At 45.9% G+C, this 144,179-nt stretch overlaps 2 protein-coding genes and 1 long non-coding RNA gene across 8 annotated transcripts in view; 1 reads left to right on the top strand and 2 right to left on the bottom strand.

Annotated features, from left to right (window-relative positions):
• The window catches only part of LOC103352148 (putative guanylate cyclase soluble subunit beta-2), a 25,058-nt gene extending 17,746 nt beyond the window's left edge, over positions 1–7,312 (top strand). The window contains 3 exon segments of the mRNA XM_089303305.1: positions 3,574–3,675; positions 4,383–4,516; positions 7,100–7,312. Coding sequence (XP_089159431.1) covers positions 3,574–3,675; positions 4,383–4,516; positions 7,100–7,312 — 449 coding nt within the window.
• Positions 7,313–33,819: 26,507 nt separating this feature from the next.
• Positions 33,820–39,332, bottom strand: LOC149124604 (uncharacterized). 2 transcript variants are annotated; one of them, XR_016213307.1, is made up of 5 exons: positions 36,110–39,332; positions 35,667–35,874; positions 35,357–35,537; positions 35,163–35,244; positions 33,820–34,066 (listed from the first exon to the last, which is right to left on the bottom strand). It is a non-coding gene; the product is annotated as an uncharacterized LOC149124604 (long non-coding RNA). The 2 variants fall into 2 exon arrangements; XR_016213306.1 differs by lacking the exon at positions 35,357–35,537 and having other exon boundaries at positions 36,110–39,242.
• Positions 39,333–39,766: 434 nt separating this feature from the next.
• On the bottom strand, positions 39,767–130,300 carry RNASEH2B (ribonuclease H2 subunit B). Of its 5 annotated transcripts, XM_017350301.4 has the most exons (11): positions 129,858–130,252; positions 103,893–103,964; positions 101,781–101,888; positions 95,412–95,488; positions 90,500–90,614; positions 80,210–80,274; positions 77,516–77,621; positions 74,911–74,992; positions 72,139–72,181; positions 59,934–60,014; positions 57,209–57,643 (listed from the first exon to the last, which is right to left on the bottom strand). In XM_017350301.4, the coding sequence occupies exons 1-11, from the start codon at positions 129,952–129,954 to the stop codon at positions 57,536–57,538; spliced, it is 954 nt and encodes a 317-aa protein (XP_017205790.3). In that variant the 5' UTR covers positions 129,955–130,252; the 3' UTR covers positions 57,209–57,535. The 5 variants fall into 5 exon arrangements, 4 of the variants coding, with proteins under 4 accessions (XP_089160321.1, XP_017205792.3, XP_017205790.3 ...); XM_089304195.1 differs by lacking the exons at positions 57,209–57,643; positions 59,934–60,014 and adding an exon at positions 39,767–44,057 and having other exon boundaries at positions 129,858–130,257; XM_017350303.4 differs by lacking the exons at positions 57,209–57,643; positions 59,934–60,014 and adding an exon at positions 44,594–45,166 and having other exon boundaries at positions 129,858–130,257.
• Positions 130,301–144,179: the final 13,879 nt, after the last annotated feature.

The raw sequence follows: 144,179 nt of genomic DNA, 5'->3' as shown, positions 1-144,179 counted from the left end.
AAAATCTTCCATGCTCATGGATTGGAAGAATCAATATCATCAAAATGTCCATTCTCCTAAAAGCAATTTATAGATTCAATGCAATACCAATCAAGATACCAAAGACCTTCTTCTCAGATCTGGAAAAAATGGTGCTGAAATTTATATGGAGGCACAAGAGACCTCGAATAGCTAAAGCAATCTTGTACAACAAAAACAAAGCCGGAGGCATCACAATACCAGATTTCAGGACATACTACAGGGCAGTTGTAATCAAAACAGCATGGTACTGGTACAGAAACAGATGGATAGACCAATGGAACAGAATTGAAACACCAGAAATCAACCCAAACATCTACAGCCAACTTATATTTGATCAAGGATCTAAAACCAATTCCTGGAGCAAGGACAGTCTATTCAATAAATGGTGCTGGGAAAACTGGATTTCCACGTGCAGAAGCATGAAGCAAGACCCCTACCTTACACCTTACACAAAAATCCACTCAACATGGATTAAAGACCTAAATCTACGACCTGACACCTTCAAGTTACTAGAGAACATTAGAGAAACCTTTCAAGATATTGGCACAGGCAAAGAATTTCTGGAAAAGACCCAGGAGGCACAGGCAGTCAAAGCCAAAATCAACTATTGGGATTGCATCAAATTGAGAAGTTTCTGTACTGCAAAAGAAACAGTGAGGAGAGTGAAGAGACAACCGACAGAATGGGAAAAAATATTTGCAAACTATGCAACAGATAAAGGGTTAATAACCAGAATCTGCAAAGAGATCAAGAAACTCCACAAAAACAAAACAAACAACCCACTTAAGAGATGGGCCAAGGACCTCAATAGACATTTTTCAGAAGAGGAAATCCAAATGGCCAACAGGCACATGAAAAAATGTTCAAGGTCACTAGCAATCAGGGAAATGCAAATCAAAACCACAATGAGGTTTCACCTCACCCCGGTTAGAATGGCTCACATACAGAAATCTACCAACAACAGATGCTGGCGAGGATGTGGGGAAAAAGGGACACTAACCCACTGTTGGTGGGAATGCAAACTGGTCAAGCCACTATGGAAGTCAGTCTGGAGATTCCTCAGAAACCTGAATACCCTACCGTTTGACCCAGCCATCCCACTCCTTGGAATTTACCCAAAGGAAATGAAATTGGCAAACAAAAAAGTGGTCTGCACCCTAATGTTTATTGCAGCACAATTCACAATAGCCAAGACCTGGAACCAACCTAAATGCCCATCAACGGTAGACTGGATAAAGAAATTATGGGATATGTACTCTTTAGAATACTATACCGCAGTAAGAAACAATGAAATCCAGTCATTTGCAACAAAATGGAGGAATCTGGAACACATAATGCTGAGTGAAATAAGCCAGTCCCAAAGGGACAAATACCATATGTTCTCCCTGATCGGTGACAACTGACTGAACACCAAAAAGGAAACCTGTTGAAGTGAAATGGACACTATAAAGTACACTTAACCAGAGGTGGTTATCTGAAGAACTTTTAAAATTGTTTTCATGGTGTTTGCATTTTTGCTATCAGCTCACCTTATCATTCCTGTGAGCTGTGGTTGCTTTTGGCTGCATTTCTCTGATGGAGACACAGAGATAGAAATATCCAAGGAGAAAACTTACAAATAAGTTTGGCAAATGAAGACCAGGGGCAACCATCCGTAGAGCTCATGCACTGATATCACGCCCCACCTCCCACCAGTATGCACCGCACCAGGGGCTTCTAGAGAGGGGGAGCCAACTTGTTCTCCTTTTCTCTTCGCTGCTGTCAGAGTTGGACAACGTGGGCAAGGAGCGTTATTGCACCCCGCGCTGCGGGAGAGGAAGCAGGGCTGCAGGCATTCATGCCAGGGCAAGGCAGAGCTGCTCTCAGAAGCTGTGTGGAGTTCAGACCCCGCAGAGCTCTCTCCCTTCCCCCCACAAGGAGTTCCCAAGCTTCCTAGTTTGGAAGGAGCCTTCTACAGCACGACGTTGGCTGATAGAATGTAACCCACCCTGGGGAGAAACAACCCAGAGTGAAAGATGAGTTAGAGTGCCTCCACCCAGGGCAGGCATTTAGCCTAGCAGTTAAGACACTCATGTCCCATAGCAGAGATCCTGGCTCCTGACTCCAGTTTCCTGCTGATGCAGACTTGAGGAAGTAGCAGTAATGGCTCGAGTTATTGGGTCTCTGCCACCCATGGGGGAGGCCTTAACTGAGTCTTGGTTTGAGCTTCCAGCCCAGCCCAGCCCTGGCCATGGTGGGCATTTGGGAAGTGAACCAGAAGATGAGAGTTTTCGCTCTCTCTCTCTATCTGCCTCTCAAGTCAATCAATCAACCAACTGATCAATAATAAAATACTATGTTTTTGTATTTCTTACAAAAGAAAGACTGCATCAACTGGAAGACCCTAGTATGGAGCCTGAGAAAGCGGGGAAAGAGGGCCTGGGGCGGTGTGTAGTGCCTCCATCCTGTAGTGTCTCTGAAAATTAGGAAAAGGAACTCTAGGGGTAGGCAGTTCATGGCCCCCAGACATGGCTTATAATAGAGAAAAAAGGCATCCCTCCCTCTGGGCTGCTGCCAGCCCCACCCCCCTGCACTCCCTTAGACAGGGGCCTCCCGTAAAGAAGGGGCACAGCCCTACCTGTGGCGCCAAGAGGGGAGGATCTCAGCCCCTGTCTTTTCCTGCTCCTGGGACAGCTTATCCCTTGGCACAGCATCCTTGGGTTTCCTGTTGTGAGCTCTGAGCCTCAGCCATCAGGCTGTCTGTGTGCACCTGCTCTTCATCTTCCCTGCTCCCAGAGGAGCAGGGGGTCAGGCACTCTCAGGGGAGACCCTGTGCAGATGCTGCTTCCACAGGGACCTTGTCAACCTCTGTGGGTCAAGATGGACCTCCCCAGTGACCATTGCCCTCTCCGTGCGGCAACACGGGGTCTGTCAAAGCCAGAGATGGAGGAGGGCCCCTGAAGACACCATTGGATGTGCCTATCCTCCTCCAGGTTGGCCTCTTCCCTCAGACTCTGCCCCATGGGATACGCACACGCGCGCGCGCACACACACACACACACACACTGGACCTTTGGGTGACCTGAAGAGGAGCAGAGCGTAGGGCAGAAGATAAATGTCAGGTGGTTCTAAGGTGTCGCCAGCATCAAAGACCGTTTTAGAGCAAAGCTGTGCACAGGGATAGATCTTTGGGTTTCTTTCCTATGCCCTCACGGGCAGCAGCCCCCACCCCTTCGCTGGTATGATGAGTTGCAGAAGGAAACGGGAACAAGAAAGAATGGCATCCAGGAGAGCTCTCCCTCAACCCATCCTCCCTTTCTCCCCTTTCTTGTCAGAAGCAGGTGCACTGGCTCATTCTTGCAGGCGATGAGTGTATTAAATATGTTTCATGCTCCTCAGCCTTGTAGACAGACATTTGACCATCGGAATCCCTGTCCCGTGCTGCACACCACAGGAACCTGAAGGAAAGCTTAAGGGACTGCCTATGGTCGGAGACATCAGAGAAAGTCTCCCTCCCCCCTGGGCTGGTGTGATGCCTGCCAAGCTACTCACTTTCCCTCCCGCTTCCTGCAGAAGTGAGCTCCCCGGGAAACCAAGCCAGGAAACCTGTTGCTACCATGAGGTACGAGGATAGTCAGCAGCTGCCCCCCACCCCGAACAGTGACACAACGGATGGTGAGTACCCAGACGCTGGCTTCAGACACCCCCAGGCCTGTGTTGCAGGGAAAGACAATGGGCAGGTTCAGGGGTGCACCTCATGGGGGATGGGCAATACACAATCAGGGAGGCAGGTGTTTGGTGCAGTGAAGGCGCCGCCTGAGGCGCCCACATCCAGTTCCCTGCTAATGTGTCTGGGAAGCAGCAGGTGATAGCTCAAGGACGTGGGTCTCTACCACCCACATGGGGGACCTGTAGAATCCCAGGCTCCTGATTTTGGTCTGATTCAGTCCTGGCTGTTCTGGGTATTTGAGGAGTGAACCAGGGAATGGAAGATCAATTGCTATCTCTATCTCTCTAGTTTTCAGACACATAAAAATAAGTAGACAGAACCTTAAGAGAAGAGCCAGAGTTGGGAAAGGTGGCATTTGGGGGTCTGGGCAGGAAGTTTCTGTTGTGATCTCACCCATCCCCTGCAAATGTTCCAGGGGACCCTCATTCTGGAAGAAACCCCTGAATTCCCTCCAAAAGGATCTGTAGTACCCAGCACAACTTACTGGTCTCCATACACCCATCAAACTATGCTTCCCAGGGCCTCTGGGCTGTCCATAAGGAGTGCTGTCCACACCCCTACCCCCATAATATGGAGCTTTTTAGAGGTGCCAGTGCTGGACAAGACCCTGGAGTGTAGCCCCAGGGATGCTTGCCTCTTTTCCACCTCTCAGGGTGGTGGCATGGGCTTGCTCCTCACTTCTCCCTTCCTTGGCAGTCATTCCGCACCTGGGAGCTGTTCTCAGACCTGCCTCTGCTGGGTTTCGAGTGTGGGGGTCACAAAGGAGTGATGAGGACCCTGGGATGGGTGAGCAGAAGGCAGTGCAGCCACCCTCTCCCTTTCTGGGAACTCCATGCTAGGCGATCCTAGAGTTGAGCTCTGAAGCCAGGCAGCAGGTGTGACTGTTACAGAGGATTGCATCCAATGCCTGTCTCAAAAATCGCCCTGGTCACTGAGACGGATGAGACGGTCCAGGTGGAGAGTTAGGAGAACAAAAATTCACGGAAGGAGGAGTTTGGCTGTTACTGTATTTATCAGACAATGTCTTGCCAAAGTCCTATGAGCCCTGATGCCTGTAGATGTCCCTCTAGTTTGATCCCATTTCCTAAGGATGAGGGAGTGATCTGCACTCTTGTGTTGAGTTCAGGTGACAGGAGACAGAGCACAGCTGCCCTCTCTCCCATCCAGGGGCAGATGGAAGTGGGGACTCTGGACCTGAGAAGCTCAAAGCAGACTTTCGGCCATTCCCTGGGGACCTCTCCTCACTACTCCCTGCCTTGATAGAGTTGCATGTTTTGGCAATGCTCAATGGTTGGCCAACCTCTTACAAGGGCAGAATCTAACAGTCATGGATTCATTCAGTGATATTTCTTGAAAGCTATAGTGAGTTCAGGAGTGGGCTGAACCACTTTCCTGAGATCTGGCGATGCTTGCTAAATACCTGGGCTCCTTGTTTTCCTATAGCTTGTGTTTTAGTAGAGGGAGACAGACAGGTGACATGTTCCAAAATCAGTAAGGTCATTTCAAGCAGCGATGAATGTTACGAAGAAAATTAAGCTGAGAGATGGGGAAGAGGGTTATGGAGGGCTTCCTGTAGGGGGCAGCATTCTTGGGACTTGGCTGCAGGGGAAGGGTTGCTATGTGGCTACCTGGGTAGCTTCTGGAGCACCGTGCCCTAAGGCACACACAAGCTTAGGAAGTTCAAAGGAGACAAGACAGCCAGTGTGTACGGAGAGGGATAGAAGAGGAAGGGAACCAATGGCCAGAGAGGTAAGGAGGGGCCTCGGACAGTTTTGACCTTGACCTTGACCTTGACCTTTTATCTATATGCATACAGGTATCTAGGGTGAGAGGAGGAGCTGCTGGGGCTCCCTGGGAGCCTTCAATAAATTCCTAAATGACTGCTCCATAAACTGCTCACAGGGAAAGGTCTCAGAACTCCTTATGCTCCAGGAAAATGAGCAAATATATTTTGCAAACATTTGCTACATAGAGGAGTCCTGCCACAAGGGACCAACAGGGCTGGACAGGACAGGGCTGGGCTGGGCATCTTGTTTGGAGGCAGGAATCAGATCCAGTGTATCTTCTAAATGTGGCTTTCCTGGACAAAATCCAACACCAGAGATTAGAGAAGAAGAAACTGAGGCCACCTAATTTGGGAGAGAAAATCAGAAGATAGAGAACTATTTTTTGGCAATTTCTTTGTGCCAACTCACCTGAGCTCTTCATACAACAGTCACATGACACAGCAGTCACAGTAACACCCCCTCAAGAGAGGTAAGAAACTTGGAGATCAAAAGGGTGATGTGATTTATGTGAGACTGCACAACCAGTAAGTGGAAGGAGTAGGATTCGATCTTTAGGCTTGTTTGTCTTGGGGGGCCTATGTCGCTCCCCCTCTTCGTGGAGGAACGACACCAAATCTTGCCTAGGCTTCATATCCGAGTCACGGCACCATTATGTCGCTCCCCGTCTTCGTGGAGGAACTACACAGGACCCTGCGCTGTTCTTCTATCTGCTCGGCCCTCCCCGGGTTTGCTGCTGGTTCTTCCCGGGTTGGCTACTGGTCCTTCCCGGGTTGGCTGCTGGTCCTTCCCGGGTTGGCTACCATCCCTTCCACCTCCGTGGAAGGGCGGTTCCCCCTGCCACATTCCCCACTTCCACGGGGGAGCGGCACACCACCGGCCGGCTCTCTCGGGGGCTGCACAGGTGTTCCCCTTAGATGTTCCTCTTAGATGTTCCTGGTGCATGCCGTCTCTCTCCTCCTTTATAGTTCTTCCACCAATCCCATCTCTGCTACCCATACGCCGAGTACACTGCTCTCCTCCAATCAGGAGCAGGTCCCACAGTTTATTGGTTGAACTGGAGGCAGCTGTGTAGAAGCTGTTTCCCTTCTCAGCGCCATATTGTGGGAAAGCAGATGCATAGAATAAGTCTTAATTCCAGTAACTTAGTCTAGTCCGAGTTGCTCCCCACAGCCTAGGTCTGTGGAATGATGTCATGGGTTCCCTCAGCGGAAAGACACTGCACTTGGATATGTTGGCTTCATGGACCCTCCAAGCCCATCTGGACAGATTTCTGATGGTTTGATGTGATTAGCAGGTGCATTAATGAAGACTAGCTCACATACTGTGTGTGTGTGTGTGTGAATGTGAATAATAAACTGGTGTGCACCAGAGGTTTCCAGAAGTGGACACACAGCAAGCTGGGACAAAGGTCCCAAAGCTATCTAAACCCAGAGCTACTAAGCCAGAACTTGCCTGTTCATGGTGCTCTCACACACCTTGACCTTGAGGTACTGCCGGCTGGTGCGTCTTCCTTTCTTCTCTCTGATGGTTGGCAGCAGATGTAGAACTTCAGCTTTTTAGGATCTGTGCTTCCTTTTCCCAGAACCTACCTTTCCCACTGGGCTTGGGTGCCAGTTCTCCCCAGTTTGCTGGCCCCAGGCTTAGCTCTGAGGTAGAGGAGCAGGCTGTCAGAGGGTCTCTAGAGGAGTGCCTGGCCTCACCAACTGCCCCAGGAGGATCTCCCCAGTGGGACATGTTTCCAACTAGCAGCCTGGTGGGGCTCCGAAGAGGAGGCTGTGAGATCCGCTACCCCTGAGATCTGCCTGCTCCCCAGTCTCACAGTTGTGCTGACATTCAAGACTCATATCACTGATCGCATCTGCCACCAGCCCCCTTGGGGTCGTCACTTGGCCACTAAACATGATGGCACTTGGGCAGCTTTGTCTTTTGTGTCTCACCTGACTTGGCTCTCAGGTGTGTGAGTGCAGGCAATCCCCTGCTCCCTCCTGCCACCCATGCAGACACCTCCTGATGGAACTCCTCAAAGCCTTGACAGTCGGGCGGTACAGCTGCGAGGGGGACATCCTCAGAGCCAGTTGAGGTGTGTCACTCGCCCTCCTTGGAGCCCTACTGCCTCCGTGTGAGGTCCAGCACCTCCTGCCATGGCAGTTGCAAGCACTGGCAGGACCCAGGCCAGCCTGGCCTGCTACACCCAGAGCCTCATTTCCACGTCAACATGCAAATGTATCAGTGGGGACACTCCCCAGCACAATTAGCCAGGAGCAGTGAGCCGGAGAGAGATCAGCGTGTGTTGACTTGGTCACTCAAGCAACTGCCCTTCAGTATGGACTCCAAAACTGCCCATCCAGCTGTCCTTGCTGGCAGTCTCGGGCTTCTCATCAGGCCCCTGTTCATGTGTTTTAAAAATTTCAGCTTGCTTTAGCTTGTCTCCCAGCTGATTGTCCCGGCCATGACAGTAATGGTTTCCAGGTGGACTGGCTCACGCGCTTTGGCAAGTAGCCCGGGTCCCTCTCTGGAGGCGACCCCTCCTTGGAAATCACGGGCACGGGGTGTCAGCTTGCTAAGGTTGTGGCGGGTTAAGTCAGCTTGGGGGACTTCTCTAAGCAACTCCTGATTGCTCTGGAGAACTTCAGTGGCGAGTCCTCTCTCCCGGGTGAGGCTAGGGCTTGGTGGGCTGCTGGCAGCTGGCTGTTGGCAGGGGGTTGCTGGCTCTCACTCTTCCTGCCAGGAAGAACTTTCCCACCTTCACAACCCCCGTCAGGTGATTCTAGGATTGGTTTATGGTCACTTAATTGCCAGGGTCCTCGCCCCTCAATTTACAGAGTCCCCACCATCAAAGTGCCTTTACCGACATGCCCGGTTAGCTGGGGTCCGTCTGGCTCAGAGCCAGCTGTGGAGGAAGGCCAGATCCCTCCTTTCAGCTCAGAGGTTTCCAGAAGGTTTCCATCCTGAACAGGGTTGCTACACTTTCCTGGCCTTTCCTACCTGGGGCTAAGGAGCCATGGATGCACCTGCATTTAACCTTGGCCCTTCTAGAAGCTGATGTTAACCCAGAAGGGTCCTGTAGGAGCATGATCCCGGGAGGCGAAATGAGTTCTTCACAAACAAGGAGGCTATTACTGCATAAACCTGAGATGCTCAGTGTTAGAGCTGCCCTCTAAGGTCACATGTCACCTGTGGTATCACAGACCGGAAGTCACACCGTCAGAGCAAGGGAGGCCATGGGAGGGGTGGGAGCCACGTAGCGGGTCTAGAGGTGAATCTGCAACTCCACTTTGTCAAGCTGCTTTGCAGGGGATTCTGATGAGCCAGCAGGTTTGGGAACCACCACCATGACAGACAAGCATTAAACGGCAATCAGAATCCCCAGGGCTGCATTCAAGTCCTGGCACTTGGTGACCAGCTGTGTCCCATGAGGCAAGACCTCGTCAAGTCATTTTCCTCATCCTGAATGCAGGGGGGAGAGGAAGACGTCTTCACAGGGTTGCCACGGGAGTGTGCTTATTGCCTGAAGACGCCAGTGTGGCTGCGCCAGCTGCTTCATCACTTGAGGCTTAACAAACGTCTGGGTCTGGGTGCACGGCTGTAAGAGGCACCCCGGATATTCAAACAGAAGATATAGCACAGATGAGGAACATTAAACGACTGGGACCGGAGAAGCCAGTGCAGTAGCTTCCTGCCAGGGGTTCAGTGCCAACAGTGAGCACGAGTGATGCTGGCAGGCACCCTGAGGATTTGGAAAGCCTCTTAGAGGACGAACAGTGGATGGCAGATCAGGCACAGGCAAGGATCTGCTCTGATCTCTGGAGAACTGGGGGCTTCCGGAAGCTGGAGAGCTATTTCCTCCATGGCATGGCTTCTTACGCCCACGGATAGAAACAGGAAGCAACTGGGGGCGATTCCAAAATGGCAGCCCCTCCCCACATCCTGGAGACTCCCTGCAGCCCTTGTGTCACTAGGACAGACTTCCACTTCCACTGGCAGGGATTCCCTCCCAAAATCTCAGTTCTGGAATGAGGTTCGTGGCTCCTTTCCCTCTCCCAGAACCTGTAAATGCCTTGGAAAAGAATGGAGATGGAAGCAAGTGGGGGTGGGGGAGGGGAGGAGTGGAGCCATGCAGCGTAAAGTCAGGACGGGGCAGGGTAGACTGGGGCCCGCCAGCACGGGGGTGGGGGCGGGCCTTCCGGTGGTGGTGCAGCGCCTCCAGACCACAAAGAAGACCCGGCTGACTTCATGCTCCTGCCAAACCCTCAGCCTCAGTCGCAGAGACTCAGAGTTTAAACCAAGATGTGGTCCTTCAAGGTTGTGGGTTTTTTTTTTTTTTTCCATTTATTTTTATTTGAAAGGCAGAGTTAGAGTTAGAGAGAGAGAGAGAGAGAGAGAGAGGAAGAGACAGAGAGAGAAATCTCCCACCCGCTGGTTCACTTCCCAAATGGCCACAACAGCCACAGCTGGGCCAGGCCAAAGTCAGGAGCCTGGAGCTTCTTCTGGGTCTTCCACCTGGGTGCAGGGACCCATGAACTTGGGTCATCCTCTGCTACTTTTCCCAGGTGTATTAGCAGGGAGCTGGATCGGAAGTGGAGCAGCTGGGACTCGAACCTGCGCCTATATGGGATGTTGGCATCCCAGGTGGCAGCTTAACCTGATACACCATAACACAGGCCCACATAACATTTATTTTAAGGGGCTGGTGCTGTGGCGTAGTGGGTAAAGCTGCATCCCGCAGTGCTGACATCCTATTTGGGAGCTGGTTCAAGTCCTGGCTGCTCCACTTCCAATCCAGATCCCTGCTAATGCTCCTGGAAAAGCAGTGGAAGATGGTCCACATCCTTGGACCCCTGCACCTACATGGGAGAACTGGAAGAAGCTTCTGACTCTTGGCTTCGTATTGACTAAGCTCCTGCCGTTGCAGTCATTTGGGGAGTGAACAAGTGGATGGAAGATCTCTCTCTGCTTCTGCCTCTCTGTAATTCTGCCTTTCAAATAAATAAATATTTAAAAAGTAAAATTGATACTTTTTAAAAAATTTATTTTAAAATCCTTCCTTAGAAATGTTTTTCTAGAAATTCTCACTTTCTTATATATAGTGACTTTACCCACCGTACCACAATGCTGGCCCCTTAAACAGACTTTAAAACAGAGGGGGGAGGTTTTACATGACATCAGGTGGTTGACACAGTGCTCTTCTTTTCTATGTGACTTGTGCTATTACATACCCCCCAAAAGAAAATCACAATTACATTGTACCAAACAGAAATCCCAGTTATCCCTGACATCTGCTCATCACAGCACATCTGTCATGATCCCAACACTACGTGAGTCCTGATGTTTCCTCTGAGTTTTCCAAGAAAGATGACACTGGTTCAACTTAGCTTTGGAGTTTAGATTGTCCCAGGTGCCATGATGTCAGAAATCCATGGCTGATGTACACTGGCATTCTCAGTTAATCGGAAAATGTAATGAACCAGACTGCTACATCTCCCAGCTGTGCCTAATAGTGAGCACTGATGCGCCTGACGGGCAGTCCTTGGGGATCATGAGCAGCATGATCGAGGGGTGATGGATATGATGGATGAGAATTCATCTCAGGCAAACGAGACCCCTCTGCCATCTGGATGGTGCAGTTAGATCGAGTGAAAGGTCAAACATCCACGTGTGGGAATTCTGAGACTCTCACAACTCTGTGCTGAGCAAGTCTTGTCTGACATTGTGAGCACAGGCTCACGATGATGGAGTCATGTTTGGCCTGTTCCCCTCTTCATGTAGTATCTCCGTTCTTTTAGCTACTACAACCCTACTTGGTCATGTTTCTTCCCCTGTTGATCAGGAAATGTTTTTTCATGGAGAGAAAAGAAGAATGAGGCGAGCCAGTTTAAGGGAGATGAGAGTGGAAATGAGGAGATGAGACCCCGGGAGGCACAAGTGAGAAACTGACGGTGGGCAGGCTTGAGGAAAGGATGAATCAAGAACAGTTCAGTTTAACATTTTTTTTTTTTGACAGGCAGAGTAGACAGTGAGAGAGACAGAGAGAAAGGTCTTCCTTTGCCGTTGGTCCACCCCCCAGTGGCCGCTCTAGCGGTGCGCTGCAGCTGGCGCATCGTGCTGATCCGAAGCCAGGAGCCAGGTACTTCTCCTGGTCTCCCATGGGGTGCAGGGCCCAAGCACTTGGGCCATCCTCCACTGCACTCCCGGACCACAGCAGAGAGCTGGCCTGGAAGAGGGGCAACCGGAACAGAATCCGGAGCCCCGACTGGGACTAGAACCCGGTGCACCGGCGCCTTAGGCGGAGGATTAGCCTAGTGAACCACAGCGCCGGCCAAGTTTAACATTTTTTGCAGAGAGAAATCAGAAGGAAAAAAGAACTCCAGGAAAGACTGTGGAATAGAGTGATTGCTAAGAGTTCTGTGGAATATCATTGTTAGCATTACAGTCCTTCCAAATTCCTCGTGAGAATTTCAGCCGGAAAACAGATTCCTCACCTGGTTCCAAAGAAATCTGCTCTCTGGAAGCGGGGGGCACCCGGCTGCTCCCAGGTGGAGACGATTAGTTACAGACTTCCCTGTGTCCCCCCTCGGCTTCAGCAGTTCCAGCTCCGACTAGCTCCATTTCCGTTTTCACTCGGATCAACCCCAGCTCTAGGGAAAATGATAAAGGCACGAAACAAGTTTTGTGACCACAGTGCTATTTCATGGAGATTTTTCTCTCACTGACTTGGCACCATTTCTACAAGTTGAGCGGGAGACAGATGTGCTGTTTGGTATCCTTTGACAACCAGAGAAACTGAGGCACAACAGACATTAGATGTTTGAGCTCCATCTTTACTGAGACGAGCAGTAATGGATGTAGAGGCAGGTGGCCAGGTTTTCTCCACAGAAAAACTGCACTTTGGCCGGCGCCGCAGCTCACTAGGCTAATCCTCCGCCTAGCGGCGCCGGCACACCGGGTTCTAGTCCCGGTCGGGGCGCCGGATTCTGTCCCGGTTGCCCCTCTTCCAGGCCAGCCCTCTGCTGTGGCCAGGGAGTGCAGTGGAGGATGGCCCAGGTGCTTGGGCCCTGCACCCCATGGGAGACCAGGAAAAGCACCTGGCTCCTGGCTCCTGCCATCGGATCAGCGCGGTGCACCGGCTGCAGCGCGCCAGCCGCGGCGGCCATTGGAGGGTGAACCAACGGCAAAGGAAGACCTTTCTCTCTGTCTCTCTCTCTCACTGTCCACTCTGCCTGTCAAAAAAAAAACCAAAAAAACCAAAAAAACAAAAAACTGCACTTTATCGGTAGTCAACTGCTTTTCCTTTGTTCTCTGTGACACGAAACCCAAACCGAGCCCAAACCTTTCAGACACACTATCTTTATCATTTAAGCTGTGTGTTTCTGCTTTTGGAAATTGTCATTCCTTTTAAAATTGTAAGAATGCTTATATCTAAAAGAAATCAAATACTGAAGTAAACTACAGTTCAAAACGAAAGGGAGGAGGGTTACGGAAAGTAATAAAATTAGTAGAGAATTAACGAAAAACAAAACCCCTCATATCTGAATAAGTAACAATGTCCAGAACGCATAAAATATTGCTGAACATGATCCCATGTTTTGTGAAAGGGACACAGAATGAGGCTGGGCCATGGCAATGGAATGAATCTGTAACCAATGACTTCTGTACTCAGCCAACTGTGGTTTGGCCCCACCCACCAAAATGCTTCATTTGAGTTTTCTGAATCTCGACTCTGCGTTAGATTAGCTCCACTTATGCATGAGCTGCACACCCCACATGAACTTGCTCCAGGTCCTGGTTGCCCCCCGCCCAGAAACTTCCAGCCCTCCTTCTGCGCTCCAGAACCCTCTCTGTTGTCCTGAGATGCAGGTGAGAGCCAGGGACAGCGGTCCACGTGCATCACAAGTGGCATCACCTGTGTTCCTTAACGAGCGGCATGTAAGCAAGTGAGCCGGTCTCAGTCTACCTGGCTCTGCAGAAGACTACCCATAGCTCTCAGGATCTTAAAGCAAAACCAGTAACTGGTTGTGGGTGAGAAGAAACGTGAGGTGCTAACAGCCCCTAATGGTGAAAGAAGCCATCCATTCCCTGGGGAGCAGAGCTGAAGACAGGCCCTCAAGACTTCTGCTTTCTAGAGCACTAGATAGATGTGTGTGTGTGTGTGTGTGTGTGTGTGTGTGTGTCTCAGCTCTAAAACACGAGCTTCTTGCAACTTGAGTGTCTCTGGAATAATGATTTGAAGATAAGGCAAGCGGAGTGATAGATGGCTTCAAAGCTCAGACAGCGACCTTTCCAAGCCAGACGGCAGGCAGAGCACGGGGAGGTGGGGCTGGCCTCCATCCGCCTTTCTTTCTACTCCCCCTCCTGTCTGGGCTCACCGTCCCAGAGGTGGTTTCTTTTCCAGGCCTTCTCCCTGGCCTCCCTCCCACCCTTGGAAATCCTAATCGGCACATCCGAGTCGAGGCTTGGTGTGGGGCGTGGAGTCAGCCCCCTTGACAGAGAATTTAAGGATCAGACGAACTCTGGGAGGTAGCTATGATTGTTCATCCCTGAATCTGCAGAGGAGGAGACGGGAGGCTCAGGGAGATGAAGCAATGCCTTCATGGCCACGTGATGAGCAGTAGCAGCGCGGGGTCTGAACGCCAACCTGCATGACGTCACTGCTCTGAACTCCCAGGCAGCCCCAGGCCTGCAAGGTGGGGGCAGTAGCACGACGAGGTGAGTCAGGTCTGTGGCGTGACTGGTGATGACGAGATGACGCGGTGTGGAGCCTCACAAGGCAGGGGCCGGCATGGGCGTCCTTGGCCTTGGCGGCGAAGGCAGCCTTCCCGGGCTGGGAAGGAGAGGACACCTGGGGGGTCAGCACTCTGTTCCCTGGGGCCTGGCTCAGATGGAACCGTCTGAGAGGAGAGTCTTGTCCATGCCTGCAGCTTGTGCTCTCCCTCTGCCTTGTTGCAGCGTCAGATGGGCTCACACCTGCTGCCAATCCAGTGGGATTAGATCTCCCGCCTCGCCCCCCCCCCCTTAATTCTATGGTGACAAGGAAAAATAGCTTCAGTCCTCAACTCAGAACATTTTCAGCTGTGTCTCTGCTTCATCGTCCCTTTGAGAATCTAGAAACACAATCCTGATAAGTTTGGAAAATGTGCTTTTCTGCTCTTGGTTCAAAGCCAGCCCCTGAACTTCGAGCCTTGGGTTGTATTTGTTCCCTAGGTGGCAGCCTGGCCGTGGGACCTGTCTCTGTTTTCCTCTATCGAGAAGGAAGGCTTCCTGCTCTCACGGGGACACTTCCTCTAAACCTTCCCTTAGGAACAAGAGCCCCAGGGGCTGACTTCAGAGGACACCTTGGCTTTGGAAGCTTGTGTGAATTTTCTCATTTTACCTGGTTGTGAGAGGGAGAGAGAGGAAAAGGGAGAGAGGAGGAGGAGGAGGAGATGGGGGAGGAGGGACCCAGACTCTGTAGTTTAAACATCAGCTCACAACACAGAGATTTTTTGTGAAAGCACTCAGCCAGGGGTTGGGAAAGGAAGTCATTTTCATTCCCAGCTCTGGGAATTCTGTAAAGCAACAGAACAAAACCTGCATTCCCCAGAGAGTTCCTGAAAGTAAAATGGAGGGGAAAATGTGAAAATCAGTGGAAGGCCAGAGCTCGGACAGATACGGAGACAGGGCTGTGTGCAGCCAGACACCCGGGCCCTGGGCCGGCTCCTCTTCTGCTCCGGCACAGAAATGCCCTGTGCCACTGGGGACGTCCTCAGGGGCCCTTGCACTGGGAGGAGGGTGGAAGTCGTCTCTGGGTCATGTTTCTGCATTTGTTGATGGGGAGAAAATAAACCTTCGATCATCGAGAAAATCTTCAGAGCACACATAAGGTGCCTTTCTGGTCCCAAGAGAGATGAACTCCCTTTCAGCGGTTCCAGGGGACATGGACCTGACCCTGTCCCCAGCCCATCCCAGGTCCAAGTCGGGTAGAGGAGGTGACGGGAGTTGAATTCCTTGCTCCAGTCTTCCTAGATGGCGCCCTCCCTGCTGTGTCTAGCAATGGGCAGATGGGGGCGCTGTGCAGCAGGGCACGGTAAGCTCAGGTTATGCTGACCCCAACATACAGAGGCAAGAAAACACATCCCGGCTCCACCACGTGATGTCTCAGCATCTCAACTTCACCAGCTACGGGTGGGTTAGGAGGCCCGTGCTGTGGCGCAACGGTTAAGCTGCCACTTCGGATGGCAGCACCCCAAGTCGGAGTCCCAGCTGCTCTGCTTCCGACCCAGCTGTCTGAAAGGCCTGGCAAAGCAGTGGATGATGGCTCAAGGTCTTCGGGGGACTCCTAGGCTGCTGGCTCTGGCCTGACCCAGCCCTGGCTATTGCAGCCACTTCGGGAGTGAATCAGTGGATGGAAACTCTCAGGCAGCTCTTCTAGTCCCTGGTTGAAAGCGACGAGGTGGGAACTCACAGAGGTTCACACTGCCAGTGAGTAGCTGAGGCAGGCTGCCTGGCGCCCAGTCTCGTCACACCAGCAGGAGAGGCAGGGCAGCTTGGAGGTGTGGCCATGGGAGCCAGGCCCAGCTCTACCCCTTACCAGCTATGTGTCATTCACAAAGTCGCTAGACCCGTGTGTGTGCCGGGCTCCTTTGTGTAAAATAGGGATAGCAGAGATCCTGCCCCCTAGAGTTGTCATGAGGAGTTACTGACGCTTGCAAAAACTCTTTGCTTTCACTTTTTATTTTTTTAAAGATTTATTTTTACTTGTTTGAAAGGTACAGTTACGGAGGAGGGGGAGGCAGAGACAGAGAAAGAGATCTTTCATTTACTGGTTCTCCCCCGATGTGTCCACAACAACTGGTTGGGCTGGACCTGACCAAAGCCAGGAGCCAGGAGCTTCATCTGGGTCTCCCTGTGGGTGTAGGGGCCCAAGCACTTGGGCCATTTTCTGTTGCTTTTATAGGCCACAAGGAGAAACCTGGATTGAAAGTGGAGCAGCCGGGACTTGAACCGGCACCCATATGGATGCTGGCATTGCAGGCAGCAGCTTAATCCACTGTGCTGCATCTCTGGCCTATACTTGGTGAAATAAGAAGACAGATATTATGTTTTCCCTGAGCCAAGGTAACTATTATAGTACCTGAAACGTAATGTATTGGAGTGAAATGGACATTTTGAGATTTGATGAGTGTTTACATCCCTTGTCTCTTCCATTGAGAAACAGTGATTTTTTTCACACTATTTGTTGAACTGTTTTACTTAGTGTAGAGTTAACTTTATGATCATTAAGTAAACTGAAAATAGATCTTTGTAAAAATTAAGAGTGAGAATGGGAGAGGGAGGAGGAAGAAGGGTTAGAGTATGGATGTGGGGGAGGGAAGGGAAGTGTCACTATGTTCCTAAATTTGTGTATATGAAATACATGGAACTTCTATAACAAATAAAATTTAAAATAAAATAAAACAAAATAAAAAGTTGGAGCTGGTGCTGTGGTGTAGTGGGTAAAGCTGCTGCCTGCAGTACCAGCATCTCATATGGGCATTGGTTCAAATCCCAGCTGCTCCACTTCCATCTAGCTGTCTGCTATGGCCTGAGAAAACAGTGGAGAATGGCCCAAGTCCTTGGGCCCCTGCACCCGTGTGGGAGACCTGGAAGAAGCTCTAGGCTCCTGGCTTTGGATCAGCACAGCTCCAGACTTTGTGGCTATTTGGGGAGTGAACCAGTGGATGGAAGACCTCTCTCTCTCTCTGCCTCTGCCTCTGCCTCTGTAACTTCGCCTTGCCTTTCAAATAAATAAATCTTTTTTGAAAAGGATTTATTTATTGATTTGAAAGCCAAGGCGAGAGAGAGAGAGAGAGAGAGAGGAGAGAGAGAGAGAGATCTCATCTACTAATTCACTCCCCAAATACCCGCAATGATACAGGACTAGGCCAGGCTGAAGCCAGGGGCCAGGAACTTCATCTGGGTCTCCCATATGGGTGGTAAGGACACACGTACATGGGCCATCACCAGCTACCTCCCAGGTGCATTGGCAGGAAGCTGGACTGGAAGTGTGGAGTAGCCGGGGACTTGAACCAGGCACTCTGATACGGAGTACAGGCTTCCCGAGTGGCGGCTTAACCTGCTACACCCCCGCACCCACCCCTGCTTTACTTTTGGAAGGAGAAACGCGGAGCCTGTGGTCTCTGCTCCCAGCTGGCAGCTTGCTTCGCTTCCTTGGCCCTGTCAGAACCTGCCAGCTTCGTGCTCAGTTCTACCTAAGATGCCAGAATTTGGGGAGCAGGTGTCCCGATTCTGCCTGGAAACGGAGAGGACTTTGCTCCGTGTTTGTTGTGATTTTAATAATCATTTCCAGCTGTCTCTGAATAACCGCATCTCCCTGGATTTGGGAGCCTGCTATTTATTCTTTAGAGTAAACACTGCTGGAGGCAGATTGCCTGTGCCCGGGGAAACCTAGCCAGGCAGAGGCAGTGCTCCGTGAGCCCACAGCAACCCAAGAGTGCTTTCATTTTTTCCTTGGAGCTGCTTCTCTGGGTTGGGGGCCGTGGCGGTGTTGTGCTAAGCTGGGGGTGTGTGAGCATGGCCAGGAGGCTGCTGTGTGGGATGCCCACTCCTCTGCACACATGTGCAAATGTTGTGCTGGCCATCAGCATCCTCCGGTCTGCCCGATGACCAGCAGCGGAACGGCTGGCTGTCACTCCAGATAATAAACTCATTCATGAGCAGCAAATGCTTTCCCAAGCACGGCAGGCAGTGTGAGTGCAGGCTGACCGTCCTCAGCCTTCGCACCCTGTAGGAAAGAAGCACTCCCACACTCACAACCTGCTAGGTGCCTGTTACCTGTGAGAGTGCTTCTCTCCAAACTCCCCACCGTCCACTCCAGCTCCTTCCCCTCAGGGCACCTGTCTGGGGCATGGCAGATATGTATCCAAGCAGATGGCTGGTTCACAGGCCAAACACTGACAAATCCACTGGCCTCCAGCCCATGGAGGGAGGCGGGCTCACTCATTAGTGAGATCTTGAAGATGATGCCCACCGTCCCTCCACATGTGGGCCCTGAGCTTAACCCCAGGGCGTCTCCAAGCAGCCCTGCCCTTCCTCTTGACCTTTTACACACCAAGTCCTTTGGGAAAGTCGGACCATGGAGGTGACCTTCGTGGAAGTCAGTGGACGCATTAACAAAACGCTAGGGGCCCCTCTGCCGCCTTCTCTCTGCACGTGGCATCCCCCTGCATGGCCATTTGAGTGCTGCAGCCTGGCCCCAGCCTGGCACCTCACCCTTCCCTGGGTGCTCATTCTTTCCAGCCACCCCAGCGCCCCTTCTTTCTTGCCCTCTCTCTCTTTTCCAACTTTCCTGCAGCTCAGTTGTATATGAGAGAAAGAAGACGAATTGTGTGCCTGGCGGTGGAATGAGCTCATTTCCCTCCCCTCGGAGCCGGCTTGCTGTCTGTGGGGCTGGTGACTGCAAGCAAGAGGGACCCTGGCTCTCCAAAGCCAGCCATCTGGCTCCAGCACGCTCACGCCCATGCTAATCCACCGGCTGCTTTCTCTTTATTCTTTCTGTTGGGTTTTGTTCCCGAGGAGGAACACTCCGTCTGCAGCTGTAAATTCAGAGCTGCTCCCCACCATGGCGAGTGCTCTTTGGCACCCCTATTTATTCCCGCACTGCGCCCCCCTCGCCCCTCTCCCCTTGGAGGTGTCAGCAACCCATTGTTATCATTGGTGGGTCCCTGTCGTTTTGATGTCAGGGCTGTACTTTCAAATGGAAATCAGGCAATTATGCTCCACATGGAGCAATCTGACAGATGCAGAGGTTTTACACCACTGGCCATGTCTAGGGCACAAAGGCAGCCAGTGCTCCCAGGGGACCGTGAAATAACTAGAATATGTTTCAAGAGCGCGCAAAAATTCAGGAATAATTAACTGTGTGAGGAGGGCTCATAGATGCTGTGGCTGTTTAACTTCAAAATGTGATAATGATATGTCAACGAACTGCTTAATGCATCCACGCAAAGGCGGTATTAGAAAATCGATTGTAACTTGCATTGAGACACAGGCAGAGGCTGCTCTGGGCATCTGCTTTCTGGTTTCCAAATGCAAAGTTTCAGAGGATTTTTAACTCATTTTGTTTCCCCTTCCCAGGGAGCTGCAGTTGGCACCAGGGGGAGGGGAGGGTGGGAGCTAGCTGAGGGCCCCCTGATGCAGCCAAGTTACGTCTCCATCCTCTGTGATCAGGGAACTTCAAAAAACTTGTGGAAAATGAAATTAAAGGATTAATTTATTTTGGTGCAAGAAACGTTTTGCAATCCATGCATACTTTTTTCATAATACACATATCCCACACACATTGTGAAGATCCCTGTCTCATTAGTAACTCCCTAGGCGCTCCTGCTGGAAACGGTGGTGTTGACGTCACGGTCTGCGTGGCTACTATCGGTTGACCCTCCTTAGGGGTCAGGCACCCAGCTAAGCCCTCTCCATTCTGGCCTGAATGAAGTCAGTGTTGGGATTCTCCACATTTCAGAGGAAACGGAAAACTAAGCCAAAGGACTGGCTTGCAGACCAACTCTGACCTTAGCTCTGAGCCACTGACTTGAGCTCCGTTTTGTGTTTCAACAGATCCTGGGAAGCAAGACACCTGCTCACTCATACACCTTTATGAAGTGCCCTCATGTCAGACGCAGGCAGTTGGAGTAAACTAGACAGGAGAGACTGACACAAAAGTTAAAACTTAAATTCTCCTTAAAATACCCAGCTGTTGGAACAGATGGTTAATTTGAAGCCTGAAACATGCAGTAATATTCATCACTCAATGTGTCCAACACTGGGTTTAAATTAGTTTATTTTTCCAGAGTCAGGTGCCCCCAGCTACTTGCTCTTTCCTGTTATGAGGAAACCCGGGGCAGGGGCGGGGGTCTGTCTGAACTTGAGCAGCCCCTACCCAGGAATATACACGCAAGGTGATGCCAATCAGAACTGAACAAAAGGGAGGACGTTTTATCTCACAGAAAAACTTTTTTAATGAAGCATATGATACAGTAAATAAATAAAACAGCTTTACCTAGGAGTCTAATGCTTTCTCAGATCAACAATGCCATTTGGAGAACCCGTGAGGCCCTGTGGTACAGATAATACATTAATCAAACAAAACTGGTGGTGTCACAAGACAAACTGTCTGCTAATTTGCTAATGTCTGGCAAACACCAGTCTCCCCCACAGCATGCATCCATAATGACTCGTCTGACCCATCCAAGGCTGGGGAAACAGAGAACTCAGAGAATCAAACTCCTCAGAAAGGGTGCCTTGGTACGCTATTTCTAAATTAAAGGCACTTGGGGACCAGCGAATGCTGGATCTTCTCTCTGAAGGTCCCTTACCTTCTTAAGGGCTAAATCTGCCAAAGAGGAGCACAATCGCCTTCCATCTTCTTATGGAAATTTCACTAAGGAAAGAAAATTAAACACATACCACAGAGGGAGACACGGAAAGTCAAATATCACATCTAGAGCCCATGGGAATGTTTCCCAGGTCAACTTGTATTCTTCAGCCCATTCATCTCCCCGAAAAATCATTTATTCTCCCCTAAAACTGCCTAAGCCTCACTTTCCTCTTCATGGGAAGAGGATATTTAAGCTCCAACCATCTGGCTGTTCTTTGAGTTTTGTATTTTGTTTGATTTATGTGCATGTTAATAAATGTGTATGTCCTTTCTCTTGTGAATCTATTGTCAATTTATTTCAACTGATTCGATTATTGAAGCTCCAGAAGGAAAGTTTCCATTTTCCTACACTCCTCTTCAACACCTAAATTATAAAGGATTACAAACACTAATGACAAACACAATATAGGCCAAGTCACAGCTCCCCCAGTAGGTCACTCGGGAGACAGAACAGCAGGAAGCTCATGCTGTGTGTGGAGTTACACAGGATCTCAGGGACCAGCCAACTGAAATCACTCCTGGTCCATAGAGACACGATGCTAAGGATGAAGGGAGAAATCTTGGAGAAAAGGAAATGAGTAAAATAATTTAAAAAAATCAAGAATTAAAATTGAAGCTAATATCCCTTCAAATGTATGTCATAGCTAACATCAATCATTTGGTTAATGCTTGTGTTTCATTTTTAGCATATAGTAATTTTTCACAAATAAAGTTACTTAAGGTTGGCATTACAAGTTCTTTACAAGTCTAAAATATTTTTGATTCAGCATGTCACAAAAAAGATCAGTTTGCAAACTAAACTTTCCCAGATTCAGTAAGTGCCATTTTGAAGTTTAAGAAGCACAACTGCTGAACATTATGTGTTTTTTGAAAGATTTATTTATTTATTTGAAAGTCAGAGTTACACAGAGAGAGGAAAGACAGAGAGAGAGAGAGAGAGAGAGAGAGAGGTCTTCTATCCACTGGTTCACTCCCCAGTTGGCCTCAATGGCTGCAGCTGCGCTGATCGGAAGCCAGGAGCCAGGAACTTCCTCTGGGTCTCCCATGTGGGTGCAGGGACCCAAGGACTTGGGCCATCTTCTACTGCTTTCCCAGACCATAGCACAGAGCTGAATCGGAAGTGAAGCAGCCGGGTCTAGAACAGGCGCCCATAGAGGATGCCTGCGCTTCAGGCTAGGGTGTTAACCTGCTGCACCACAGCTCCGGCCCCGGGCAATGATGTATTAACCACACAAATCTAAAGTGTCTACTAATTTGCCTGTAGTTAATGAACATCAAAAATACAAATATATACACATGTTAGTCATATTTTATTAAAGGTTTTTTTATTTATTCGAAAGTCAGAATTACAGAGAGAGAGGACACAGAGAGATAGAGAGAGGTCTTTCATCTGCTGGTTCACTTCCCAAATGGCCGCAATGGCCAGAGCTGGGCCAATCTGAAGCCAGGAGCCAAGAGCTTCTTCTGGGTCTCTCACGTGGGTGCAGGGGCCCAAGGACTCGGGCCATCTTCTACTGCTTCCTCAGGTGCATTAGCAGTGGAGCAGCTGGGACTCGAACTGGCGTCCATATGGGATGCTGGCACTGTGGGCAGCAGCTTTACCTGCTATGCCACAGCACTGGCTCCACATAGTCATTTTAACTTCATAAATATAGAAAATCATTCAGAAAACCATTCCAAAGCTTTTTGGCCATCAACTTATGATACATATTTTTTTAAAAAAAGACTATTCAAAGGACTTGGTTTTGCTTTGTATTCTTTGTTGCACATTTATTTGAAAATATTATAATGGTATTATAAGTGTGAGTTTTTCATAATGATTGTGATTGGCACAATCAGAACAGAGAGGGGGAAAGACAGAGAAAGAGAAATCTTCCAACTGCTGGTTCATATCCCAAATGGCTGCAACGGCCAGGGCCGGGCCAGACCAAAGCCAGGAGTCAGGAGCTTCTTCCGGGTCTCCCAGGTGAGTGGCAGGGGCCCAAGCACTTGGCCATCCTCCAACGTCTTCCCAGGCCATTATCAGGGAGCTGGATCAGAAGTGGAGCAGCCAGGACGTGAACTGGAGCCCATATGGGATGCCAGCACTGCAGATGGCAGCTTTATCTGCTACGCCACAACTCTGGCCCCTCAAAATTGATTTTGATTTAGGTTTTCCGAACATATGCCTATGTGTGTGTTTGGATACTAACCAGCCTTTCAGGTAACTTATTCATTGTGACTACATAGGTGACTACATTGCATATCACCATGGATACCTAAGCATGGTAAAAAAAGTAAAGCACATGTCTGACCGAGAGAGAACAGATAAATCAGTAGGGTGGCCACAGAGCAGCAATGCTTTCCATTAATCAGGTTGATGAAACACATAAAGCCTCCGATCACAGGCAATGTGAACTTTCAGACACCATGTGATTTATTAGAAGAAGAATAAAACACACACCAGACAGGTCAGATACGAAACACATGTGGAACTTATCAGATTGCATGCTTCATATCTGTGAAAAAAGTCATTTCAGAGGGAGCCACAGTCGCTTGGGGAGGTGAGTCCCAGAGCTTGGGTCTACTGCGTGGAGCGCCTGATTTGGATGAGAATGTTCATAGTGGTCGTCTTAGGAACTAGAATGGTCAGTGAGCTGACTTCTCTTCCCTTGGCTTTCCTCACTTCTCCAAATAATCCAGCGTGCTGGGTTTTCAGCAACAAGCAGACGTGGGCGGCCCTGAAGCCAAGTCCATAAGCTTGGAGTTTGGCTCACAGGTTTGTGCAAAGCATTTTCCACCTCTGGGCCCTGGGTGTAGAAGGGAAGCCATCACAGTGCCTACTTGGAAAAGTTGCTAGGATGATCAGAGAGAGAACATTTGCAAAGCACATAGTGCTATTAATGAAAAAAATCTTTAAAGGGCCCAGATGTGTGAAGATTTTTAGAAAACTAGAAAAAGTGGAAATCTCATGGACAAAGTCAATGATTTTCTAACCCATCTTGCCGCCTGATCACCCGGCTAAGCAAGCACTCCATCCACGCCCTTCTGCACCACATTTCCCTGTGTTTTTCACCCATAGCATTCACTGCTATCAGAAATGATTCAATTTGTTCATGTATTTGTGTTAGTCCCCATGACTAATTTTTTTAAAAGATATATTTCTTTATCTGAAAGCCAGAGTTACAGAGAGAGAGAGGGAGAGACAGAGATCTTCCATCCCTTGGTTCACTCCCCAGATGGTCACAATGGCTGGGGTTGGGCCAGGCCGAAGCCAGGAGCTAGGAGTTTCTTCTGGGTCTCCCATGTGGGTGCTGGGGCTTGGGGACTTGGACCATCTTCTGTTTCTTTTCCCAGGCCTTAGCAGGGAGCTGGATCAGAAGCGGATCGAACTAGCACCCATATGGATGCCAGCGGCACAGGCAGTGGCTTTACCGGCTATGCCACAGAGCCAGCTCCAACCCAATGAGTGATTTTTAAGCTACCAGTGTTTTTTGTTTTGTTTTTTAAAAAAGCCTGCAAAACTCCTAAATGGGTAACAAATGGCTTTCACGGATCAGCACACCACTGTCTGATTTTCCATTTTGACAATTTCAACATTTTACATTTACAATTTCAACATTTACATAGTATAAGGGAGTTTGGGTTTGATAATGAAGGAAAATATATTTTTCTCCATACCCTCAGGCAAGCACACAGGTGTCAGTTGATTTGTAGGTAATATAAGCTGTGGGGGCCATTAGTTGTAACCAAACATGGCTGAATGGAACACTTTTTAGGTTATTATTATTGTGATGACAAAATGTAAAGACTTGGAAAGCAATAGAACCAAAAACACAGGCCCAATCCCTGCTCCCCCTGCAGAAATGCACAAGCTCTTTGAGTGTTTACTTTGTTTTAATTTTATTGCAAAAGTCAAAACAACGTGGAAGGCACATACTAAGATGTCTTCCTCTGCTATGGTTTGAACAGGACTTAGTGCCCCAGCCTCATGCAGACGTTTTAACCCCAAAGCTTCCTAAGGTTGACGCATTCAGAGTGGAGACTTGGTCTATGGTGGCTTCTGAGATGTGGGCCTGGTGGGAAATCCTCAGGTCCCCGGGGACGTGTCCTAGGAGGCCAGTGCTCCAGAGCGGGTTGGTTACATCAGCCAAGTGTGCCCCTGTGTCTCTCTCCACTCCTGGCTCACCATGTGATCCAGCCTCCGCCTGTGCTCCGCCCAGGCCTGCCTCCACCACGTGGCAGACTAAGGGAGCTGCCCCACCTTGAACCGTGCACCTCCAAACAGTAAGGAAAAAGGAACCTCTGGTCTCCCAGAAAGCCCCCCTTGAGGGACTTCAGTCAAAGTAAGGAAAAGCTGACCAACACACATTCCTACCTCTGTTCCTTTCTCTCCTTGCTCTCCCGAGTGGTAGCCACTTCTGTTGCTTGTTTACGTTCTCTTTGTGAACATAGAAGCTGGTGGTGTGACGTAGTAGGCTAAGCCTCCGCCTGTGGCGCTGGCATCCCCATGGGCACCGGTTCGAGTCCTGGCTGCTTCTCTTCCAATCCCTCTACGGCCTGGGAAAGCAGCAGAAGATGGCCTAAGTGCTTGGGCCCCTGTACCCACATGGGAGACCTGGAAGAAGCTCCTGGCTTCAGATTGGCTCAGCTCTCGCTATTGTGGCCATGTGGGGAGTGAACCAGCAAATGGAAGACCTCTCTTTGTCTCTCCCTCTCTCTGTAACTCTACCTCTCAAATAAATAAATGAAGTCTTAAAAAAAAAGAAGTCAACACACATGGGTAATTTTATTCCCCACTCCTACCTCTCTTACACAAAAGATGCTACAATGTTTACACTGCTCTGCACTCAACTTTGTTCTCTTAACCATAAAACCTGATGTCCTGCCTAGTCAGCACACACACAGCTTCCTTCTCTTTCTGCAACCCTGCAGATTTTCATTATGTAGCAAGTGAAAGAGTCCCTACGCTTGGCTCCTCTTCCCACTTCGGGGGAGAGAGTCTAGCTGCCCTTCCCTGGAATACCTGCTGGCCTTAGTGACCGAACAGCAGATGCAGCGCAGTGAGGCCACAGCAGTTGCAGGCAGTTTGAGGGGTGTCTGCTCCCACCTCTGCCACCTGGAACATTTGCTCTTGAGGCAGCCATAGACGTCTGCAGAGAAGTCTGACTGAGCCCTCTGACACCACCACAGAGTGAGGAAGCCCAAGTTGGCTGTGTGTAGAGACTCAGCCAGTTTCCAGCCATTTCACCATGCCAGCCCGTTCACCAGAAAACCGCATGTATGCATTTTTAAAATTCCTACCCAAGTAAACTCATCCTTTAAAGTCCATTTTTTGACAGAATTTTTCAGATACTCCCATACATCATTATTTATTTAATTAGCCTCTTCCAGATAAGTATTCAAGCTGTTTCCAATCTTGTGGTATTTCAACCAGTGACGTAATGAATAATCTTGGCAATATATCATTTTGTACAGACATATACCTGGTTTTAGTGTGGGTATAGATTCCCAGAACTGGAGTGAGTCAAATGACAAGTACATTTGCAATTGGGTGTATTTCCCTCCATTCTAAGTGTCCATCTTCTTGCTCATTTTTATACTAGCTTATTCTTTTACTTTTCAATTTCTAGAAAATTAGTTTTGTGACTGCATGTTTTTTTCCAGGTACTTTGTCCTTGGGTTTTGCTTATGTTGATTTTTGCCACGTAGAACTTTATTTTAAGCCTTCTATATTTTTATTACCTTTATGCTTTTAACATTTAATATTTGATCCATGTGGAATTCGTCCTGAAGTATGAGTTATGATTCTAACTTTATTTTTTAAATTGCTATTTAATTTTCTTCTAATCATTTATTGAATTAATCCATCTTTTTACCATTTGGAACACTAATCTTATCTACACTACAGTTTATTATGCATTTAGGTCTCTGTCATTTCTATATGGATTCCTTATCTATATATTTACTTAATACCACATTCTTTTATTTTTTCTAACCTTTAAAATATATTTTAATATCTAAGATGGCTATGGTATCTCTAATGCCATTTAAAAAAGAGTTTTGATGAATAGTTTTCCTAATTTATTTTGTCATATGAATTTCAGTATCAGCATCTTGGGTTACAAAAGTATCCTGATAATACAGTATTAATTGGAATTACAAAGATTGACTTAGGGAGGTGTGACATCCTTCTCCTGTTCATTCCTTTTATTTAAGAACGTGATATGACTTTGCTTTTATTAAGGCTGATTGGTGCTTTTAAGAATTAAGTTTCTTCATATAGATATGGACCATTTCTTAGATTTATTCCTGGTTATTTAAACTTTTTGTTGTTCTTGCAAGCTTAAAAATGGTCTTTTCTTCCACTACATCATCTTACCCAGAGTTGTTTGAATGTATGAAAGTTTTTGATATTTATATATTTATATTAAGCCATTTTACTGAATTCTTATTTTCACAATCCTTTTCATATTATCCCTTTGAGTATTTAAGTATATGAACATATAACGTGCCAATAATGAAAATTTTATTTCTTTTCAATTTTTATATGCCTATTTTCTCTCTGTTTAGAATATTCTTATTTTACTTCTGGATTTTTTTTAAGATTTATTTATTTTATTTGAAAAGCAGGGTTACAGAGAGAGAGGGAGAGACTATGAGAGAGACAGAGAGAGAGACCTTCCATCCACTGATTCACTCTACAAATGGCTTTGACAGCCAGGGCTGGGCCAGGCTGAAGCCAGGAGCCTGGAACTTCATGTGGGTTTCCTGTGGGTGGCAGGGGCCCAAGCACTTGGCCATCTTTCACTACCTTCTCAGCCCCATTAGCAGAAGTGGAGCCATTTGAGATACCAGCATTGCAATCAGTGGCCTAAGCCATTGCACCACATGTTGATCCCTTCTGGCTTTAACGTGGACTCTAATGGTATTTCTCCAATGAACATAATATTGTCTTTCAATTTGGTACATGCTAGAAAATATATATCTATTTCAACTTTATTGAATACTTTTTAGATCAATCATGGAAGTTGAATTGCACTGTGTATTTTGAGGATCCAAGGACATGAATATCTTTCATTGATCACTGCACTAGTCCATTTTATGTTACAAAATACCTGGGGCAGGCTAACTTTATAAATAAAAGGAGTTTATTGAATCTCATAGTTCTGGAGATTCAAGGCCATGATGCCAGCCTCAGCATGGCTCAGGTGCAGACTTGACTGAAGATGGCAGGAGAACCTGTAGGAGGATGAGATCATGTTTTTTTTTTTTGTTTTTTGTTTTTTTTTTTTTTTAATATTTACTCATTTATTTGAAAGTCAGAGTTACACAGAGAGAGTAGGAGAGGCAGAGAGAGAGAGAGAGAGAGAGAGAGGTCTTCCGTCTGATGTTTCACTCCCCAGATGGCCGCAATGGCCAGAGCTGCACAGATCTGAAGCCAGGAGCCAGAAGCTTCTTCCAAGTTTCCCATGCGGGTGCAGGGGCCCAAGGGCTTGGGCCATCTTCTATTGCTTTTCCAGGCCACAGCAGAGAACTGGACCAGAAGTGGAGCAGCCAGGACTGAAATTGGCACCCTTATGGGATGCTGGCACAGCAGGTGTCGGTTTTACCTACTACGCCACAGCGCCGGCCCCAGAGGTCACATATTGAAACCAGAGACTGGGGTCCCACGATCTTTTCCTCAGTGACCTAAGGACTTCCCAGTAGGCCTCGCCGTTTAAAGCTTCCATGCTGTCATGACATTATTAACCTGAGGACCAAGCTCCCAACACATGAAACTTGGGGGAGCAACCACATCCAAGCCATAGTAATCACTGATACGGTGAACTGACATAAATAAACTTCCTCACACTGAAGCATCTTTGTATTCTAAACAAATTCTACTTTGTCCCATTGTATTCTTTTTTATTTTTATTTATTTATTTATTTTATTTGACAGGTAGAGTTATAGACAGTGAGAGAGAGAGACAGAGAGAAAGGTCTTCCTTTCATTGGTTCACTCCCCAAATGGCCACTATGGCCAGCGCTGCGCCGATCCGAAGCCAGGAGCCAGGTGCTTCTCCTGGTCTCCCATGCAGGTGCAGGGCCCAAGCACCTGGGCCATCCTCCACTGCACTCCTGGGCCACAGCAGAGAGCTGGACTGGAAGAGGAGCAACCGGGACAGAATCCGGCACCCCAACAGGAACTAGAACCCGGGGTGCCAGCACCGCAGGTGGAGGATTAGCCTAGTGAGCCGCGGTGCTGGCCCATCATCTCTTTTCTTTCTGTTAACTCCTGTGGACTCCGACATCTCTGCTTTGGGCACAGAGTTTCATTAAGTATTTTGTGTTTGTAGCTGAATACCTTTTACTATTTTTCACCTGCTCTTTGGCAACCTTCTGTCTGCCATTTACTTTCCCTGACCTTTCCCTTGTTTTAGGTTTTGTGTCTTTTAAATAACTTGGGTTGGTTCTTGTTGATTTCTCATCTTCGAGGAAGACGAGTTTTTCTTGGACCAAATATTTGCCATCTCTCAGTCTGCTAGGAATTTGTTTTTAATAATCCAGTTTTGTGAGTGAGTTTTAGGTTTATTGCCCCCCAGCTGATAAAAACAACTCACACTGGCCTTTCTCGAGGAACAATGCCCCTCTTCTTTCCTGGTGCTGCCAAGGTTGCTTTCCTGGCGAGTGTGGCGCACATGTGTGACTTTTAAAGATCCCATCGCCTCTGCTTTGCACAGCTAAATTGGGAGAGTTCTTGCTGTCCTGGTGTGTACATTTGTTCCCTTTGTTGTAGACACAAAGTGTAGATTCTGTTTCTCACCTCACACCTCCACGTGTACAGATGTGCTTTTGCTGACGCGGTCTGACCCCTGCAGCCACACTCCCTTCCTCTCGCCTTCCCCTACACGTTCCTTTGCTTTCTTGTAGCCCTTGTATTATTGTTCATGTTGCTGAAAATACAATGTTTGTTCTCATTTCTTATTTTTCTTTATTTTCTTATTTTCATTTCTTAGTTTCGTTTTGTTTTGGATGATTTCAAAGAAGAGATGGGCAAAAACTGACTTCTCATGTCCACCATCAGACCACAAAGGAAAATGTTAATATTTCAGTGTGAACAGCCTAAAGGATTGAAGGCACCTAATTTTGAAAATCTTTTACAGAAAAACAATATGGGATCCACTTTCCAGCACACAAGATATTTCACAGCCTCCAGGTGGCTTTAGAGTGTCCGGGTCTTTTCTTAGCTTATCGCTTGGGCAGGACATCTAATCTCTCTGGACCTCATCTTTCCAATGAAAAGGCTTGATGAGAGGATGCCTAAAGCCTTCAGGCAGAGTTGACAACCTGAGGTTTAACTCCAAGAGGTGAATCACTGATGGTGGAATCTAGGTGTAGGGGTCCCTCGGGTACTAGGAGAAACTTTGGGGGGCTTGAAGTGAAAGTAAACTAATTTGTCTTGAGAAACTATAACGTATGTGCCTGGTTCTATGCTGACAACTTCATCTATGTTAATATTCCTGGGAGAAGGTTTTATTATCCACTCCGTTCAGGGTCATGGACAAGAGGCTGTAAGAGGATAGGGGACTTCAAGAAGGCAGAGCCAGGATGGGAATGTTGGACCTTCCTGGCTTCCTTCCCACAGCAACCTACCGAGGCGCGCAGGCTGGTCCTATCTGCAGGCTATAGTTAGTGTTCATTTTCCTAGCCACTACTGCCTCTGCCCCTTGCCCTCCATCACGTTTCCATAGCAATTATTTAAAAACAAGACGCTTTAATACTCCTCATACTGATTACCTCTGATCAGTATTTTGAATTCAATCGGAATAACTAGATCACCTCTGCTATTAATTCATGGTGATCAAACCCAGGCTGTGCTAAGGGCAACTGTGTTCAGTCTGCTGGATCCTGTGATCCAGAAGTTCGACTCCCAACAAGGGGATGTTCATTTGCTGAACACTTAACAAAATAATTTCAGGTCAATCATCTTTCATTCTTGTTACTAAGTGAGAGTTAGCCGGAGACAAAGGCAGAGAGCTCCCATCCCGTGGTTTGCTCCTCAGATGCCTATGGTGGGTGGGGCTGCGGGGTTCAGGCTGAAGCCAGGAGCTTGGCACTCAATCCAGGCCTCCCACATGGGTGTTGCGGAGCCCAGTCACATGAGCCATCACCGCCGCCTCACAGGGTCTGCATTAGTAGGAAGCTAGAACTGGGGGCCGGAGAGCCAGGACTCTGATGTGTTATTTATTTATTTGAAAGTCAGAGTTACACAGAGAGAAGAGAGGCAGAGAAAGAAAGAGAGGTCTTCAACCCCCTGGTTCACTCCCCAGTTGGCCACAACGGCCGGAGCTGCGCCGATCCGAAGCCAGGAGCCAAGAGCTTCCTTCCAGTCTCCCACGTGGGTGCAGGGGCCCAAGCACTTGGGCCATCTTCTACTGCTTTCCTAGGCCATAGCAGAAAGCTGGATTGGGAGTGGAGCCTCCGGGTCTCGAGCCAGTGTCCATATGGAATGCCGCTGCTTCAGGCCAAGCCATTAATCCGCTGTGCCACAGCGCTGGCTCCCAAATTGCATCTTAGCCATTAGCCTAAATGCCCACCCCCTCTATTTTAAAGACAGACCAACTAGACATCTTGGAAAACCCAAGGAATCTTTACTCAGGTCGTATCTTACAAAGAAGACAGAGCAAATGAGAATCAATTGGTGCTTTTCTTCACATTAACAAAAAAAGCTGCTACATTTTGATCATTTGCTGTGGTTCACCAATGAAATCAATGCAAGTAACTTTCCTATTTTAAAAAAAAATGCATTTCCTAAAATTTTATTTTCTACAAAGTTCTTTTCACATTTTTTTATTTCCTTGGCTTTTATAAACCTATCAGCAGGGCAAAGGAGGGGCCGACTTCCTGCAGCCAGTCCTTATGCTTTGGGAAGGGGAGTGCTTGTGTTGAAAAGTATTAACTGGGGCTGGGGCGGGGAGGGGGAATGAGCAGTGAACGGCTGGTTTCCATTTGGCCATCAGTGGCCTCTGCTTTGCTTGTTAACAGTGGAAAGCTCACACCTTTCTTCACACCTGGGTAAATGAAGTCTCGGACTTCACACTTGCCCTGCCTGGGCCTGTCCCGCCCCAAGGCCCCGGACAAGCACTGTCCCACAGGTCGCTTAGCCAGCCCTGTGGTTCCGACCACAGCTTACCTGGGAATTTTCACTATGCCACCTTTAGACTAAAGCGCCAGGCAGAGAAAAGTGAAATTACGGCCCAGAGAAGTTCTCCACGAACTCACAGCATTGAGACCAGCTCCTTCCTGAACCCCCACTGCTTCTGATGCCCGCAAACGGGCAGGTGTGCCGTGCAGCAAATGTGTGCGCTGTGGACTCCCCTCAGCCCCGTGGCCCCTGTCTCAGACCACATCTGCCTGAATCCCCGTCGAGCTCAGGCCTAGCTTCTCCACGGAGCCTCCCGTCCATAACTGGCTGCCGGTAGTCTGCTTGAGAACTTGTATTTCCAAACTCCTCTGTCTGGCTTCAAGACCTGAACGGCCTCACTGCACCCACCTAAGTACCCACAGCTCCCAGGAATCCTGGCTCCAAATATTCCATTTCCTGAGCAGCCAACTGGTGCTACAAAGGAAAGATCAGTCACAGCTCCGCCAAGGACGGCTGATGCATCCCGTAGTCAGCTGTCTTGCTCAGAGATGGGTTAGCAATGGCAGATGGATGGATTTACATTTACCGAAGGGAGGAGCTTCCCAAATACAGTAAACGACAAATGTGTCCTCTTCACAATCATGACCAGTTACCAAATAGTCAAAATAAATTACTTAACTTTATCTTATATGTCAAGTGGAATCAAATGTATATTTCTGGCGGGCAGCTGTGATGTAGCTACTGGCCATTGATAAACAATGCTCTGGGAGTTTGTGGCCTAGAGGTTAAGTTGCTCCTTGGGATGCCCTCATCCATATTGGAGTGTCAGGATTTGAGTCCCAGCTCCACTCCTGATATCAACGTCCTGCTAATAATGTGTACCCTGGGAGGTAGCAGGTGATGGCTCAAGTTCTTAGGTCCCTGCCATCCATGTGGGACACCAGGATTAAGTTCCCAGCTCCTAGCTTTGGCCTGACCCAGCCTGGGGGGTGTTGGACATTTGGGGAAGTGAGCTAAATAAATATAATAAGTGAACAAAAATAAAAATAATGCTCTCTTGAAAGCAGGAATTTAGCATAGCATCCTACCCCAGAGTGCCAGGGTTTGATTCCCAGCTGCAGGTCCTAACTCCAGCTTCCTGCCAATGCAGGGCCTGGGAAGCGGAGGTGATAACTCCAGTCATTGGGTTCCCACTTCCCAGGTGTTCCAAGTTCCTGGCTCTATCCTTGGCCCATTCGTGGCCGTGTGGGCATCTGGGTGTGAACAAGCAAATAGGAGCAGTTTCTCTCTCCCACCCACCTCCCAAACAAAAATGAAAACACACAAACATAAAATAATGTTCGCCTGCATGATGCTGCTCTGCACTACAGCCATGTCCTCAGGAGTGACCCTGTGAGCAAGAGCCCTGATTTGCATGGATTTGAGTTCCACCTGCTTGTTGGGTTGCTCCAGTCTTCTTGTGCTGTTAGGCAAAAGAGGTTATTGCTTTTCCTTATCAGTGTGCCTACTGATTGGTTGTGAGCTGGGAAACCAGAAAAAAAATTTTTAAGAATTGTTTCAAAAATAAGAATAAATGGACCTTTGTGGACTCATAGACCTTGTGAAACTGTCAGAGGTGGGGGTCATGAAACTGTCAGAGGTGGGGTCAGGGAGGAAGAGAAGAGGGAGGGGGTGTCAGGATGGGCTGCATGTCGACACCCTTGTGCCCAGACCACACCCTAGACCAGAGATAGCAGCAACCAAGCCCTAAATAGCTTTTCTAAGAAAACAAGAACACTAACAGATGTGGTCCAACCTCTAGGGCCAGATTTATTGTTAAAACATAGGGCAGGAAAGGACCTGGGAAATACAGCAGGAGGCTTGTGCGTTTGGGCATGGAAGAGGAAACCCGATTAAGGGGCAGTTTCCGTGGGGCCTGGCGACAGCATCTCTCAGAGCTGTCCGGGTGATTCCTGACATGCAGCCAAGTTGGAGAAACCCTTGCTCCCCTGACAGGCGTCATTACACAGGAATGGATGGGCCCATGAAACAAGAAGCTGTGGGGAGGGAGAGGCAGCAAAGTCAGGGAGACGGCATCTGGGGAAGATGGGAAGCCCACCCCCTCATCTCTGCCCCTGGCCACTTCATATACAGCCAATGCACGATCATAAGAAAAACATTCCAGGGGCCGGCCTACGGATGCTGGTTCAAGTCCCGGCTGCTCCACTCCCTACCCAGCTCCCTACTGATGAGCCTAGGAAAGCAGCATCAGATGGCTCAAGTACTTTGGGGCCCTGCACCCACGTGGGAGACCCAGAAGAACCTCCTGGCCAATGGCTTCAGTCTGGCCCAGGCCTGGCTGTTGTGCACACTTGGGGAGTGAATCACAATAGATCTCTCTCTCTCTCTCTCTCTCTCTCTCTCTCTCTCTCTTCCTCTCTTTACATTTAACTCTGCTTTTTTTTTTTTTTTTTTTTTTTTTTTTTTTTTTACAGGCAGAGTGGACAGTGAGAGAGAGACAGAGAGAGAAAGGTCTTCCTTTGCCGCTGGTTCACCCTCCAATGGCCGCCGCTGCAGCGGGCGCACCGCGCTGATCCTGGCAGGAGCCAGGAGCCAGGTGCTTTTCCTGGTCTCCCATGGGGTGCAGGGCCCAAGCACCTGGGCCATCCTCCACTGCACTCCCTGGCCATAGCAGAGAGCTGGCCTGGAAGAGGGGCAACCGGGACAGAATCCGGCGCCCCAACCGGGACTAGAACCCGGTGTGCCGGCGCCGCAAGGTGGAGGATTAGCCTATTGAGCCACGGCGCCGGCTATTTAACTCTGCTTTTCAAATAAATAAATCCTTAAAAGAGAAAAAAGAAAATACATTCTATCAGGCTTCAACCATGCTAAATTTCCTGAATCACTTTTAGTTCTGCATTTTTATAGGCTGCATTTTCTATTTGGGTCAGTGAGATACGGTTGCTAGATTATAATATTTCTTTATTCTTCCAAGAGTTTTTGCAAGATAGACTTAGCTGTAGCCCTAGAGCTAGGTCATTTTCTTGTTCACTTCAAAGAATATGTAGTATGTCACTCAATAAACGTCACTGACTGCAAGGTTCTGGGGATACAATGGTGTGTCGAGGGTCCCCAAGACACAGACATACTCACGTTTGAGTATTTGCTGCAAGCACTCACAGGAATTGGCATCTTGCTGTATTCCCAGCTAAGCCTTAAAGATACATGGCCAGACCTGAAGGGAAAAAAGACCCAGGCCAGAGCCTGGAGAAATCTGCAGGCAGGTTTCCTGCCGCTCTCTCCTTCTGAGGAGGGGTCACCCCAGCAATGAGAAAGCCGCACCGCACCTGCGAAGTTTCCGTCTAGGGAAGTCCATTACAGATGCCAAGGCTGAGGCCATCCGTGGAGGCCGGTCACCCAGACACCCTATGCTGTGCCAAAATCCCAGAGCCGCAGAAGGAAAGCAGGTGTTCAGAATCAACCGCATTGCCTACACCAGCAGATGAGGCACAGCAAGCCGCTGGGATCCTACCAGTGTAAGGACGGGTTTACCTGGCAAGGCCCAGACCCCCGCCTTGCAGGCCTTCCTTCCTTCCTTCCCTCCCTCCCTCCCTCCCTCCCTTCCTCCTTCATTCCTTCCTTTCTTTTTAGACTTACTTATTTGAAAGGCAGAGTTAGAGAGAGGCAGAGGCAGAGAGAGAGAGAGATCTTCCATCCACTGGTTCACTCCCCAAATGGCCACAATGGCCGGAGCTGGGCCTATCCGAAGCCAGGAGCCAGGAGCTTCCTTCCGGTCTCCCACGCGGATGCAGGAGCCCAAGGACTTGGGCCATTCTCCACTATTTTCCCAGGCCATAGCAGAGAGCTGGATTGGAAGAGGAGCAGCAGTGACTTGAACTGGGCCCATATGGAATCCCAGTGCCACAGGCAGAGGCTTAGCCCACTACCCCACAGCGCTGGCCTGAAGCAGCTCTAAGAAGAGCATCTCAGCCTGGCTGTCCACTCTTTCTACAGACAGTTGGCTGTAGTGGTCTCTGCCTTCATGGAGCTCTGTGGAATCGGGGAGATAAAGCCCTTATCTAGCTATTAGGCCTACAAACCTGTGATAGTTCCATGAAGGAGCGGTCAAGGGCACCGTGCCCGCTGTGACTGAAAGATCTGGGCCAGCCCAGAAGTGATGGGAGGCTTCCCAAGGCTTCCCTCTGGTGCCCGGGTGTGGGGAGCAGCCCGGACTGGACTAAGTTACTGGAATTAAGACTTATTTTATGCATCTGTTCTCCTGTGGGGAGCAACCCGGACTAGACTGAGTTACTGGAATTAGGACTTATTCTATGCATCTGCTCTCCCACAATATGGCGCTGGGAGAGGAGGCAACAGCTTCTACCCAGCTGCCTCTCACCAACTTGACAAGCTGCAGGACCTGCTCCTGATTGAAGGAGAGCAGCGTACTCGGCGTGTGGGCAGCCGAGTTAGGATTGGCGGAGGAGGACTATAAAGGAGGAGAGAGACGGCATGCACCAGGAACATCTATGGGGAACATCTAAGGGAACCCGTGCAGCCCCCGAGAAAGCCGGCCGGCGGTGTGCCGCTCCCCTGCGGAAGTGGGGAATGTGGCCAGGGGGAACTGCCCTTCCACGGAGGTGGAAGGGATAGTAGCCAACCCGGGAAGAACCAGCAGCAAACCCGGGGAGGGCCGAGCAGACGAAAGAACAGCGCAGGGTCCTGTGTTGCTCCTCCACGAAGAGGGGGAGCGACATAATGGTGCCGTGACTCGGATATGAAGCCTAGGCAGGGTCTTGTGTTGCTCCTCCACGAAGAGGGGGAGCGACATAATGGTGCCGTGACTCGGATAGGAAACCTGACTCGGATAGAAAACCTAGGACGGATAGGAAACCTAGCTCGGATAGGAAACCTAACTCGGATAGGAAACCTAGGACGGATAGGAAACTTAGGAGGGAAGAAACGGGAAGAAATGGGAAAATACCGGAGAGAGAGACTAGCAAAGAGCCTAGGTGCCGGAAGAAGCTATTGAAAGCCTAGGCATAGACTCGGATATGGACTGTGGGAAAGAAGTTAGGATTGAAAGTGAAAGTGAAAGCTTTCATAGACTCGGATGCGGACTATGGCGGGGAAGCTAGGAGATTGAAAGCGAAAGTGAAACCTGGAGGAGGCTTGGACTCGGATACGGACTGTGGGGAGAAGCCAGGAGAAATGAGAGGAATATTGTTGGAAGAAAACTTAAGGAAACATACCGGGTAGAGAAAAATGTTAGGGAGGATGAAGCCGCGAGTGCAGGCCGAGGCGGAGATATAAGCCACCTTGGAATTCTTCAAGTCACCCCGGGGAGCAAGAGGCGAAGATCTGGAACCAGAGGCAGAGACGTGGGCCGCCAGGTTGAAATTCGCCAGGTTAGTCCGGGGAACTTGGACTGAATGCCGGTGGTGGCGGAAACATTCGCGGAAGCCGCCGCGTGCAGAGAGAGCACGGGGCGTGAATAGATAGGGAACGGGGCTGGCGCGAGGCCGTGGTGCAGACGCGAAGGGCGTGGAGACCGCGGAGCACGCGAAGCCAAGCCGCGCAGAGCCGTGAAGCTGCCGCGGGGCGAGGCGCCGGGAAGCCGCGCAAAGCCGGGAAGCCGCGCAGATCGGAGAAGCGCGGGCTGAAGCGGCTCAGAGCCGGGAAGCCGCCGAGAAGCAGTCTCGGGGCGGGCGCCGGAAAACAGCGGGGATAAGAGAAACAGAAGTTTTAGAAGTAAAGTGAGAGAAATAGGAATGCTGGAAGATAGAAGTGGAATGGGAGAAATAGGAATGCCCGGAGATAGAGAAATAGAGAAATAGAAAGGCCTCCCTACAACACTGCAATGTGAGAGCTTGGATTCGGTCTGCCTGATTAAGTGAGGCGATGAGCACCTGGGCGGCTAGCAGCTTATGCGCCGCAGGTCACCGAAGACAGGCACGAATTAACATCAGTAAGGCCTCCCCACAATACTGCAATTAGAAAGCTTGGATTCGGTCTGCCTAATTAAGGCGGTAAGCACCAGCAAGCAGCTCGACCAGAGTATGAGCTGCAGGTCACCGAAGATAGGCACGAACCAACACTAATAAGTCTCCCCCACAATACGGCAATGAGAAAGCTTGGATTCGGTCTGCCTGATTGAGGCGGTAAGCGCCAGCAGGTGGCTTGACCAGAGTATGAGCCACAGGTCACCGAACACAGGCACGTATCAGCGCCTAAAGACCTCCTCACAACATGGCGAAGAGAGGACCCGGATTCGGTTTGCCTGATTGATAGGACTTGTAAGAACCTGTGGCAACTCTAGCAAGCAGAGCAGAGTGTGTGCCACGGGGCACCGAAGACAGGCGTGTATCAACGCCAAAAAATAAAAAGAAAGGGGGATCTGTGGGGAGCAGCCCGGACTGGACTAAGTTACTGGAATTAAGACTTATTTTATGCATCTGTTCTCCTGTGGGGAGCAACCCGGACTAGACTGAGTTACTGGAATTAGGACTTATTCTATGCATCTGCTCTCCCACAATATGGCGCTGGGAGAGGAGGCAACAGCTTCTACCCAGCTGCCTCTCACCAACTTGACAAGCTGCAGGACCTGCTCCTGATTGAAGGAGAGCAGCGTACTCGGCGTGTGGGCAGCCGAGTTAGGATTGGCGGAGGAGGACTATAAAGGAGGAGAGAGACGGCATGCACCAGGAACATCTATGGGGAACATCTAAGGGAACCCGTGCAGCCCCCGAGAAAGCCGGCCGGCGGTGTGCCGCTCCCCTGCGGAAGTGGGGAATGTGGCCAGGGGGAACTGCCCTTCCACGGAGGTGGAAGGGATAGTAGCCAACCCGGGAAGAACCAGCAGCAAACCCGGGGAGGGCCGAGCAGACGAAAGAACAGCGCAGGGTCCTGTGTTGCTCCTCCACGAAGAGGGGGAGCGACACCCGGGGAAGATCAGATGTGAGAAGCTCAGAGCATTCCAGCTGAGGAAACAGCACGTCTAAGAGGCAGGTAGCCAGGGTACGACTGGCACGACTGCGGGTCTGGACAGGGGTGTGGCTGCAGAGAGAGGAGGTAGAGCTACAGCCTATGTGGGAAAATCGATGAGGAAGGAAATCTGTGGAATCTGGTATAATCTACTTACTGTGTCACAAATCCGCCTTTCCGACATAAAACCTTTCGCTGTCTAACCTCTTTTGGCAACCCTGATACCAAAAAAAAAAAAAAAAAAAAAAAAAAAGCTTCAATCTCCTAAAATTCCCTTATCATTATCAAAGTTTTATAACTCAATTTATTATTATTAAATTATGTGAGATGTAAGGGAGAAGTGCAACCTTGAGTTAGGATCCCATACTTTTTTTTTTTTTTTAAAAAGGGTTTATTGTATTTAGTTGAAAGGCAGAATGATAGAAAGAGAGGAAGAGACAGAAAGATCTTTCATCCACTGGTTCACTCCCCAAATGGCCACAATAGCTGGGGCTGGGCCAGGCGGAAGCCAGGAGCCTGGAACGCTATCCAGGTCCCGGAGTTGGGTAGCAATGGTCCAGGTACTTGGCCATGTTGCACTGCCTTCTCAGGTGCATGAGCAGGGAGCTCATGAGCGGAGCTCCAGGACCTGAAGCAGCCCTCCAACATGGGATACCACAGCTGCAGGTGGTGGCTTAACTGGCTGTGCTGTAACGCAGGCCCCATGCTCAGATAATTTTATGTATTTCTAGAGGTGGTCTAAATAACTTTAAAGCCATTAACAAGAGAAGAATAATTCGTTCAGTTTTTATTTTCAAAAACCAACTGCTAGGGCTCAGGACTCAGGAACGGACGCGCCACAGTTTTTGCTGTGAAGTTGAGCAGTTTGGTTACTGCATGCCAGAGAAACAGACGTGCAGGCTCTGTGCCAGCGACTGAGACATGAGTCGTTTGCTTCCCTCTCTTGCCTCAGTGTTGTAGACAGGAACAGTAATTCTCAGTCTGGGTTTTGAGATATTCCAGAGCATTTGCAATTATTTTCTGGGTCAATAGGAAATCTTCAAAGCAAAATTAATTTCAGCATCATTGCATGTCCCAACACACAATCTGCAAATCATATATGAGGATACTCTAAAAAGTTCATGGATAATGAAATTTAAAAATCAGCTTATTTTGCTGCAAACATTTTGAAATCCATGCATATGAGGAGTCATCAAAAACTCACGGAATGGGTTGGCGCTGTGGCATAGTAGGCTAAGCCTCTGCCTGCAGTGCCAGCATCCCATAGGGGCTCTTCTTCCGATCCAGCTCCCTGCTATTGTGCCTGGGAAAGCAGTGGAAGATGGGCCAGGTGCTTGGGCCCCTGCACCCACGTGGGAGAGCCAAAGAAGCAGCTTCTTGGCTCCAGGCTTCAGATCTGCCCAGCTCTGGGCATTGCAGCCGTTTGGGGAATAAACTACTCGATGGAAGACTTTCTCTCTGTCTCTCTCTCTGTAGCTCTGCCTCTCAAATAAATAAAATCCTTCAAAAAATTCATGGAAAATGCATATTATGAAAAACTATGCATAGACTTCAAAATGTTTTGCACCTGAATTATTTTTAAGATTTACTTATTTTACTTGAAAGTCATAGTTACACAGAGAGAGGAGAGGCAGAGAGAGAGAGAGAGAGAGAGGTCTTCCATCCGATGGTTCACTCCCCAGATGGTCACATTGGTTGGAGCTACACCGATCCGAAGCCAGGAGCCAGGAGCTTCTTCCGGGTCTCCCACGTGGGTGCAGGGGCCCAAGGACTTGGGCCATCCTCTACTGGTTTCCCAGGCCATAGCAGAGAGCTGGATCAGAAATGGAGCAGCCGGGTCTCAAACCGGCGCCGATATGGGATGCCAGCACTGCAGGTGGCGGCTTTACCCGCTAAGCCACAGCGCAGGTCCCCTGAATTATTTTTAATTCAATTTTCCATGGACATTTTAAAAATACTCTTGTATTTTTGACTGATTAAAGGAAGTTCAGGATTCGAATAGTAAGGATCTGCAGTCCTTCAGGTGTGGGGACAGAAGACTCCTATTTGCTTACTGGCCTTGCTTCCTTATCAAACACTGCAAAGGACAATGAAACATACATAAAGTGATTCTTCCTCCAAGAAGTTTACCAAGGGACACAAACATTTTTTAAGAGTTACATTCTTTTTATATTTATTTATTTATTTATTTATTTATTTTTCTTGACAGGCAGAGTGGAGAGTGAGAGAGACAGAGAGAAAGGTCTTCCTTTGCCGTTGGTTCACCCCCAGTGGCTGCTGTGGCCGGCGTGCTGTGGCTGGTGCACTGCGCTGATCCGATGGCAGGAGCCAGTTACTTCTCCTGGTCTCCCATGGGCTGCAGGGTCCAAGGACTTGGGTCATCCTCCACTGCACTCCCGGGCCACAGCAGAGAGCTGGACTGGAAGAGGAGCAACCGGGACAGAATCCGGCACCCCGATCGGGACTAGAACCCGGTGTGCTGGCGCTGCAAGGCGGAGGATTAGCCTAGTGAGCCGCGGCGCCGGCCAAGAGTTATATTCTTATGAGAACAAAATTTTAGGGCTTAATGGTATGAATTAATCAATGGAGCATTTTTATTAATGAATAATGGTACATGGAAAATTTCTAAAACAGGGAGGTAAATAGGAGATTATTGTACTTTTAATGTTAAATTTTAATTTCCCTCAGCCCCTCCCCATTGGTTTTTTTCCTTGATTATTAACTATTTAAAGTCCCACAATAAATATTCTTGCAGCTTAATCTTGGCACACATTTACGATTTCCTAAGCGTCTAGTTCTAGCAGTGGGTATTGCTGAGGCAAAGAGATTGCAGCATGTTCAGGCTTCTGGTATTCAATTCCAGGTCGGCTTCCAGAAGTTGCACACTTTTTATGTTCTCACCAGGAATGTCCTTTTCCTGCCTCCACTCCAGCTCTGAGCACGCCTGCTTCCTCAAAACCCTTGACAGCCAGGGCTGTCCATCTGAGTGCAGGATGCACACAACCTGCCGGGCGGGCGTGTCCCTGAGTCAAGGTCTCCACCCTCAAGAGATCCAGTGGCCCAGCTGGGAGACAGCCTTTGTGTCGGGGCAGTGCGTGTGCAGAGAGAAAGGGCTTATCTGGAGTTCAGGGGCATGACAGCTGTTGACCTGTTTTCCTTTGGGTTTCTCATGAGGCATTGCTGAGGGATGGGATGTATAGAGGAAACGAGGAAGTGGATGTGTGAGCAGTGGCTGCTGGGCTGTCAGCTAGAGACAGGACAGCGGCTGGATGCTGGGACTCGTATTACAGAAAAGGACCTAACAGAGGGCCCAGGCGACAGTCACCAGCGGAGCTCAGCTGGTGACAGGTGGTGGGGGTTGCTTTTGCTTTCTCTCTTTTTTGTGGGACTGTATCCTGAATTACTTGTACACAGAAAAAAATCCCATGAATTTCTGTAGTTTTCAGTGTGTTGGATTTGAAGGGCCAGTAGAGCCCTTCAAAGTTCAGAGGCCAATGGAAGGTGAGCCTGGGCACAGGTAAGAGAGAAGTTTCTAGTGACAGCCTGAGCATCACCAGTGTCCATGGCTTTGGGGTGTGTGTGGAGGGTAGGGGAGAGAGTGAAGCGGAAGGCCAGAGCCACAGTTGTTCAGGGGAGCCAGTGGAAGGACCAGAAGTACAGCACCACATCTTTCACAAACTGGGGCGCGGGGGGTGGAGGGTGGCTCTCAGAGCTCTCCCAGGGTGCGTCTTTGCAGGAGGAGGAAGAGATAGGTCTTGGGCGCCCCTTGTAACCTGACAGCCACTGCACTAGCAGGTGCTGGGAGGCTAACCCGTCTGCTCCAGGCCACCAAACCCCTCTGCAGGAACACTCCAGGGCTGGCACTAATCTCTGGGGACAGTGCTTGGGATTTTGTAAGAAGACGACAGAAACAGCCACTTTAATTCCACAACTGTGGAAAGACAAAGGTACTTCAAAAAGTTGGTGGAGGGGGAAGCGTGTGGCATAGCAGTTAAGACACTGCTTGGGACGCCCACATCTCATATTGTCGTACCTGGGTTTCAGTCTCAGCTCTGGTTCTGATCCAGCTTCCTGCTAATGCAGACCCTGGGAGGCAGGAAGTGATGGCTCAAGTACTTGAGTCCTTGCCACCCACATGGGATACTCAGATTGAGGTCTGGGCTCGCAGGTTCAGCCTGGCTCAGCACTAGCTGTTACAGACATTTGGGAGAGTGAACCAGTGGATGGGCTCTCTCTCTCTCTCTTCTCTGCCTCTCAAATCTGTAAAAGTAAATATTTTTAGAAGTTCATGGAAAATGAAATTAAAAGAATATTTCAGTGCAAAAATTTTTGAAATCTATGCATACTTGCATACTAGTGGGTCAGACCCTTTTTTTTTTTTTGAGAATGTATTTTTTATTCAAAAGGCAGAGTGACAGAAAGGGAGAGCCAGAGAGAGAGAGGGAGAAATCTACCACCCACTGGTTCACCTCTCAAACAGCTGCAACAGCCATGGTTAGGCTAGGCCAAAGGTAGGAGCCAGGAGCCTCATCTGGGTCTCTCAAGTGCATGGTAGGGACCCAAGTACTTGAGCCATCATCTGCTGCTTTCCCAGGCACATTAGCAGGGAGGTGGACTGGAAGCGGAGCAGCCCAGACTCAAACCAGGACTCCTAGATGGAATGCTGGGGTCTAAGTGGCAGCTTAACCTGCTATGCCACAGCGGCAGCCTCTGGATCCCTACAAACATGGCCTGGATTTCCGAGACCGTTTGTGCAGAGCGCCCCCTGCTGGAAGCCTGCAATACTCACACATCCAGAAGTCTACAGCTGACTGTAGAGTTGGATTTGGGGAGAGGAAGACACACCTCCGCTGTAGCAGCTCAGAACTACTGAAAGTCCCTTGAAGTTATCAAGAATCTCCATGTGTGGAAGCAAGTATGGAAAACCAGACACTGCCTCCTACATTAGGTTCTACTTACCCGATGCAGTCGGAGATTCAGAAACAATATGATTTTCTGGAGAAGAGGTCTGGGGTCCCAGCTGGAATGAGGAAGATCAGCCGAGAGGCAGTCAGCTCATTCCTCCTGCGAGTCAAGTGAAGCGAGCCTGCTCAAACACTCCAACTTTTATTTGTATTTAAATGTTGAAAGTTAAAAAAAAAAAACACCACTTTTTTGGTTTATTTAATTGGAAGGCAGAGAGAGAGAGAGAGAGAGAGAGCGCTCCCATCTGCCAGCTCACTCCTCAAATGCCCACAATGGCTGGGGGTGAGGCCAAAGCTGGCAGTGGGCGACTGTATTCAGTCTCCCACATGAGTGACAGGAACCCAACTAATTGGGTCATCACTGCTGTCTCCCAGAGCCTGCATTGGTTGGGAGTTGGAGTCGGGTGTTGGAATTGGGAACTGAACCCAGCCACCCCGAGGTGGGACATGAGCACCTTAATTCCTAGGCTACACATCCATTCCCCTTCAGATTTTTGCACAAAACCTCCACTGCCTCCAAAACACAGTATATACCCGCATTCCCAACTAAATTACTTTTTGGCATTGACTTCCAACTTTCCCTTATATCTTATGCCCTCTAAAAAATAATAAGAATACACATAGCGGACAAATCTGTAAAACATGAAGCCATGTTTATAACTCCAGATCATAAAGTGCACATGATTAGGTACTGCTATGAACCAGAAGCTGCCAAGTTGATAAGGAGTAAAGAAAGGTCAGGCCTTTTTGCAAGTTTTTAAAGTAAGGGTTGAAACTTAGTTCACCAAAGCTTTCAGTGCGAGTGCTGAGGTCACCACATACACAACTAAGATGTGCTAACCTGACCCAAGCAGAACCAACCAATATGGCCAAATCTCACGAGGAACCTTCATATCTGAAGCACTGTATGGGAATAATCCACACTTTTATGGGAAGATGAGCCAGGGCAGAGGTGATGTGGTTTGAATTCCTCAGATAATGGGTAGTGTCACGGTCAGGCTCCAGACCACACAGACTCGCGATGTTGACCAGATAGATAAGTGTGCACGCGTAGGTCTTGAAAATGCACTTTTTGGTGCTTGGTGATTTTCCAGAAAGCACAGAAGAGAAAGTCTTAGTGCTTTTGCAATGTCTGACAGTGCAGGGGCAGCAGCCAAGCCTTGGGTGGAGCCGCCTTCACTTGTTCCTTTTCTGTCTTTGTGCTGCCATCTAGAGAGGAAAGGAAAACACGGGTTGTGTGGGGGCGAGCAGAGAAGGCACCTGATCCCCAGCGCCGCCCGCAGCTTCGGCACCAGGAGAGCACACCTGGCTGGCATGGTCCTGCGAGCGGGCAGTGTGCACCTCTGTGCTAGGAGAAGGCCTTGGGGGAGGAAGGGGCTGCCTCCGTGGCCCTCCTGACATCTCATCCTGGGCTGACACCGGGCTCCTGGACAGCAGGCCAAGACGTGTGTTTTTCTTCCAGTGTTCAAAGGGAGTGAGATACAACGCCATGGTAGGGCATTAGTGAGGAAAAAAAGCTATCATTTCAGAGAAAAAAAAATACAAGAAATGCAAGAAAAAAGTTCTGAGTAATTCTTAAACCACTTTCTTCTGTTTCCTTTCCTTTTCTTCCTTTTTAAAAAAGGTGGATCCTTAAAAAACACACACACAAAAAAACCGTATAGACTCTCTTGAGTCATGAAATAGGTAAGCATTGATTTGCTGGTGGAAGAGGTAGCCCTTGATCTCACCCTGGAGAACGCAACTGACCAAGTTTAATTACTGTGAGTTGCTCTCTTAATAGGCACAACATTAAAAATAATTTATTCTGGAACTCGAAGTCACCTAAAACCGTGGCGATGGCAAGCCAGTTTCTCCACCTTAGTGCGCATTACAGGGACTTGAGGCCCTCTGACTACACCCTTCCCAGAAGGCTGTCCCTCCCCGCTCAGCCTCTTCCCCAGCCTAGCCCCGTCTCACCTGCCAGCCGTGGGCCCACCAATAATGGAAACCTTGCCAGGGCTGGGGCTTTTGTCTGTCCTGTGACTGCTTCACTCCCAGGCTGTGCAATGTTTGGCACCAGCTGGCACTTGGCACGTCCTTTTGAAGTGAACCTAACCTTATTCCTGGGCTTTGTTTTAATTTCACACATATTCTGATTAAAACAGACAAGGGTACTTCGAAAAATTTGTGGAAAATGGAATTAAAATACATGTTCATTTCAGTGCAAAAATTATTGAAATCTGTGCCCAATTTTTTCAGTTTAAATTTTTCATGAACTTGAAGACCTCTCATACACCTGGATTTCAACTTTTTTTTTTTTGCCCTGAAATAAAGTTCTCTTTGCATTCCACTTCCCATAAACTTCTGAAGTGTCCTGGTAAGTGTACAGCAACAGTTCCTTCAGCATGTGTGGAGAGCTCAGCCTCCTCTGTAAACCTCATTTGGTGCCTTCTCCCCTACAGACAGGCTTCATTAGCGTGAGACCATCAAAGCAACACTTATTAACGAAAGTCCAGTAAACGCTAAAAAGCTGACTGCTGAATTAAAGACGTGGCGTGCACATGCACCGCAAACCAGCAGCTTTCCTTTCATTCTGGCTTGCACTACTGAGGACAAGCGGACCCGCAGAATTCATTAGGAATAGAGGGAGGTGATGAAACAGAATCAATGTCGTTTTGCCTTTCTTAAAATAAAATTTGCAATGAAGAGATTCCTTTTTTTTTAACTTTTATTTAATGAATATAAATTTCCAAAGTACAGCTAATGGATTACAATGGCTTCCCCCCCATAACGTCCCTCCCACCCGCAACCCTCCCCTCTCCCACTCCCTCTCCCCTTCCATTCACATCAAGATTCATTTTCGATTCTCTTTATATACAGAAGATCAGTTTAGCATACATTAAGTAAGGATTTCAACAGTTTGCTCCCACACAGAAACATTAAGTGAAAAATAATAGATGATTTTTTAAATGATGATGAAATCAGATCAGACCTATTGTCATGTTTAATCCCAGCGAGAGTCAAGTTGGGAATTGATCATTTCTTCTTCTTTTTGATCAGCATAGCCCTGACTGTTAATGAACAACTTAATACATTATCCCTCTTAGTAGTTTTTTTTGTCTTTCTACTTAATATGACTGGTTTAATTCTGTAATTAATACACAGTTATTCTTAAGTGTTGAAATTTAACTGAAATGTGATCCCTGTTAAACATAAGAGTGGGAATAAGAGAGGGAAGAGATGTACAATTTGGGACATGCTCAGGCTGACTTGCCCCAAATGGTAGAGTTAGAAACATACCAGGGGACTCCAATTCAATCCCATCAAGGTGGCATGTACCAATGCCATCTCACTAGTCCAAGTGATCAATTTCAGTTCACAATTGATCATAATGAAAGGACTAAGAGTCAAAGGGAGCACATAAACAAGTCTAGTACCTGCTAATACTAACCGATAGAATAAATAAAGGGGAGAGTGATCCAACATGGGAAGCAAGATACTCAGCAGACTCATAGAATGGCAGATGTCCTAAACAGCACTCTGGCCTCAGAATCAGCCCTAAAGGCATTCTGATCTGGCTGAAAAGCCCATGAGAGTATTTCAGGCATGGAAAGCCAAAACACTCAGGCAAAAAAAACAAACAAACAAACAAAAAAAAAACACCTAAATGAAAGATCTCTGTGAGATCCCAGTGGAAAGAACAGGTCTTCAAAGAAGGAGGTACCTTTCTCTGAAGGGAGGAGAGAACCTCCACTTTGACTATGACCTTGTCTAAACAAGATAAGAGTCGGAGAACTCAAGGGGCTTCCATAGCCTTGGTAACTCATGACTGGAGCATGGGGAGATTACTGAGGCCATAAACAAGAGTGTCAATTTGTAAAGTCAACAACAGGAGTCACTGTGCACTTACTCCTCATGTAGGATCTCTGACCTTAGCGTGCTGTACATTGAGACTTAATGCTATAACGAGTACTCAAACAGTATATTTCACTCTGTGTTTCTATGGGGGTGCAAACTGTTGAAAGCTTTACTTAATGTATACTAAACTGATCTTCTGTAAAAAAAAAAAAGAAGAAAAAAAAAAAGAAAATGAAGAGATTCCTTAAGGATAAGTAGCCACAAGCAACACAGAGAGTTGTGTGAATAGGAGCCTGGGTAAGCAGGCAAGGAGGCCTGGACCTGAGTGGGTGGGAAGGGAGGGTGCCCAGCTCTGCCATGTAGGACCTCACTCGGGCCATGAGTAAAACAGGGATGCCACCCACCGCGTGGGCTACCTGGAGATGGACTTAAATATTGCCACGAGATTGTTGCAGACACCATTAAGTCCCACAAACATAAACACAGGAGAGCCTCTGGTTACTCTGATGGTCCCAGGGAGTGAATACACTGGAGGAGTTTTTCAGTCTCCTTGTATAAAAACCAGTAAAAATCCCATAGTTGCTTCCATGAGTCAGATGGAGCTGAGGGCAGTGGGGCACCATCCTAGCACACTAAGAGGATGCCCCTCCTCTTGTCCCAGGATGGTGTTCACAGCCAGATGCAGCCAGAGGCCAGAGGTCACTGCCTTTTGGACTGGTCCCAGAGAAAGGGCATTCAGGAGATGCCGTGTGATACGAGGTGGCTGGTCAGGCTGGTCAGCTTGCCGAGAAAGTCCATCCCTAAGGTGTGGGGAGAGGCCGTCCTTCCAGGCTGGTGATGGGGCCGCTCCCAGGAAGTAGCAAAAGTGAAGGGGAAACTGGTGTGGTGGGGTTTGGGAGTCACAGGTCCCGAGTCCAAGTTCTAGCTCAGTTATTTGTTGGTTGTGTGACACTGGACAAATGAGCTGATCTTACCTTCTTCAACTGTAAAATGGGATAAATAATACTATTTGTGCCATGTGGTTTCTGGCAAGATTAGACACACAAATTCACGTGAAAGCTGCTTAGAAAGTTGCAAAGCCAGTGTTGGTTATTACTTTTTGATAATTGTGCTTTGTATTTCTTTCCATTCAAAAGTAATCACACACACACACACACACACACACACACACACACCAGACACCACAGTAGCCAGTGTGAGCATGTTGGTGTATGTCTTTCCAGCCAAATCGAGGAGATAATTCATCTATAGAGGTTAGAGGAGTGCCTGGTGCGTGGTCAGGACTCCGTGAATGCTAACACTGCAGGTACTGTCCTTCCACGTGTAAAGGGGGAGAGGAGAGGCCCTGAGGGCCAGTGACTGCAGCTGCAGGACACAAAAGGACCCGATGGTCCATTCCCACCCCATAGGCACAAGGCGACTGTGGGCCAACAATGCAGGTGCCCTGTGTGTGGCTTACCAAGTTATGGCAGGAGTGGGATGGCAACCAGGAACAATTCAGCTCCTTGGAACTAATCAGTCCTTTTTGAGCTGAAATATGGTTGATCACTGGAAATCCCTTTTCCTCTTCATTCATCTTTTCAAGGATTAACCTATCTGCTTACTGCTATCATAGGTTTGCATGCAAACTAAACACACCACTCAGTCAGTCTATGAGTATGCATGCCTTTCTCACTTCCAGAGTGCTTTGCGTCTAGCTAAGGCCCCAGAGAAGAGAAATCTGGTTCTGGGAATGGACTGCAGTCCACTACAAAACACACGCAACCCCAAACCCAGTGGACCACGTGACATTCAACCTGATGGAGGAGACTCTTCTTAGGGGCGCACAGCAAGAGAAGTATTAAGCCTTGAAAGACAAAAGGCCCAAGAGCTGAGAGCATGAGGAAAATTTAAACAGAAGATGAATTAGAGGTACAAAAACAGAACGCTGGTCATGTTCAGAAATGTGTATGGTTGGATGAAAAAGGTAGAGGCTTTTGTGTGTGTGTATCCAAGTGGGTTTATAGTTTGCAGAAATATTTTGTGGTTTTCCCAAACTAGCATATTAATCAAAAGGAAAAATGATGTAAATAAGAGAAGCCGAAGGCCAAAGGATTTCAGTAGTTATTCTGTTTTTTGGTACAAAAGAGTCTAAAGACTCTCTAGCTTGAAATTTCTTAAAAAATTTAAAAGGCTAAGACAGATATGTATTTACATACGTGTATACATACAAGGGATCTTTACTAAGTTGAAGGGGAGTGACTATTAGGAAACAACCATGCATAGCTTTCAAAGTTTTTGGTTCCCAAACGAACTTACCTTTTAATTCCATTTTCCACAATTTTTTGAAGTACCTTTGTGTGACTAGGTGTATGTGTATTAATAAGGCCATTTTCCTAATTAGGCTATGTTCCTAATATACTCGCCAAAAAAACAGGGGGCATGTGTAACACCTTTGGTGTTTCCTTTTCCGATTTCTATTTAACTCTTAGTTAATGTTGCACATGGCAAGTGAGATTAGGTTCTGCAGCTCGGAATCAAAGGTGAAGTCAAACAGGCAAGAAAACAGAGCAGCCAATTTCCTAATTCCCACGTAACCTGCGGCTGAATTGTGATGTGGGCCCTATTTAAAGCTTCTGGGAAGACAGGAATTTCACAATCCTTGAGAGCACATATTCTCAACCTTCAGTAACACAGGCTGTGGGCTTACATAGCCTCCAAAGGCCACGCAAAAGCAAACATGTTGGGGTGGGCATTTGGCCCAGTGGCTGGGATGCCTTGAGTCCTGCTAGTCCATTTCTGTATTTAAATATACAAACAGAATGAATAGGAATTTCATAAAACATTTAAAAAGAATACAATAAAAACATGCAGAACTAAAAATTGTAGAATTTGAAATAAAAATACACTAATTAAGGTTACCAGCAAATGAAATGCTACCAATCAAAATAAACTGGAACTACAGCAGGAGGAGCAATCTAAAAGAACAGGAATTCAGTGTCAGGACTATCAAGAGGCCTGGTACACACACAATTGGAGTGCCAGAAACTGAGGGCATGAGAAGAGAGGGGAAAACTATTGCGAAATCTTGGCTAAAAGTTTTCCAAATTTGAGGAAAATTATAAACCTAAAGATTCAAGAAGCTTAACTGACCTCCCAACAAGATCAAAACAAAGAAAACCACATCAACACATCATGATCAACATGCTGAAAACTAGTAAGGAAGCAAAAAATATCTTAAAAGAAGCCAGGTAAACATAATATAAAAATGGAAGAAATTTAAGGATTATCATAGACGTTTCATTGGAAATGATACAAGCCAGAAGGCAATGGTCCTTTAAAAAGATGAAACAAATTGATAAACCTTTATCTGCACTAATCCAGAAAACAAACAAAAAGACACAAATGACCAATATCAGGTACGAAAGAGGAAACCTCACTAAAGATCTACAGACATCAAAGGGATAATAAAAATATGAACAATTTATACCAAGAAGTTGGGTATACCTAGAAGATATAGACACAATTCTTCAAAGACAAACCACTAAAGCTGGCACAAAGGAAACAACATTACAACAGTTTATTTATTTATGTTTTTAAAATTTATTTATTTATTTGAAAGGCAGAGTCACAGAGAAAGGAGACACAGAGACACGATCTTCCATCTGCTGGTTCACTTTCCAAATGGCCACAACTGCCAGGGCTGGGCTAGGCTGAAGCCAGGAGCCAGAGCTGCTTCTGGGTCTCCCATGTGGGCAGCAGGGGCCCAGGGACCTGGGCCAACTTCTGCTGCTTTCCCAGGCACACCAGCAGGGAGCTGGACTGGAAGCAGAGCAGCTGGGACATGAACCAGTACCCATATGGGATGCCAGCACTGCAGGCAGTGGCTTAACTTGCTATGCCACAGCACTGGCCCCTAGAACGGTTTCTTATCTATTAAAGGAATTGAAATGGTAAAGAAAAAACTTTTCCAGAAAGAAATTTGAGGCCCAAATAGCTTCACTGGTGAATTCTGCCCAGCATATAGGGAAGAAATAAAACCCATCCCTTATAAACTGCAGAAAAAGGTTATGAAAGATTATTTCTCAACTTATTTTATAGGGCCAATTTTACTGATAGTAAAAATCAGACAAAATCATTACAAGTAAACTATAGGTTAATGATGCCCCTCATGAACAAAAATCTTTAACAAAATATTAGGAATTAAAACTTAATACTATACAATACTATACAAAATGGAAATAAAAGATAATGGAAGGGGTCAGCGCTGTCGCATAGTGGGTTAAGCCACCACTTGCAGTGCCAGCATCCCATATGGGCACCAGTTCCTATCCAGCGCCCTGCTAGTGCACCTGAGAAAGCAGTGGAAGATGGGCCCCTGAATCCACACAGGAGATCCAGAAGCACCTGACACCTGGCTTCAGCCTGACCCAGTCCCGGCTGTTGTGGCTATTTGGGGAGTGAATCAGCAGATAGAAGATCTCCGTGTGTGTGTGTGTCTCCCTTTCTCTCTGTAACTCTGCTTTTCAAATAAATAAAATCAATCTTAAAAAAAAGGTAAATGTGCTGATACTTTAAAAAAGATAATAGAGATTCATGGATAATGGAATTAAGAGATAATGTGAATTTTTTACAAATCTTTTGAAGCTCCCTCACTTATATGAAAATAATATACTATGACCAAGTATAGCATATCCCACAAAAGCATAGTTTAATATTCAAGAAATTATAACTCAAATATTAAAAGATATTCCTTTAGTAAAGAAAACTCCATGATCATTTCAAAAATATAAAAGAATTAATTGACAAAATTCAGTAACTATTGAAAATAACTCTCTGTACAAATAATAGAAGAAAACTTTCTCAACACACACACAGATGGATAATTAGAAATCCTGGTATGGATTTAGGAGTTCATGTACAAATCATACACATATAACCACACACAACTGTCCAGCTTTGGCCACTAAGCAATGACACAATAGCATAAGACCTAGAGCCTAATCTTGGTTTCTCAACACTGTTCTACACTAAAATGAACCAGGGACCCTTGAGAAAAGAGGTTGATCTTGTTGCAGGAGTCTGTAGTTCTATTTGCTCGGGCTGGTGTCTTGACCCCAAGAAATGTTGCAGATTTTGCTTCCCATCAAATTTTTGAAATGCTCCAGCTCTTTTAAATGACAATTGTTTTTTCGCCCCTGGTTCTTTGTCTCACATCCATGAAGAATGAGGAATGTGGACAAGGAAGCATGAGCAAAGTGAAGGAAGTTTATTAAGCAAAAGAGTAAGTGAAAGAGAAAGCAAAGATGAAGGTGAAAAACCCCAGCAGCACTGAGATGGTTCCCTGAAGGTGGGGGCCACTGAGTGCTGACTGCTAGGGATTTTCATGAGCTATGAAGGGGAAGAGGTTCTGAGTAGGGACAGGGCAGATGCAAGTGAAGCATTCAGTATAAGCCAGTTGGGGAGCTTGCAGTTTTCTCATGGTGAGCCAGTTAAGGAGTTGGCAGAGCCTGACTGGTTCAGGAGAGATGCAAATGAGGTAATGAGAAGTCTCTAGTCACGGAAGCCAGTTATCTGACCTCTTTCAGGTCCTCTGAGGCTCACCTACAGATGGTGGGGAGCACCCACTCCCAACTTCAGGGCTTTAGCAGGGAAAGTACAAGACGAGTTTGGAAAACCTTGCTGCAGAAGTATAAGGAAGTATTTAAAAATGGTGAAACATATCAAAAAAGGAACAGGAGGCAGTCTGAAGCGTCTCCCATGGGCCCTTCTGGGACAATATGAGCATCAAAATAAATAGTAAATATAATAAGGTAATGTAACCCACCAGATGAAATGAAAATCTATAAGCCCATCCTGACATAAATTCATAAACAAATAAGTGGAGAAGGGAAAACAAGATCAACTTCACTAAAGAACAAGACCAACTGATAAATACAGAATGGTAGAGCCAGAAAAATCAGCAGCACATCTCAACACTATTTGGGTGAACATTCAATGAGAAATAGAACATGAGAACACTTTCCCACAAAGTACCTATTAATTGCAAAGGTAACAAATAATAATTGGCAGGGTCAACTTGTATGACCAAAGGATCATCCCTGGTATTGGAACACATTGACTGCTGATGTCAGGCACTGAGGAAAACACATTACCTCTGAGGGTGCCCACACTGTGTAACTGAAATTTAATCTGATGGAAGCATTAAGCAAACTAAAGAGAGAACTATCTACCAATCAACATGCCTGTACTCAAAAAATGTCAAGACAACGAACAGCTAAGAAATTCTTCCAGATTAAAAAAAAAAAACAAACTATAACAAGAGGCTCCAGTAAGAGTTTTAGATATAAATTTTCCAGAAATAAAATGTTCTTATGCAAATTTAACCCTTTCAGAACACTGGGAAACATGGAAAAGATAGCACAATTCTACACTTTGTGAAAAATCTAGCGGTAACATTGCTTTTGAATACAGATGCAAACAAACAAACAAACAAACAAACAAAATAAAAGCTCTGGAAACCAGATTGGACAAAGACTAAAGCAAGGGTGAGGCATCCGCTGTGCTTTCCTGTATCTGCTGGCAGGTAGGATTCACTGTCAGAACTCTAGTATGGTTTAGTAATGATAAAAACTCTACAGTCAGGGTCAGCACGAGTGCTGGTTCAAGTCCCAGCTCCTCTACTTCCCATTCCACTTCCTGCGAATAACCCTGGGAAAGCAATGGAAGATGGCCAAGTGCTTGTGCATTCATGTAAGAAACCCAGACGGAGTTTAAGCTCCTGGCTTCGGCCTGTCCCAGCTCTGGCAGTTGCAGCCATTTGGGGAATGAAGCAGTAACTGAAAATTATCTCTGTTTCCTTAACTGCAGCTTTCAAATAAATACATTTTCTTTCCCAATTAAAAAACTTAATAGTCACCTCAATGGATGCAAAAAATACATCTAAAGCCAACCAACATCAATTACCAGTTAAATTTGAAGAGAAATAATTATAAAAGGAAACATTAAAGATGAATATTCTTGATCGTTTTAACAACAGCCAGTTTTAGAAATTAATGGTAAAGCACATCAATAAAATCACAAGTTGGCGGGGGGGATGTTTGGCACAGGTGTTAAGATGAGACTTGAGGTGTCTGTATCCCATATTGTAGTCCCTGTTCAAGTCCCAGTTCCTCTGCTTCTGATCCAGCTTCCTGTTAATGCACACCCTGGGAGGCAACCAATGAAAGCTCACTCAGGACCCTGTCACCCATGGAGAAGCTGGGTCTGAGTTCTAGGATTCTGGCTTTGCCCTGACCCAGTCCTAGCTATTGCAGGCATTTGCAGGTATACTGCAGTTAACGGAAGATCTTCCGTCTGTCTGCCTCTGTCTTCCCGTCTTTCAGATAAAGTGAAAAGAAATAAATAAAATCACAAATTAGATAAAGATGACTATCGCTACTCCTTAACACTGTTCTGAATATTCAAGCTTTTGCATCAATATAAAAGAGGAATAATTATTGGAAAGAACTGCATACAATTTTTAGAACATTATGTACCTCAGTATGTATTGAAAAAAATCCAGGTAAATAAAATGGAAGTATTTTAGGTTAATGAAGTATAGTAAATTCATTATTTAATAGATAACTATAGGGGCCGGTGCTATGGTATGGCAAGTTGAGTCACTGCCTGCAATGCCAGCATCCCACATGGGCACCGGGTTAAGTCCTAGCTGCTCCACTTCAAATCTAGCTCCCTGTTAATATGCCTAGGAAAGCCGTGGAAAATGCCCCAGATGTTTGGAGCCCTGCCAACCATGTGGGAGACCTGGATGAGCTGTTGTGGCCATTTGGGGAATGAATGAACAAATGGAAGATCTCTCTCTCTCGCTCTCTGTAACTCTGCCTCTCAAATAAATCAATCTCTTTTTAAATAAAAGATAACTATATAAAAAATGTAAGCCTTTACTATACAATGGCCAGTTAGTAGACACAATTGAAAAATAAGTTCCATTAAGAACCACAAAACTCCTTACATATACTCCTAAAATGAGGTATCTAAAACCCCATGCAGGTAAAGAACCGACATCAGGGAACATGGTGAGGGGGTTTGAGTAAGCATAGGGTAAGCAAAATAAGTGTTATATGCCTGAACGAGAACAATGAATTTTATAAAGGTGTCTGCTTTCTCCAAATAACTGGGTGTAACAATGAAAAATCCCATTGGAAGTTGCTCTGGGAAGTTGACAAAATAATCCTACAGCTCAAATGAAAAAAGAAACTGGTGAGAAAATAATCAAATTAGTTTTATATCAGAACATATTTAAACATAAATTCTCTAGATTATTAAAGTAACCAAATGTAAACAACAACAACAACAAAAAAAGAGGGGGCAGGTGTTTGGTGCAGCAGTTAAGCTACTGCGTGACACTGGAGTTCCTGGGTTCAAGTCCCAGCCCTGCTCCTGATGACAGCACACTATGACAAGGGATAGGCTTCCTGCCACCCACGTGGGAGACCTGGATTGAGTTCCTGGCTCCAGACCTTGGCCTGGCTCAGGCTGATGTGGGCATCTAAGGAATGAACCAGTGCATAGGGAGGCGCGCTCTCTCTGATAAGATAAATAAAAATTTTTTTAAATTAGAAGAAAATATAGTAATTAGATTTCCTCTAAAGAGGAGCGTCCAAGTGCAACATCTATGTGAAGGTTAAAAAAAGTGTGTGTGTGTGCGTCCTCTTAAAAAAATAACAACATCTCCATGTCAAAAGATGACAAACAAAATGAAAGGCAAATGACAAACCAAGAAAAGAAAATTACAAGAAACACAGTAGACACAAATGAACATCCTTAAGCTATAGAATATTTTTGGTCAATAAGAAAAATACTGATAATCTCATTACTTAACAATGCACACAGACAATTCTCTGTAAGATGACAATTGATCAGTAAACATGAAAAAATGCTCAATATTATTACTAAAAAGGAAGTGTGAATTAAAACTTCAGAAAAGTACCTTTTTTCCTCTTATATGCAAAGATAACATTCAACATTAACAGGTGGCATCAAGAGAGACTGGAACTTATTCAGAGTGCAAGACTCCATTAGTGGGGCCCGCGCTGTGGCGTGGTGGGTAAGCTGTCACCTGTAGTGCTGGCATCCCATATGGGTTGGGCCATCTTCTATTGCTTTCTGAGACCATAGCAGAGAGCTGGATTGGAAGTGGAACAGCCAGGGCTCGAACCGGTGCCCATATGGGATGCCACTGCAGGCAGTGGCTTTACCTTCTTTGCCACAGCGCTGGCTCCATTGAAAAAAAGATTTCTGAAACCTAAAGTCTTTTAAAAAGCAATGCATCCAACAATTTCGCTAGCCACTTTGTCTCACTGTGCTGAAAAGCACACTGCTACAGCTACTGTGTGGTGAAGCTGCACGAAGTCACAGGCACGCACTCAATCACTGTCACAGGTCAGTTTATTAAGGAAACTGTGAAGCCGTACGTTAACGTACTCACTTGATTACTTTTCACTACAGCAAATGATACTCCAAAGGCCACGGCTGTGGATTTACACAATGACATTCCCATATTTTGTTCAGAAATACAAAAATAAAGTGTTCAATGAAACCTGAAAACTGCCGGCTTTGGTTTTTGTTTTTGTTTTTTTTTTCCCCCCAAAGATAGTGCCTAAAGTCAGGAAGTACAGTGGCATCGAGGAAGACGAAAATGGAGCATTTGAAAAGCAAGCACTTGTGCTAGCTTTCATTTTCAAAGTTCCAAATCTTTCATTTTTTTTTTTTACTTTTTGCACCAAAGAAGGACTCAATACTTTTCATTCCACTCTTGTCAACTTTAGCCAAAGCCTTCTGAGCTGCGGTCATTTTGCTATTTTTCTGTTAATGAAAATAAGAGAAGAAAATATCGTTACGAATGTAAGCATTTATAAATCATACTTGCAAACCAAACAAGACTGGGCGAGTCTGGCGGTTCACTGAGGGAGGTAAGCGACCAGCTTCTACCATGCTGCATCGGGAGAAAAACAGCTCTGATTTCTATTCAGAATACAGACCTAGGAGACAGAATGTGTTAAGACCAAACTGCCGCCTTCCAAGGAGTGCAATGTCACACCCAATGGTCTGCTCACAGGCCGCTAATTCTGGAGGGTGCATTAAGTGCAATAACACAGACAATGGAACTGCCGCAGGCAGCAATTGTCACAGGGAGGAATTACAGCCTTGTACTACCACTTGATGAATAATTCACACCAATTTACCATCTCATTTTATTCATTCGCTCTATGGGAAATCAAGGACAACTCTATTATATTCAGAAGATGCTCTGTTCTGCAAAGCATCATGGGCCAGCAGGATGGCTGTACTATTTTTCTTTCAACAAAGAAATATTTTCCAAAAAGCTAAGTCCAAATAACTCTGCAGTTTTTCTTCCTGGTTGCTGCATTTTTTTTTTTTTACATCTTATCAAAAGGTAAAAGAGGTAAAGAGGATGGTACAATAGCAGCTGATTTTACTTTGAGGTCTCACAACTTGTTCCCAAGAAACACAAATCATGGGAATCAGCAAAGAAGAAAAAAAAAATCACCTGTCTCCCCAGGAGCTACCAAAGAGAGGTTTATGCAAAGCATCTTTTAAGGGCTGGGTCCATGGTTCCTGGAATCTTGCCTCTCATGCTGTCGCTGTCACCGACATGCTATTAGGCTTCTCTTCTCTCACTGGTGTTGTGCCCAAGGAGATGCAAAGGGAGGGAGCGTTGCCATGAAGGGGGCCAGGAAGATCTCTCTCAGAGAAATTCAAAATGTCTCTGTTTCCAGAGCACTGAGAGAACCAGCCAGTCAGACAAACCTTAACTCGGATTATCGTCTGATGTCACATGCCCAATAGATTACACATAGGTTGGAGGGCAATATTTTTAAAATACATTAAGTTCTACAGGGAGTAAGTAGTGTTAACGTCTAGGTGGAAGTTAAACTTTCTTGGGATGAGCAGGGCCTTGATAAGCATTAAAAACAAAAAAACAGGGAAAGCACAAAGAAAAAGAATCTCTGAAAAATTTAAAGCTGTCAGAAAAATCAAAAGGAAAGGCTAAAAACATACTGCAAAATTATTTATGCCCTGTATATATCACGAAGTGCTGCTAGCCTTAATTTAGAATGGTCTTTATGAATCGACAGGAAAAATGGTATTTCAACATAAAAACAGGCAAGGGACATGAACTGAGAGTTTGCAAAAATGGAAAAGAGCAATAAGCATTAGAAAAGTTGAAAGAAAAAGTAATTTTCCAGTTAAATACAATTTTGACAGGCTATAATTGAATGAGTAAAAGCAATAATCAATGTTATTAAGAATGCATGACAATACCCATTGGTAACAATGTTTGGGGGCACAAATTTTAAGTACCTTTTTGGAAAGCCCTTTAGCTATATGTATTTCAATCTTATGAAACAGTTCATTCTCTAAATTCTCACTTTTTAGTTCTAAATTGTGTCTAATGGAATAATCAAAGATGCAGACCACAAGAATGGTTATAATGTCATTAAAACAAATAAAAAAATCAGAAGAATCCTTTATGTCCAAAATAATGTGATAATTAATAATACATGATTATATAATATTCCATATGATGAAATAAAATAACACACATGACTGAGAAATATTATGACATGTGGACACTGCCCAACATAAAGCTAAGTGAAGAGGGCAGAACCAAAAGCTATATAGATACTATGATGTCAATTTTAAAAGTTCCATGTGTTCATATTACATAAATAAGATAAATTTGGTAAGAAATATTATAAGAATATTTGCTGGCATGATTACTAAATGGTAGAATTATTATTTTTTTATTTTCATACTTCTCAGGAAGATTCTAGGCAGTAGGATTAACAAAATATTACTCATAGAAACTCCTCCCATCCTGCCTCTCTATTATACCTAGCAAAGTTTGAGCCCAGTCTTGCTAAGTGTATTGATTGCCTTTGATTCATGAAGTCTTAACTACTCAACATTTTCATTGTCATGCACAAGTATGAACTAACTCATAAAAAGGTCAGTGAGTACCTCTTCATGGTCAAAACTGCAATCACACAACCAAGTGCACACTGTTGCCGGACAGTCATGTAGCACCACCCACCGAATCTGCAGGATGCCTCCACCTGGACACACATACCTTTTCAGTCTTCGGATCTTTAGTGTTAAACTTAGTGTAATCTTCTTTTGCTTCTACAGGCTCATCTGATAACTTTATTTTCTGCAATGTTAGAGCAGTGAAGTGCTGTCAAATGTTACCATGACACATCAATGCATTCACAAAAAAATGTGTAATTTAGCCCCACACAGAGGCTGCATGAAGCGCAGATCTGCACTGGGATGACTTTCTGCCAGTGTACTTTTATGCTTCGCAGATTGTGTGGGGAAGGAAGCCACATGGCACTTCTGAGAAGCAGCCTCCATGGTGGGCTGTGGCTGGGCTGGCACACGACCCGGCCCCTCAGCTCATCCAGCGACACTCGCAGAACCACAGGTTTTCTATCAAGGATGGCAAGCATCCAGGTGACTGCTGACTTCAAGGCCAATCCATGGGTAAATACAAGACCACTGAAGCCAAAGAATTCCCTCTAAGGTGGGGCAGGTGTTCAGCTGGAACCCCTAGCTTCATTTATCTCCTAAGCTGGTTTACATCCACTTATGAAGAGATGGACAGCATTATTCTATCATTGCCATCTTTGTATAGCTTCATGTTCTTACTTCCTTTTAATTCACGATTTTATTTCACCCACAGGAGAGTAACCTCGCACAGTGAGCAGTCAGGAGAGGGAGGCACAGAGCATAGCTTAGTCACCAGAGAGGCTGTGGGGTGTGACTGTTATTTTTATACAAGCTCTCTTTCTGGTGGGCCCAATGCAGCTACGTCAAACCATCATGGCATACTTTCACCTTTCCTCTGAGCACTCTGAACCAATGAATGTGAGAATCTTGTCAAGAGCTAACTGTGGGGCTGGCGCTGTGGCACAGTGGGTTAATCCTCCACTTGCGGTGCTGGAATTCCATATGGGCACCGGTTCTAGTCCCAGCTGCTCCTCTTTTAATCCAGCTCTCTGCTATGGCCTGGGAGAGCAGTGGAAGATAGCCCAGGTGCTTGGGCCCCTGCACCTGCATGGGAGACCCAGGGTAAGGTCCTGGCTCTTGGCTTCAGAACTGCTCAGCTCCAGCTGTTGTGGCCATTTGGAGAGTGAGCCAGTGGAGAAGACCTTTCTCTCTGTCTCTCCTTCTTACTGTCTGTAGTTCTACTCTCAATTAAATAATGCAAAATTATCATGCCATACCTAATCAGTAATAAGCACAACATCAGGGCCACTAGGTCTTGCTGGTTAAAACAAAGAACTGGCTGTACAGTGAGCACAAGCAGTATTTTATGGATCTTCAAGGTCTTTGTGGAAACAATGGGTTGGCAAGACCCAAAGCTGGGAAACACATTTTCATTCCCAGCTTCACTTATCATGCCCTCCCTTCTGCTACACAAAGACCCAGTGGAGTTGGTGAGAGGCCACCACCCACATAGCACAAGGGGATAAAAATACATGTCTTGAACTTCTTTGCTCCAGAAAACAGAGAGGCATCCTGGGCATATATCACATAATGTGGGAAAACATCCTTATGACCAGATAGCAACACCCAGGACATGAATTGTCAAAAGAAAAAAGACTAGTTCATCAAACACAAACTCCCTACCAGCATAAAGTGTATGTATACATACAACTTTCTTAACTTACTTATTTCCACTAAGACAGCAAAGAGTGTATGGGGATGTGCATTTTTATTAGAAAGGTATTTTCATCCAGGAGAGTAGAACTCTTAGCCCACATCCCATGTCCGAGTTCCTGGGTTTGCATCCCTGCTCTGCTTCTGATCCAGCTTCCTGCTAATGCACACCCTGGAGGCAGCAGTTGATGGTGCAAGTACCTGGGTCCCTGCCAGCCACATGAGAGAGCTGGATGGAATTCTGGGTTTCTGGCTTTGGCCTGGCTTAGCCCTGATGGCTCAGCAGGCATTTGGGGAATCAGTCAGTAGATGGGAGATCTGCCTCTGTCTATCTCTCTCTGTCTCTCTGCCTTTCAAACAAGTAACAAAACATAAAAAAAAAAAAAAAAGATGAAAGGTACTCGCATATGAATACAGAACATCGGCTAAGAGGACTGACTTGTTCAGGTGTCTTAATCGCTCACAACCAAACCAGACATCAGTTATAAGTGCTCATAGAAAACAAAAGACAACGGCTATGGTGGATTCCGCACCTAACTTGTTTTTACGCATTCCCAGCACACTGTTGAACGCACTCACAAATATCAGGACTGGAGCACTGACTGAAACGTGCGTTTGTTTAAAAGACCACATCCTATGGGTGTGGGGAATGTTTCTGCAGAGACAGATAAGTGGTTCAGAAAGACAGTGCCGGTGGTTCTGAGTGCACGGGTCCTGTTCTGGAAGGAGAAGAGACAGCAGCGCACCACAGGGATTAACGCTGGGCCTGCTCTTCTTGTTATAAATGACCTGCAAGCAGGAACTTGGGAACACCTCCAGTCCCCTGGTTGTGCTTAGCTCTGCTGGCTGACCGTGCCAAATACGAAAGACGCAAGGGATGAGGGTTGAAAACTGAGCTTCAACAAAGACAGACACATGATAGTAGTTTAAAAAAATGCAATACACGGTAGGGATGACAGGCTCCATGCAATCAGCCACAATCCAGCTACAGAGGGACTTAACGGCTGCAGGGATGTATTTGATTTCTTTAACACAACAAGCGCACAACTGCAAAAATCCATCAAATCCTGGGCACACCCAGGAGAGCGTGCAGAAGACATGCCCTATGCTTGTTGAAACTGTAGTACATGATACAGTACACCCGGTAATGGACACACCAGAACCCCAGGAAGACACACCCCAGGGGATGACCGTCAAGGAGTGGGGAAAACAAGGCAGCAGATGAGGCCGAGACTCAGGAGGACCTGGCTCAGATCTAAATCTGAGCTTGGCAACTGCGGCTCACGGGTCAAATCCAGCTGGCTGCTTGTCTTTATAAGTGAAGTTTTGCTGGAGCCTGGCTACGCTGACTCCTGTATGTATCGCCTGTGGCTGCTTCTGCACACAGCAGAGCTGAGTGTCTGCTGGCTTCAGGAAGTTTCAAATATTTACTACCTGGGCTTTGTCGAAAAAGTTTGCTGACCCTTGAGCTAAATCATCAGTGACAAAATCACACATGACTTACATTCTGGAAATAAAATGAGAAAACTGGGGTAGATAATAAGCTTAGAAGTGCATCACTCCAGAAGGTACCCAAGGCTTTATGAAGCCTTCAAGAAGAGCTTTAGACCAATTTGTGAATGATCTGCAAGCTACCAAGGAAGACCGATGTACGGGAGAAAGAAATGTGCTTAATTTGCAGAGAGAGAGAAGTAAGAAAAGCCATTCCACAGTGCCTACCCTCTTAGGTACAGCAAGACTACTCTGCCTCTCTCTGTCCCCTGGAAGTACTAGCCGTGATTAACTGCTGGATAGGAAGAAGCGTGCGTCTGGCCTGGAATGGCCTTTCTTGGATCTCATAGCAACTGACTCAGGAGCTCAGAGCTGTTCCTCAGGGCAGTAAACACTGAACGTGTCCCTTCCTCCACCACTAACAATGATGCCCTTTTCATCTTCAGTCCTTTCTGAAAAGCAAAGTCATGGACATTCTGGAGCCACCCCGACCTCCAAATAGGACATGAGATGAAAAATCCTGAACCTGCTGGCCACCTTGAAGGCCAAGGAATGAATGGAGGGGCTGCAAAACTGTTTAATATCCTCGAATGTGGCAGGTGCTCAGGGCCTCTCCCTGATAAGCTGGGAGCTGTCCATCTGTGTGTGTCCCTGTCCATCTGATGTGGGCTGGCCTGAGGGACGCCACAGTCTGCAGCCAAGTGTGGGTATGAGTGGCTTCTCTGCTCCCCAGGTCTGGGAGACAAACACGAGCTGTAGAGGAACGGTGGGTAGCAGTCTGAGAGTCTCTGGGGGAGACATGGGATTTCCCCTAACAGATAAAAGTTACAGATTAATTTGTTCATCACTGGGGCAGGTGGTTAGCCTAGTGGTTAGGACACGTGTGTCCCGTATCACAGTATCTGAGTTCAGTCTCTGGCTCTAGCTCCTGACTCCAGCTTCCTATGGCTTCGGTGATGACTCACGTAACTGGGTTCCTGCCGCCTACGTGGGAGACCTGGAGAAGGCACTGATCCAGTCTAACCACAGCCATTTCAGGCACTTGGGGAATGAACCAGCAAATGGGAGCTTGATCTCTCTCTCTCTCTCTGTCTGTGTGTCTGTCTCTCTGCCTCTCAAATACATAAAATAATAAATATATAAACTAATAAGACAAATTCTGATATCATTTCAAATTCAGGGAAAAAAAAAGGTCATCCTTGCTCAAAGGACTCTGTGTCACAAAAATCTTGTTCCTTGCATCCTTGTCCCAGTGGCAGCTAGATTTGGCAAAATGAGTTTTAGTTACACACAGAGTATTTCTAGAAATTAATAAAGTTGATTGATCCAGCTAACTATAGATGATTTCATTTTAACCATGTATCTGCAACATTTTCATAGAGGTGTCTTGCTAAAACCAACTTGGTTTTCACAGCACTTTATTTACCATTCAGGTAAAATTCCACAGGGGGAAAAAAAAAAAAAAAAAACTAGGGATGGAGAGCCCAGTATAATCTATATTCCACACAGCATCACTCCATGCGAGATGGATTTAGTGAAGGACCCCAAAAGTGGTGCCCTTTTGTGACGACCCCAGAAACAGACTCCAGACCAGGCGATGCAAAAAGCAAGAGGCAGTTTTATTTCATTTGCGCAAATGGGCCCTCTGCTGCCACAAGCAGTGAGAAAGAGAGGAGCCCCGAGCCCTGATTACACGCAGTATTTAAAGCGAAAAGCCACACAATTATCATAGATTAACATTCTACTTGGTGTAAATAGCTCATTGGATAATTCTCAGCAATTGACCTAATATGGCAGTTTGGGAGCGGGTAGGGAAGTATTGTCAGTGGAAAAGTACTAGGTCGAAAAGGTATGTGGGGGGGGGTCGTTGAGGAAGAGAAATGGGTGGCTACGTGCCTGATGTCCTTGCGGTTTCTTTGTTAAGCTTGAGCAAGCACAGGGGAGGGGGCTTATGTACATAACAGGATGTTCTGTCGCCCGTATCTCTGAGTAGTATCTAACTGCTTTCTCTGTGAACCAGTTTACTCCCCCATTTCCCATGACTGTTTCTGGAACTGTTTGTCTCAGTTCCTGTTTTTCTATTTTATCAAGGCCACTTTTATCCCTTCATTCCCCCGTTTTCTCCTTGAGCTAATTTTAATCCTAAAATTGTGTACCTGTTACTGTTAAAGCTGTTGGTGAGGGGTTTCAATACGGTCACTGGTGGCCAGGGCTTGGTACTGCTGCGTGAGGACTAATGCCTGCACGGTGGACAGCCTGTCCCTAACAAACTAGAGTAATCGGTTTATAATGCATGGCCCGAAGGTCAGAATTAGGATTAAGATAATAAGGGGGCCCACTATGGTGGAGAGCAAGGTTGACAACCAGGGAGACCTGTTATACCATCCCTCAAACCAGTCTGTTCCCTTTCTCGTCGTCTCTTTTCCAGCCGCTCTCTTAGTTTGGCTAAAGAATCTTTTACTACCCCGGAGTGGTCTATATAGAAGCAGCATTCTTCTTTGAGAGCAGCACATAACCCTCCTTCTTTTAGAAACAACAGGTCCAAGCCCCTGCGATTTTGGATTACTACCTCTGAGAGGGAGGTGAGGGACTCTTGTAGTCGTTGGAGGTTCTGTTCTATCTCCATGATGTCCGTGTCCACCGCCTGTTGAAGGATCGCTAGTCTGCTGTTTCCTTGGGTTAAGGCGGCCGTCCCTGTGCCCAGCCCAGTGGCCGCTACCCCAAAGCTCAGTAGCACTGCTAGGGTCACGGAGGCCGGTTCCCTACGGAACCTGGTTATAGTGCTGTCGTACCGCTCCTCGAGTGTGTTTTCTGGGTAGTAAATTACCTTCGGGACGAGTGCCACCAGGACACAGAAATCCCCCGTCCCGTTGAGAACAGTGGTGGACACACAGGGAGCGAGGCCGCGAGAGCATGCCCACCAGGTTCCGGGGGGGTGGCACCAGGTACGAGTTCCGGTCCACCAGGGAGGAGTTGGCAGTGGTGTTGCAGAGGCACCGGTAGGCTGAGGGTGGGTCCCCGACACAGGATCCCCTCCCTGAGACCTCGGCCAAAGTTATCAGGGGTTTAACGGCAGGGCACTGCCGGTGGGACAAGGAGGTATTGAAGGTTCCAACGACAGCTACTCCCTCATAGTAGGGCGGGCTTGCGGACAAGCATAACCAGCAGGGGTTGGTCAGGTTAGGGTGAGACAGATTCAATGCCGAAAAGGCGCCTCGTATTAGCAACATCGCTCTCTCCCCTGCAGGTAGGCTTGTGAGGGGAACCGGTGAGCCTGTCCTCATAGAGGTCGGCGCCGGTGAACCTGTTCCCTTAGAAGTCAGCTGCTTGGTCATCTCAGGCCGGGGAGGTCGGTAGGCAGGGGCCAGAGCCCTGTTGGGCCCTACCGGTAGCGGGTCGGGAGAGGTGATTCTTAGTCTAATTTTGAACCAAAACCCAAAATCTGTACCAGAAACATAATAGCGCAAACCCCAGATTCTCCCTTTTATCCAACTGGACAGTGTTGCGTATTGCTTTCCTGAGGTGGTAAAGGTAATATTAAGGGGATTGCACGTAGGGGAGCTTGCACATGGGGAAGTGGACCCCCAACTCCCTGGGAGGAGGAGTGAACACTGACCTGGGTCCTCAGGAGTGAAGTTATGCTGTACAGTAATCCAATCCCAAACAGAGGAAGGCCCCCAGTGTGCCACCCCCGTAGTTTCGCACCCCCAAGCCTTACAATATAGGGACTCCGGCCCTCCGCACCGGAAGATCTGATCCTGTCTTCTACCATCCTTGGGGCACACATAGAATTCAAGTTGACGTAGTCGGCATCTCCGAACTCGATATCTACATCCCGCCCCCATGGTGGTGGTGCTTCCTGGGGGATAAAGGAAGGGCTCCGGAACTGTGGAGGGGTGGGGGACGGCGTCCTGATTGGGTAGATCCCAGGTATCTAGCCCCAGGACTATTTGGCATACGTCTGGGTGGAGAGAAGGCCACCACGTTCCTGGTACTCGAGTGTCGCTGGTTGACCAGGCCACACTACCCGAAGGGGAGACCACTTCCCAAGTGAGCTTTTGCGGCCCATGGGGGTTAGGGAGGGACGAGCTGGATAGGGTGAGACTAGGGTGAATCATAAGCAATACAAGCAACGGGTTAATGATTACAAACATTAGGCAGCTTTTAGAAGTCTTATCTTGAGGGGGTTTTGAGTGCGCTGGAGTTTCCATCTCGATGGTTCACTTGTGTCCTTGGCCGAACTCTCCTCCTTTTCTGATGCCTTTTTGACGTGAGAGGCGTGAACCCAAGCCGCGATTCCGTCCACTTTCACTGCTGTTGGCGTTGTCAGTAGTACGGTGTAGGGCCCTTTCCAGCGCGGTTCAAGGGTCTTAGTCTGGTGTCTACGAACGTAGACCGAGTCCCCTGTCTGGAAGGGGTGAGGTACTGCAGGGCTCTTGGACTGATACACCACCGCCAGCGGTTTCCACACATGCCTCTGGATCAATTGCAAGGCTCTAAGCCGGGCCTTGGTGCAAGAAGCTGCTCCCGTCCGTATACCAGGTGACTGCGTTTGGCAGGGGTAGATCGGTCAGGTCCTCTCGGGTCCCGTGCACTTCGGCTAACACTTGGTGGCAGTCGTGGTTGACTTGTGATTCAGACCCCGGCTCAGGAAGCAGGGTGGCCGGGTTGAGCGAGGCAGCAGTCCCATACCGGATCCGTTCAGGGTTGAGCAACATGGCCTGGTAGTGGGTGATCCTGGCGTTCGAGAGCCATCTGTCTGGCGGTTGGCGGATGACGGCCTCGATGGCGTGGGGTGCCACTATGGTGAATGGTTGCCCCAGAGTCAATTTGTCCGAGTCTTTCACCAAGACGGCCACAGCCGCAATCATGCGGAGGCAAGGGGGCCACCCCGAGGCGACACTGTCCAGTTTCTTTGAAAAGCACGCCACAGGTCTTTTCCAGGGCCCCAAATTCTGAGTTAAGACACCCTTTGCCATTCCCCCTTTTTCATCCACATAGAGGGTAAAGGGCTTAGCGGGGTCTGGGAGGCTTAATGCAGGGGCCTCCAAGAGGGCTCGTTTTATCTTGTCAAATGCTAATTGTTGTTCCCTTCCCCAGATGAACGGGGAATTTGTCCTGGTTAAGGGGGTACAGGGACGCTGCCATCTCCGCAAAACCTGGTATCCAGAGGCGGCAGAAGCTGGTGCTGCCCAAGAACTCCCTGAGGTGGCGAGCATTTTTAGGCGGCGGGATGAGCGCTACGGCCTTTTTACGTTCCTCAGTCAGCCACCTCTGACCCCCCTCCAATACGTAACCCAGGTAGGTCACGCGTTGGGTGCAAAGTTGGGCCTTCTTCACGGAAGCCCTGTATCCTAACTCTCCCAGCCTATGGAGTAGGGCCTCCGTACCTTTGGTGCAACCCTGCTCAGTCTCTGCAGCTAACAACAGGTCATCCACGTATTGTAGGAGAGTCAACTCTGGGTGGCTTACCCGGAAATCCGCCAAGTCCTGGTGTAGGGCTTCATCAAACAGTGTAGGGGAGTTCTTGAACCCTTGGGGAAGCCTGGTCCACATTAGTTGTCCCGAAAACCCAGTCTCCGGGTCTTTCCACTCGAAGGCAAAGAGAGGTTGACTCTGGGGGCTCAGTCTTAGGCAAAAGAAGGCATCTTTCAAGTCAAGCACAGTATACCAAGTTCGGGTCGGGGGCAGGGTGCTCAGCAGGTTATACGGGTTAGGGACCGTAGGGTGAATGTCCTCAGCCCTACGGTTTACTTCCCGTAGATCTTGCACTGGCCTGTAGTCATTGGAGCCAGGCTTTTTGATTGGTAACAAAGGGGTATTCCAAGGTGACTGACAAGGTCTTAATATGCCCAGTTTTATTAGTCTCTGTATGTGTGGCAGAATTCCAACCTTTGCCTCCGTAGCCATAGGGTATTGGCGGATAGATACGGGAGCGGCCGTGGGCTTCAGGCTTACTATCACCGGGGGCTGTCGGACAGCCAACCCTACTCCTCCCGTCTCCGCCCAAGACTGGGGGAATTTAGTAAGCCATTCAGATGTTACTTGGGACTGAGCTGGTAGGGGGCACTCATGAAGGCGGTGTTTGTCTTCCAGCCGAAGGGTCAACACATGGAGGGGTTGGCCTGCGGGGCTGACTACTGTGGCTCCCCTGTCTTGGGATCTGGGCCCCAACCTTTGAGAGCAGATCCCTTCCCAGCAGGGGGTATGGGCAGTCCGGCACTAGTAAGAACGAATGCGTGACCCGCCCTGTTGCCAGGTTGACCTTATGCTCAGTAGTCCATTTGTACAGTTTTCCTCCGGTGGCCCCCTGGACCCATGATGTCTTAGAACTGGAGGGCCCTCAGCTGTGGTAAGAACAGAATGCTGGGCTCCAGTGTCGACCAGAAAGGTGACTGGTCGGCCTCCCACTTTCAGGGTTACCCGGGGCTCAGGGGGAGGCTCCTGGCCCTATTTGTCGTCTTCCAATGAAAGGACCGGAGCGGTTCTCTGCTGGGGTCTTGGCCGTCCCTTGTTCGGACAGTCCCTGGCCCAATGTCCTCTTTCTTTACAATAGGCGCACTGGTCTCGTTCCACTCTCGGTCTCCGTTTTTCTCCCTGGTCCCTGTCTTGCCTGCCCTTGTCTCGTCCTGTTTTTGACCCTGCAACTATGGTGGCCAGGACCTTTACTAATTGTTTATCCCTTTTCCTATCTCTTTGATCCTGTTCCCTACGTACTCTTTCTTCCCTTTCTTCTTTAGTTTCTCTTTTGTTATAAATCTTTTCTGCCTCCTTCACCAAGTCGGGGAGTGTATATCCCTGCAGGCCTTCCAACCTTTGTAATCTTGTGCGGATGTCCGGGGCCGATTGTCCAATGAAAGACATGATTACGTCGGCCTGCCGGTCAGGGGCCTGTGGGTCAAAGGGAGTATACATTCTGTATCCTTCCATTAACCTTTCTAAAAATCCTGCCGGAGTTTCCTCACTACCCTGCACAATCGCACGTACCTTGGCCAAATTGGTGGGGCGTCTTCCTGCCCCCCGGAGACCTGTCAGGAGAACCTGGCGATAGAGACGGAGTCGCTCCCTACCCGCTGCCGTATTGAAGTCCCAATTTGGTCGAGTCAGCGGGAACACCTCATCAATCTCGTTAGGTAGCTGAGTGGGACGGCCGTCATCCCCCAGCACATTTTTGCGGGCTTCTGTGAAAACCCGCTGCCGCTCTTCCGTGGTCAGGAGGGCTTGTAAGAGCTGCTGACAGTCATCCCAAGTGGGTTGGAGGGTTAACAGAATCGACTCAATCAGACCTGTGAGGGCCTGAGGGTCCTGAGAAAATGGGGGGTTGTGGGTTTTCCAGTTGTAGAGATCTGACGCGGAGAATGGCCAATACTGAAACTCCCCCCACACCGAACGCAATGGGAATGCCTGGGATGCCCAATAATCCCCCCCTTCCCTTTGCTCTCGGCGAAGGCGCAGGTGAGTATTTGGCGGTGATGGGTCTCGTAGGGAAGTGGGTTGTGGTCCCCTTGATTCTTGGACCGTTGAGTCCGGGGACGGGGCAGAGGAAGGCACCTCCCTCAATGCTGGATGGTTGTATGGCAGTGGGGGATCCAAAAGGAGGAGGTCCTCCTGTCCACCCGAAAGGACGGGTGGACATGTTGTTTTCGGTGGTTGAAGTTCCTTTAGGGGATAGAGATCGGAGGTTGGCGGGGGACCTTGCACTGGGGTTCCTGCTGGAGCGGGGATCAGGGGAGTTGAGGAGGGAAGCGGGGGAGGCCTGGGACCCCCACCAACTTCCTCCTTCTCTTTCTGCTGACGGTCTTTGATGTCTCCATGTGCGAGGAAAGGTTTAACCCAAAGCGGGGGCTTCCGGGTCAAGTCTTCCCACACCGTGATATATGGCACTTGGTCTGGATGTCCCCCTCCACCCTTACGGCAGACTTGGTCTTTAACCTGCAAAATTAAGTCAAGGTTAAAGGTTCCGTCCTTCGGCCACCCGACACCGAAGGTGGGCCACTCGGAGGTGCAAAGCGCCACCCACTCCTTTTTGCGGACTTCCATCAACAACCTGCGGGCGATCTCTCAAACCTCCTTCCAGTGTCCTAGAGTCAGGCTCAAAGGTGTTGTTAATTGTTGCCCCAGGACGACAGATGGGGGAGACAGTAAGAAATAAAGAACGACAAAAACAGCGACACACAGAACACAAATCACAAGCTGCGCGGCAACAGACCGAGACAAAACCGAAACTAAAATTTCAGATGGGAGCGGCCGTCTGGCCAGACTCTCCCCTGGAAGAAGGGAAATGCTCTCTTTCCCCTCTTCCCAGACCACCACTGGAGCGTCCTCCAGGGTGGGACCAGGGGTCTCAGGACATGTCTGTCTCCCCCACTGGTCCAATACTGAGCCTGCACAGGCGCCCCAGGAGGGATCCCACGTCTCCCTGGCAGACAAGGACAAACAGTACAAACCACAATTACAATAATATACAAGTAAGCAAACTTACCTCCGTCAGGCCGATGGAGTGTGGGAGTCTGGGGTCTCCCAATTCCCAGACGAGCCCCCAAATGAAGGACCCCAAAAGTGGTGCCCTTTTGTGACGACCCCAGAAACACAGACTCCAGACCAGGCGATGCAAAAAGCAAGAGGCAGTTTTATTTCATTTGCGCAAATGGGCCCTCTGCTGCCACAAGCAGTGAGAAAGAGAGGAGTCCCGAGCCCCGATTACACGCAGTATTTAAAGCGAAAAGCCACACAATTATCATAGATTAACATTCTACTTGGTGTAAATAGCTCATTGGATAATTCTCAGCAATTGACCTAATATGGCAGTTTGGGAGCGGGTAGGGAAGTATTGTCAGTGGAAAAGTACTAGGTCGAAAGGGTTTGTTAAGCTTGAGCAAGCACAGGGGAGGGGGCTTATGTACATAACAGGATGTTCTGTCGCCCGTATCTCTGAGTAGTATCTAACTGCTTTCTCTGTGAACCAGTTTACTCCCCCATTTCCCATGACTGTTTCTGGAACTGTTTGTCTCAGTTCCTGTTTTTCTATTTCATCAAGGCCACTTTTATCCCTTCATTAGTATGCGGTCAAAGTTTAATATTTTTCCAAATCCCCCAAAGATCTCTTCGTCACAGTTTCTTACCTTTGATGGAGGGTTTGGCAATGGAGCTGGAGGTTCTGGAAGCCTGAGGAAGGTAAAAATAAGAATTGCAGTCATGGTTTTTTAGAGACAAGCAAACAGAAAGACCAGGCCAACTCAAGATTTAGTAAGTCCCACTTTTCATTCTAAAACTGTCCCTCCATACATGTTACTGCTCAATCACTTCAGTGTGAAGAACACAATTTTTCTACATGAACCAATCTTCATTTCATAACTTAACTCTTTGTATCAGAATTTTCTGAAACTAAAAAATAAAATTAGAACCCACTGTTGAAATGGAATCAGTTTTCTTTGGCTTGGGTAAATTTGCATGTTGGCACTGGAGTACATTTTCTTCATAAATAAAGATGTTAGCCTATATTTAAAAGTGAAAACTGTTTTAGCAGTTGACAAAAAGCTACACTTCATCTTTTCTTCCGTTAAGAGAACTTTAGGGGCCGGCGCTGTGGTATAGCAGGTGGCTAAGGTGCCAGCATCTCATATGGGCACTAGTTCAAATCCCAGCTGCTCTACTTCCATCCAGCTTCCTGCTAATGTGCCTGGAAAACCAGCAGAAGATGGCCCACCTGCTTGGGTCCTGCCCCGTGTGCGAGACCTGGAAAAAGTTCCAGGTTCTGGCTTCAGAATGGCCCAGCTCAAGCCATTGCAGCCATTTGGGGAGTGCACCAGCTAATGGAACATCTTGCTTTCAGTCTCTGACTCTGTCTCTCTCTGTAACTCTGCCTTTCAAATAAATAAATAAATCTTTAAAAGAGAGAGAGAGAGAGAGAGATTTAATTGGCATATCTTTCTCCCAAAATCTTTAATCAAAACTTGAAAATTTTCAGTGGAAAGAAAAGAATCTCAACAAAGAACAGAATGTAAAGACAGTGTCTAATTGCATAAGCAGTAAGAAATCCAGGGAATGGGGCCAGCATTGTGGGCCAAAGGGGTAAGCCATGGCCTATGATATCAGCATCCCCTGTGAGCACCTGTTCACATTGGCTGCTCCACTTCTGATCCAGCTCCCTGCTAATGTACCTGGGAAAGCAGTGGAAGATGGCCCAAGTACTTGGGACCCTGCCACTCATGTGGGAGACCCAGATGGAGTTGCAGGTGCTTGGCTTTGGCCTGGCCCAACCCTGGCCATTGTAGCCATGTGGGGAATGAAACAGAAAAATGAAAGATGGATCTCTTACTTTCTCTCTCTCTCTCTCTCTCCCCCGACCTCCCTCCTTTTCTCTGTAACTCTGCCTTTCAAGTAAATAAAATAAATATTAAAAAATAAAAGAAACCCAGGGAAATATTAAGCAGAAAGGTATGAATATTAATGTAGAGTAGGTTTTCAACACTACTATAAAAACCAGCTACTTCTGCTTTTTACACTGTATCCACAAAAATGCATAAGAAATAGACACTGATCAAAAAAAAAAAAAAAGGCAAGCAGGATCTAAGGAAGTTGCTAAAAACTGCAACTATATTATTGGTCAGAGGAAGACAAGACTCTAATTGAGATTTTAATAAAAGTTACACATCATCACACACATAAAATCCTAAAAACTGCTAAACTCTAGAAAATAAACGCTTCAATAAAAGTAAAATATTGGGGCTGGCATTGTGGGGTGATGGGTAAAGCCACCACCTGCAACACCAGCATCCCAGCTGATTCAAGTTCCAGCTGCTCCACTTCCAATGCAGCTCCCTGCTAACGGCCTGGGAAAAACAGTGGAAGATGACTCAAGTGATTGAGTCCCTGCCACCGTAGTGGAAGACCTGGAAGAAACCCCTGGCTCCTGGCTTTCGCCTGGTCCAGTCCTTGCCATTGTAGCCAGCTGGGGAGTGAACCAGCAAATGGAAGATTTCTTCTCTTTGCATTTCTCCTCCCCTCAAACTCTTTAAAATAAATCAATCAATCTTTAAAAAATAAAGTAAAATAAAGTGTTTGTATTATATTTAAGATCTTTATAAAGGAAGAGATACACAAGAAGTCATACTTAAAACTCTTCTTCCATCCCTCAAGGACACAGGGTTTCACTTTATCTGATAATATTAAGAATGGTACAAAGCAGGGCCAGCGCTGTGGTGCAGTGGGTTAACGCCCTGGCCTGAAGTGCCGGCATCCCATATGGGCACCGTTTCTAGTCCTGGCTGCTCCTCTTCTGATCCAGCTCTCTGCTATAGCCTGGGATAGCAGCAGAAGATGGCCCAAGTCCTTGGGCCCTTGCACCCATGTGGGAGACCCGGAAGAAGCTCCTGGCTACTGGCTGTGGATTGGCACAGCTCCAGCTGTTGCGGCCATTTCGGGAGTGAACCGGCGGATGGAAAACCTCTCTCTCTGTCTCTACCTCTCTCTATAACTCTGTCTTTCAAATAAATAAAATAAATCTTTTAAAAAAAGATACAAAGCCTGAATCATAATTTTCATACACATTCTACAGACTATCTACTTGCCTTCCAACCTTTCTTTTTCTTAAAATTATCCCAAAGAATCAAGCTAAGTAAGTCTCATTGCAGGTAAAATTTTAAGCTTATCTTCTAAAATTACACAAAGCAATAATCTCAGTCCCAAAACTCATTGCTTCCTGCAATTGGCTTCCACCAAGTCAACTCATTCCAATCAATACTCATGAAAAAAATCACCTCCAAACCAGAGTGGAGTACACCAACTAAGTCAGGAATGACCTGTTATCACAAACAGGGACAGGATAAGCCATGCAGAAACCCCACTGCTGAAGAAATCAAGACGTACAAAGGCACTGAATGAATAGCACTTACTTCAAGTATTTAGCTAAGTCATCACTTAATTCTTTAGGGATGTAATCAGATACCAGACCATGGGCATAACGAAGATAATCCTCTGAAAGAAACAGAATGGAGAGTGGAAAAAAAAAAAATGAGTAATGATGATGGTGGTTTCACAGTCAAATTGACCTGAGTTCAAACTCCGGCTCTGTGTGTGGCATTAAGGAATTCACTGAAGCTCTAGCCTCTGTCTCTGTATTTGTAAAATGAGCATAAGAATACCTATCTTTTAGAGGAGCAGGGTGACAGGATTGGTAAGGAAATATCAGGATGAAGTCAAAGATATGACAAGAAGATGTAACCACAGTAGATACCCACTAAATGAGAGTAATCACAGAAACCCATGTGCTCATCCTTGAGGTCCCTGCAAATAACGTTCAAAATTCACTGTAGCAACAGGAAATACTCATGTGGTTTGTAAAACTATTGTGGTCTGAGTGAGCTTCAATACAGAATAAATGAGTATGATCATTTAAGAGAAATAAGGTATTACATAGTAATGTCTCTACTTGGCTTTATAAGAATCCTGAACATTATATAGATTCTCCCAAACGAACAACAACAACAAAACTGAGCAGAATGCATAATCATCAATTCTAAAGCATCTACAGTCTCAGTATTTAATGCAGCCGGGAGGGGCTGGCATTGTGGCATGGCAGGTAAAACCGCCACCTGTGATGCCAGTATTCTATATGGCCATCAGTTCGAGTCCTGGTTGCTCCACATCCGCTCCAGCTCCTTGCTAAAGGCCTGGGAAAAGCAGTGGAAGATGGACCAAGTGTCTGGGCCCCTGCCACCAATATGGGAGATTCAGATGAAGCTCCTGGCCCAGTACAGGCCATTGTGGCCACCTGGGGCGTGAACCAGTGGATGGAAGACCTCTGTACATCTCTGCCTCTCTGTAACTCTGCCTTTCAAATAAATCAATGTTTAAAAAAAATAAAATAAAATGCAGCTCTGACACCAACTAAAGGCAATTTTGACCAAAACAAACTTTTCTTTTAATTCCACTTCCTATGAACTTCTTGAAGTTCCATCGCAGGTAGAACATGGGGAAAGCACTGGTCTCAGAGCCACAGGCCTTGCTGACCAGCCAGGGTAAGCGATCTTCCTCTTGGAAAATGAAAAACCACACTTCTCCATTTTTAAAATGAGTCTGTCCACATAACTGCCAACATCCCTTTCCTGCTTTAAAAACAGAATCTCTGGTTGTATTGACCCATTTATCCCTCCCTCGCTCCCTCGCCCTAACGTGACTCAGCCGTCCTCTTCCCGTGTTACAGCCAACTAAAGGCAAGGACGGCTGAGAATCTCTGAGCGGCAAGGTGCCCTTCCCCACTCCCTGACTGGCAGTAGCCAGTTCTGCGCATGTGTGAAGTGTTTCACCTTAGATCGCGGCCAACCAGACACTGCCTACATGCCTGTCAATCACAAATAGGCCACTGTTGGTCATTTTCACTTTTTTAATGCCTACAACCAGATATTACAGGGTTGTTTATCCACAACAAGGGGACACTGAAGTGGAGTTTAAAATCAGGATAATTTCTGTCCCACAATTTGTGGGTCCTAAGTGCCGTATATAACTTTTTTAAAAAACTATACATATAAAAAATATTTAATAGAATACTATCCTGGAAAAGCGAAACAATGTCCCTTAATAAACTAAAAGAAAAAAACTGGCAAGTGACTTCATTGACTAAAATCAAACACTGAGAGTTAGCTTAGGAAATGCGCTCCTTGGGAATAAGATGCACAGAGCTGCAGCCATTGGAACAGCACAAGATGGAGAGGGGAGTGGGCCGCAGAGTCAAAACAGGCTCCGCCGGTCGCGCGCTCGGCTTTGTCATTTACTGGTGTGTCACTTGGGATAGAACCTTGACTCAGGAGACTCGGTGGGAGGCTCCAATGAGATAATGTCTGGACACTGGCAACTTAGCAGAGGGCCTGTGCCTAACACATTCTCCACAAACAGCCAGGGCTGTTGGAGTTTGATCACTATTAGTGTGAAATAACCACCTGCTGAAGGAGTGAGTCAACTGGCAGTGACACAGTGATCCATGGTGGAATTAGCTTCTGATTCTGCACTAACATGCCCATTTTCCCAAGATCTGTGAGTACATGGGCAAGAATGTGAAACATCTGTGACAAAGATTTTTTAAATCCCAAGCATTCACACGCAATCAACTTAACTCTAGATAAGAATCAATGCCGGCCCGTGCCCCAGCTCACTAGGCTAATCCTCCGCCTTGTGGCGCTGGCACACCGGGTTCTAGTCCCAGTCGGGGGGCCGGATCCTGTCCCGGTTGCCCCTCTTCCAGGCCAGCTCTCTGCTGTGGCCCGGGAGTGCAGTGGAGGATGGCCCAAGTACTCGGGCCCTGCACCCCATGGGAGACCAGGATAAGTACCTGGCTCCTGCCTTCAGATCAGCGTGGTGCACCAGCCACGGCGGCCATTGGAGGGTGAACCAACGGCAAAGGAAGACCTTTCTCTCTGTCTCTCTCTCTCTCTCACTGTCCACTCTGCCTGTCAAAAAAAAAAAAAAAAAAAAAGAATCAATGCGATGAAATGATTTACTTACCTTCGTTGTCACTGGCAACCTGGTCTCCAGAGAAAAATGCAGTTGATTGTACCCGGTTACCAACATTCACGTTATTGGTTTTTAATGCAGCCTTAGTTTGATTAACCTGTTAAGTAACCAATTGGGGAAAATCATGGTATAGGTTATAAAAAAAAAAATCCAAAACTTGAAGCTTTCTGAATCCTGACATGATATTCCAAAATGGAAAATTCCACCCCTGGTGTCATGTAACAAGTCAGAGTCCACAGAAAGATACATTCAAAAATGTATAAAATAACCTTGAGGTTATGTTTATAAGGTGCATATGAAACAGAAGGGAATCTGATATCTAGACTCGGGTCCCATCCCCAGGATCTCATTATGTATATTATAACATTTCAAAATCTGAAAAAATCCCAAATCCCAAACACTCCCCTCCCAAGCGTTTTGGGGAAGGCAGGTTCAACCTGTATTTTCAACTTAACTTTCAAAATCCAGGACTTTCCCAATGGCCCTCAATCTGTTTCTTTTTGAGAACCTACACTGTCTTCACTAGATACCAGAAGAGGAGAGGGGGCTGCATGTTTGGAGAGGCTGAGCAGCAATGACATTTCTGGATGATGTCAACACGTGAATTTCTGAGGCTTGCGTGGCCTCTGAGTCGGGTTGCTTGCTTAGGTTTGTTCTGTGATCACAGAACACTTAGTGATCCTCTCTTTCAGAAAAGGGCGTGAATGGTACTTCAAAATGCTCGTGGAGAAATGTAATGAAAGGATAAATTAACTTCAGAGCAGAAACTTTTGGAATCCATGTATACAGGGGTTCTTCAAAAAGTTCATGGAAAATGTGTGTTATGGAAAACCTATGCATGGCCAGCGCCATGGCTCACTAGGCTAATCCTCCACCTGCAGCGCCGGTACTCCGGGTTCTAGTCCTGGTTGGGGTGCTGGATTCTGTCCCGGTTGCTCCTCTTCCAGTCCAGCTCTCTGCTGTGGCCCAGGAAGGCAGTGGAGGATGGCCCAAGTGCTTGGGCCCTGCACCCGTATGGGAGACCAGAAGGAAGCACCTGGCTCCTGGCTTCGGATCAGTGCAGCGCCGGCTATAGCGGCCATTTGGGGGGTGAACCAATGGAAGGAAGACCTTTCTCTCTGTCTCTCTCTCTCACTGTCTAACTCTGCCTGTCAAAAAAAAAAAAAAAAAAGAAGAAGAAGAAGAAGAAAAAAAAAAACCTATGCATGATTTAAAAAAAATATTTGCACCAAAATGGGCTTACATTTTAAGTTCACTGTTCCAAGAACTTTGTAGAGTAACCTCACAGTATTTGCCTCTAAGGATTGTTGTGAGGATTTAATGAATTACAATCTATCAAGCCCTTTGAATAAAACCTGGCACAAAGTTTATATGCAGTAATTGTTTGAACAAAATAGATAATAAATATATATACTTCTCACTTCCTAGGAAACATGATAAGTATAAATTTCCCTCTGCTAATCATGTCATTTCATTTGCTAAGAGCAAAAATCCAAGGGCCAAGATTTTGCTCACCATTTACCCTCGTTCTTCACATACACAGACTACTACCACCGCAGATGTGAAAAGGACATGAAAAGTCAAACACGATGGCACCTTTTAAGTCTTTTCACTACTCTGTGCCTGAGCAGCCCAACTAATTTCAAAGGCTCCATTTTCAGGTTCCCAGGCTCCCCATGTGGCTGGTAAAATGAAATGACAAACAAATACGGTTTTCACATTTTCGATAGAAGAGAATCTCAGGAAACTTGTATAATATAAGGACCGGTGCACACCGATCTCATAAAAAGCTTGTTATTAATAGAGTTCGTTTAGTGGGATTTCTTAATCAATGGGAAAGTCTCTGATATTCTTAGACCAGGAGCTTACAACGTTGTGTTTCTTTTCAAACTATGAGCAATAGTAAGAAATATTTGGGGTCTTGAGTAAGTTTGTGGAAAATATGTATTACAAGGAAAGAATGTACAGATTGTACAATATTTTTATCATTTAATCCCACTTTTCACAGACTTTTTATATATTAAGTTATGCTTCACGGAGCCATACTGACTACTTGTCCTTCTTCTGTGCCATGTTTGAGTACATTCTGTCCTATGCTAATCCATTTCATTCCAAGAGAAATACTGGTTGCGACCTAGCACGTCAACTGCAGAAACACTGTTCCAGATCTAATACCAAGTTAAAATGCTTCGTTTCACTAAGACACAGTGACGGCCTCCCTGGAGGATGACCCCTCTTCAGCACGTGGACACTGAGAGCGGGACATGGCTCCCCTAAGCCCAAACGTCGTCTGCCCCTGATGCCCGGTGGGCTGTGCGTGAGACACGTCACCCGAGGGGACACGGGCAGGACTGTCGGCAGCAAACAGCAAAAGGCCTGACATCGTCTGGCTCGGGAGACTCAACTCTATACCACCAAATAGCAAGAAACAAGAATTCTTTTTTATTCAGTGATAGGCTCGGGGAGATGGAGGGTGCAGGTCAAAAGCCATCCTTAAGCTAAGTCCAGACACACCGCTGGGGAGGGCAGAAAGCTGATGGCTGGCTTCTCCTTAGCCCAGGCTGTCACTGCGCTTTCCTCTTTCTGCGGGATGATGTCTGGATTCAGACTTACTGCCCTCTCCAAAAATCTTTAAGGAGCATGAAGCTTTTTCTTTTACTAAAAGGCACTACAGTGGTACCGTACCTTTTTTTCCAGCCACTTTAATGTCTTCTCTTTGCTATACTTATAATATTTCTTGTTGTCAATTTCTGGATGAAATTAAAAGGAAAAAAAAAGACTCAGTAAGCAGGTTAAACAAAAAACAAACTTCTAAGGTTATATCATATAAAAGTTCACAATTTAAGAACATTTCATAATAGTTTATGTTCTTGAAAAACTCAATGTATACGGGGTTGGCGCTGTCACGCAGTGAGGTAAAGCCCGGGTCTACAAGCGCCAGCATTCCATATGGGCACCAGTTTGAGTCCTGGCTGCTCTACTCCTGATCCAGCTCTCTGCTATGTCCTGGGAAAGCAGTAGAAGACGGCCCAAGTCCTGGGGCCCCTGCACCCACGTGGGAGACCAGGAAGAAGCTCCTGGCTCCTGGGTCCTGGCTCCTGGCTCTGGATTAGCACAGCTCGGGATGTTGTGGCCATCTGGGGAGTGAACTAGCAGATGGAAGACTTCTGTCTCTCTCACTGCCTCTGCCTCTCTGTGACTCTGCCTTTTAAATAAATAAATAAATCTTAAAAAATAAAAGAAACTTCAATGTATAAAACTCAAGAGACCTCTGGAATCATCCAACCACTAACTGAGTAGGAATTTAAGAAAACCCTCAACGTACACAAAGATCCATAGAAAAAAGTAGTTCTCCAAATTCATCAAACAGACATGCTAAGCGACTTCCATTTCTCTAATTTTAAATTTACCTCAATATTTTCAGTGAAAGAATTCCTTGCTAAAATAAAATCAGAAATCAAAAACTGAAACAACACTGGGGCCTATGATATTCACTGCACACATCGGGGTGAGGGGTGGGGTTCCTGTTGACTGTTCCGTACTGTCCCCGTGGGGCTAATGGAGCATAAAAGAAAAGATAGATCTGCCTTTAAATGTAGTACCAACAGAACCGCAGCCATTTCAGGGGAGTTCGGATTTATGGCAGGCTCAACCTGGCCCTTACTGGGGATAAAGTCTCACCTGTGATAAGTAACACTTCCCCCCGCACAACCCACTCAGCTTTACTCCCTGGGTCCTGAAGCCACGGTGTCCTCTGTCACACTTGCCATCGCCAGGTCTCCTCTCTGTGCAAGCAGCAGGGTGGCACTTCCACCCCAGCTGCTCCCTCCACGCAGGAGTTTCTTTTTTTGAAACTTTACTTCAAGAGAAAGAAAGCTCTCTTCTGCTTGGTCAGTCCCCAAATGCCCATAATAGCCAGAGGGCGGAAGCCAGGAGGCAGAAACTCAACCCTGGCCTCCCAGCTGGGTGGTGGGGACCATCACCTGCTGCCTCTCGGTGGGCTGCATTAGGGGGAGGCTGGAACGGAGAACTGAGCAGGGACTCTGAACGCAGGTACTCAAGAGGTGGCTTACCCACTGCCCCCCAAATGCCCGCCCAAGGGACCCGAACAGTTCATTTACATATTCACTGAGTACAGATTCAGCAGGCTGCTAGTCCACTGCCTTGGACTCCTGGTGATCTCACACTCCCAGTCCTCTCTGGCTGTCCAGTGGGACTGAAACTGAGCCCCTGCAGCGTGGATGCTCCCTTAGCCAGGCCCCAGTCGATCCACGGCTTGCCGCTCCTGTGCCCACCCCGGCTGCAAGTCAGCTCCTTTTAAAGATTAACTCACTCCATTAAGGGAGTTTCGGGGTGAGGGTGGCCGGATTCAACTCCCACCTCCTCCTTCTCCCACCACCTGGTGTTGGGCCCAGGCTTCCACAACAGGAACACTGGAACAAGGCTGGGATCGCCTTTGTGGGCTCGGGGCTAGGACTGCCAGCAGTTTCCCAATGCAGGACATTAGCGTGCACAGCAGTTACCGAGCCACCATCCCAGGACCTTGGAAAAGACCTCTGGGTTAAGACTTATGACCCCCACAGCAGGGCAGGCCCCCAGACGTCTGATCTGTCTGGCTTGAGCCAGACGCTGCTATTACTCTGTGTAAGCTCTGGTAAGCACTCACTCCACCCCTGCACCCATCACACAGACAGGGCCAGGACCCTGCTCTCCCACTCCCTTAATCCTCACCCCAGTCTACGTGCTGATTTGTGTGACTCCAGCAGCTGAGGGGCTGACGCCTGAGAGCTCTGTAGGGCTGCCCAGCAGGGTGGAAAGTTGATGAGGGAGGCCCAGATCTGCAGGGTGGGCAGGAGGCTGTGGGCCAGGAATGCTGGCGAGGCCCCCTCGGCAGCAGGAGCTCCACTATGATGACTGGAGACCCTGCAGCCTTGCGCACACTCACCACCTGTGAGTGCTGAGGGCACGCAGGGGTGGGAATGGAAAGTGCTTATCCAGTGCTTGCACTATGTTAAATGGTCTGCAAGGGAGAGGAGCTGGGAGGCCCCCAGTCATCTCTGCTCTTCCTCCCTGTTTTAGGCTGTGGTCATCAACATGGTGGGCAAGATGGGACAGGGTGGAGTGGGACACAGCTGGAATAACGAGGGACAGCTAGCTGCACACAGCCTGCTGTCAGAGGTGTGAGAATTTCCTCTCTCCAGCCACCTGGGCAGACAGCCCACCCGAGAAGTAAGGCCATTAAGACTGGACTCAATTTCTCCAGAAGCAATGTCCCACCCTCTGCACAAATCAGGGGAACTTTAAAAGCCCAAAGCAATCATTAAAAAAGATGTATGCTGTGGAATGGCTAATTAGAAGTTCCACTCATTGTCCGAGGCAGAGAATCTATAAAAACCTCAGTGTGCAAGTCTCTCCTAAGAAATCCCGCCCTGAGCCTATGGCTCACTTCTCTCTTGCCTGTACCCACAAGTGCTCTGCAAGGATGTGCACAATCCACTGCAGTGTTGCTTCCTGAGCGCCTTGGGCAGGCCGCCCCTAACCCTCTTGAACAAGATCTCTCACAGAGGCGGGGAGCACAGACGGAGCCCATGCACAGCGCAGCACGCACTGGCACCTTGGGAAATCTCACTCCTGAAGCCTTTCTCTGAGGGCTACGTTGAGCGTGCAATGAGACAATCCAGACCCAGCCTATAGCACAACTCCAGTCACACAGCCAGCACTTAACATTAAATAAGAAAAAACGATGAAAATCGCAATTTGTAACAGGTCCCCCTCAGAAATGAATGTTTATTCAGGCCTGTGCTGAGTTCTCTGCGTACATTTTCTCACTGAATGGACCTCAAGTGAAAACCATTAGTTGTGCCCGTCTTAGGTTCGAGGGATTTTAAGGAAATTGTCCAAAGTCACAGGGCAGTCCAACAGGAGCACTGGGATTCCCGCCTGAGCTGACTCAAAGCTGTGGGTGTAAGGTTCATTTTACTAACATCAGTGAGGCCTACACCTTCCTCAATATTCCCATCACCCCCATTTTCGTGCAAAACAACCAATCCAGCATGACACACACAAAGCTGCTTTCTTTCTGTTTCTAAAGCTCTGATGATTTCTCTAACTCTTCCCAGCTATGCAGCTCCCTCCTTCAAGGCCAACGGTACCTTCCTCTTAATGACCTCATTCAAAAAAGACTAAATAAACCCAAGTGAGAGCCCTACAAAGCTCTGAGCTGAGGTTCAGTGAGTCTAAGATTAAACTGTGTTTTCCTCCCAAGCCATCCTCTGGGTTAGCCAGGCCTGAATCCTGAGAAGGTACTCCTGCTTTGCCTCATGCAGGCCATTACCCCATCCTATGGGAGGTGGGAAGTGAGGAGTGAAAAGAACCTGACATTTTCTTGGTTTGGGGCGTGGGGGAGAGGGGGTAGTGGTGGAGGTAAGAAGAAAATAAAACACTGTTAGGAATCAGAAATCAGGAGGCCTAGCTTCTAGGGCTACATCATTTTCCAAAGTTCAGCTTCATTTGCATACCATGTTCATATGCTACTATGTTCATGTTAAGCGCACAATTTGAGGAATTTGGAGAAATGTATGCAGGCATATGACCATCACCTCCACAAGTTCCTGTGAACCCTCACATAGCCAATCTCCCACCCCTACCCAGACCTCAGATAATCCCTGAGATACCATCACCAATTTAGTTCTTGCTTTATTCTGGAACCCCACAGGAATGGAATCATACAGGTGCACTCTTTTCTGTGCCTATCTTGTTTTACTCAACAAAATTCCTGTGAGACTCATCCATTTCATTGCAGCTAACAATAGTTCCCTCCTTTGATTGTGAAGCAGGATTCTCCATATAGATACATACATTTGTTTACTCAACCACCTACTAAAAAATTTTAGGTTGTTTCCGGAATGGGGCTTATTTTTAAAACTTGCTACTATAAAAACAACAACAACAACAACAAAAAACAACAACCAGAAAGGGTGCTTTGAGTGTTCTTGCCCAGGTCTTTGCATGGATGTGTTTTCCTAAGTCTTGAGTAAATACCTAGGAGTGGAGCGGCTGAGTGGTAAGAAAGTGTCACATAGTTGTACTATTTCATGGTTCCACCAGTCGGATAAATGAGTTCCAGTTCTCCCACAAATCCTAACCTTTTTCTTAATGATGTCTTTTAGAAACTGAAGATATTAATTTGAATGAAATGCAATTTATAATCCATGGTTAGTGGTCTTTGTGTCCTAAGAAATGTTTGTCTACACCCAAGGTCACAAAGACTTTATGTTTTCCTCTAGAAGTCCAGTGGTTTCCAAGTGATCAATTTTGAGCTAATTTTTCTGTGAACGGGAGATGAGGATCAATGTTCATTATTTTTTCATAGGGCTATCTAATTCTTGAATCAAGATTTGTTGAAAAGATTATCCTCTATCCCACTGAATTATCTTGACACCTTAAAAAAATCAGTTAAACTTATGTGTGAATTCATCTCCAGATTCTCTTTTCTGTTCCATTTATTTATATATTTATCCTTATACGATACCATATTTTCTTCATTATTGCAGCTTTATAGTAGTTCCTTAAATCACACTTTGTATAAATTCTCTAAATTTGTTTTTTGAAAGTGTTTTGGTTATATTATAGGGCCTTTAGATGGTCATAAACATTCTATGCCAGTAAGTTTCTACCAAAAAATAAATTAAAAAGCTTCTTAAGCATTACATTGATCCTATAGGGCAATTGGAGAAAATAAACATCTTAACAGTATTTAATATTAGAATCTATGAACATGGTATACTTCCCCATTCATTTAATGTTTCTTTAATTTCTCTAAAAGTTTTCTGTAATGTTCAATATACTGGTCTTGTGCATACTGTGTCACATTTATCACCAGAGCTTCATGATTTCTGATGACAGTATAAATGGATGTTATTATTCCATTATCCAGTTGTTCACTGTTGATATTCAGAAATATAGTTGCTATTTGTTTATTGATCATGTGTCCTAAAACTTCACTTATTAGTTTTAGTAACTTTTTATTTTTTAAGATTCCTTTGGACTTTTTAACAATATTATCTATGAATACAGACAATTTTAGTATTGGCTTTCCAATCTATATGGTTTTTTTTTTCCTTCTTGTCTTAATGAATCTGCTATATCCTTGTCTGTTACCCAATCTTAGGGAAAACATATGTTCAGCCTTAAAATGCAGATGATGTTAGTTGTAGTTTGCCATAACTTCCTTTAGCAGACTGAGGAAGTTCCCCTTCAATTCCTAATTTGCTGAGAACTTATATTATGTTCAAATTTTGTCAAATGCCCTGTCTATATCTACTGAGATAATCATACAGGTTTTCTTGGTAGTATGTAAATATGATGAATTTTACTAATTTGTTTTCTAGTGCTTAACCTATTTTATGTACCTGTAACAAAGTCTAACTGTGTTTTATATTTTTGATCTTTATATACTTGATTTTTTAGTATTTTATTAAGGATTTTTCAATCCTTGATCATAGGGAGTACTGATCTAGTTTTCTGTTTCTAACACTGATTTGGGTACTGGCAATTCTGGTTTCAAAAAATTCCATCCTCATCTATTTCATATAAGAGTTTGAACAAGTATTATTTCTTTGAATAATATTTCTCCCTTGAAGTACAATAAAATTCACCAGTGAAGTCAACTGATCCTGGCGCTTTCTTCCTAGGAAGTTTTAAAATTATAAATGCATTTATATATTAAACCTTCCCTGGACAAGACAATCACTATGTCCCCAAATGCTACACAAGGGCCCGGTGTATGCCCACTGCTTAATTTTCAAATTCAAAAATTTTAAAAAGCCAAGAAGGTTTAAAATGTTCACTACCCATAATTATGAAAAGTACCACTGCCTGTTCATCTGTGTCCTAAATGTAATATTTGGAGAGTTAGTCAGCTAGATAATATGTCCATATGCTGGAAAGGTTTTTTCCCTTATGTGTCTGGTGCCTATAAAACTGGTCTCAAACATCTGGAAAGATTGGGTTTACAAAATAAAGATGGAATAAAAGTGAGTTCACAATTAAATAACATGTTCAGCCATTGGGTAATCAGTTCACAAACTTGAATTTCCCTGATGTATTGTTGAACAAACTGCCTAGAGCACATTTTCACTTCTACTTTCTCAATGTTTTCCATAACCGAGAAACTCATATGGTCTCTTTTTTTCCCCCTGCCTCCTGGGGACAGAAACTTGGCAAGTGTACTTGGGATATTTTAATCAGGTAAGTTTTCCTGGTTCTTCCTGTTAATCACATCAGACAGCCCAGCGCAGCTTTGGCTTGCAATATGAAACAGAGTGTTACATTCAAGATGGAGTTCAGGACCCTTTATTAGTCCCTTCCCGTGTCATCTCTCCACTGAACGTGAGCTTCTTTGGCAAGACACAAGCTCTGGGCCCCAGAGCTAGCAAACAGAGACACATCATTTCCATCACTAATAAAGCAGGCAGGGCTAAGGTCACAGCCATCATCATTCCGGGTACAAATAACTGTGGCTGGGTCTACTCATCAGGGAGAAGGCAAGAGGAGAAAGCTCCCACAAACGTAGAAGACTTAAGCAGATCTTTAATGCCACAAACACTTGGGACGGCAGGCAAGTTTTAACGTCAAACTAGCTGTCTGGGGCCTTTGAGTGTTTCAGGCCTTGTTCTTTCTGCACAAGTGTGTGTGTGGAGAGGGTGGAAGTCACAGAAAATCGCTGTCTTCTTCACCTTTGCTCCCTGTCATAGAAACTACCTGACCAAGCATCAGTGGTCTTCGCTCTCTCTTTTGTAAAGAAATCTAGAAGCAGGGGTAGGTGTCTGGCACAGTGGTTCAGACGCCACTCAGGATGCTTGTACCTTACACTGGAGTGCTTGGGTTTGAATCCTGGCTCCACTCCCGATTCCAGCTTCCTGCTAATGTGTACCCTAGGAGGCAGCAGGTCATGGCTCAAGTGCCTGAGTCTTTGCCACCCACATGAAGAGGCCCAGATGGAGTTCTGGGGTCCAGGCTTCAGCCTGTTCCGGCCCCAGCTGTTGTGGGCATTTAGGGAGTGACTGAGGGGATGAGAGCTCTCTCTCCTTGTGTCTCTGTCTTTCCTTCTCTCTTTCAAACAAATAAATATATAATCCTTGAAAAATCCGTAGGTCAATTATAGAGGATGACCCCAAATACTAATTTAGAAATGGACAGTAATCCAAATTCCAATCCAGCAGCCTACATCCTCACGACTGGTCACATGGGGGACGGGTGCTGAAAATGCCAGGAGGTTGGGCACAGCGATGAACACTGCCTGTCCTCTCAGCTATCTCTCTACCATCTTCTGTCTCCTTGTTTTTCACCAGAGAAAAGGAAACTAGAGGGGATAGATATGATTCACAGAAAGGTAGGTTTCTATTTTGACCTGAACCATCCCCTTAAAAACTCTAACAGAGTATCTTATTGGTATCCCACCGGCATGGGAACTCTACCACTTCAAGTTCTGTAATGTAGGTCAAGTGACTCAAACTCTCTCAGCTTTGGATTCCTCGCATGTACAAGATGCACGTCCTAAGAATAACAACCAAAGGACATCACTGCAAGGATTAAACAGTGGACGTCCAGTCTTGCTGTGCTAGGGTGCATGTCTTCCACATATCCACTCTGACAGGCTCTAACAGCCAGCTGCAAACTTCAGAATGCTGAGCATCGCCCTGCGGATCTCCAGGGAGGAAGCCGCCAATCTCAGTACACTGACTGTGCACACACACCTTACATAAAGAAAAGCACTTCCCACAATTCTGTGTTGGGTTAAAAAAAAAAAAAAGCACAGCAAGTGACTGGAATGACTCATGTGAATTTCGACAAACAGGCCTTTTTAAGGATGAGGCATAAATAATCTTTTTACTCCATTTATTCCCCTCTTGAAAATTTTCTGGTTTCGTTTTTAAACCTTCCCTTATTTCAAGATTTATCGGCTGCAGTTGGTTAAGGGAAGAATTTCATGACAAAGCTGCCCAATGTTTTACTGTACGGAATTTAATCTGAAATACTTTGTTTGGCCTTACTATCATGTAAAACAAAAAAAGATGAAAAATTTGTGGCCCAGGATTTTAGATCCTGGTATTTCAATGTTGATAATGTAATTTGAAAACAGAAGTGCAGATCTTCCAACAGTCAGCCAATGTTGAGGACGGAAAGAGATGAGGACACAAGTTCATGTAATTATACAGTAAGTGGTCAGGGGCTCGGCGCATACTGGGAAGGAGAAGAGATTCTGCCCAGAGACACGGACAGTGAACAGACATACAGCCATTCGCACAGCGTCAGAATCTGGGTGTCTGAGTTCTGCTCTAAGCTGAATGATCATACACAGTTAATGGCAGAGTTCTGGACAATAAATTAATTGCATTTTCAACTTGTGTTAAATTGACAAAAAACTGACATGCCTTGTAATGATGCTTTATCACTTCACTTTCCCACTTTCACAGGCTACTCCGTTTGTCACCCACAAGATCGCTGTTTCCTGTCACATCCAGATCAGGAATGTCTTCAATGGGGCTGCTTTGATAAAACCTTGGCAGCACACACCCCTGAGATCCAAATTGCAACTCCCAGGGGGCTCTGTGAGAATCAGGGGAGCCCTCCACAGGAAACGAAGCCAGCGAGTCAGTGAGAGGCTCCCCTTGCCACCAGGGGCCTGCACTTCTTGGAATCACCACTCTCCTGGGTCCCAGGACTGTCATACTTGGCCGCACCATCTTTGACCCATGTTATGTTGGGTATTAGCCCTGAAACTACTCCAACGAGGTTTTTAGACACTGATGCTCAGTTTGTATAGTGTTCCCAGCCTGCCGAGACACAATCCTACACACTGTCTCACTGCCTTTCCTCGAGATTCAAGTGAGTACACCCAACACTCACCTATTCACTCCCCAAGCTGCTCCTCGGGCCCATGTTTCCTGACTCCAGGAAGCCACCACTGCACTTTCTGTGCACCAAGGCATAAGCCTGGAAGTCGTTCTTGCTGCCTGCTTCTCCCTGATGCCACCGATCCACCTGCTGTGGTTGAAACCCCCTTTAAGTTTTGTCTTCCTTCTGTTTCTACCATCTAAGATCAAGGTCTTGTGCTCTCCAGTCTAGATCATTGCAACAGCCCTTTTTGGACCTGGCCTTGGCCTCCTCATGCTACAGCACTGTCCTACACAAAGCTTCCTAGGCATACTACATTCTTTAGGTCAGATCCAAATGCATAGAAAACCCTTTCCCATCTAGACCCTCACCCTGTAGTCTTACCTCATTCCTTGCCAGTATCCTACACTCTGGCTACACCGAACTCCTTGGAATTTTCTAAACATGACAAACCTCTCCATAACTCCACGTCCCCTCGGGACTCCACTTAGGGGTCATTTCCCCCAGGAAAGCTACGCAATGCTCCCCACCCACATCTTCCACCTAACCCAGGCCTGTCCTGTAGAGCCCCAGAAAATCCAGGGTTCACCTCCATTACACTGCCCTGCTTGTCCTGAGCCCCGTGATTCTTGAAACAAAGTGCGGGAAAGGGCAGCATCTACTGTAAGTGTCCCCACAGCCCAGTGCTGGTGTTCAACATTGGCGTCTTACGTCAGCCGGCCCTCCATTCATACTCAAGTATACGCCTCACGTCAGCACACAAATGTGAAATCTGCGACAGAAGGCAGCTAAGTGACTTGCTCCAAGTCACAGAACTAGTCCCGAGGAGAGGAACCGAGACTAAAGCCACACCTGGGACTCCTACCCCTAGGGACAGAGGCCACCAGACGGCACCAGTTGCAGGTCTAGACACTGAACAACCCAATGCGATGGAGGAACAGTGCTGGCAAGCGAAAGCCAGTCTGGATGACACCGAATAAGCATCATGGTCGGGCAGCCTAACCCAGCCACATCCTCAGAGCACCGCGCAGCCCTCCTCCCAGCCGTGGCCTGAATCCAATGGCCTGCTGACCGTACCTTTTTCCTCTGTCACGTGGCGAAGTTGCTTCTCAAGTGCAGGAAGCTTCAGCAACAAGACACAATCTGGATACATGTCATCTACCACAACTTGATCTAGGGGCTGAAACTTCCCCTGGGAAAAAAAAACACTTTGGTCAGTCAGAACATAGGCATTCCATCAACAAACTCAGACGTGCAAAGGAGGGAAACAGGCACGTTCCCCATGGCTGGCCCTTCCCACTTAGCCTGGAGCTGCTTCCCATCTAAGGGATCCCTGAACTGGGGCAGGCGCTAGAACTGACCTCCCTGCACCCCAGGAAGCGTGGGTGAGCACAAGGGTTGCAAGCAGTGCGTCTACTCAGGGATACCATTCCAGAAAAGCTCTAGAAACCACAGACCCTGCCTGGGGCTGGTCTGGCCGCTCCATTTGAAGAACTGCCGTGGTCACACTGCAAGAGTGCCACCCAGCCCACAAGCCTGGAACAAGGCCAGACTGGGTGAGAATGTTCTTTCCCCCCGCTGTCCTCACTCCAAGGCTGCAGAGAGAAACGCCCACCAGAGAACGAGAAATGTAACACACGAATCTACTCCTGCCAGAGCTGACTGACAACGTGCCCAACTCGAGAGCAGACTAAAAGACAAGACAGCTGGAAGGCCAGCGAAGCTGCAGCCAGGCTAAAGCAGGCTGCCAGGGAAGCTTACGAGGCCTGGCTGTCGCTGGGTGAGGCCAGCTAAGATTCCAGATCCTCACTCTTCGCACACAGGTTTAGCCATTCTTAACCTTAGCCATAGTAGGGAGAAGCAGAGCTGCCTTGGGGACACCGGACTCTGTGACAGATGTAGGGTTCTGACCACGGCCCACTTTAGCTCACCCTCCTTTTCTGTCTCAGTGACAGCTCCTTTTTAAGACAGAAAAACTGCAGCTGGTCAGCTCTCTTTGTGAAAAATGCAGCATTCTTTGGTTTGAGGGGTGCTATCTTATTCATGGGGCAGTGCGTGTGACAGCTCATCAGACTTTCTGTTACAGCAACAAGCGGAAAGGAATGTCTCCGTTTCATGTCTATTTGTTCCTTCAAATCACACATTTCCCAAGCCTTACTGTCTTCAGATTCCAACCTTAAATCTATTTTCTTCCATGATCTACCAATATTTAAAACATTTTGTGTTTTTTTTTTTTTTTTTTTAGTTTTTTTATTCACTTATTTTGTTTATTTGAAAGGCAGAGAGACAAAGTGGGAAAGAGACAGAGGCAGACAGACATCTCCCACCCACTGATTCATGTGTCAAATGCCTGCAACAGCTGAGGCTGGGCCAGGCTGAAGCCCAGAGCTGGAAACCCCAATCTGGGTCTCCCGGGGTGCGAGGGGCCCAGGTACTTGAACATCACTGCTGCTCCCCGGAGTGTGGCCTGGCAGATGCTGGAATCAGCGGCAGAGCTATGGCTTAACCCCAGGTGCTGTGACACAGAACGTGCGTGCACCAAGTGGCATCTTAACAGCTGCATCAATGCCCAACCCTGTTTCACTATTTTAAAACAACATTCCACTTATATGTAGATCATATGAGTCATGGGATAAAATACTTGCATAAATAACTAGTGTTTCATTCTTGTTTTCTTTGCCATATACATCTGTATGGCAAAGAAAAAACTTCCTTGTGGAAGTGCAATAAACAGCTTGCTTTAAAGATAAAATTAATAATAGTTGGGATAGCTGGAAAGAAGAGTTATTTTTACAGATGTTAAAATACATCTTGTGATTCAAAAAGAGCAGTTCAAATTTCGAAAGTGTATGCCAATATTTTTACCAAATAGGAAACGATTGTGTCTGAAGCGTAGGGAAGGAAACAGATAAACACCTCATGTGTCACTCTAAAGGCCGTTTCTAGCGTTGGAGAAGGCAGATTACCATGGTTTCATATGGATACCAGCCACCTCCCTGAGTGGTATTTCTGCTCCATTCTGCGGCTGTCAACTTGACCTTGCCGGAGCACCCCAGAGGTTCCCGGAGGGCCTCAGTGAGGTCAGTCCCCAAGACTCAATGGTCCCAATGGGCGATGGGGAAACATCACCAAAGAGTGGAAGGAGGGTTAATGTCCATCCATCTGTGCAGCGAGGCTGGCTGACGGCTTCCTCTGATAATTTGTCCTAGAAAATGCCACATATGAGAGCCAACTGACGTTCTCAGCTTCCTCCCCGCAAGCTGCCAAGGCTTCCTGCGGGTGACGATGCCCATTTTGGTTTCCTATAGATGCATCGGGTACCAGTCTGTCTGCAGCTTCCAGGCAATGGGAACCATGATTAAACTCAGGAATAAAACACCCCTGACTCTCAGGAAAGGACAGAGGGTAGAAAAGGAGGAGAGATAAAGCAGCTAAGCAGCACCAACTGAGAACACGACCTGGAGTTTTAAGTCAGTTTTGTTACCATCAATATTTACTGCAACTTTAATTGACTTAAAGGCAGACTCTTCTAAAGAGTTTAACACCTATTTCTTAACAATTCAAAGGTTTTCAAATTGTGGTTGATGGGATCTTCAGGGTCCTCCTTACCCTTTCAGGGGTTCCCCAAGCTCAGAATTATTTTCCTAACCATGCCAAGAAGCTATTTGTCTTTCCATGGTGTTGGCATTTGCACAGATGACTCAAACGCACCAGTGCACAACTGGTATCAGGCCGTCTGTCACAGCATTCTTCAACACCATGTACATGCAGCTAAAAAAAATGCCTGTTTCACTTAAGAATATCCTAAGCAAATCCTAGAAGGAAGAATAAGCCTGTGTGGTGAGTGTGTGGCTAAAGCACTTTTGCCCCATGCCAAGGCACACGGCTCACTTTAAGGGGAAGCACGTGGGTGACTAGGTGACTGGGTGACTGGGTGGCAAGCCGACCTGGGTGCTTTCTCCCGGCTATAAATTTCACTTGAAAAATCCTCTACGAATGATAGGCATTCAGCCTTGGGTACTGGGCAGATGTGAATGAGGGGAGGAACTATGGACAGTACTTATAGCCAATGGTAATATTTGAGCTTCCAAGCAAAAATCAGAAGTGTAGAAAATGTATATTTGCCTCTATAATAGCTTCCCAACGTACAGAACTTTCTGACAAAATCAAAGGTGATATTAACAGAGGGTTTATATGTGTGTGCAGGGTGAGTTGCATTAACATCTGGAAGAGTAAACCAGTATTTTCCAAATGATCAATATGTGATGCTACAAAACCATAAGTGGATAATAAGAAATGCTTATTTTTTTAGGTTTATTTTATTTATTTGAAAGGAAAAGTGATAGAGGGAGAGACAGAGAGATCTTCTCTCTGCTAGTTCACTTCTTAAATGACTACAACGGCCGAGGTTGGGCAGGCTGAAACCAGGAGCCTGAAACTCCACCAAGGTCTCTCTCATGGATGCAGGGGCCCAGGGAGTTGGGCCATTCTTGGAATGCATTCCCAGGTCCATTGGCAGGGAGCTGGCTTGGAAGCAGAGGGATGCCAGCTTCTGCAGGCAGCAGCTCAACCCACAGAGCCACAACACTGGCCCCCAAGATCTATCCTTAGGACAAGTAAGACCAATGGACTTCAATGTAACAGAGCATGCAAAGTGCATTGACCAGGTTGCCAATTCCACCTTGCAAGTAACCTATTAAAAAAACCACCCCTTGCTGAGTTTTGAAGAAGAACTCCACAATTACCTGAAAAAGCTGTTGTACTATTCCCCCCTTTTGTAACTACATATCTGTATGAGGCCACACATTCTTCACATACTTCTACCAAAACAATATAGAGAAACAGAGTACAGAACCAGGTTGAAGCAACAAGCTGTCTTCTATTAAGCCAGACTGTAAAGGGATGTTCACAAATGTAAAACAAGGCCACATGCCTCATTAAATGTTGTCATTGCATTAAAAATGTGCTATTTATATTAACATGCAACAGGGTTATGATTTGCACTTTAAAAAAGAGTATTTTTAAATGTCTGGGTATTGTTTTTTGAAATTGTGAGACAGAGAGAGGGAGGGAGATCCCCAGATGTCCACAACAGTGGGAGCTGGGCTAGGGCTGGAAGCAAGAACCAGGAAATCCAGATCTCCTATGTGGGTGGCAGGGACACAACTACTTCAGCCATCACCACTGCCTCCGAGGGTCTGCATTAGCAGGAAGCTGGAGCCAAAAGCAGGGGCCAGGAATCAGAACCAAGGATTCTTACACGAGATGCAGGCATCTTAACCACTAGGCTGAATGCCTGTTCCCTCTCAGTTAAAATAGAGTCCATATTGACAGAACACACAGGAACACAGCTCTGGGAAACCTTCAATAATTTTAAGTGACAAAGTATCTTGAAGCCCAAATTGTCCTAGCACCTCTAGCTGGGCCGATTACTATTACGACTACTAGTCATAAACTCTTCATGTCACAAAGGTAAATTGCATTCATCTGGAATTTCTTAACTCGCAACTAGAGGCTGCACCTTAAGCAGCTTTTAGCAGACACGCCCCAGTTTACTTCTTTCATAGTCTTTCTCACCCGGAGATAAATCTTTCTTCTCCTAAGTCCTGGGGTCATTCTTGTCTTTTTTAGGGGGGTGGCGGGAGGGTTGGTCAGTTTCTCAGCATTTGTTTGGTATTCCAATCCAAGGAGGGCTGGAAAGCAAACGTTGTCATGGTGAGGCCTTGTCAATCAGTGAGGAACACAGAACGGGAGTCCACTCAGGGCAGCTGGGCAGCTCAGGGGCCTGCCGGTGCCAACCGAGGTCAAGACTGAAGCGAGGTTCCTCAGGCTCTGACCCAAAAGCACCCGGGGTGCCGGGTCTGCAATCACCCAGTTAAATCTGCAGTGCAGAGTGTACATTTGGATGATTCAAAGGAGAGAAGAGAGGGTCAAGCAAACAAGAGTCCATTCAGGCTGCTCACTGTAAATCCCCAACTGGGAAACTCACCTCTTTATCAGTTTTCATGAGGTAGTGGAGCAGCAGAAACAGGGGGTCCACAGGTGTGGCAAAGTGGAGAAGACCTCCTGCGTGTTAAAAGAGGACACAGGAATTAAATGCTTTGGCAAGACAACTTGGTTATTTCATTTAAATCTCAATGTGAAAACCACGTGGTGACAAACATGAGTATATGTGGAATCCAAAATTCAGAACGTCTTCAGGTATAGGCCTCTGCTTCTACATGACTCAAAAGACAGAACAGCTTGAGATTATGTTACCGGTTTGCTTATTAATAATTTGAAATATTAATAAGCCGTGTGGGCTCTTGCCTCATATTCAGAAAAGAATTCTGAATACTGGTACAAATAAACCAGGCAGTGTGGTAAGTCTTTTTTTTTTTTTTTTTTTTTTTTAGGCAGAGTTAGACAGTGAGAGAGAAACAGAGAGAAAGGTCTCATTGGCTCACCCCCCAAATGGCTGCTACGGCTGGCATGTTGTGCTGATCCGAAACCAGGAACCAGCCCCCCTCTGCTTTGGTCTCCCATGCGGGTGCAGGGCCCAAGCACTTGGGCCATCCTCCACTGCCCTCCCGGGCCACAGCAGAGAGCTGGACTGGAGGAGGAGCAACTGGGACTAGATCCCAGTGCCCCTTTGGGATGCTGGCACCGCAGGCAGAGGATTAACCAAGTGAGCCACGGCTCCGGCCCCAGTGTGGTAAGTTTTAAGCTTTTTATTTAGTGAGAGAAATGCATAGGAGAGTGAGGGTGTTAGTCTAATCTAAGGGAGATGGGAAAGTCTGGAAATTAAATTGGAATCCATACCAAGCAGAGAGCAGGCCAAAAGCCACGTGCAGCAAGCGTTTTGAGCAGCTGTTAACAGCTTATCCCAGGTAGCAGAGCACAGGCAGAGAGCGTGGGTGCCCTGAAGGCGTGGGGCAGCAAAGGGCTATAATGGCAAAAGAGGGCAAAAGGGGCTGGGCCCACCATGTCTCAGGCCTTTAATTCACTTCCAAAGGGGAGTGGTTAATTAGTCTGATTGGCAGATGGGCACACAGGTGTGGTCTGGTAGGGGCATGAGGTCACACAGGGGCGTGGTGAAGGTGTGGTCTTCCAGCTCACAAACCTGATCAATTTTACCCAGTACGCCCACCTACAACAATATCAGGCCAAGCACATTAAATTCCTGGATGGGGAGAACAAGCCAAGATCTATAGAGAGCAGGCATTTGGTCTAGCAATTAACACTGGTTAATCTGCCTGTAATCCATACAGGGGTGACCAGTTTCAGTACAGCTCTGGCTTCCGACTTTAACTTGGAGCCAATGCAGATCCTGGGAGGCAGTGGTAATGGTTCAAGTAGTTGGGTCCCTGCCACCAACATGGGGCACCTGGATTGTGTTCCTGGCTCCTGGCTATGGCCCTGGCCCAGCCCCAGCCATTGCTGGTATCTGGGAAGTAAACCTGCAGATGAAAGCACTATCTCACTCTCTCTAATTAGTAAATAAAAATTTTCAAAAGGAAATTGATCTTTACCTTCCTCACTTCTTCCTTAAAAATCATTTTTACAAAGCCTCCTCCCACCTCTCAAAACAGCAGGGGTTGGAGGAAGCAGAGAAGGTGATCCAGGCCAACGATAGGAAGCCTGTACGGCGTGAATCTATCTACAAAATAACAACACAATGCAACGTCCCGTGCTTTTGAGGATGAAGATATGGAAAGCAGTACCATTCTCTCCGTATGGAGCTCCGACTTTGGTGTGTGGGCCCAGTGACTCAAAGCCCATGGGTTGGTAATCACCAGGGACCCCACCCCAAGCTCCACCCTGGAGGAATAAGGCAGGAGGCCAGCGTACGCCTGACATGACTAAGCAAACGCAAGCACAAAACTGCAGCACGACGCAGCCAGCTCTCCAGGCTGCCGGGGAAAAGGCAAATCAAAGCAGCCTGCCTGCTCCCCACTTCTCCTTCCTCTACGGATCTCCCCTCCAAGCACTGAGACTCTCTGCCCATGGAAGTGAACCACAAGGGAGATTCTCAAAAAAAGGAAAGACAAGCGATCCCTTCACTTCCTCCAAAGCCTATTATTTGGTTCCAGGAAACGCATGCACAGTTGGCCTTGCATATCCCAGGGATACTCATCCATGGGTTCAACCAACCACAGATTCAAAATATTAGGAAAAAACTTAGATCTCTACTGAATGTATAGACATTTTTTTTCTTGTTATTATTCCCTATATAATACACTACACAAGGGATCTTCAGAATGTTTACGGAAGGAGCTGGTGTTGTGGTCCTGTGGATTGAACCCCTGCCTGTGATGCCAGAATCCCATATGAGCACTGGTTTGGGTTCTAGGTGCTCCACTTCCGATCCGTCTCCCTGCTAATGCACCTGGAAGGCAGTAGAAGATGGTGCAAGTGCTTGGTCTCCTGCCACCCACGTGGGAGACCTGGATGGAGTTCTAGGCTGCTGACTTTCTTCTGGCCTGCCCCAGCAGTTGTGGCCACTTGAGGAGTGACCCAGCAGATAGAAGATTCTCTCTCTCTGTAATTCTGCCTTTCAAATAAATAAATAAAAATTGTTTATCAAAAATGTCTATTATGGGCCGGCGCTGCGGCTCAATAGGCTAATCCTCTGCCTGCAGCGCCGGAACACCGGGTTCTAGTCCCTGTCACTCCTCTTCCAGTCCAGCTATCTGCTGTGGCCCAGGAGGGCAGTGGAGGATGGCCCAAGTGCTTGGGCTCTGCATCCACATGGAGACCAGGAGAAGCACCTGGCTCCTGGCTTCAGATCAACGCAGTGCACCAGCTGCAGCAGCCATTGAAAGGTGATCCAATGGAAAAAGGAAGACCTTTCTCTTTGTCTCTCTCTCTCACTGTCCACTCTGCTTGTCAAAAAAAAAAAAAAAAAAAAAAGCCTATTATGAAAAAATTACGCATGGGTTTTGACACCTTTTAAATTTTAAAAATTTTAAATTTTAAACACCTTTAATTTTTTTTTTTTAATTTATTTTCATTTTATTTGAAAGGCAGAGAGACAGAGACAGAGAGTTCTTCTACCTGCTGATTCACTCTCCAAATATTCACAACCTGGGACTGAGTCAGGCTAGGCCAGAGGACTGCCCTCAATCTGTATCTTCCAGGTGGTGACGGGGACCCAACCACTGGAGCCTTCACCTGCTACCTCCCAGGGTGCACACTAGCAGCGAGTTGGAATCAGAAGTGGACCCAAGACTTGAACCCGAGTGCTCTGAGATGGGGTGCAACATCCCCAGTGGTATCTTTAACTGCTCTGCCAAACACTCCCCCCAAACTTATCTTTTAACTTCTATTTCCCATTAACTTTGAAGTTCCTGAATAACTACCACTTATATAGAATTTACATTGGATTAGGCAATCGAGAGATGGAAAGTCTACGCAAGGATGCATACAGGCTATATGTGCATACTATGTTTTTGGTTTTTTTTTTTTGTTTTTTTTTTTGACAGGTAGAGTTATAGACAGTGAGAGAGAGAGACAGAGAGAAAGGTCTTCCTTCCATTGGTTCACTCCCCAAATGGCTGCTACGGCCGGCGCTGCGCCAATCCGAAGCCAGGAGCCAGGTGCTTCCTCCTGGTCTCCCACGTGGGTGCAGGGGCCCAAGTACCTGGGCCATCCTCCACTGCCCTCCCAGGCCACAGCAGAGAGCTGGACTGGAAGAAGAGCAACTGGGACCAGAACCCGGCGCCCATATGGGATGCCGGCATCACAGGCGGAGGATTAACCAAGTTAGCCTTGGCGCTAGCCCACTATGTTTTTTTTTTTTTTAAGATTTATTTTATTTATTAGAAAAGCAGAGTTACGGGGGCGGGGGGGGGAGATTCCATCTACTGTTTCACTCCCCAGTGGCTGCAATGGCTGGGGCTGGGCCAGGCTGAAGCCAGGAGCCAGGAGCTTCTTCCAGGTCTCCCACAAGAGTGCAGGAGCTTTCCTAGACACAATAGCAGAGAGCTGGATTGGAAGTGGAGCAGCCAGGATCTGAACCGGTGCCCATACGGGACACTGGTGTCACAAACAGCTGCCTTACAAACCACTACACCACAATGCAGGCCCCTGCCATTTTATACAAGGGACTCAAGCATCCTTGGATTTGTGGGAATTCCTGGAACCCAGATAACTTCATTCTCTAAGAGAGCAACCAAGTTTACAGCCAAGAAATGTTCACCCTAAAGTATTTTATATAAGTGTGCACTTCACAGTAAACAAACAAAAAGAAGTAATTTCACATTAAGATTTTACTTGTTTATTTTTAAAAAGTTTATGGAAATAACTATCAGGAGCTGAAAGTTCATTTTAAAGGAGGCACGCATTATGTTCAGAAATTAGGAACAATTTTCTAGCTCTGAAAACAATAGCCTGGTGGCTATTCTTAAAAACAATTCTTTTTTTTTTTTTTTTTTGACAGGCAGAGTGGATAGTGAGAGAGAGAGAGCCAGGGAGAAAGGTCTTCCTTTGCCGTTGGTTCACCCTCCAATGGCTGCCGTGGCCAGCATGCTGCGGCCCGCGCACCGCGCTGATCCAATGGCAGGAGCCAGGTACTTATCCTGGTCTCCCATGGGGTGCAGGGCCCAAGGACTTGGGCCATCCTCCACTGCACTCCCGGGCCACAGCAGAGAGCTGGCCTGGAAGACGGGCAACCGGGACAGAATCTGGCGCCCCGACTGGGACTAGAACCCTGTGTGCCGGCGCCTTAGGCGGAGGATTAGCCTAGTGAGCCGCGGCGCCGGCCAAAAAACAATTCTTTCAAGTGGATCTTAGTGGAGAATGGGACTGGGAATGGGAGGGAGGAGGAGGAAGAGGGATGGGAGGGTGCGTATGGTGGGAAGAATCACTATATTCCTAAAGTTGTACTTATGAAATGCATGAAGTTTGTATTCTTTAAATAAAAGGTTTCTTTGGGAAAAAGAAAAAAAACAATTCTTTCTTACAGATTAATTAAACAGAAGACAATGCTGAAAGATAGGTAGGTACTTTTGCTGTGAGTCTAAAACTCCTCTAAAAATGAAATTCTGTTTTTCAAAAATGCAGGTACCAACTGAGACAAATGATCAATCACAGCCTCCCAATGTTTTCCAGTTTCAATCTGGATATTTCTGTGTCTGTCTAGCTACACCAATCACAAGTACATCACAACAGAAGCTGTGACTCACAGACTGCCAATGGGCACAAGCATATGGCAGCAAGGATGAAAATGAAATCTATGCTTCCCACCTTCCAGGCTACACCCAGGCTGCCACTGCATTTGGGGACTGAGAACCCCTGCACATTTCTCATGCATAAATGTACATAAAATTCATCATAAGCAATAAACCCTTCTCCTGAAATGTCTTAGAACAGTGTGGTGACACACAGAGCCAACAGAAAGCAGAAGGCTTAGGGAGACACAGAAAGCACTTGCTGGAAACAATGAGGGCGTGGGTGGAAGGCACGTGGGAGACCTCCAACACCTGCTCACCACCTGGACTCAGCAAGCCCCGGAACCTGAGAAGAACGGGGTTTCACCCTATCCTTCTCCCAGCTGAGTCTAGAAATTTAGTGGGGGCCAGGGGAGGAAGAAATGCACACGGCAAAGCAGCAAAACAGCCCTTTGTTATATTTTCTAGTGTACCTTAGAAGCTATATCAGTATCCAGTTTCAAGAAAATAAGATATTAAAAGCTTGAAGATCCTTAAAGAAATGGTCCCTAGTCAACAAAATGGCCCAAAGATCATCTAACTTCTTTTTTTCTTTTTCTTTTTTTTTTTGACAGGCAGAGTGGACAGTGAGAGAGAGACAGAAAGGTCTTCCTTTGGAGGTTCACCCTCCAATGGGCGCCGCAGCCGGCACGCTGCGGCTGGCGCACTGCGCTGATCTGATGGCAGGAGCCAGGTACTTATCCTGGTCTCCCATGGGGTGCAGGGCCCAAGCACTTGGACCATCCTCCACTGCACTCCCTGGCCACAGCAGAGAGCTGGCCTGGAAGAGGGGCAACCGGGACAGAATCTGGCGCCCCGACCGGGACTAGAACCCGGTGTGCTGGCGCCGCAAGGCGGAGGATTAGCCTGGTGAGCCGCGGCACCGGCCCATCTAACTTCTGACTGAAGATTTGCTCGTGTCTTAGGAGGCCAACGAGAGACGTCAGTTTAAAATTTCCTACCATCAAAGACACACAGGTGGTGACCTAAACTCAGTACTCAAATTATCACTCCCTTTTTTCTTGATTAAACCCTGCTCTGATTCCAAGGACAGCTAAACCCCTGACGGGACTCCAAACCAGTGGACACTCCCATAGCTCCATGTGTGAAGGATGAAGAAACCGGACTGTGTGTTTAGTTAATGGAAATATACACAATTAGTCACTCACCTGATTGAACTGATTCATTTATAAACCAAGAATGGTGTTTCTCCTTGAAGACTTTGATTTCAAACAGCTGCTGCAGACTCATATTGAACAAGTACATGGCTCCTTCCCCTGTTAAAACAAATCTGGTTTTTATTTGTAGGTTTTCTCTATCATGCACTTGCACTTGCGGGCGTGTACACACACACACACACACACACACACACAGATCTAAAGACTACCCAAGCGCTCTGAGGAATGCTCCTAATAGGAACATAAACATACATAAATACACACTGTACAAACTGACTCCAAGGCAAGCTTAGAGCTATTATACACATGCTTGTTTTCCAGCTCTACAATCCTCACTGAACTTAAACCAAAGAATTCAAAAGTGCGAGTCATTTATCTTAACTGCTACAAGGCCTCTCTTCAAGTCCACCATCAAATCGGGAGGGAAAGCTCACTCCTATGCAGGCAAGACCTAATGGTGCAGCCGGATGATCTGAGCTGGCACGCGGGGCCCTGTCTCCAAGGCAGCATGTGGCTCCCCACACTTGGGGAAAAGGCCAACGCGAGAGAAAAAGGCACAGCTTTAAGCCACCGGGGCCACACTGGAGGGCTTGCCTGTTCGTAACCATGGGGGCGGGGAGGACGCGGGAGTGGCAGGAGCCCACGCACACCAGCACCTTTTCTCTCTGCAGCCCACAGATTTTTCCCCCCAACTACAGCACAATCTCTGGAGTCAAGGGCCCTATGACTGAACCTTATCTCTATCACTTGTGCCTTTGGGAAAGTTACATAAACCTTCATGTTTCCTCATCTGTAAAAGGCAGGCAATACCAGACCTACCTGCATTTTTCTAAGGATTTCAGGACAGAATATATATATCTCCTTAAACAATACTGGGCATATAGCAAGTGCCCACCAAATATTAGACTTTAGTTTTTCACTGCCAATGTGACAAAAAACATTTATTCTTCCATTACATATGAAAATTGAAAGAGGAATTTTAGAAGTACACGGTGGCTGATTTTCCCCTGGACCTATATTTGTGTGAAATGCCCTAGAAACTTTACCGCCAACTAAAATTTTCTTGAAGAACTATTTCTCACCTCAACCCTGTCTTAGGCAAAACCAAGTTTCAAATAATATGGCTGATCGAGTGCATTCCATTTCATAATGAGGAAAAGAACAGTAGGGAAAGTCAAGCCTTCTTTTCTCCTTTCATTGCTTGTGTTTATGCCTCTACAGCAACAAATAAACACAGCGGCACGCCTACACTTGCACCATTCAGTATTACAGTCACCAGGGGAATGCTGCAATGTGCCACATATGAGGTGTTACTCCAAACCTTATCAATTAGCGGAACAAGAGCACCACCCATGTCACCACATAGAGTGTATTTTTAATATGTTGCCTTGAAAAACTTTAGAAGACAAAACAGAAAACGCACTGTATACAGTTAAAATAAAACTGCTTGCCAATAAAATATGAATCTCTTCAATATACAATACTTTTAATAAAAAATTCTCTGACAGGAAAAAATGTACTATTTCTTGATGGGAACAAATAAGGAAAGTACAGTCAAAAAATAAAACTAATCAAAATCTTGGCATGTCAAGTAGAAGCCTTCTGCTTTTTTACTCTACTTGTTTATTTTACTTTATAACATCAAATGAATATAAATGCAGGCTAATGTTGGATAGCTACTCTAAGAAAAGTTGGCTTATAAAGGCCAAAGAAAATTAATCTGCTTTCAGAGAGAATTCAAACACTACTTTTTTGCTTTGCCAGCAATCCTGATGCCTGAACAGTTCTGGGGATTAAAATTACAAGAAATTTTAAAAATGTTTACATTGAACGAATAGTAATGTCATCGGCTTGCTTTATTCACCTGCCATCTCAAGCCATTTGGAAAGAAGACACATGAGAAAAGAATACAGTGGAATTTCAACACATTTGCAGAAAAACAATTAAAAGATAAGTATGTTGGTACACAAAAATTTACAAGCCACGCATGATCTTTTTCATAATATGCAATTTTTGTAACTATCTGAAGATCTCTTGCATACTTATCAGTCACAATGTTTAAAGACTTTGCAGTTATTATCACCAGAGGGAAAGGACACGTACCTGAACACGGGCTAACCAGTTTTATAAACATGAGCCCATTTTTCATCTTCTTTGAAGTATCTTTTAAATGTTCTGAAAAGAAAAGGTGAATTCGCAAAATTAAAATATATTTGCTTTGCTGCTCGCTTGACTTTACTCTGCTTACCTTTCTTGTACATATATATGGTGTTTCTTTCTAAAATTTTTAGCTCAGGAAGCTGTAGTTTAAACCACAGCTTGGAACATGTGCTCCCATACCAAAATGCTAGTTGCAATCCCAGCTACTCTGCTTTGGATCTGGCGCCCTGTTAGTGCACCTGGGAAGTAATGGATGATGGCTCAATTACTTGGTCCCTGACGCCCCTGTGGATGTCAGCATGGGTTTTCTGGACCTTAGCTTCAGCCTGGCCCACCGTGGATGCTGCAGCCATGTGGGCAGAGAATGAGCAAATGGAACATTCATAGTCTCTCTCTCTCCCCCTAATAAAAATTTAAAAACTAAAAATTTTAACTATCACAAACTGTGAATCTTGAGCAAATTACCAATTTCCCTGTAAGTAGAATTTCAGATAGTGTTGATTTTTTTCTTTGAGAACTGATGAAGAGCAGAGTTGTAGTGTCAGATGGACTGGGTATTAATCTAGGCTAAGAGCTTTGTCACTGTGGGCAAGAGTCTTAGTCTCCTATCTCAACTGTCATTTACAAAAGGATATTAGTATATTTGCTTTTCAAGGGATTAAATTAGTTCATCTGTTGAAGGTACCTAACATGATTGAATAGAAATGTAAAACAGGGCTGGCGCTGTGGCATGGGCAGGTTAAAGCCCTGGCCTGCAGTGCCATCATCCCATATGGGCAGCAATTCGAGTCCTAGCTGCTCTACTTACAACCCAGCTCCCTGCCAATGAGCCTGGAAAACCATCCGAGAATGGCCCAAGTCCCTGGGCCCTTGCACCTGTGTGGGAGACCTGGAAGAAGCTCCTGGCTCCTGACTTCGGATCGGAGTGAACCAGCGGAAGGAAGACCTCTCTCTTTCTCTCTCCTCACTCTGTAACTCTGTCTTTCAAATAGATAAAATAAATCTTTAAAAAAAGCAATGTAAAATAAATGAAATATATTACCGGTATAATTTGTATTATTATAATTCTAAAGATTATTTTCAAAATAAAAATATTTTATTATTTATATTTTTACTGCTGTTATTACCTGTTCATGTCCTTTTCCTGTTCTCCTTATGCAGTATCCTTCTTTCCTTCCTTCCTTTTTTTTCTTTCTTTTATTACTCTATGAATCTTCATAGGGTAAGGATATTAACTCTGTTTTAAACTCTACTTGTAATTTTTTCCTACCACGTGGAAGATATAAAATATATAAAAGATATAAAATCTCTGTGTAATCACTTCTGCAATATGGTTGAACACTTCGTGTCATACTTAGAAATGTCTTCTCTTCCTCATAAATTGCCTGTATTTTCTTATAATACTTTAAAATGTTATCCTTAACCTATCTGGAATATCTCGGTGTAAGATAGGGAGAGGGAATCGAATGAGAATTTTTTTTCAGTGAGTTGGTTGGCCAGCTGTACTAGCATCACTACTGAATATTCATCACTTAAGTGCACTAAATATTTAAACTATTTAAATATCTAATACTTAAATATTAAAATATTTAATATTAAATATTAAAACATTAAATATTAAATTATTAAAATTAATTAATTAAATATTAAATTAACACTTAATTTTTAATTTAATTAATTCAATTATTAAATTAGCATTTAATATTAATTTAAATATTAAATATTAAAAATTAAAATATAATATATTATAATAATATATAATGATATATTATAATATTATATAATATATACATATATTATATTATATTATATATTATATATAATAATATAAAATATTTAAATATTTAAAATAAGTCTGGGAACAGTATTTCGATTCACTAGTCAGCCTATATTAGCATCCGTTCAACAGTTTAATTACTATTAATTAATTAATAGTATTAATTAATACTTAATTACATCTAAATTTTATTATCCAATAAGGTTAGCCCCTTCTGTTTCCTCTACCATATTTAACTGTCAAAGTTTCAATCATGTAAATTAAAACACCAAGACCATGGCAATTTTACGGCTAATCCAGCAAATTCTGAAGGACACAGCCGGAGGGCTCCTGGAAAGAGTCCCTCTCCACAAGGAACGGAGGGAATCTGATTAGTAAGGGACCACAGACCCAATCTACCTAAGGAGCAAAACAATGTTCAGGGCACGAAGGGAACTCTTCCTCTCTCTTCTGTGGTCCCCACGCCCTCTGCTCCACTGCGGATCTTCATAAACTTGAATATTTATTTATTTGAAAGGCAGTTACAGAGAGGCAGAGGCAGAGAGAAAGAGCGAGAGAGGGAGAGGGAGAGGAAGAGACATAGAGATCTTCCATCTGCTGGTTCACTCCCCAATTGGCCACAACGGCCCCAGCTGCACCTGTCCAAAGCCAGGAGCCAGGAGCTTCTTCTGGGTCTCCCTCGCGGGACTTGGGCCATCTTCTACTGCTTTCCCAGGCCATAGCAGGGAGCTAGATCAGAAGTGGAGCAGCCGGAACTCGAACTGGTGCCCATATGGGATGCTAGGACACAGCGCCAGTCCCCTCTTCATAAACTTAAATCTGGCACATAGGGTTAGAAATTGGCTTACTCATAAATGGTTAAAATACAGCATTCTTTGTTAAACTAATAATGACATCAAATATTCGAAAGGAAAGCAGCAACCTCATTTTGGGATTTCTACTCTCAGCTGAGATGGAGTAAGAGGAATTCAACGTACCCTCCCACCTGAAACAACCAAAACTCAGACAAAACATGCACTCGGGACACGGGACAGCAAGCCTCGCAGGACCCGATCCTGAGGGGTGGGACCAAGCAGGTGAGCCAGGACCACCTTCGCTTCCAGCCCTGCAAGGGCTCCTGGGCGCGGTGCCAAGGGAGAAGCGGGCGAATGGCAGGCAACGGAGAGTCCTGCCAGCCCTAGAGACCTGGAGCGGGTCCTGCTCTTCCGTACTGCACAGGGCACCTCTCCGTGCAGGCATGCGACGAGACGCCCAAGGCCTGGGAGAGAACAGTTTGAGTAGACGAGAGGGGACAGCACGACCCTCCCAAGGGGGCCTGGACTGCACCTATTCCCGGACAGACCACGAAACCTCACAATTCACAGAGTGTAACGAAGAAACTCGAAAAGGTATGATTAGCCCTAGACTAAACACTGTTCTGGTCCCACCAAATTGATTTTAACACAGCAAGCCCCAGAGGATCAAACTCTCCCCATGTAACTTAACTGTGATCCAGAATGAGGTTCAAGAATATTTATAGGAATAGGAGGATATTCATCACCCAAAAAGGTAATTCAAATCTGGCATCTAATCAAATACATTGGAATTAACAGACAAAGGTGTTAAAAACAGCATTCCTCTTGTAAAAAAGTTAAGTAGAAACCTGAAAGATTTTTTTTTTTAAAGACCCAGATGTCTAAAGATCTGGTAAGATGGGATTAATGGCAGAAGAAAATTAATGAATTTAAAGCAACAGTAACAAAGAATGAAAACACAGTGTAAACATTTAAAAGGAAGAGTATCAGTGACCTGTGAGACAACTTAAAGCATGTCAATATACGTGTAACGAAGCTTCCAAAAGACAAGGGAGAACAGAGCGATATAAAAACTATTTGCAGAAAGTATTTCTGAAATGTTTCTACGTGTGATGAAAACTGTAAGCCCACACACCCAAGAAACTCAATGAACCCAAAGCACAAGATACAGCAAGAAATAAACATGGTGATAATTCAAAACCAGTAATAAACAGAAAATCTTAAAAGCAGCCAAAAGAAGGAAAAAAAAACACGAATTACATGTAGATGAACAAAGAAGGAAGACAGCAAATTTTTTGTGTGAAAACCGTGCAGGCCAGAAGACAACCAAGAAACATTTTTAAAGTACTAAAAGAAAACACCAGAATTCCAGAGACACTACCTCTGAAAAATAAAGATGATACGCAGACTTTTGCGAACACTTGTGAGAGCTGCAGGAAAGAATCAGCAAGAGGCCCACACTGTAGGTGATGCTAAAGGAATTCTTCCTGGCAGAAGGAATGTGATTCTATATGAAAATATGAATCTAAACCAGAAAATTAGCAACATGGAGTAGTGGCAACTCTGGTAAATAAATTGGACTTGTATTATGTCTTTAAAGGTCATTGGATGTTTAAATAAAAACAATTTAGGGGGAGTTTATAACAGATATATATAAAATACATGATGACAATGCCATAGAGGCAAGGAGAAGAGAAATTTAAGTATACTGTAGTAAGTTTCTATTACTGTGTAAAGAAGTATAATAACACTTAAGGTAGATCTGATCATTTAAATAAGTCAATAATAAACAAATTACAAAACAACAAATACTGTCATCAATATGACAAAGGACATGAAATATGATCATAAAAAACGTACCTGACTCAGGGCAGAGTACCTGCATTCAACCCAGTGCTCTGGCCCGACTCCAGTTTCCTGCCTACATAAACCTTAGGAGGCAGCAGGTGATAGCTCAAGTAATGGGGTTCCTGCCAACCGCCTAGGAGACCTGGATTGAGTTCCTGGCTCTCAACTTCAACATGGCCAGTCCTGGCCATTGCTGGCATTTGTGGAGTGGACCAGGAGATGAGAGATTTGTCTGTCCATCCGTCTGCCTCTTAAACAAATAAGTAATAAAGATGCTGCCTCTCTGCCTCTTAAATAAATAATAAACATGTCTTTGAAGATAATAAAAAATAAGTTAGAGTAAAAGCATAAAGAATGGATGAGACAAATAGGAAGTAAAGAGCAATATGACAAATTCAAGCCTAATACAGCAATCACATTCAATGTACATGGTCTCAACACCCCAATTATAAAGCATAAATTGTCAAACAGGATTTGGGAAAAAAAAAAGATAAAAACTAAATTCTGGGGCCAGCACTGTAGTGCAGTGGGTTAAGCTGCCACTTGGGGTGCCGCATTCCACTCAGAATGTTGGTTCAAGTCCATTTCTCTGCTTTTTATCCAGCTTCCTGCTAATGCTCCCGGAAAGGCAGAGAAGATGGTCCAAGTACTTAGGATCCTCTATCCTATGGGAGACCAGGATAGAGTTCTTGGCTCCTGGCCTTGGCCATGGCCAGTCCCAGCTATTGCAACCATTTGGGGAGTCAACCAGCAGATGGAAGATCTCGATATCTCTATCTCTCTCCCTCTCTGTCGCTTTGCCTTTTAAATAAATAATTCTTAAAAAAAAAAAAAAAACCTGTATGCTACCTATGGTAAACATATTTTAGAGATACAAGTAGAGGAACTGGTGGCAGAGCAGGTTTAGGCACCACCTGCCATGCTGGCATTCCATATGAGCACTTGCTTGAGTCCCAGCTGCTCCAGTTCTGATCCAGCTCCTAGCTAATGCACCTGGGAAAGCAGAAGATTATCCAAGTGCTTGGTCCCCTGCCACCTATATGGAAGACCCAGATGGAGTTTCAGGTTCCTGACTTTGGCCTGACCCAGCCCCAGCCATTGCAGCCATTTGGGGACTGGAGCAGGGGATGGAAGACCTTTCTCTCTGCATCTCTCTCTCTCTCTCTCTCTCTGTAACTCTGCCTTTCAAATAAATCTTTTTAAAAAAATAAAGATACAAGCATATTAAAAGTAAAAGGAAGGAGATATGCTGCACTTAACATGCTAACACTAATCAAAGGCAAGAGGAAGCAGTTATGCTAATAACAGACAAGAGATATCACCAGGGAAAAACACCATCATTTCACAATGATAGAAGGGTCAGTTAACTAAGAGGACTAAACAAATCTAAATGTTTATGCAACAAATACAGAGCTACAAAATGCACAAAGCAAAAAGCTGATAGAACCCTCTGCCCCATCCCTCACCCCTGGCAAGCACTAATCTGCTCTGCAGCTCTGTAATTTTGTCCTTCTGAGAGTTTTACATAAATGGAATCATACAGATTCAATTTCAAGAATCTTTGTAAGACTTCCCTTTCTGTAATTCACTCCAGATAAGAATGTAAAAAGAATGTACAGGATAACGGCTGCAGGGTTGAAAATTCCTCCTAAAGACAAAAGCAAGCAGTGGTGCCCCCAGTGCCCTGCTGTTTCTCCCTTGCCCAGCATCCCACGTCTTCACTCTGTCTCCAGGCCCCGGAGAGCTGGCCGGCTTCACATCAGCCACACACCACTTTATCTGGATTCACTGCCATGGTAGACTTTCCACTTGGTGAATTACTGCCGACGTTTACTTCCTTTGTTTCAATAGAACATTTTGCATCTAGTGAGTTATACATTCTCCTTCCACTTTCCCATTCCTCCAGAGTTTAACATAATTAAAAATTTAAAAAGCCAAAAGTCTGAAAAGTATATTTCTAATAACTCTCCAAGGAAAGCCATGCTTCTATTTTTCCCATGAAGAGCAGTAAATCCAGAGGATTAGCTATAGCCTAAAATGTCAAGCTAAAAGAACTTTTGGAATTACTAACTACAAATAAATACTGACATTAATGTGTTATGCTGCAAATGCCAATGTTCTCTGAAATATGCTTTGGGAAATACAATATAGATAACACTAAAACGTCTATTTAGTGGGGAAAATATCTGCTTTCACAGTGTACAGACAACATGTTGTTGGATGGAATCTTTCAGCATAGAATTCCAAGTGAGACACTGTATCCAGGTTGTTTTGCCTTTCTTCACTACACAATGCAACTCTGAAGCAGTCTCTCTGGCCCGCATCACTTACCCACTTACCAACCACTGACTAGCAAAAATGGACTCTGTCCCCTGCCCATCTGAAGTTTACGGAAGTTCCATAGAAGAGACAGATTTTTTTTTTAATTTTTTATTTAGTAAATATAAATTTTCAAAGTACAGTTAATGGATTACAATGGCTTCCCCCCCCATAACTTCCCTCCCACCTACACCCCTCCCATCTCCCGCTCCCTCTCCCATTCCATTCATATCAAGATTCATTTTCAATTATCTTTATACACAGAAGATCAATTCAGTATGTATTAAGTAAAGATTTCATCAGTTTGCACCCACACAGAAACACAAAGTGTAAAATACTGTTTCAGTACTAGTTATAGCATTACTTCACATTGGATAACACACTAAGGACAGATCCCACATGAGAAGTAAGTACACAGTGACTCCTGTTGTTGACTTAACAATTTGACACTCTTGTTTATGGCGTCAGTAATAAGAGACAGATTTTTTAACATCTTTATTATTTATATGAAAGTCCTATTTACAAAGAGAGAGAGGGAGAGACAGAGATCTTCATCCATTGGTTAACTCCCCAGATGACCAGGCTGAAGCCAGGAGCCAGAAGCTTCTTCCAGGTCTCCCATGTGGGTAGCAGGGTCTCAACCACTTGGAACATCTTCCACTGCTCTCCCCAGGCCATTTGCAGGGAGCAGGCTTGGAAGTGGAGCAGCCAGGAAACAAACTGATGCCCATATGAGATGCCAGTATTGCAGGTGGTAGCTTTACCCATTATGCCCCAACATTGGCCCCAAAGAGATGGATCTTAAATCAAATAATCATACACATAAATGTAGATTGCAAATGTAACAACTGCTAAGAAGAAATGCTGCTAAGAGAATAAGAAAGAACTTTACGACAGAAGACGTATCACAGACGGAGTCTGTTTAAGTGCTCTGATTTGATGGCTAAGGAGTCAAGGGAATTATGCATTCACTTCATCAACTCCTGGGCCAAGCCTAGGCCCCAGAAGTTTTTTTTAAATTAATACATAAAAATTGTACATATTTACAGGAGACAGGATGATATTTTGATACACATACACAATGCATGATTGATGATCATATTAGGGGGATTGGTTTACTCATCACTCAAATGTTCATCGTTATGTTGCGAATGTTCAAAATCCAGCTACTTTTTTTTTCAATAATCTGCGAACTTCTTTTAAAGATGTTTTACTTATTTATTTTATTTATTTGAAAGGCAACAAGAAAGAGAAAGGTAGAGATCTTCCATGCCTGCTTTATTCCCCAAATGCCTGCAACAGCTAAGGCTGGCCCAGGCTGAAGCCAGGAGACAGGAACTTAATCCAGGTTTCCCACGTGGGTAGCTGAGACCCAATTACTTGAATCATCACTGCTGCCTTCCAGGGTGCACATTAGAAGGAAGCAGGAATCGGAAGTGGAACCAGGACTCAAACCCAGGCACTCCAGTATGCAAGTCAGGTGCACCAAGTGAATCAAAATTGCTTTTCCAATCACAGGCCCTTCTTATGGCTACTTTGAAATGCACAGTACTCCCGGTTGCCCCTCTTCCAGGCCAGCTCTCTGCTGTGGCCTGGGAGGGCAGTGGAGGATGGCCCAAGTGCTTAGGCCCTGCACCCCATGGGAGACCAGGAGAAGCACCTGGCTCCTACCTTTGGATCAGCGTGGTGCGCCAGCCACAGCGCACCGGCCGCAGCGGCCATTGGAGGGTGAACCAATGGCAAAGGAAGACCTTTCTCTGTCTCTCTCTCTCACTGTCCACTCTGCCTGTAAAAAGAAAGGAAGGAAGGAAGGAAGGAAGGAAGGAAGGAAGGAAGGAAGGAAGGAAGGAAGGAAGGAAGGAAGGGTACATAATGATTAACTATCATTATCCTACTGTGCTATAGAACTGTAGAACTTATCTTTCCTATTTGTAACATTATACCCATTAACCAACCTGTCCCTTATCCCTAACCCCGCCTTTCCCAGCCTACGTAACCATTCTACCATTCTGTAAGATCTAATCTTTTAGCTTCCACACTGTTTTGACTAGATAGTGATATGGCCAAGAGCTGTGCACAGACTCTAATATTAGAGGCTCGATTCACGAATAAACATCCACATACCCTTGAAAGTAGAAAGATAAGATTTATTTACAAAGACTCCCGTCCGTTAGAAACTTACAACCACAGCACCGGAATAAAGCATCACAGGCAAGGCATGTAGCATTCGGGAAGCAATCAATACCACCTTCATTTGTTTTTCTTCTTACTCTTATATCCTTCCCTTATGTAACCCCTTACCTGTCCTTAACCTTAGCAGTGCTTGCCAATCAGCCGGAGGCAAATGTTTTCAAAGTTGTCTGTGAACTGGCCTGGCCGGGGCCATATTCCCACACAATTTGATTAGAACATTGTTTGGAAGAACAGAAGGCGCCTTCTCTTCCCCAGATAGCCTCTGTGTTCACCCAAGGTTGTACAGACTCAACTCCTTATCTTGTTTACTTCTTGTCCTTGAGTCAAACTTTTTCCTTCTACTTTTAACAGTACTTTTTTAACAGTACGTATGAATGAGAACACACAGCTGACTTCTGACAAAGGTGCCCACAATATACATCAGGGAGAGTAGTCTCTTCAATAAACGGTCCTGGGAAATCTGGACATCCATATGCAGAAGGAAACTAGAATCCCACACATCTCACCACACACAAATCAACTCAAAATGGACCAGGTACTTAAATGTAAGAGCAGAAACTATGAAACTGGGGCCAGTGCTGTGGCGCAGTGGGTTAACGCCCTGGCCTGAAGCGCCAGCATCCCATATGGGCGCTGGTTCGAGACCCGGCGGCTCCACTTCTGATCCAGCTGTCTGCTATGGCCTGGGATAGCAGCAGAGGATGGTCCAAGTCCTTGGGCCCCTGCATCCGCATGGGAGACCCAGAAGAAACTCCTGGCTCCTGGCTCTGGATCAGTGCAGTTCTGGCCATTGCAGCCAATTGGGGAGTGAACCAGAGGATGGAAGACCTCTCTCTCTGCCTCTCCTGTCTCTGTGTAACTCTGACTTTCAAGTAAAATAATAATAAATAAATCTTTAAAAAAAATAAGGCCGGCGCTGCGGCTCAACAGGCTAATCCTCCGCCTAGCGGCACCGGCACACCAGGTTCTAGTCCCGGTCGGGGTGCCAGATTCTGTCCCGGTTGCCCCTCTTCCAGACCAGCTCTCTGCTGTGGCCAGGGAGTGCAGTGGAGGATGGCCCAAGTCCTTGGGCCCTGCACCCCATGGGAGACCAGGATAAGTACCTGGCTCCTGCCATCGGATCAGTGCCGCGGTGGCCATTGGAGGGTGAACCAACGGCAAAAGGAAGACCTTTTTCTCTGTCTTTCTCTCTCACTGTCCACTCTGCCTGTCAAAAAATAAAAATAAAAAAAAAAATAAAGAAACTATGAAACTACTAGAAGGAACCCTTGGGCAAATGGTTCAGGACATTGGCTTGGGTGAAGATTTTTTTTTTAATATGACCCCAAAAGCACAGGCAATGAAAGCAAAAATACGCAAGTGAGATTATATTCAACTAAAATCTCCAGCAAAGGAAACAAAAGAGAATTGGCACAAAATTTTGTTTGATTGGTTCATGTTAAAAATTTTGAGTCAGGAGCTGATATTAGAAAGTCAAGTGATTTTACATAAAATGCAGGCTTCAAATCTAAGTATAGCTCCCTAATTATGAAAACAAAAGTTATTATGCAAAGATTTTGCTTATGTAATCAAAAAACTCAGCAACAACAAACTCATACTGACAAAGGGAAGTTACCATTCTCCAGATCCTCCAGTTCCCCTTTAGCATCCTGGAAACTCAGCTTATGATAGGATGATGACCAAAAGCCATGTCTGTCCACACTCCACTGCCTTGCTAGATTCTGTACTTCCATAGCAGGACTAGGTAAGTATTGGGTGCTGAAAAAAAAACTTGAATACCATTTGGTATTATTGAACCTTTTTAAATATTACTAATTTTGTTACCAGTTCAGGCACTGTTCTAGGCATTAAAGATACAGCTGTAAACAAGCAAAGCTCCTGTCTTCCCTTAAAGAATGCATCTAGCACATCCCTACATGCTCCTTGCTTCTTCTGCACCCCAGGTCATTAGCCCTCTTGCTCTAACCTCAGTTCTCAATCCCCAGGTCCCTCCAGGACAAGGTGTAAGACTCAGATCTATCAGTCTTGGAAGCCCCTGAGCTACATTGTCCAACAGACTTTCCACAAACATGAGACATGCATTTAATTTACATGTTTCTAGGAGTCACAGTAAGAATACCCAAAATAAATTTTGGTAATATATTTTATTTGATCCAATCTATCTGAAACATTCTCATTTTTTCACATAAAAAAAGTTTCATATGAAATGTGTTGGCATGATGTTACCTGTGGGTTTTACATGGATAACCTTTATTCCTACACTGTTGAGTGTTTTATAATGAAAGGGAGTCAGATTTTGTTAAATGCTTTCTCTGTGACTATTGAAACGATTATATAAGTTTTGTCCTTTATTATATTAAAATGACCTATTACATTGTTTGACTTTTGGCATGTCGAACCAACCTTGCATTCCTAGGATAAATCCCACTCGATCACAGTACATAATCTTTCTCTATACTGGATTTGGTTTGCTATTTGTTGAGGATTTCTGTATCTATGTTCATAAGGAATGTTGGCTGCAGCTACCTTTTCTTGAAGTATTCCCTCTTTTCCCATTTTGTGAAAGGTCTATGAAAGATTGTGTTAACTCTTTCAATGTTTAGTAGAATGCACCAATGAAACTGGGCTTTTCTCTGTAGGAAGTTTTTAATTTAGCAACTTAATCTCTTTACTCATTGTGGAGTTATTCAGATTGTCAGCTTATTCTTGAGTCATTGTGGGAGTTTTTCTTTCTAGGAATTTGTCCACTTCATCCCTTTATGTGTTTTGTGGGTTTACAGTTGTTCGCAACACTCCCTTCATCTTTTTCTTATTGCTGTAAGGTTGGTCTATATTTAGAAATTTGAGTCTTGTTTCTTTCTGTATAGCTAAAGATTTATTGACTTTGTTGATATTTTTAGAAGGGCTGTAATTGCTTCTTATTTTTATTCCACTGTTTTTGGAGGACATATTTGGTGTATCTTTAGCCTGTCATATATCGTGTTCACATTGGCTTTGGAAGAATGTGTATTCCACTGTTGCTGAGTGGAATGTTTGATTCTTGTCTGTTGGGGTTAGTTGGTTTGTAGTGTTGGTAAAGTCTTCTGTTTCCTTGTTGTTTTACACATTAGTGAAACTGGGGTTTGAAATCTCCAACTATTTTTGTTCAATTGTCTGTATTTTCCATTAGTTCTGTCAGTTTTTGGCTCAGGTAGTTTCTGGATTATGTTAATGTTTTCCTGATACATCATAAAATATCCCTCTTTGTGTACAATAATAGTTGTTTTGTGCATGTATCTTAAAGTTTACTTCATCTGATTTCAGTATGGCTATTGCAGCTCTCATTTGGTTACTGCTTATATAGAATGTCTTTCCCCTCCTTTTACTTTCCACCTGTTTGTGCCTTTGACTCTAAAGTGTGTATGTTGTAGATAATATATAGTTGGATCATGCAGGTTTCCCCTTCATTCTGCCAATTACTGCCTTTTATTAGGACTGTTTAATTCATTTACACTTTAATGTTATTACTGATCAGTTGGGCCTTTGTCTGCCATTTAGCTCTTTTTTTCTTTCTATATGCCATGTCTTTTTCCCTCTGTTCTGCCTTCTTTTGTGTTAAATGGATATTTTCTAGAGTATCTTCTTAGTTTCCTTGTTTCTTTTGCTTTTGGGGAAGTTATTCACTTAGTACTTGCCCTGGAAATTACAATTAACATATATTTTTTAAAGATTTATACAGATGCTGGTTGGTGTCCCGGCTGCTCCTCTTTCGATCCAGCTCTCTGCGAATGGCCTGGGACAGCAGTAGAAGATGGCTCAGCAGTGGAAGATGACCCAAGTGCTTGGGCCTTGCACCTACAAGGGAGACCTGAAGGAAGCTCCTGGCTCCTGGCTTCAGATCAGCCCAGCTCCAGCCATTGTGGACATTTGGGGAAAGGACCAGCAGATTCTTTTCTATTTTTTAAAGATTAATTTATTTATTTGAAAGTCAGAGTTACACACACACACACACACACAGAGAGAAAGTGAGAGAGAGAGAGAGAGAGAGAGAAGTCTTCCATCTGCTGGTTCACTCCCCAAATTACCACAACGGCCAGAGCTGGGCTGATCTGAAGCCAGGAGCCAAGAGCTTCCTCTGGGTCTCCCTTGTAGGTGCAGGGCCCAAGCACTTGGGGCATCTTCTACTGCTTTCCCAGGCCACAGTAGACAGCTGGATTGGAAATGGAGCAGCCAGGCCTTGAACTGGCGCCCATATGGGATGCCAGCACTGCAGGTGGAGGCTTTACCTGCTATGCCACAGTGCCAGCCCCAAGACCCTTTTCTCTGTCTCTCCCCACTCTGTCTGCAAGTCTACCTCTCAAATAAATAAACAAAATATTTTTTAAAAAATACACTTGCATTCTTACGGTTATCTATATATTTAACAGTGCTCTTTATTCTTTGTGTAGATTCAAGTTCCCATCTAGTCTTTTCCTTTCAACCTGAAGGCCTGCTTTTATGATTTTTATGGAAAAGATCTGTTAGGGATGAATCCTCTCAGTTTCGAATTGTAGGATTGTCTTAATTTTCTCCTCATTTTGGAAGGGTAACTTGGACAGACACAGAATTCTTTTTTGAGAGTTCTGTTCTTTCAGCACTTTGAACAGGTATCGCCTGCACTTCTGGCCTCCAGGTTCCTGACGAGCAGGTCACTGCTAACTTCACTGAGGAGTCCTTTCTCTGTTGGTGCTTTAAAGATTCTTTGTCTTTGGCTCTTGACTGTGATGCATGTAGCCATACTCTACTTGAGTTTATCCTATCTGTAGTTTGCTGCACTCCCCAAATGTAAAGATTAATGAATTTAAAAATCAAACTGGGGAATGTTTGGACATTAATTCCTCAGATACCCTTTCTCCTCCCTTCTCGTCTCCTCTGGGACTCCCATTCTGCTCACGAGTACACTGTCATGCTTGCTGAGATCCCACAGGACTCTGAGGCCATGGTCATTTGTCTTTATTATTTTTTCTCTCTGTTCCTCAGCCTGTATAATCTTACCTTACCCATCTTCAATTCTGCTAATTCTTTCCTCTGCCAGATCAAATCATTTGAGCCCATTAGTGAACTTTTCATTTTAGTTATTATACTTTTCAATGTAATAATTTATATATTTTTTAGAATTTCTATCTCTTCATTGATACTAGTTGGTAAAACTTCATTGTCATAGTTTCTATTCATTCTTCAGAAATGATTTACTTTAGTTCTTTGGTTATATTTATAATAGTTGGCTAAAATCTTTGCGGAGGGGCTGGCATCATGGCACAGCAGGTTAAGCCAGAGCCTGCAATGCCAATATCCCCTATGAGCACTGGTTTGAGTCCCAGCTGCTCTGCCTCCGATTCAGCTCCATGCTTATGTACTTGGGAAAGCAGAGGATGATGGCTCAAGTTTTGGGGCTTCTGCACCTATGTCGAGACCCTAGGCTCAGGGCTTCCACCTGGCCCAGCCCTGAGGTGACCCAGCCCAAGCCATTGCATCCATTTGGGGAGTGAACCAGTGGATGGAAGATCAATCTCTCTGTCTCTGTCACTCTCTCTCTCCATGCCCCCACCCTGTAACTCTACCTTTCAAATAAATAAATAAATTGTTAAAAAAAAAAAGTCTTTGTAGAGTAAGTCCAACATCTCAGCCCTCTCAGAGATGGTTTCTGTTGACTCCTTTTCCACACAGTCTGTCTATGTGAGGAATACCATACTTTCCTGTGTTTCTCATACATATTTTTTTCTTTGAAAAGTGGACATCTGAGATCATGAAATAACAAATGTGGCAGTTCTAGAAATCAGACTCCCCTTGCTGAATTCCCCCAGGATTTGTTCTTGGTTTATTGACCTTCCTGGATTAATTCAGTGAAGTTTGCACTCCCTGTAGTATGCAGCTAAGAGGCCTCTATCCAGTTAGCATTACAGTTAGCTAAAACTGCACTAGTAACTCTCCCAGCGTTTGCTAAGCAGCTGTTTATGTGTTGGGCATGCCTTCAACTTTTGATCTTTAAACTTCTGTCTTAGCTTTTAAGTGCTGTTTCCCAGGCCCCACGGTCAGCCAGACGTGAGAGTCTGAGCCCCCTCAGGTCTTTCCTGGGCATGCACGCAGCCCTGCAAATCAAGCAGTCTTCTAGTTCCCTGGGAGTGTATTAGAGCTTCTCAAAGCCCCTCTGGATATCTTACTCCCCATATCTTTCCTTTAAGTTTTTGGCCAGCTGGTATCCCCCTTCTCAGAAACCACAATTTTAAACAGTTGCCACTGGTTGTTTCTGACAAATGCCCTGAGAATAGGGCTTTTCCCTTAGAAAAAAGTCTCTGAGCTCCACATCAGGTCAAATAATGTCCTACAAACGAGACTTTCCCAGAGAGCTGTGAGACCAGTCAAACAGGGACACTGCTCTGAGATGAACTCTCTGAGGAGCTTCAGACCAGTCTGTGGTGCCCTGCACTTGCGAGGCTACTGGTTCGCAGGGCTACTGCACAGTGGAGGAGAGGGAGGTGGGAGTAGTTCACATTACAATGCCACAAACCCTACTGTTCCTAATGAGATTCAGTAGCTGTTCTTGAATCAACACCCCTTAGATTGTTGGAAGTCTTCAGCTAACTTCAAGAGTTCTGAAAAAAATTGATTTTGCCCATCTTTGCCGGTGTTTGCACTGACTTTTTGGGAGATTTACCCTCACTGCATTTTGAAAGCTTACTATGAGAAAAAGAATTCATATTGCTGATACCTCTGATAAATTCCTTAGTCTATACCTGGTATAGCCACACAATTACACGTGACTATAAATTAAAGGTTCTACCAGAATAGGAATTTTCTCTTAAATTTAGAAAATTCTGGGTTAGCCCATGGCTTCACTCCTTATCCGCCAGGCTTGGGAGCTCTGTCCTTTTTCTACTTTCTACTCTTTTACCTGAATAACAGCTAAATTAATTAGGAAGGAGAAAATCCTGTTTTTAGGTAATGGAAAAGGATCAGAAAAGAGAGGGAACGAGGCAAAGGGTCTTTATTTTTAAACCTATTTTTAAGTATAGCCCATTCCTCAATGATGTCAGCACAGACAGCACGCTGGATCTGGAGTGAGAGGCTCCCATTCCAATCCCAGGCCCTCTTCTTACTCGGCAGTGAGCGAGGCACAGTACACAACCTCTCTGCCTCATTTATGTCATCCATAAAATCAGCCCAACGATAACCACTGCACAAGGTCTTGTTAGACTGAAATGAAATGTTAAGAGAAAGGGCCTAGATCACATAATAGGCACTCAATTAAGAATCAGTTCTCCATCTTTCAATTCTGTGAAAAAGGTAAGGACATGAAGGGAATAATAAGACCAAAATATAACAGCCACCAATTCCAAGCACAGAGTTACCTAAGGGTGTAACAATCAGCCTTTCAAGAAAGAATCCCAAGTGTCTTAGTGGAAAAGCCAGAACCCAGTGCATTCTATGTGTAAAATCCAAGATAATGTAGAGCACTCAGCAGAGCTTTTGGCTCTTGGGAGGCAACATGAACGTGTTGCTCAGCTTTAGAAAAAATTCAATTAGAGATGATAAAATCAAGTGTTGATACTCAAAGAGCCAAAGTTCACTTATCTAGCAAATAGACACGTGAAACACCTTCTTCCAAAACCATGCTGAAAAATGAGATTTCACACTCTGCTTTCAAGAGTAAGCTTTATACTTTCTCTTTTCGATGCTTTTTTTCTTACCTATGAGGCAACACAGCCATGTTGGCTAAAAGAGTACTTTTGCAAAAGCAGAAAAAAAATGCAGGCAAATCAGAAGCAGGTATCAGTCTTGCTGGCCATGTCAGCTCTGACAGTATGTTAAACTTCCCAGTCACCCCATGCCCGGCCGCTCTGGGTCTTAAATCTGACTCCCAGCAGTCTGGTCTCTCTGTTCTCCGTGAAGAGCCAAGTGTGTGTCCCACGGGCCTCCATCAACGCTGACAGCAAACCTGCCCTCTGTCCGCCAACCTGATCTAAACTGCTCGACAACAACAACAGAAATGAAACTCTGATTGTCACTTCCCTGACATTTGAACTTTAAAGAAAACATACCGGTGGCCAACAAATGTAAAATTAAAAATAACAGCCCATATGAACCTATGTATTGGCCATTTACTGCCCCGCAGACACTGGGTAAGTGCTTTCCATGGGTTATATAATACAATGTTAGTGTTCTCTCCTTCGGATGAAGAAGGCCAGTGCTGTCAACTGTAGAGCCAGAATTTAAAGTCAGACGAGTATTGTCCCAGGGCCAACGTTTTAAACTTTGATACTGTAAAGAAACTCTTCACTCCACCCTCCTTAACTCCGAAAACACAGACCACAGCTCTGAAGCACGGTCATTATCTTGAAATGACCGTTCCCCTATCGCACATCGCACAGTCATCTCAAACTGCCTTCCCTTTCCTGTGCTGTGCTCCCAGCCTCAGACGCAGGAGGGGCATCTCGTCAGTGCCCCCATTTCAATCCAGCGGGTACACCGCACTGCTGGGGAGGCCGGAAATAGAAAGGATGGCGTCAAAGAGTGCATGAGAGAAACATCTAGTGACAGAAACAGATACAGCGGGGCAGGTGTCTGGCACAGCCGTTGAGATGCTTATTGGAACACCTGCTTCCCACATCAGATGCCTGGGTATGAATCCCAGCTCCACTCCCGGTGCAGCCTCCTGCTGATGAACACGCTGGGGGAGGCAGCAAGGAACGCTCAAGTAGTTGGGTCCTTGCCCTCCCATGTGGGCGTGCTGGACTAAGCTCCTGGCTCCCTGCTTTGGCCTGGCCCAGTCCTGGCCCTTGCAGGCATTTGGAGAATACACCCGTGAATGTGAGTACTATTTGTCTCTCTGTCTTTCAAATAAATAATTTTTAAAAAAAATCAAAGTAAATAAACTCCAGTTTGATCAATGGCAAGAAAGCTGACCTTCCTATTAGGGACTATGTTAATTTACATGGCTGCACACACATTCCAGTTCCCTGTGACATTTCAGTGTTTAAAGGCTGGGGTACCCAGCATCCATGAAAACAGATTTACTCACTCGGTAACATTGAACAGTCAGTCGTGAAGTCAGCCAACAGGGCCTATTGGTTTTCGTGCACGGACCGTGTAGTGGAGGCTGTTGTACAGCTGATGAAGTTATTTGTCAACCAGCTTTTTAAACTTGGCAGCTCTTTCATATCTCCTCTCTTGGTTAAGACAAATTCTTTCTAATCATTTAAAACTCAGACATGAGATGAAAGAGAGCGAGCGAGCGAGCGAGAGTGAGAGCCGCCTTTGTGCCCCGTGTTCTTACAACTTGGAAGCACTGGTGGCCCCGTTTGATTTTTGGCACAAGTGAACAAACGCGCATTCTCTCTTACGTGGAAAAGCAAGTCCAGACATCAAAGCACCCTCCACTTTACTTTTAGGCTGTTCCGGCATCAAGAAGATTTAATAAAACAAAGATGAGATCATCACCCCAGTGCTCACATAACAGTGTGTCCTAAATGGTCCGGTTCATTTTCTTGAGATTTTAGATATTACAATACAGCCAGGCCTCTGGTTCCCTGCTGCTGGATGGCCGCAAAATCCTCCTTTTTCCAGTACCTTGGTGCTAGCAGCTTCTGGGAACGCTAACCTCATCAATGAGCACGTGCCTTGCCTTCCCAAGAAGTTTAAGCGCTGTCGCCAGAGCTCTGGGCTGGCAGAGGCCATCTTGAAAAGTTTCGAACCAGAGCTAAGCGAAGACATGAGACCTCTCCCCGCAGGCCCCAGAGAGCTGAGGCTGGCTGCAGTGGGCAGCCTGTTTGCCATGGAGGAGGAAGCAGACTTGAGGAGAGGAAGCTAACACTTGGGTGGTCAGAAACCCTGGACGCCCTGCTGCATATGTCCCCACTCAAACCAGCAGCCACCTCCCCCATCCCCACTGCACAGCCGGCCCCTTCTGGGAACACGTGAACCTGCTCCAAGAAGCTCAAGGTAGCTTTTATAACACACAAGTCAGACGCATGAATCCATGTTTCAAAATGCTAATCATTTCCACACAAAGGCAGATGTGGGGACCATTCAAACGGGCATCCTACTTAAGGCAAGCACACCCGGGGGTTTGCAAGAGGCTATGGTCAGCTGGCAAGTTTCACCTGCCTTGGACAGCTGTCACCGGATCCTACTGTGCCCTGGTGCCCACGGTGGCTATGGGACTCTGTCTTCACCACTGTTGTACCTTTCTGCACTTTGCATCTTTATCCACCTTCAACGATAACCCATTCCACACACGCACCCTCTACCGTGTGAACGACACTGGCACCCCAATGACACTCACACTTCATCCACACCGAGAGCGTGACTCATAAAAAGTTCTCTGTCGGCTTTGCTCACATCAAAATCCAAACCCCCTAGCTCACTAGATAACTGTCAGATTCAGTGTAGAAATAAACAGTACCACGCAGTACCGTCAAGCAACTCCACTGTCCCTGAGTGTTTAGCATTACTGTAAATAAGTAGCAAGAGTAGGCAGGAAAAAGCAGAAATAGAAAAAAAATTTTTAAATTTAAGAACATGGAATTAATTTTGTGATACACACCAACACAGAGACTGAAAGGAAACGCCTCAAATATCGCTCTTTCTGAATGGCAGGATAACAGACAAGCTTTCTGTTTTTTTTTTTTCTTCTTCTGCTTTTGTTATTACTGAAGTTTATACAAGGTAGGTATGACTGTTCTAATAAAAAGTTCTTAAAGAAAACACTGGAAGAAAATGTGGAAATCAAGATTAGTCAAAAACAGATTTAAAAAGACAACAACAAAAATCTGAAAACAATGCGAGATGGAGGAGGCATTTAGCTTAGTGGCTTAGACAGGAGTGCCTGGGTTCAATTCCCAGTGCCAACTCCTGCCTCCAGCTTCCGGTTACCACAGACCCTGGGAGACAGCACGTGACAATTCAAGTACTTGGGGCCCTGTCACTCCCATGAGAGACCCAGACTGAGTTCCCAGGCCTTGGCTCCAGCCAGCTTATCCCCTGGCTGCTGTGGGCATTTGGGGAGTGAACCAGCAGATAGAAGCTGTCTGTCTGTCTATCTCTCAAACAGTAAATAATAAAAACAATGGGGGGGGGGCATAGCCGATGACCAGAACCAGCCTTCGTAGGTGCTACTGGGACACAGGCCCTTGCGGGAGGCTTCTCTGCTCGGACCCCAGGCAGCCTGCAGCCTCCAGGCTGGTTGTCCCGGGCAGACAATGAAATAGGCACCACACCATGCAGATCTGGATCCCTTTCCTACCCTTCCACCGGGTGGCCCATTGCAGCTTAGCCAGCAGTCATCCCTGGAAAAGGAAATCAAAGTCTGAACAGCCGTCCAGAAGTGCCACATGACGTGCTCTGCTTTCCAGAGGCCCCCGGAGAGGCTGTGCTCTGAAGCTGAAAGTTCAGTGCCCCCCCCCAGAGAAGCCAGCCGCTACTTGGGAAGGACGCCTCGGGGTACTCCTGGCTCCTGGCACACTCTAAGCATTCAGTGCATACGGAGGTACTTCAAAGAGTCTGTAGAAAATGAAATTAAAGGAAGTTTACTTTTGCTGCAAAATATTATTTGAAATCCATGCATACAAGGGGTTTTCACAGCAAATGCGTATTATGAAAAAACTATGCATGGACTTAAAAATTTTTTGTACCAAAATAAGCGTTATCTTTCCATTCCATTTTTCCATGAACTTTTTGAAGTACCTGCATATAAAAATGATAATGAAGTGAATAATCATAATGAAAGATATAAGCAAAGAGATACCACTAAGTGGGACAGTAACAGGAGAAGCATGGCGGGAAGGCTTCCTGGTGGTGGTGACCCCTGAACTCGTTGAAAGGGAAAATAAGAATCTGCCCTGGCTGAAAAGGTAGAGAAGGGTATATAAGGTTTCAGGCTGACACAAAGTGTTGAAAGCTCAGAGAAAGAGCAGTTGACATGGAGCAAATGGCTATGCTTTATGGAAAATAAAGTTAAACCCAGCCTTGAAATAAGGGTAGAAGTTGGATAACAGTGGCAGAGGAAGAAACAGGGCAATGCAAGCAAAGACACTGCCAAAAAAAAAAAAAAATGTGAGGGGCTCACGTCGTGACGTAGTGAGTTAAGCTGCTGCCAGCGATGCCAGCAGCCCATATGGGCACCGGTTCAGATCCTGGCAGCTCCACTTCTGATCCAGCTCACTGCTAATGGCCTGGGGAAAGCAACAAAAGATGATCCAAGTGCTCGGGGCCCTGCCACCCATAGAGGAGGAAGCTCCAGGCTCCTGGCTCCTGGCCCAGGCCCAGCCATTGTGGCCATCTAGGGAGTGAATCAGCAGATGGAAGATCTCTCTCTCTCTCTCTGTAACTCTTTCAAATAAATAAATAAATAAAAATTTAAAAAGAGAGAGAAAGGATAGAATGTGTGACATTTACTCTTCAGTAGATGTTTACTGACTATCCAGTCTGTCTGTCCCAGGCCTGGGGCCAGGAGCTTGGGGTGCACCCGCACACAACAATCCCATGAGACTGGTACTGTTCTCCCACCGCAGGGATGAGGAAGTGGAGGCTTCACAATGAGCAAGCCCTGTATGTCCCAGTGTGGGCCGGAGGGGAACTTTCTAAACACAAACCAATGAGGCTCTTGGAGAAATTTGTGGAAAACACGTATTCGGGGAAGGGGAGGGGGGAGCATCATTTCAAAATTGTTTTGCATGTCCAGGAATTTAATTTTTAATCTGGATTTCCCTAGACTTTTGGAGTACCCTCATATGCACAGTTTTGACAAACAGGAAGAAGCCTGCTTGAACTTTCTTTCTGAGGTTAATCATGTGCCGGCCCGAGGGTAGCTGAGGTCACTGCCGTCAGGAACAGCTCTCCCTCTCCATACACTTTAGACGTTGACTTATTTTTTCTCCCCAAAGAAGAGGTATTTCTTTGGGACTTATAAAAAAGTACACGGATGGAATCAGAAATAACATCAACATTCATTTTCTCCATTATTAAGCTGAAAAATTAGTTTTTCCTTTTATGTTCATGTTTTTTAGTCCTTAAATGCAGCAGTTCTGCAGCATACACTCACGCAATGTTTGCACATCCATTTTTGCATTCCATTCGGAAAGACAATTCTGACACAATTTCTTGTGACCACCAGGATGCCCCCTGCAAGAAACTGCCATTGTGTGAGTATCTGAGGTGTCCATGCAGGCAGAGCTGGGCTTCTTAACTGCCTTGGGGAGTGACCAATTGTCCCCCAGAAACTGGCCATTACTGATGCTATCTCTGCAGAAGTAAATAACAAATATGACTTTTCTTAAAAAAATAAGATTTAGTTATTTACTTGAAAGGCAATAAGGTAAATAAACTCCAGTTTATTTACTGGAGTAAATACTGGGAGGGAGAGAGAGATCTTCATTCACTTGTTCACTCCCCAAAAGGCTGCAATGGATGGAGCTGAGCCAGGCCAGAGCCAGGAACCAGGAGCCAGGAACTCCATCCTGGTCTCCTACATGAGGGGTAGGCACTTGGGCCATCTTCTGCTGCTTTTCCTGCATTAGCAGGGAGCTGGATAAGAAGAGGAGCAACCAGAAATGGAACTGGCACCCATATGGAATGCTGGCATCGCAGGGGAAGGCTTAACCCACTGTACCACAATATCAGTCCTCCAAGAATAGTTTTTATGATGATGCAATAAAGAGGAATAACTTTATTGCAAAACAACATAATTGACTATTCTATCTGAAGCCCAGTGTGCTCTTGGGACTTGATAAGCATTGCTGATGGTTCAATCTGCCTACCTGGGAACAAATGAGTTTTATTAATGGTCCTGAAATTATGTGTTTGTTTTTTTTTTTTCCTCACACAACATGTATAGTTTCTCAATGTTTTAATATCTCTTTGGAGATAAACCCTGTGAATGGATCAGCTCCTGGCAACAATCAATGCAGTCTTCCATCCTATACTCACTGGATCTACTGACCTTACACCAGGCTCCAGCTTAACTTAGTGGAACTGGTTAAGTGTACAAAACCTGGACTGTAGAATATTAAAAATATGACTGTGACACATACTATTACAGCAACAAAGAGGAATGGGAACTTCTAACATATTCCCAAAAAACAGAAACGCTAATGGTCTCTGTAGCTAATACTGCAAATAGGCTCATGTTCCCCAGATGCTCGAAACATTTCAGACCATCCCAACTCAAAGGCAGGCTGAGTGTGCTGAATTAGGGTGCAGTTCTGTCTCCACCTGCCTATGAAAACCACCGTCCTGAGGCTGAAAACCCCACAAGCATCCCTTCCAAGTTCCAGCTTTTGTTTTTCTGGAATATTCGGTTTCTCCAAACAAATTGAAATGAGAGGCATAGCAACCTAAATCCAACTTTTAAATACATCCTTTGAGATAAAATATACTGCTGTGGTAGGCAGCTTGTCATGTAATGGGAATTAAGTATTGGCAACAAGTGCCATCCCAAGGTTGGGGGCTTTGCATTTCTCTCATGGATAAATCCCTTAAAAGTTTGTTGGCCTGTTGAACAATGCACTCACTTTCCAGTGCACGGAGAGAAGTTCTCCAGACCCAGAAGTTTTCTAAAACTGAATACAGGCTGTCTCTACCAAACAAGAGGGTACTTCAGCAAGTTCGTTCTATGGTATTATGGGAAAATGATGCATGGATTTCAAAAAATATTTACACTAAACAAATCTTGTATTCTAATTTCATAGTTCCACAGGCTTTCTGAAGTACCCTTGCACTTCGTAAAGTTTTACATAATGCATTTTTTGTTTATTAAGGGTCCAACTTCACCGAAGCCACAGTGTGATCCTCACAGTGGTGAGGGTAGGTAGTCCCCTGCTCTTGAATGCATAACTAACTGGGCTGTCTTCCCATCTGCTGGAAAGATAACAAGTGCATCTGGGAGGATGGGCCTCCTACCCCGGCCATGTCAACTCTGGCCGGCCACAGAGAGAGCCAAACCTCTGTCTGGCCATCTTCATACCCCATACTAGCTCTCAAGGGCTGGTCCTCAGTGTCGGGGTTCCCAGAGGCAGTCCCCAGACCAGCAGCAGCAGTGACCTCGTTAGAAACGCACGTTCTCAGGCCTCAGCCCAGGACTACAGATTGAGAAGCTGATGGGGTGGATGGCTGTGCCTCAAGTTCGCGGAACCACTGTTGCACTTCTCTAACCATTAATCTATGTTTGTCCTCGTAGAGCCTGTAGGTGGCAGTAAAGGCCGCCTGAAGAACTGGAGGGAAGGCGGCTGAAGTTGTCACTGCCCAGGAACCGGCTATCCGGAGGCCAGGCCACACAGTCCCATCGGTTCCCTAAGAGCAGCTGCACCTCCAGTGTTTTTAAAGGTCACAGTGCATCTCATCCAACGGACTGAAATTCTTCCCACAACCCGATAACCTAAACCTGCTACGCTGGGGACACAAGAATATTTAATTCTTTTGAAGATTTTTGTGTTCACTGCAAGGAGGACACAAACGCACTTCAGTGAAGACAGATCAACACTGAATCAACAGAACAACCTGAGAAACTGAAAGGATCATCGGCTATTATGGGTATCTGAATGATAACGCAGAAACCGCACTGGATTCTGAAAGCATGGGTAGTTTTTCTACCCTGCAAATGTAAGTAATTGTACTGGGGTGACGAAACTGGAAGAAAGGATTTGTCTGACGAAAAGCGAATCCCATGTACCCAGGCAGCCTGTTGCTAAAGTCCGTCCAACCCTGAATTCTGCGTCAGGTGTTTTACCATGGAAGCACATCCATCGAGGATATGGAGCGACGGTGAGTCTCCTACGCGTCCATTCCATTTTCCCGCCAACCTGCCAAAGTCCATGCGCTGCTGGTGGAAAACCACTAGGCTATTGGACATGAACACGCAAGCACCCAGATTCAGCCTCGCCACTTCGGGAAACACATCCCAGAGAAATGAGCGCTTGTAGCTACCAAAAACCTCAGGAAAAAAAAAAAAACAAAAACAATGCTCTTTGCAGTCTAATTCACAACTGAATAATACAAATGCTCACAGGGAAACAGCAGCAGCTGCAAAAACACCAAGCAGCCAACAAACCAACCACTGCTAAGTAATTGTGGATGCATCTCAGAGACCCGCAATGCAAAAAGGCCAGGCACAACGGGGTGCATTCCCAACCAAAACAGGCATATCCACTCTCTGGTGACCGGGGCCCCAAGAGCAGGTTTGAGGAGCGGCTCAGAAAGTTCTACCTCTGGTGAACCGCATGCTCAAAACTCATCCACTCTACAGTCAGAAGGGAAAGTTAAACACACAAGCAAAAACTACTCTTAACTGCCGTGTAGCCATTTTCAAAATCTACCATTCCTGGGAAACCAGACCAGTATCACCATCAGAGTGTATTTGCTGCAAAAAACACTCCGCGTTTGCGGACCTGTATCTCAACTCCAGATACAGCGAACAGGGCATCTTCTCCCCACGGCTACACCACCAAAGCGGTCAGATCCACAGGGAGGCTGCAACACGTGGCTCTGGCCCACCTGGGAACATCACTCTCCAGAAATGGCGTTTGGCCCAACAGCGACCCTCCTCCCGTTTCCCTGCTGCCTGGCCAGCCCAGGCCTGTCCCAGGACTGTTTCCAAGGCAACTCTGGGCCTACTCGCACCCCTGGCTCCTATCTAGTAGGTCCCCGTCGCTGGGCCAGCTGCCTAGCGGCGGACACCAAGTTACCCCTCCCTGGGCAGACACCCGGGGCGGCCACGCAGAGCGGCCGAGACCCAGGACCCGCCGCCCCACAGTGCTTCCGGGTCTCCAAACGGCGCCTGCCTAGGCCGTGTGGCCGAGATGCAGATCCCGCCGTCCCCTGGGAGGAACTCGGCCCCGCGCCCAGGACGGCGGCGCGCGGGAGCCGGAGCGCGGGGCGGCGCGCACGGGGGTCGGGAGCGCAGCACCTGCGAGCCCGGCCCCGCCGGCAGCCCCGCCGCCCCGCCGCTCCGCGCGGGGGCGTGTTTACCTGGGAGCAGGAACACGTGCTGCCGGACGCCCGCCGCGTCCCCGCAGTCCACGCCCGCGGCCATGGCTGCCTGCTTCGTCGGAGGCCCTCGCGGCATCCCAGGCCCCGCACCCGCCGGCCGCAGCTCGGCGGCTGCCGAAAATGGCGGGAGGAGGGGCTGTTCCGGGTGGCGCGCGCTGGGCCCCGGAGGCGGCACGGGCCGAGCGGCTGCGTTTCCGGGTGCAGCCCGCCGCTTGCTGAGCGCCTAGGAAGTTGAGAACCAGGCCGAGGCGCCCGGGGCTCTGCTTCGCGCGCTCCCCTCCGCCCCTTGACCGCGGGCGGGCGACTGCCCTGCGGCTCTCCAGCGACTGGGCGGCGGGGCCCGCAGGGCAGAGGCAGCTCGCCGCCTCCCGCAGTGTAACGGGACCAAATAGGTCTTCCTTTTCCTTTTCCTGCGTGCTGAACAACTGCACACCATTGAGCCTGAGACTGACCAAAGAGTTCCATCAGATAAGCAGTGCTTGCTTGTGATTTCCAGAAGCTGGCCTTGAGAAAGCCGGCTGCAGTTGCAAAGTAATCTTTGCGCCCGATATTTGAAATTATTTTAACAGAATGCAAAGGGGTATGAGTAATTCAAGAGGCGAAAGGCATGGATTCTAGGCTGTGTGGGCTGCCTCCTAATTAATGAAACACTGGAGTCTCTCAATACTGTTCCCTTTCAGCTCTCAGCCAAGTAACGTTTCGTAGCTACTTAATTGTACGGAATATCCTGCTGTGTCTTCCTCCTGATAAAGTCAAGCCATGGAATCTCCAAGTAGCTGCCCTGGCATCCAGGATAACCCTGGTATCAGACTCATCATAGGCAGTACTCAGCTTCAGCACCTCGCTCAGCAGTGTGACCTCCTTTGCAACCTCCTGAAAAGCCTGGGCGGGGGGGGGGGGGGGGGGGGGCGCAGCAGGAAGCCGGTTCTTGAGATGTGGATCTGCTAGCTTCTCATCCACCTGTAGATTAAGCTTTCTCGTTTGTTTATCCTCAAACCTTGTCCTGGTTATTTTGATTTGGCACCACTGACAAGGATGGAGCTTTGGGTAACAAGAGCAAGCCTGTGTTAAGGACAGCGGTTGTCACACCCAGATCCTAAAGTAACTTAGACATGGCCCTTCGTTCTTTGAATGTGATGTGTCAGTGGCATTGTGGGTTGAAATTCATGTCGGATTAATGTGTGCCCCACTTGCCAGCAGTCCTCAGACCCAGGTTAGTCCTCATCACCAAAAAGGTGAACAACTTGGAGCACGGACTATGATTATATCTAAGAAAGCTCTTTGTAATGAGTTAAAAAGTATGACACTTTAAAAACAGTGTTTCAAAAGTATCATGAAATTGGGGTTGGGGAGGTTAAACTTTTAAAACAAATTTTAATTGAAAAAGTAATGCTTGGTACATGGTTTTTAAGATGAACGAGAAAAATCCTTCTTTTATACTGTAAAGTGTGTCTCTTTCCCACCTGAGATCTGGAATACCTCTCCCCAGGGGCAATTACTGTTGATGGTTTGTCTATTTTTTGAGATCTCCCATGCAAGTACAAGTTCATGGGTCTTATTTTTTGCAGAAGTGGGAGAATGGTATGCGTGACTGCTATGTACTTTGCTTTTTCTTGCTTAATCTGGAAAAGAGTTAACATTTGACAGTGGTAGATCTGCCCCAGACTACTGCAAAGATTTGTAATGTCAAGCCTATTTCCCATAGGACGACATAAATGTCACTAACATGGATCGCAGGACACACCTGGTGGAGAGCAGGCCTTCTCAGTTCAGGAGGGGTGCCCTGTGCCAATTCTGGGCCAAACAACAGATATATGCCCTCCCTCAGTACTGTACTATGGGAAAAGCTATGGTGTACAGGGCAAATCCCCAGGCACAGCATGGTCCTATACTAACAGCTATAAGAGAAGCTTCATGGGCGGGGCGCGGTGGCTCACTTGGTTAATCCTCTCCCTGCAGCGCCAGCATCCCATATGGGCGCCGGGTTCTAGTCCCGGTTGCTCCTCTTCCAGTCCAGCTCTCTGCTGGCCCAGGAGTGCAGTAGAGGATGGCCCAAGTGCTTGGGCCCCTGCACCCGCTTGAGAGACCAGGAAGAAGCACCTGGCTCCTGGCTTCGGATCGGCACAGTGCCAACTATATTGGCCATTTTGGGAGTGAACCAACAGAGGGAAGGCCTTTCTCTCTGTCTCTCTCTCTCACTGTCTGTAGCTCTACCTGTCAAAAAAAAAAAAAAAAAAGAAGAAGAAGAAGAAGAAGCAGCTTTGCCTGCAGTCTCTCGCTCTGTCACACAAAACTGTTCTCATTCTTCCCCTGTTCCTTTCCAGTCCTTGCTTATATGAATATGTATTTTTATGCAGCTGTTTTCACAGTATGAAGACATTTTGTCTGCCATAAACATGTTTCCCATGGTATCTAGAGCTATAGTTACTGGAAGAATGCTACTTCACACCACTGATGTACAAGGGTACTTAACCATTCCCTAGTGTGCAGTATTTAGGCTGCTCCAAACTGTTGTGATAATGCTACAGTGTCTGCTATGTGTGGACTATGCAACAGTTTGAAGTAATAAACTACATGTGCTTATGGCAACATGGATACTTTATATTGAAAAAAGAAAATCAGAGGAAATGATTGATAGCAGAATGCCATGTAGTTAAATGAAAAACATGCATAAAATAATGCTGTGGTTCACAAGGATCCAAGCATATTTAAGACCATGCATCAAGTGTATATAAAAAAAAATGGGTTCTCTAAAATGGAGAGGGGTGATAGAAGGATTGGACAAGGGAATGAGGAGCAGGAGAAATCATATAAGAGAGGCGGGGCTGCCCTGGACAACGGTCAGCATGACCTATGAATGCCAACAGTGAACTCTCTGCCTCTTTTCTAGTTTCCCTTCTCCCTTGCTATGGTTTTAATATATCTCCCAAAAAGCACCTGTTGGAAACTTCATCCCCAATGCAACAATGCTGGGAGGCGTTCAGACCATCAGAGCACCACCCTGATGAATGATGGATGACGATTATTAAAGGACTTGAGGCTATTAAAGGACTTTGGCCATGTTAGGATTCAGCAAGATGAGTCCTCTCAATCCTACATTGCCCAAATTTTGTAGTTACCCTTACTTTATATAAATATATGGACTGTTTATAACTGTATAAATGTGCATGCACCCACAGATGCATCCAGACTCCAGAACCACAAGGCCAATAAATTCCTGTTCATTGTGAATTGCCTGGTCTCGGGTATTCTGTTATAGCCACATAAAATGGACTAAGACCACTTCATTTTTTCCAAAAATAATTTTAGTGGCTTCTTGAAAGGGGGTGCTGTGGTGGTATAAAGGTTGGCTCCAGGTCCCTACCCTCCAGTCATAGTCCCCAGCACCACCCACCCTCCAAGCCCCATCCATATTCTGGCCACAAGGAGCTGCCCATGATGCTGCCCTCTGTCCCATCCAGCACTTGGCATTGTCTTGTCAATGCACCAGAGCTCACGTGGACAATGCCTTCTTCAGAACTCCTCTTCCCACATCCCAAAGCTTCCCAAAGATTAAGGGAGAGGCCTCCAATGGCTGGCTTGTAGAGAAGCCGGTCAATGTTCAGAGGGGAGAGAGCATACAGTAATTCACCCCTCGATCCTCCAAGGTCAAGAGTGGCTCTGAGTGTTCACCGCACCAAGCACAGCACTAAGCCCTTAGTTATGATTGTCTCAATAACCTTCCAGCGGCCCAGAGGGTAAGTGCTAGCATGACCACTCACATTTTAGACAGAAAGAGCACAGTGTTCAGAGAGATCAAGTAACTACCTGTGGGGGCACCACTGGCAAGGGGCTAGGCTCTTAATCTCCACACCCCAAAGTCCCAGTGCCTAGGACAAAGCTGTATGAACACACACACTGACAGTGATAGTGGAGTATTCTCAAGTTTTGTAATAAGAACAAATTGAGTGTATCATAAAATATTGCATGAATTAATTTTGATGTTGGTCCATTCCAGTCATACTAATGGGTATAGAGATGCTGGAAGATGTTCTCCAAAGAGTAAGGAGGAAGCAGCAAGCTTGTCTGAATAGGGCATCAGAGAGAATCTTCCAAATGCCAGAAAGAACAGATGTTCATTTCCTAGGAAAAAAAAAAGAGGGAACTGAGTAGGACCAGGACCAGATGGAAACAAACGACTTTCAGCAATGCATAGTGGTGATCAGAGCAGCATAATAGAAGGATTCTTGTACATATTATTTTAAAAGAATGCTTCTGTCAAACAAAAGGAAATAAAAACTACATTTGTTACCATTTTTATCAGGAGAAAAGTTACTATCTTGCTTAGGTTTTGTGATCAAAAGCTCGTGTAATGGCAGTAGAGAAAGCAACACGGTCCTCAAGCATGAGACGGGAAGAGAGAGTCAGCCCTCGGATGGTCAGCTGGCTAGCACTGGGCCCACGAGCAGTCCTGAACCACGGTTTCCAGGGAGAATATTCCCTTTCTGCTTTCTTATCCAGCCCAGCCTGAGGCTGACTTGTCCTGGCTGCCAAGGGACCTGCCAGTTAGCGAATACGAGTGACTCCAGCTACGGAGATGGGACAGAGCAGCCCCTGACGTCCAGACGCTGGCCCAGCTCTCACAGCGAGACCAGGTTATGTTCCCCTTAGATGTCAGCCATCCCACTGAATACCAGTCTCAGACAAGGCTGCTACTGAGAGCAAGATAAAGACCAAGCAAGGTCACCTCATAATTTTATCTAAGCACAGATACAAACAAGGTTACCATGCCACCCACAAAATACCAAAGAGCCCAATCTCTTGACCATAATGAGGGCTACTACTTCCGTACCAATCACAGCTTTAGTCTCACTCTTGTCTCCCTCCCCTTAGATGATGAGCTCTTGAATTACCCAATCATAAGACGGTTCTGCTCTCCATCAGCATCCAACCTAGAGTGAATCCTGGCTTCCTCAGACCCTCTCTCAAATCACCCAACTGTACCCCAAATCCTATAGTTTCTTTCCAATATCCCACCTTCTGGTCTTAGTGGCTGCCTGAGTAACAAACTGCAGAGGAGTTTCTGGCTCCCTGGGCTGACGCATGTTGATACTGTGTTGATACATTTCTACCTGGGTTGTCTGTGGGTGCCTGCAAATATATGCAGTTATAAACATTAGATACATGATTATATAAAATCAAGGTACCTACAAAATGTAAGCAATTCGAACTCCAGTGTGTATTTTGGTACCTGAAAGCTACTGTGATCAAACAGATCAGAAAATTATAATCACATTTTGCTGCTTGGGAAGCTAAGCAATCACTATACATTTCATGTAATTTCTGTAACTTGATGGCCTAGTTATTCTCACTTAATTTACTTTTAGATACATCATTAATATTTTCTACAGTGCAGTGCTTTGGAAGTGTGTATTTTTTTCTAAGTATGCCTTCCCTAACAAGTTAATAAATTGAGAAATACTAAAAGGTTGACTACTTTTACTTAAAATATTTATTTTCAAAAGCAGGATATAAACTTGTATAGAGAATATTATCACATCTAAAAATAATAAAAACGAAAGATTGGTGGTTAAAATCTGGCCATCATAGTCCTTAAATCACTTCTTTCTACTTCTATGTATTTTCTAAAAATTATTCAGTGGGGCCAGCATTGTGGCAGAGTGGGTTAAGCTGCCATTTGCAGCATTATCATATCATAAGAACCCAAGTTCCAGTACTGGCTGCTTCACTTCTGATCCAGCTCCCTGCTAATGCACCTAATGTAAGGCCCCACAAAACACAGCAAACACCGGAGTAAGGGAAGGAGTTTATTGGGGGAAACCCAACAGACTGGAGGGAAGGGGCAAAGAAGGAAAAGAGAGAGAAGGAGAGTGTAAGAGAGAGCTGAAGAGAGAGAGAGGGAGGGAGAGAGTGAGAGAGATCAGGAGACAGAGAAAGAGAGCCACATGTTCCGGAACAGGTCCTTTTAAAACTTTGCGGGGGGTGGTCAGGGAAGTAGGAGTAGCAAATCCCATTATGGTGGGGATGGAGCTTGACACCAGTGGTTGGGCCATGTGGCCACCTGGCCTCCTGCAATGGCGGCGGGGGTAGACCCTAGGATGGTGACAGGTTGTAGATCGCACCATAGATAAGACTGAGCCATTTTACTAACACCTGTGGCCCAACTACTGGGTCCCTGCCACCCACGTGGAGACCCGGATGGAGTTTCTGGTTCCTGGCTTCACCATGGCCCAACCCCAGCCATTGTGGCCATTTGGAGAATGAACCAGCAGATGGAAGATCTTTTCCCCTCTCTTTCTCCCTCTCTCTCTGTTACTCTGCCTTTCAAATAAATAAAATAAATATTTTTTAGAAAATAAAATTGTTCTATTAATATTTTTAATATAGTTTCATTTTACTCTGTATTTCCTCGTGTGCTCCTCAAGAATAGCATTCTGGTTTTCTTTTGGTAAATTCTGATTTCTTTTACCAATGATCTCTATAACTGAGATGCTTAGGGATACGCAAGCATTCATAACACCAAAGCAGTCCATATCTGCTGCTTTCTTTTATCAGTAAAGACCCTTCAAGTAGTAATAAGATATTTTACTAGCTCATTATAACACATTGTTTGAAAATAGGAACAGGAACTGCTAAATGTAGCTTATGTATTGCCAAAGATTAACAGTTTTTTCTGGTAATGTGAGAGTTTTACCCAATGTTTTGCCCATCAGCAAAAATAAGTAATATTGGTTCAGTATTTAAAGAGGAGGTATTGCAAAGTCAAGTTTATGTTTATTCTTGTAATTATATTGATCATGCAAGAGTAACATTCTTGAAAACTTACTCTTCTTCAATAGTTTGTCTAATATTTCTAATTCTCCAGGAATATAATTGAATGAATAAAAGAGTGTCCCCTAAAAGTGACTGCAGTTCTCCATTTTTAACATAAATATGAAGTACACTTTTTCAATGCCATCATCAAAACCTCCAGGCAGAGCAAATGAGTCTTGTGTATTTCTTATTAAGATTTCCAGAGGTGAAGAATTTATAACAAGACAAGCAGCCTTTGTTCTGGAGTTGGGAAGAAACCAAAGAGATTTTAAAAAGACTTAACATTGATTTAAAATGTGAAAGGATTGTTCTGTCCTCAAAGATGAAAATATTTGTTGCATAGCGTTGGCAATAGTTGACTAAATTGCTTTTAAAAAATGACAAGACTATAATGAAACAGACTTTATCATTTTTTATGAGGACGGGAACTGTTCAGACATTTCCATTTATTTAAAATGTGGGTTAAGATAAAAAAATAAGAAGTATGAGCAAGCTATGGTGCAATATTTCTGGCTTCAGAGTTAAACACTGAATTAGGAGGGAGATTTACTGTTGAACTTATGTTCAAATTGCTCAAACCATAAATACAGCTTCGGATAGAGGAGGTATAAATTTGGGGATAAAAGAAAAAGATAATAATACTTTCAGTTTTTCACATAATTCTAACAGTATGTTAAATAAATAAGCAACGGGTTAAGACAGTGATTACAAGGAGTGGCCAAATCTTTAGACATCCCTTGCTGAGTCTGTTTTTTGTTGTTTGCTTGCTATTCATGTGACCTCAACCTACCTGAAGTTGCCTTCTTTGTTATTTCTAAAGTCAGATGTGTTTTCCGTGAACCAACAGAAGACGATGACATGCCTCAGACAACTCAGAATGGATTTTCTATCAGTATTTCCAAAAATGTTTTATTTAATAAGAATCAAATTCTTCAAAAACTGAAGTTACTTCATACATGTTCCTTCTAACAAGGTCTAATCAAGCTATCATTTTGGATGAAATACACAAAGGCATTGTTGTCTTCATTAGGTGCGATGGTAGCTTCTCTTTTTAACTATGTTGGACAATTTCAGGCAGGAAAAAAAGCCATGTTTCCTGGGCATAAACCTCCTGCCACAGCAGTGGAGCCAACGCGGCAGCTCACTTTCCTCGCTTAACTGTGTCTCCAGGAGATTCAGAGCCCATCACAATCATCCTGCTACCTTTCTTCCTTATTGAATGTCACAGACCAATCAACCCCCCAAGATTTTTTTTTTCTTATCTCCTTTACTATTTCATTTCCTATATTGGACAAATAAGATCAGTAGAGGCACATGTTTTGATTTTGCTTAGATTGGTGATATTAAGGCTATAAATTGTAAACAAGAGCTCATTTAAAACTTCCAATATACTCCTCTGTGTTGGATTTCTGTAAGTTAGTGGAAGCTCTTTTTCTAATGTCTTCTAGAGCCAACTGAGGAATGTGCCCTGTAACAAGAAAATGTAAGAGAAGAGAGGCTTCGAAGAAGAGTTGGAAAGTTTTGATGAAAGGCAGGAAATGATCTAAGAATGCAACAGCAACTTCTGTACATTTATATTTGATGCACGGTGCCTCTTTCCCCCACCAACCCCCCATCTCTGGAGCAGTCTGAATTGGCGCAGTTCTATTCGTTGATACCTGCTCTGTGCCAGACATTGTTCCATTGCTTGAGTCATATCCGTAAACAGCACACAAAGATGCCTCCCTCCTGGAGGTTACATTTAGAAAAAGCTGACAGGCAAGCAACAGACATAATGAAACAGGCCTAAACTGAGATAGTAGCTGGCTAGTGCCATGGAGGGAAGACGTACAGCAGGGACAAAGGGTTCACGAGTACCAGGAGGGCTGCCACTTTGAAATGGTCAGGGTGAGCCTCATAAGGGCAGTCACCTTTGCACAAGGAAGAGTGGGAGGCCTCTGGTGTGAATATCTAAGTGCATTGTGCCCCAGGGGGAGGAACCACCAGGACAAGGGCTGCACAGCAGCAGCTGCCACGGCAGCTTCATGGACAGCAAAAGAGACCTGCATGCCACTAAAGGGGGAAAGATGAGTTCCAACAGAGAACTGACCAGGGCCGGTGTCGTGGCACAGGAGGTTAAGCCGCCACTCCCAGTGAAAGCATCCCATATCGGAGGGCCGGTTCCAGTACCAGCTACTCTGCTTCAGATGCAGCTTCCTGCTAATGGACCTGGGAGATCAGGGGAAGATGGCCCGGGTACTGCCACCCACATGGGACACCCCAATGGAGTTCCTGGCTCCTGGCATTGGCCTTGCCCAGCACTGGCTGTTGCAGCCATTTCTAAAGTGAACCAGTGGCTGGAAGATCTCACTCTGTCTTTGTCTGTCCCTTTTTCTGTCACTCTGCCTCTCATATTAAAAAAGAAAAAAAAAATGAGCTGTGGCATAGCGGGTTAAGCTTCCACCTGCGGTGCCACCATTCCGTACAGACTCCAGTTCGAATTCTGGCTGCTCCACTTCTGATTCAGCTCCCTGCAAATGCGCCTGGGAAAGCAGCAGAAGATGGGCCAAGTGCTTGGACCCCTGCATCCACTTGGGAGACCCAGAAAAAGCTCCTGGTTCATTTTTTTGGCCTGGCCTGGTCCTGGCCCTTGCAGCCATTTGGGGAGTGAACCAGCAGTTGGGGGATCTCTCTTTCAGTCTACCCCCACCCCAACCACCATAACTCCTACTTTCAAAATAAACTAAATCTTTAAAACAAAACACTGCACAAAGAGCTTTAAGAAAGCACAACAGTGCATACACAAGAGCCTTGATCATTATGTGGCTGAGGCCAAAAAAATAACTGCACTTAAAACTAAAAATCTGGGCCAGCGCCGCGGCTCACTAGGCTAATCCTCCGGCTTGCGGCGCCAGCACACAGGGTTCGAGTCCTGGTCGGGGCACCGGATTCTGTTCCGGTTGCCCCTCTTCCAGGCCAGCTCTCTGCTGTGGCCTGGGAGTGCAGTGGAGGATGGCCCAAGTGCTTGGGCCCTGCACCCCATGGGAGACCAGGAAAAGATCAGCGCGGTGCGCCAGCCGCAGCGCGCCGGCCGCGGCGACCATTGGAGGGTGAACCAACGGCAAAGGAAGACCTTTCTCTCTGTCTCTCTCTCTCACTGTCCACTCTGCCTGTCAAAAAATAAAAAATAAATAAATAAAAATAAATAAATATAAATAAATAAATAAAACTAAAAACCTGAAAGAAATCCAGCGTTTTCAAAAATATTTTCATTTAGTCCACAGTCAAAACCACATTTTTCAAGATGACTCAGCAATTATACAATGATTAAAACAAAGTTTTCATCAAGTAACACCTACACACATTGTGGTCCACGTACTGTTAATGTCTGTGGTACTATTCTACTAGGTTTCTCTCTTTTATTCAATACTGATAAAATTGACTGAATTGCCTTTACAGTCTAGTAATGGATTGCAATCTGCAGTTGAGACAACATCGCTGTAGGCAAGGTGCTCATTTTGACCACAACCTAACATGTGGATAACACAATAAACTTTGTTTTCAACTCTGGGCACATTTAGGCTTTAAACCACATTGGGGCTGATGACTTAACATGGGGAAACCACCATTATGTCATTAATCAGATCCAATGTATATATAAGATGGCCTGCTTTATGGGCAGTTACCATTACGTAAACATTTTGTGAGGGCTGGGTCATCGCTACAAAATGTAAAACGTGAAATTTGGATGCATCATTTCTGACAGGAAGCCAATATTATGGTAGTTGGCTAAAGAGATTTTACTTCAAGTAAACAAATGTTTAATGTTTCCATAAATATATAGACATGATCCAAATTAGTAAATTTGCTAATAGACTTGCGTTCATTATCTCCAGACCAGTCTTCAGATATATTTAGTTTTGGAAAGCAGTGCAAATTTTAGAGCCATATCTCAAAATGTGTTGAGAGTTTCTAAAAATATTTGGAAAGTGGCATGATTCCTGGCTCCTGCATTTGGCCAGGCATAGTTGTGGCCATTGTGGCCATCTGGGGAGTGAACCAAAGAATGGAAGATCTCTCTCTGTCTCTCCTCTCTCTGTAACTGTGCCTTTCAGATAAACCAATCAATCTTGAGAGAGAGAGAGAGAGAAAGCAGCATGATTACAGAGGTGTAGGACCATCTGTACTTTTCTGAACTGCTAAATTGCCCTTTCAGAACACATAACTCATTTTCAACAAGACTGCAGTTCTAGACACTTCAGAAAGTTCTCAGATCCACCACTGGATGGGTTTGATTTTTCTAGCAGGCTAGAATCGTGCCCTCCAACCCGGTCACCACACAGCCACATGCAGTTTTCTCGAATGTTACCCAGCGGAGCTTCTGCAGTGATGGGAATGCAGGTGTGCTGTCCGGGAGGCCATTAGCCAAGTGTGGCTTTTGAACACTGGAAAGGAATGTGGGTAGCGTATTTGAGAAGCTGAATTGTTCATTTCACTTTTAATTCATTTAAATTTAAATAGCCATATAGGGCTAATGACTACCATATTGGATAGCACAGTTTTTTTTTTCTTTTTTAAAAATAAAAGATGTATTTTATTTATTTTAAAGTCAGAGTTACAGAGAGGGAGGGAGAGACACAAGAGGTCATCCGTCTGCTGGTTAACTCTCCAGATGGCCACAATGGCCAGGGTTGGGCCAGGCCGAAGCCAGGAGTCATGAGCTGTATCTGGGTCTCCCATGTGGGTAGCAGGGTCCCAAACACTCGGGCCTCCTTCTGCTGCTTTTCCAGGCCATGAGCAGAGAGCTGGGTTGGAAATGGAGCAGCCGAGACACAAATTGGTACCCATATGGGATGGAAGAATCACAAGGTAGAGGCTTTACCTGATGTGCCACAACACTGGCCTCTGGGTAGCACAGTTTTAAAACCGCAAACAGAGCAAGTTAGTTCTTTGCTTAAATCCTTCCAGTGGCTTCCAACAACCTTTCAAATAAAATCTAGACTCCTTTGTGTGACATTCTCAGCCACTACAGGAGGACTCCTGGCTGCCTCGGGTCACTGCGCTGCAGTCTCGGGTCTTCTTTCTGTTTCCCCAGTGGGCCACACCCCATCTACCCTCAAGGACTTAATACAGGTTCCCTCGTCAGGAAAGTTCTCTCCACTCACATCCAGCACTTCCTGCGAGTCCTCTGCTCCCGGCTGACGCCTCCTCATCCTCAGGTCTTCTTCTCTCACTGCTTCACTTACTCATTCGCTCACTCAGCAAATATTTGTTGAGTCCTACATGTGAGCCAGGCACTGTGCTAGGTCCCAGGGAATAATGACAAAGGTAATACACAGGACAAAACAGACAGTTTCTTGTCCTTGTGGAGCTTATAGTCTGGTTGGGAGGATAGAGGTTAACATAAATAATCAAAATAATAATAAATTGTGATAAGCATCTTGAAATAGGGTGCTGAGCTGGACCAGAGAGCGAAACAGGTGGAGAGAAGAGTCTCACAGGATGTGACATTTTCAGTGAGACCCTGAAGGAAAAGGAGGATCCACATTTCTGCCTTTTTATGATCTGAAGACAAGACTCAAAAAGTAAAGATTATGGAAGAAAAGAATAATGCATTTGACTAAATTAACCTTTTTTGAAAATTTACAAAATAGAAAAGTGTATATCCTATACCACAGCAATTTCGTTTCTAAGCATACATTCTAGAGAAACTTTAATCTGTGCATACTTTGAGGAGTACCTGTGTGTTTGATATGGAGCTTATAACAGAAGAAAACCAGGCACCCATCAACTGACAAATGAGGAAGCAAGTCATATCATTGTTACACAGTAGAAAGCCAGTGAATGAAATAGGTTCATTTTGTCAACTGGAGAAATTTTATGAACATGCTCTTACATGTAAATAAATTCCAGAATGATCCCTGTACTGTGACACTGTTTATGTAAAGAACATGAACACTCGGGGCCAGGCTGTAGCATACTGGGGTAAGCTGTCACCTGTGACACCTGCATCCCATGTTGTGCCTGGGAGAGCAATGAAAGATGGCCCGAGAATCTGGGCCCCTGCCACTCACACGGGAGACCAAGATCAGGTATCAGGCTCCTGGCCTTGACCTGGCCCAGTCCTGACTGTTGCAGCCATTTGGGGAGTAAACCAGTAGAGAGAAGATTCCCTCTCTCTCTCTCTCCTCTGCCTTTAAAATGTATAAATAAATTTTTTAAAAAAAGAATATGATCACTCAAAAATGGTGCATACTATACATGATATATATATATTCATAATAAAGTTTATGGAAAGCGCTTATTATGAGAAACTATGCATGTATTTCTATTTTGTATCAAAATAAAACTTACATTTTCATTCTATTTTTCCACAAACTTTTTAAAGTACCCTCAAAAACTTATATAACTGTAACATATGCATGCATAATACATATGTGTGTATATATATCTCCACAAGTCTGTATGTATAAATGTTATTTTAAAATGGCCAGGAAAAATGTGTACCCACTTTCAGAATAGTCACTACCCTTTAAGAGAAAGAACAGACAATGGTACAAAGGTAGCTCATCTTAATGACTTGAACAAAATAGTTAAATCAAATGTGGCAAAATTTATCTGTATTTTTGTGTATTTGATGATTAAAAGGGTTGACTTTTTAAAAAAATTTTAAATGTAATTTTGTTTTATTTGAAAGAGGGACAAGAAAGACACAGAGAGATCTTCTATCCGCTGGCTTACTCCCTAAATGACCTCAATAGCCAGGGCTGGGCCGGACCAGGGCCCAAGGACCGCTTGCTACCTGCTGCTATCCAGGATGCACGTTAGCTAGACGATGGATCAGAAGCAGAGTAGCCAGGACCTGAACCAGGCACTCCGATGTGCGATATGGGTATCCCAAGCAGCAACTTTAATCACTGAGCCGAACGCCCACTCCTGGCCACTCATTGTAAAGCTGAGATCAGATACAAAATACAGCACCATGTCCTTGATGTGTAAAGAAGGCACGCTGGTAAGTATATTAAAAAAAAAGTTACATGATGCAGACAACTGTTTTTTATTATTATTATTTTATTTGAAAATCAGAGTTACACAGAGAGAGGAGAGGCAGAAAGAGAGAGAGGTTTTCTACCCACTGGTTCACTCCCCAATTGGCCACAACTGCCAGAGCTGTGCTGATCCAAAGCCAGGAGCCAGGAGCTTCTCCTGGATCTTCCACGCAGGAGCTTCTCCTGGGTCTTCCACGCGGGTGCAGGGGCCCAAGGACTTGGGCCATCTTCTACTGCTTTCCCAGGCCATAGCAGGGAGCTGGATCAGAAGCAGAGCAGCCAGGTCTCGAACTGGCACCCATATGGGATGCCGGCACTTCGGGCCAGGGTGTTAACCAGTTGCACCACAGCACTGGCCCCAACGGGCAACTGTTTTTAGCATAGAAAGTTCCTATTTCCATTTGGGGATGTGATAAAGGGAACAGGCTTGAGACAGAGCCAGAAGACATTTAGATTAGAA

Source organism: Oryctolagus cuniculus, chromosome 9, assembly GCF_051225735.1.
Source record: "Oryctolagus cuniculus isolate XC-2025 breed Fujian yellow rabbit chromosome 9, ASM5122573v1, whole genome shotgun sequence".
Lineage (NCBI taxonomy): Eukaryota > Metazoa > Chordata > Mammalia > Lagomorpha > Leporidae > Oryctolagus > Oryctolagus cuniculus.
This window is presented reverse-complemented; position numbering and strand designations above follow the sequence as displayed.

Excerpts from the sequence above, each read along its gene's own strand:
- RNASEH2B (XM_008273860.5), bottom strand. The coding sequence starts at position 129,954 with ATGCCGCGAGGGCCTCCGACGAAGCAGGCAGCCATGGCCGCGGGCGTG. Across the intron at positions 101,889-103,892 it reads ACTGGTTAGCCCGTGTTCAG|GGGAAGGAGCCATGTACTTG; the intron begins GTACGTGTCCTT and ends TTGTTTTAACAG. Across the intron at positions 90,615-95,411 it reads TCATGAAAACTGATAAAGAG|GGGAAGTTTCAGCCCCTAGA; the intron begins GTGAGTTTCCCA and ends TTTTTTTCCCAG.